Raw genomic sequence first — 144,179 nt, 5'->3', positions numbered from 1 at the left:
CAACCTGGCCTTGAACACTGCCGGGGATGGAGCATTCACAACCTCCTTGGGCAACCCATTCCAGTGCTTCACCCCCCCCTAACAGTAAAGAATTTCTTCCTTATATCCAATCTAAACTTCCCCTTTTTAAGTTTGAACCCACTACCCCTTGTCCTATCACTACAGTCCCTAATGAAGAGTCCCTCCCCAGCATCCCTATAGGCCCCCTTCAGATACTGGAAGGCTGCTATGAGGTCTCCACGCAGCCTTCTCTTCTGGACTTGTTCCAGTAGTTCCATGTCCTTTTTATGTTGAGGACACCAGAACTGCACACAATACTCCAGGTGAGGTCTCACGAGAGCAGAGTAGAGGGGCAGGATCACCTCCTTCGACCTGCTGGTCATGCTCCTTTTGATGCAGCCCAGGATACGGTTGGCTTTCTGGGCTGGGAGCGCACACTGAAGCCGGTTCATATTCATTTCCACATCGACCAGAACCCCCAAGTCCTTCTCTGCAGGGCCGCTCTGAATCTCTTCTTTGCCCAGTCTGTAGCTGTGCCTGGGATTGCTCCGACCCAGGTGTAGGACCTTGCACTTCTCGTGGTTGAACTTCATAAGGTTGGCATCAGCCCACCTCTCAAGCGTGTCAAGGTCCCTCTGGATGGCATCCCTTCCCTCCAGCGTATCAACCGGACCACACAGCTTGGTGTCATCGGCAAACTTGCTGAGGGCGCACTCAATCCCACTGTCCATGTCACCGAAAAAGATGTTGAACAAGACCGGTCCCAACACCGATCCCTGAGGGACACCACTCGTTCCTAGTCTCCAGCCAGACATTGAGGCATTGACCACAACTTTATCCAAGTTCTTTATCCAAGTGGTCCATCCACCAAATTGATGTCTCTCCAATTTAGAGAGAAGGATGTCGTGTGGGACAGTGTCAAATGCTTTGCACAAGTCCAGGTAGATGACATCAACTGCTTTACCCTTATCCATCAATTCTGTAGCCCCATCTTAGAAGGCCACCAAATTGGTCAGGCAGGATTCACCCTTAGTGAAGCCATGCTGGCTGTCACCAAGCACCTTGTTGTTTTTCATGTGCCTTAGCATGTTGTCCAGGAGAATCTGCTCGAAGATTTTGCCAGGCGCAGAGGTGAGACTGACTGGTCTGCAATTCACTGGGTCTTCCATTTTCCCCTTCTTGAAAATGGGGGTTATATTTCCCTTTTTCCAGTCACCAGGAACTTCACCTGACTGCCATGATTTTTCAAATATGATGGCCAGTGGCTTAGCAACTTCATTCACCAGCTCCTTCAGAACCTGTAGATGGATTTCATCAAGTCGCATGGACTTGTGTATGTTAAAGTTTTTAAGATGGTCTCAAACCAGATCCTCTCCTACAGTGGGCCCAAGGTCTTCATTCTCACAGTCCCTGCGTCTGCATTCCAAGACTTGGTTGGTGTGGTCAGAGCCTTTGCCAGTGAAGACTGAGGCAAAGAAGTCATTCAGAACCTCAGCCTTCTCCAAATCCTGTGTAGCCAGTTCTCCTGATAGCTTCTGGAGGGAGCTTATATTGTCCCTAGTCTGTCTTTTATTTTCAATGTACCTATAGAATCCTTTCCTGTTCTCCTTAACATCCCTAGCCAAGTTTAATTCTAACTGGGCCTTAGCTTTCCTAACCTGGTCCTTAGCTTCCCAGACAGCATCCCTGTATTCTTCCCAGAAATTAAAGGTTTGGGCTTTTTGTTTTTCTGTTTTTTTCTTAGATTGATCTCTCTATTTGTTGGTGAGAAAGAAGGTGGGAAAAAGTAGAAGACAGATACAGTAACAGAAGCTGGAAAAGAATAATAAAGGACTGAGTTAGGGCATCCAGTCTGAACTATGGAAACTGCCATGAGCTCTTAGAGACTGTAACATTGCAGATGTGTACAATGCATGCACTTACACGAGCAGAAGAAACCTCTTGCTTGATTTTATTTCTTTTTTTTCCTATCAGCATCAGAAATGTGAGGTTTGCTCCTTGCTAGAGGCCTGAACTCCTGTGAGCATTCTGGAGTATGATTCAGAAAAAGTTCTTCTCTTTTTTTGTCACTGGCCCCATTACCTAATGTTTTGCAGCCCTGCCCAATAAAGATTTATTCATCTCATATGTTCCTGGTTGTGACCTTATGTTCAGCCACAGTTGGACCGTTTTGCGCTCCAAGGTTCTCGCCTCGGTGTTCCAAACCCAGGAACCGTTGCGCCTGGGAAGACCAGCCTGCAGAGCCTTGCTGGACAGTAAATCAGGCCTTGAAGGCCCAACCTTTTTAAATCAATCACTCAGCCTCATCTGTTTTGTTATTGCACTAATACTGCCCTGAGGAAAATCACAAATGAGAGTCAAATATATTTGAAATACATTACTTAACTGAAGCATGTTTTGCTTAGATTCAGTTTGAATATTGCATTGCTTAACTTTTCTTTGAATACCCTTTCACCATGTGCTGTTTATGGTGAATGCCTATGAGTCAACTTTTGTACTACAAATAGGAGCCTGCTGTGAAGGTTTACATGACTGAAGTGGGCACTGTGCTCAATTAGCTAGCCCCCTGATCCAGACTTGTTTCACATGTACATTTTCTGTAGTTAAATCTTATCCTTCCACAAACTAAATGCAGCTGTGCAGATCAGAAAATGTGACTCAAGAGTTTTCTTTGCGAGTATTGCCCTCCTTCCCTCTCCATTGCTGGCCAGAAGTTCATGGGAATCATCCCCACAGGTCTCTTAATTCCATCTGTATTCAGTCCCAGAATCCAGCTGAGCCCTCCTGTGCTACTTATTGTGCTCTCTGAACAACACAGGAGAGGCTCAGTGCTTCTCATCATACAGACATAAAAATTTACTGCTGGCTCATCTTAGAAAAGGAAATGTTCCACTATCATGAAAAGAATATAGAGGTATGCACCTTCTAGAAGTTATTTAACAATGATCAGAAGACCTTTGATATCAATTACAGCTAGCTTCTGTTACTCACTGTGCTGAAAGTGAAGCTCAAACTATGCCAGATTAATGTCCCTTTGCTACTTATGAGGTTCTTTATTGCTAATTTGTTATCATCCATTAAGCTTTTTTCATGGGTTTACTCAACAAAATTAACAGGGCTTTAACCAGGGAAGGTGATATATTTAGTTAATAAAAATAATGAAAGATATTCACAAGGCTCACTGATGAACTCAGTACTTGAACCTTTCAACTTGCATTTACCCAGGAGATCATTTGATGAGATCTTCCAATTTTCTTTAATCATTTCACTGAGTGTATTGTTTTCCCATATATTTCACTACCCGTAATAAGAACTATGACACCAAGCACATAAGGAAAATAAGATAAGCTGCCAGTATTACAGCAGTGCTTTCAAGGGGGGATTGGGGGGGAGGTGAGGAGCAAGGGCTAATAAAAAGGTGACTTTATCTGCTCTGAATTCACTGTGTATTGTTCAAGAGACCTATCTTTTGCTCTTAGTTTAAGTAGCAGAAAGTTGTGGTTCCCATGCTGCTGGGTATGTGAAAAGCACTTTTCACTGATTTAAGAAGGAACACATGTGAAACTGGAACTACTGTGTGTTTCTTCAAGAAGAAAAAGTTCATCATCATACTGTGCCTTTCCTTCAGCCTTTCTCTGAGAGAGAAATCATCTGTGTTTGACCTAAAAACCTCAGACCTAATTTTGAATAACTACAGAAAAACAGTTTTAAACAGGATTGCATTTCACTGTTTCAGACAAATATGAATTCCTTTCTCTTTGCGTGGATTACTCTAAACAGGGAAATCCAATTCCCTTTGGATTCATCCCCTCTGAGTGAGGATGAGACTAAGTCATCCTCCATTTGTTTGTCTTTGATGACGAATATTACTCTTAACTTCCAAACAATGTCAGCAATGAAAACAGGGCATCTGGAGCTTGGTTCAGTTATAGAATCATAGACTCATGGAATGGTTTGGCTTGGAAGGGACCTTAAAGATCATCTAGTTAATTTTAAACACCTGAATAAATCCACTGGCACTATCTGGGATATTTCAAACATTAAGGTTTGCTGGATTAAGATCATCATACTTCTTAAAGCTGCACCCCATTTGCAATAGCAATTTGGCATTGGTACAGCTGTGGCATTCCCGGCAGTGAAATAGGGTTCACGGTTTGTTAGTCTAGACATACTCTTCTGGAAGCACCACGACATTTATGATTTAACACAACTACTTCTGTTATGGGTGCTACCTACATCCAGGTGGGTAGGTCTTTGGGCAGGCCACACTTCATGGTCCTGCTTTAGAGAGTACTGCTAAGCTGCCAGACTTGCCTTTGAAAACTGCTACTTCCATTTGTGGACCTGTGAGTGCAAAATGCAAGGTGTGTGGTTGAAACCTTTCAAAAGCATAGCCCTCTCTCCAGGAAGCAACAGATCTAGCCTGGAATTTTATGGCTTCTTTCTTTGATGACTCAAGTATCATCAAGTATCTGTAGCAGTGATAAAAACAGAATGCTGGAACTTCAGCTATTCAAATTAAAGGCAAATAATTCTGTAGTAGACTACAAAAAGCTGCACACAGAAAATATGAATATTAATGTATTGCACTTTCAGTTGTCAGTCTTTTCTCCTTACCTTCTTCTGCTCTCCCTAGCAATGAAATAAGTATTCTGTTGAGCCAGGCTCTTCTCACGACAGACAGAATTAAATTGTTTCCTTGGTTAGACAGCTCACCCTTGAGGTATGCTCAAAGAATATCCTTTTTTGCACATCTATGCTGCAGCTTCCAATTAGGGAGGCAATATAAGCAGCAAAAAGCAGCAGGGGAGAGAATAGGATGTTCTTTCTCTCCAGACAGAAAAATCCATGCTGATAAAAAAGTTAGGATTTGGCAGCTCAGAAAGTTCCCTTGCTTTATTGTGCTTTTATTCATGTGAGAGAATTCACCTACATGTGCACAACTGACTCCTTTTCTGGAGGCTGTTCAAACTGCAGTTCTCAGAACTTGAATTATTAGAAAAACTGGAAATATTCTTGTGATCCTCTGCAGTAACACTTTTACAGGGAAAAGCTCTTTTCTCCCCAAAATATTCTCATTTGCAAATGCAATACAGCCTCTTCTCCATCATCTCCACGCAGCATGAAAACTGAAGCAGGTTTGTGTTAAGTTTGAGCTCTTCATGTCACCTTTGCAGTTTGTGAGTTTTTTCTTTAACTTTTGGCTTGTAGCCTCAAAGTAACTTCAGTCAAAATGTCTAAGAATTGTCAGGTTTCAGGTCAAAATTATGTCAAATGTACAGTTTTACATTCTTTCCACCCAACAGCAGATCCCTCCCTGCATAAGCCTAAGCTCACTTGAAAAGTTTTAGGTTTTGTGGTGAACTTTTCACGCAGCTCTAGGTTGAAGAAAGCTGGAATGTTATAAGTCCTCTCAGTGGGTTTCATCCAAATCCCAGGTAATTTGTTAAGCATTTTCATGACTATGAGAAAAGGATCTAAGCAAACATTTTGCTGGTCTACAGAGTCAGATGCTCAAACAGTACGCACAGGACAGTGACAGACCAGGCAATAAGATAGCAATGGTTTTGTTGGTTTCTTTTTCTTACTAGTTTCAAATAGCAAATATTAAGGGCAAAGTTCCTAGGAAATGCCTTATGAAACACATTTCTTCTTTTAGACTCATTACTACAATAAACAGCAGTTTAGAGTCAGAGCAACAAACTTTTTCTGTTTAACATAAGCAGTTTTTCACCCTCAGAGACTACAAATTACAAAACAAGGATGATACCCCCAGGTAGCTGCTGCTCACCTCTGGGTGTGCATTCTGGAAAGATAGCAGCTTGTCTCACCTGCTCATCATTACACTTTTCTAATATACCAAGCACACAAGATATCTACTGGGCAATCAGCTATGAGGGACACAAGCAATTATATTTCTGGAGGGTCCTTCTTAAAATCACAGAGTTGTAATCCACAAAGAGATTTAGACACCTAAGAGTCTCAACACTGCAGTTCAGCTGCTACTTACCTTCAGGCATGCCCAAAGCCCCTTCTTTCCTCTACTTATTCTGAGAAAGTCCCCAGATACATTTCTGCAGATTAGTGCCACAGAGCCTCCTTTGACCCAGCTACAGAGAGCACCACAATAGGAAAGTTCTGCACCAGAGGGATCTAAGAAGATAAATGTATTGTCCTCCAGCATCCAACATGCACAGCCCAGCCAGCAAAAGCCCTGCGCTGACGGGATTTTTATGAGAGGCATGGAACAACCATGCACAAGCTATGTTTGTGCAGGAGGGCGCTGGTGGTTCCATTATATGAATGCAACTGCAAAGGCAGTATCTTTGGATGGCAGGTAGGGCCCAAACCTCAGGAAGGACATGATGTCCCATCCCACTGCCAAGCTCTTACTGAGAAGGCAGATTGCCTGCCTGAGGCTCAGGCAGCAGTTGTCAGTGTTGTTGTCAGCCTTGAATGCTTGGAGAGGTCCTTTTAGGATACACATGCTCCCTGAACGTAGACTGCCTCACACACAGGAATGTACTTTTTCAGTTTTATTTCTCATTGTTATGAACAAGGAGCAAATAAATTATTTAAAAATACATTTAATGAAAAGGAAATAAGTTTGTTTCCTTTCATTTGCCTTGCCTTTATTTCCTTGCCTTTTTCTTCATAATTATTACCCAAAGGCCATGAAAATAAAAGTAGCTAAATATGAAGTTCTTTCCCCACATTAGAATTGCTACAATTTTAATTACTCTTATCTGTAGTGAAAAACATTTTACAACACCATTTTTAATTTATTATGAAGAGTAGATTAAAAAAATTAAGAAATTACATTGAAAACATTGCAAACCAGAAAAAAAGTCTTTGCAACAGTCTTTGTTTAAATTATTTTAAACACAACACCTCATATTGCAAGTTCCCTGGCATCATACCTGTACATTTGATTACTGGAAAGAAAGATTTTCTTTCAAGGAAGATGACATTCAAGGTTTCCCATTACTCAAGTGTCCTACAAGAAGAATGATAGACCTGACGGTAATTTCTGGACAGGTACATGGTCTGTTAAGCTTCATTCAGAGGACAATTTCCAGATCCTTATGGGCTTAGCAAACAGTACAGCCTCTTACCCCAGTTGAAAATGAGGCCTTGTGGGTCAGTTCTGTAAAACCACAAACATACCACCAAACAGAAAGGGTTACTAACCTCTATTCATACAGGGCTCTCTTGGTAGACTGTGTTACGCAACTTTTCCAAAAGCATATTAGATATTGGCACACACTGAGAAATATCATCCAAGTCCTTTTTTCTTTCTCTCACCCTTTTTCTTCTTTCTCTAATAGTCAGGTTTTGTGTCCTTGAGAGAGAAAAAGTGTTCCATGAAGAAATCACTTTGAAGCTTGATTTTTCACTGCCAAAGTACTTGGGACACTCATTTTTTCCAGTCTTTCTCTAACTCTTGTTATCACTACTGCTGACTCATCTCCTGATGCTGAGGGAAAAACAGTTTTATGGGAACATGAAGAGGTCACAACTGAATTATTTTGGCTGTTATTAATGGCTCTGCAACTCATTCTCTGCACTGCTATGAAACATATTTCCATAATTTCTTAATCAAAACTAGTGCTCCAGGGTGCAGAAAGATGCCCAGGGTGGTGAAAAGACATGGAACCTTACCTCTAAGGCAGAAGGAGCACCTTTCAACCAGCTGCAGTGAATTTGCTCTCCAGCATACTGCTGAAGCAGTGCTCCACAACAATCCCATTCAGCTTTCCTTAGTGAGAAAAAAAATGTCTCTAGCCTCCCCTATAAGTGCTTATGAGGTGAAGTAAATCAGGAATGATACCTTAAGATGCTTCTGGAGAGCATAAAGGCTCTGCTCTTTTCTTCCCTACCTCCACAACTTGCACAGTGATTTTGTTTGTATAGAAACTAATAAAACATTGAATTATTTCTCCTTCCTTCATAAAAACCCCATGTGCTGTCTGCGCATATATGCACATAAATATATTCAAAAGCAAGTTAAGTAATTGCAATAAATCACCGTATCAGTGATTTTCACCTGCACTTGCTTTCTATAAATATATGGCAGAGAAGTTGTGAAATAAACAGTTTCAACAGAAGTTACTTGTAAATTTCTTTAACGAAAAATGGTTGGACATTATGCTCTTTGTGAATAATTCACTGTACATATTTATAACGACACTGTGTGTAACTGCATCCCATTAATCTATCAGATGGTTTTGTGTCTGTTCCCCTTTCAGAGGGAACATTATGTGAGGAGAATGTAAAGAGACCACAGCTGAATTGTAGTGAATCTTTAAGCCTTTCTGCTTTTCAAGATTATGAATCAAATGAGTGTTTGAGTGTGTTTATGTTAGGATGCCCGAGATAGGTCAGGAAGAGACATAAAACTGAAAAATCACTTCTGACTTTCAAGAGACACTCCTGGACCTATTCCTTAGCACTATACAAGCCATAAGGCATATGTGAGTTAGTAGGCTGTTTAGCTAATCCTCATCTGGTGAAATTAAAGAGAATTTTACAGCCCACACAATAAGATGAGTCTCAAATATTTTTAGGTAAAGTAACATAGTGTCAGTAAGAGAGGGTAAGCTTACTCCTATCCTGAGATAGGTTTGCCTTGCAGTTCTTACCCTCGTTAGTCAACATATCCCACAAGCAGACTGAGTTATGCCTTCACTGGACTGCTGAATTAAAGGAGCCCAGAACCAGCCCGATGACAAAGGCCACTGCTGCTGCGTGTTGTGCATGGAACCATCCTGGAGGATTGTGCCTTTTTTTCATCCCCTACTGCATTAACACCTCCAAGATAGGCAGACAGGAATCATAGAATAAGCTAAGTTGGAAAAGACCTTCAACATCACCAAGTCCAACCCTCACTCCAGGACTGCCAAGTCCACCACTAAACCATGTCACTGAGGGTCCCATCCACACGGTTTTTGAACACTTCCAGGAATAGTAACTCCAGCACTTCCCTGGGCAGCCTGTTCAAATGAGGGACGACCCTTTCAGTGAAGAAAGCTTTCCTAATATCCAATCCCAGCTTCCCCTGGTGCAGCATGAGGCCATTACCTCTTGTCCTATCACTCATAACCTAGCAGAAAGGAAGGCTGCTTACATTTGGTATCCTCTTATGTTTAAAGCATGTGATGTTGCTGTGTGACTACCATTACCTCAAGGAGGGTGCTTTGGACAAAGCAGAAGTCAAACTTTGGCTGCTTAGGAAGTAAAAAAGCCTAGGATGCGAATACATTTTAAGCATGTCCAGCATTATGCTGCAGCTGAGAGTAGATATTGAGGGTTGCAGTGTCAGAGGTAAGCACCTACATCTCTCCTATTTCAGGTCCCCTCTTCCTCAAATCAAGTTGTTGATGCGCTTTGCTCCATCTCAGTCAGTTACTTGGAACTGGCACTGAAATTTGGAATATTTTTCATTAAGATCTGCAGTGGGGAAACTGGAATAAGCATAATAAAAGAAAAAAGTAAGAATAAATCTTCTCAGACATGTTCAGCTGAGGGCTGGTGACTCAGATTACTGTTGGCATCATTTGCTTCTGAACATTTCCAGTCCTGGCGTCCACGAGAGTAACGATAATATATGGCTAACGTCTGTCAATCCCTATTTCAACAGTGGACTTCACAGTTGAATAAATATACTTCTAAGTACTGCAGTTTGGTTTTCTTTTTAAGCACATAGCTTCTTTATCCCTTCACATAGAAATAGATTTCATAGGAAATTTAAGATAAATAGGGGAGAAAGTTCAATATAGACATGTGGTGTTCATCTAGGAGAACTTCCAAATCAGCAGGAGTTTTCCTTCATAGAGTTGAAAAATATCACAATACCATCATCATCTACTCATGTGGATCCCCCCATAGCTGGAAGCAATTAGCTCCCTTGTCTGCCAGTTTGACCAATGACAGTTTCAGGACTTTAGTCTCCAGAGGCTGATGAAATGGAAAAAACCCAAACACCTATCATGATTGGCATGTGTCTATTTGTATTCCCAGGCATGGGTCTTGAGCCAGTTGGTGTTCAGTGACGAGCAGCCTCTTTCTTTAAGTTTGGGTGGTTTGCTCTGAATCAAGTCAGGATAAGCATTAGGCAGCATCTCTGCAATGAGATTACTGTGTCTTTTCTGTTTAGTCTGTAGGACATATGAAGAACAAACGGGTGCTGTTTATCATAGGTAACATCACAAAGAATTTTCAAACGCCTTAGCAAAAATTAAAAGCATCACAAGCTCAAAGCTTTTCTTCAGAACACATTTCTAACAAAAAAAAGCCAGTATGACCTGACATGTTTAGCTATTCCCGTAGGTTTTTTCTGAAATATTTTCCTTTCTTTCCACTGATGTTTCCATTTAATTAATTTGTTCTTTCTTTTTTTCATGTCTGTATTAATTTCTGTCAGTTTTCAATGTTACGCTTTCAGTGTTCATACTCCTTAAAAGTTGTAACTATTTTGTTTCTCCCATTACATTCTTGTCCTGGTTTGCACGTTGCATGTATTTACACTAATCCAGTAGAAGCTTTGTAAGTTGCAGCCTTCCATCTGATTCAGTCTGAGATATCTCACAGGCCACCATAGAAAGGGGAGACATACTACAGAAGGCAATTTCTTTCGTCAGCATGGGAAGTGCTTTACTTGGCCCTGTGAGCCCCTCTCACCAGAGCTCTGCTTCAAATCTTATAGAATGAATTCATCCATTCTCCAAAACACCACATTTTCTGACGTTATTTCAGGTCATGATGAACACCTTGTTGTTGGAGGTCACAAAATGACCTCTCTTCCTGCATACACTAAACCAACCTTTGTGCTTTAAGCGTGAGATGTTTTTCTTTGTAGACCACAACAGAGAGTTTGCACACAAAGCTGTTTCCAAGGTGAGTTATTCTATATACAAGCTGCGCAGCATCCTGACAACTAATCCAGAGCTCCCAATAGCAGAAACAAGGTGATGTCTAAAGATCACTCACACCGAAGGTTGTCAAGAGAAAATTCTTTTCAACTGTCTACAAATATAAGATTTTCTCTCCACCCTTGAGTATTTTCCCAGGAAATGTTGAAGTTTGTCTTCAGCACAGCTGACCTCTGACCTAAAGCAGATTCAAGAACTGCAAGAAAGTGAATTTATAAGTACAACAGTGGCTCCATGCTGGACAGGGTTTTTCACCACATGCCCGCAGAAGATGCTGGGAAATTTTTCTAGTCTGCTCCCTCCCCATTTCTTTTCCCAGTTTCCATTTCTCTCATTCCAATATGCTCTTTGTCCAGTAAGAACTATCACTGTGATATTATTTTACAGGCTAATTTGATCATGTGTGGGTGTAAGGAAAAGATGTGATTCCAAAACTCTGTAAAACTATTTGATACTTTTGGCAATATAATATTCTTTTACTGTTTTAATAACATCCAGCCATCTATATCTGATTCTTGTGGAAACCAGTCTTAAAAGAATCTTTGACATTCATATATTTATTTCCATTAAAAATCCTCTGAATATTTCAAAGCCCATGCACGTTATGGTAATAACTTACAATATGTCTTGATGAAGATCTTAACGCAGGATGTCAATACCAGAGAAGCTCTCTGGGATAAATAGCACTGCACATACTACTGAACAAAAGCCAATGTCTCTTTCAGGTTTTGATAGCTAGAGGATACAAGCAGAATGACTGTGGCATAGCTGCAGGCATATGGGATTCCCTCGCCTAGCTACCTTGCTAATGAACTGGATCAAGAATGGCAAAAAAACATGAGTCTGAACTCTGCTTTTTATTCCAGCAATGTTCACTCCCACAGAGGCAGCAGTTATTCCCTGTGTCAGTAGTCACTATCAGGATTCTTTGGAACAAAATTCAAAACATTTGTTCAGCATTTGAAACAAACAAATTCTGTGTTTGAGCTGTGGAAGGGTGTGATGAATAATCTCTCTGCAGTTGCTCATTTGTACTTGTAATGATCTTCACAAACATTAATGTGCATATATTAGTCTGGATTAAATTTTAGTAGTGTACATCCAGAATACCTCTAGAGAGAGATTTCATTAGCTGACTGAAGAAAGAGCTTCTGACACGCTTGTGAGGTGGGCTGATGCCAACCTTATGAAGTTCAACCATGACAAGTGCAAGGTCCTACACCTGGGTCGGAGCAATCCCAGGCACAGCTACAGGTTGGGCAGAGAAGAGATTCAGAGCAGCCCTGAGGAGAAGGACTTGGGGGTGTTGGTCGATGAGAAAATGAACATGAACCAGCTTCAGTGTGCGCTCGCAGCCCAGAAAGCCAACCGTATCCTGGGCTGCATCAAAAGGAGCGTGACCAGCAGGTCGAAGGAGGTGATCCTGCCCCTCTACTCTGCTCTTGTGAGACCTCACCTGGAGTATTGTGTGCAGTTCTGGTGTCCTCAACATAAAAAGGACATGGAACTGTTGGAACAAGTCTGGAGGAGGGCCACGAGGATGATCAGGGGACTGAAGCACCTCCCGTATGAAGACAGGCTGAGGAAGTTGGGGCTGTTCAGCCTGGAGAAGAGAAGGCTGCGTGGAGACCTTATAGCAGCCTTCCAGTATCTGAAGGGGGCCTATAGGGATGCTGGGGAGGGACTCTTCATTAGGGACTGTAGTGATAGGACAAGGGGTAACAGGTTAAAACTTAAACAGGGGAAGTTTAGATTGGATATAAGGAAGAAGTTCCTTACTGTTAGGGTGGTGAGGCACTGGAATCGGTTGCCCAAGGAAGCTGTGAATGCTCCATCCCTGGTGGTGTTCAAGGCCAGGCTGGACAGAGCCTTGAGTGAATGGTTTAGTGTGAGGTGTCCCTGCCTGTGGCAGGGGGGTTGGAACTAGATGATCTTGAGGTCCTTTGCAACCCTAAGTATTGTATGATTATATGAAATACTTAGAGCAAAAATCAGTCAGATTAACTGGAAAGCCCAGGTCAGTGTGGACATAATTTTTCAAGGTTCTTCTCTCCACAACAGCTCCCAGCTCCATACCAGGAATCAAAGTTCAGTTTAAATTCAGGTCCTAATGTGAAAAACAGCTCAAGAGATTGGCTTAAATTACTTGATCAAGCAATTACCTGATCAAGAAATTACCTCTATATCCAAAACCAGGATCACTATTGTCACCTTTGTTGTGATGTTGTATTTTCAGCTTGCCAGGGTCAGAGACATGACTACTACCTTGGACAGGAAAACAGCCTCTTAACTGGTATATCATATCCAAAGGTAACACCTCTTGGACTCACATTTACTGCACACACTAAAACAGAAGAATATAAAAGAAAACTGAGAGCAAAGGTGTTTCTCTCATAGAATTGTGAAATGATTTAAATAAAAGCCAACTACAAGTCTGGAAGATATTCACATATTTCAGGTGATGCAAAGTCATGCAGATTTGTATTAGAATGACCTCCAAATTTATTGGTTAGAGACCGCTCCTCCTGCTCTCTCTTTCTTCCTTTCATGAAAAGGTTCATTTACAAAGCAAAAACAAATCTTCTAAGCAACTACGGTTTAGTGTGCTGATTAATGTGCGTATTTATTGTGAACCAAACCAAACTTACCTGGGAAAGAAACTTCCATTGCAGTAACCTGAGCACTAAAGGATGTTATTGCAAATATTTTCATTTGACAAGTTAATTTTCTAAAGTAATGTTTACCATTGCGTTAAGTTAGTTTGAAGTTTGGGTAGTAACAGGATCCTTGAGTTGGCTTTAAATTCTTGTTGCATTCTCAGCACCAGCTTGTCACAGCAATCCTTCAGAAAAGTCGGCAGTTCGCTTACACTTTTCCTTTGTTTCCCTCCTTCATTTTAATTCTAGTGATATGCCTTGTGCTTCAGTCCTAGGTAAACTTTGAGTTTGAAAGAATCAAATACTATTACAAGCTTTTGGATTTATTTCTGCTACAATCTGGTACACATCTGGTTTTCGAACTCCTTAGTATGAAGACGTAAAGATGAAGAAGTCTTGGTTGGGACCTTTCTCTGGCTCTCCCCTCTCTGTGGGAAACCCTCACAGAATTTAGTGCAACTAAACCTATACTCCAGCTTTCACAAATACAGGCAAAAAAGCTACACCTTCTGCTACAGAACAAGACTGCGAAAAAGAGTGGTTTCATTTAGGAAGCAATTCTCTCTTTGGAGAGCATGAAATGCGGAATGCTTCTGAAAATCTGCTGAAAGCACATGGGCATGCAATGGCCATGCTTGAAAATGTTGGTCTTAATTTTTGTTTGCAGCCATAGCCCTTTAAAATCTATTCTTCCTGCTGCTAAAAACACAGTATATAAACCAAACTCTGGCATTTACTCACTGTGCTGAAGTTAGTAAGAGATAGCAGATCTGCCGTGCCTCAACCCTGGTCTTCTCTGTCTGTCCCAGAACCACCTGGCAAGCTGCAAACTTGGAGAAGAGCTAAGAGCAGATGTCCCTCTACTGAGAAAGACAAAGTGAGAGCGGAACTGGGCCCTGCTGACCTCTACTTCTTGCCACTTTTCAAGTGATTTATACTCCAGAAGTGTCAGGAAAGATAACAACTGCTTTTGATTTCTCAATGGGAAGGTAGGTCTAGAAGTCCTAGGCAGAATCTAAATAGACAGGATACAAGTTGAGTAAAATAACGTCCCCTGCTGAGATGACAAGTTTGTCTGGTGCACATTCCTGCACAGATGAATATTTCTGTAAAACAGACCTTTGAAGTCAATAATTGGGATGTAAAATCCAGAAAGGCAGGGAGATGCAGTGAGTATAAACAGCAAGGTGTTGGCAGCGGGAGCTGCAGAGCCGGAGGCCTCTGTGAGGAGAGGATGTTCCATGTTGGACACAGTTAGTTCCAGCTGGGTCCGGGGGACCAACCACAGGGCACAGCTGAGCCCAGCAGCCACCCACGATGGTGGAGCCTCAGGGAAAATGTATGTAAGAAAGTGCAGTAAATGCCAAGGGAAAAATAAAAGGGAAAGAAATGACCTCCAGGGCCAGATCAGTAGGAGATGCTCCACAGTATAGCTGGTGACACCCCCAGGGAACTGCAGCCTGGGAACAACCCGTGCTGCAGAAAGGCAAACAAGTAAGAAGGAAGGAACAGAGAAAGAAAACAGTAAGGAACACGAGCGTCAGAAAAAAGCACTGACCTTAACGTCCCTCGCCACCCTTCACCCAGCCAGAAGGAATGAGTGTCACCTGCAGCAATAGGAAGGAGATGAAGTGAGCAGTTCTGCGGGTGCTTGGCTGCTGGCTGGAGGAGGTTATTTACTTTAAAAGGCACGGTCAGTTTTGAAAGCAATGACTATTTACCACAGGTACCCTTCTAAAGATACAAGGAAATGTCATGTTGCTGCTGAGAGACCATCAGGTGAAAGAAATCATCTTGAAAATCAGTTAAGTCTTGTAAGTTCAAATTTATACTCACTGTCTTAATAATGATAACAACAATAATAACAATAATAATAATAACAATAATAAAAAAATGACAACAACAACTACTAGAAGAATAAATCCTCAGCTTGGGTTTCAGGTAGGAGTAACTGACATGCAGCTGAAGGCTGCAGTTTCATTCTCAAAGCTGTAAGATACAGATCTCCAGATCTTAGTGGTAATTTGAAAGACAAATGAAAAGCCAAAAAAGCAACAGAAATAAGTGGATCTTTAAAAGTCTTCTATTAGAAAGTTTCACGGTGGCTGAGGAAAATACATTATCCAAAAGGATCTTAATTGTCTCTCTTACTTTAAAAATACCACCTTCAACACACTTACAGCTGGTACTTTTTCATTTTATCCAGGTTTGCAAAGATATTTTTGTTGGAAGCAGAAGAATCCTGACTCATCACTACTGTTCAGCACTACTTGATGCATCCAAGACCCAAGAAGCTGTCAAAACAGATGAAAGCTGTTCTCAATAACACTGAGACAAAACCGATACACAACCCTCAACCTATTGACATGGTGTACTGCTGTCTGCTGTGAACCACATTATCATCAACTGCACGTGCTCAATATCTCGCAGGATTAGATCAAACTAACAACAGAAGTGGAAATGTTGATTATGAGTCCAAATGCTGACTATTCTTTTGCACTGTGCAGCCAGTAATTAACTCTACACACTTCGATTAACCAAGCCAAACAGCCTTTGCCAAATAACCTTGAATATGATTTCTGTCTAATTGAGCAAGTATCACTTGCAATTCATTCTTCATTATAAATCTGAACTGAGGCTCCTAAACCTGTTTTCATACAAATTTATGTGAAAAGTATAGTCTCTAATGAGTATCACATTACACAGTTCTGGTTTGCACCTGTCAATTTACATTCCTTTTAATTTAGGGCTAATATTGCCTGGGAGTTTGTTCCCATATTTAAAGTAGAAAAGGGAGATGCATAAGCGATAATTTATCTTTGGCGCTTGATGAAATATTTCTAAAGCAAACACTTCTTAACTTGCTTTAGCATACAAAAAGCAAGTGAATTCTCTAAAGGAGAAGTAATGTCTTTTACTGGATTCACTGTAGCAACTGGACAACAGATAAGTTTTCAAACACAAAACCACTTCTCTGAATGTACGCTAAAAGTTAATCCATTTTCCCCAAAGTTATCAGTAATAACGAAGAGGGATAAGATGATAGCTCTCCTTGAAAGCCTGCCCTCACTTTTACTCAGAGCTTTTATTTAATTTCTAGTATCCTATGGACATAGAGCAGCAAATCATCAGCTGCTGCAGAGCAAACCACCTTTCCCTTCATCTAAGTCCTGCCTTTTCATCTGGTGAGAATGCATCCCAATGCTTTCTTCCTTAATATTCCTTGTATATTAAACTGCTAACAGAGTGCAAATATTTTTGTGTGTGTCTGTCCTGGTTTTGGCTGGAGTTCTCTGTTCCACTGAACAAGGAAGGCAGTGAAGCACATGAGCACACAAATGTGAGGAGCAGGCCCTGAAACCAGAGAACTGCCCTCGGTGGTTGCAGGGCGGCTGGTACACAGGGCTCAGGAGGGAGCAGGGCAAATGAGATGATCTGAGCTTTTTGATACACATCCCCTATAAACAGCATGATTTCTTCAGACCTCAAGGTTCATGGAGTAGCACCTCAGTTGTAAATCTCAGTGAACTTCTCAAATAAGGAGGTTGAAAAACTAGAAACCATCATTCTTCTAACCTGTGTTGAAAACTAAGTTCAAATACACTCATACCTCAGAAATAACCAAGCTGGTTTCTGAAACAGTTTGACCCTGCTGGTGTTGCAATGGCTGAAAGATATTGTAGCTGGGCTGCAAGAACCCTGCTGGCAGCTCTCATCCACTCATCTAAATGATGAAAGCTATTTAAATACATTTGTAGGTGTTCTTCAGGGTTTTGTTATTAAAAGGAAAATGGGGAAAATGTTAATAGGAGGCTTTATGAAAATGCGCTGCTTAGTTGAAACTACCTCATGCTGAAAAAGCACACACATAGGAGAAATTTCCATTCAGGTAAAACAGGAGAGCATTTCTATCCCAAACACAAAATGTTCACTAACTGCAGTCAAATACCACAAACAAGAAAAAAAGTCAAGCTTGGAAAATTTGTGAAGTATTTCAAAAGAACAAGAGTTCAGCATCTAAAAGGAATTCACTTATTTACACCAGATGTTACAGACAAAATGCAGTCTTGCAAGAGAAGATGGAGGCTGTCCAACTGTTCAAATGTCAGTGCTTTTTGAGGTGTGACGAGAGTGTGGGAATCACAAAAAATCGCAACCATATACTGCATATCATTTCCTGGACTTCTAGATCATGAACTTGAAAAACTTAGCCAAATATTTTACATTTAGGAGTGTATTTTCAGTGAAAACAGCAAGCTGAACCCCAAAAGTTAATCAGTGCAACCCATCTTTACCATACTAAGAAATATTTCTATTACCATTAACTGATATATGTGAGCTTGCAACATGTATAAACATAAGACTCCTCAGACCCCTGCAATCAGAGACACCCTGTACTTATTCATTATAGGCAGGATTCTGCTGCTTGCTTTAATTTGCCTTTGTAACCAAATGCACACTATAACATTATTCTCTGCCCTGTAACGCATTTGAGCTTTGTCAAAGGTGTGGGGCCTGATCCAATCCTGCTGGGTCCCATGGAAGTTTCTCAACGAACTTGCTTTGACATGAATGGGACAGTAGGAAATTTGTTGGACCTCAGACATAGCCATCAGTTTTGTGTTGATTAGTTAAAGCTATCATATACACACAGAGACCCCCAAAATTACACTGGGTACAAATGAAATAATAAATCCTAACAGGGTTTTTACTGTAAAATTTAGAGTAGCTACATGCCAGAAAAAGGGAATATGATTCTTCACTGGGAAAAAAAAAAAAAAATCACATATTTCTTCGCATCCCCTCCCCCCCCAAAAAAAAACCAAAACCACAACCACCTGAACTGAAAACCAGTAAGCATTTATTTGCCATTAAAACAACCAAAAGACAACAAAACTGAGCTGAATCTTATATTATGACTGCAATCTGTTATATGGTCACTAGGCTAATATGTGAGACTCAGCAATCTGCTGACTGCTCATGAAAACATGCAATTTAGCAACAGTTTTGCTGATACTGTATAACAGATTTTCTGTGTTTTCCTTTCACTTTATTGCAAAGGGCATTTGCACAGAAATAGAAAGCTTTCTTCTGTGAAGTTCATCTGTTCCTCCTGGCATTTTTGCCCCTGTTATCACAAACAGATTATCAAGACCTGACGAAGCATCAACTGAGAGAGGTGACATACCCTGCTGAAGTAGCAGGTCTTATTAGTGATTCAGTACAGAATATTGCCTCAGGAGGACTCACAGACTAAAGCCTCTAGACACTGGCCTATGCTTGCCATAGAGTTGCTAAGTAGCTGTCACCTCAACCTGTGGATACACACATATTCTCTAGTCCATATGTGCTCCAAATAGAATTATTTCTACTGATTGTTGCAGACAAGTAATGCATACAACTAATAGTAAAAAGAACAAGGAACTGTTTGTCTTATTGTCTTTGTCATTAATTCTGTCACAGTGGGTGGGAAAAGGCTACTCAGATCTAGTTCAAATTAGTCAGAGATTTTCCTCTGCCCATTGCATCAAGCACCCGTTCCATCGGTCATCTTCCACTGGGTCACCTTCAACAGCCATATCTGTACTCTCTGGATTTTACCTGCTACTGCTAAACAAAGGTCTGGCAATAAAATGAATTCCACCTGATTACAAATACATGCAGTATTTGTACATGTATTTAATACGTGTATTTCTTTTTTTCTAATACATGTATTTAGTACATGCACAAATACATCCAGTAACAATTTCCATGGGATTTCTCATCTTTTTATTTGTTGTAGGGGTGGGAGCTCTAGGTACTTAAATGATTAGTACATCAGCATAAATTGTCATAGTTAAGAAATGTTTATCTAATTGTAAAAGCTGGTGAAGGTACTATCAAATTAGCTGGACAGTCCCTAAACAAATTCAGGTATGTCACTAGGAAACTGAATTAAGGCAATACAGTGAAGATAGATATCTTCAACCCAATGCAGAAGCATGCTCAGTAGATATTCTCCTTTTACACTCATTGCAGTTGCAAAATCATCTCATGACACAGGCCCTTGGAAGAGTTTTTGCTTTAAAAACCTCAATCCAGGTTCTCAGATAGCAAGGGCTGTTGCACAGAACATCCCAGAGCAATTATATGAAGAGTAACAGCTGGGATACTGATGAAAAAAGCACCTCATTTTACAAACTCGCCAAAATCAAAAGCTCTCACTGATGTCTCATTTTTTAAAGACTGTAATGATTCATCATGGATATTTGACCCACAGGTTTTGTCCTTTTAAGTTTAAAAACAGCTGCAGTCACTGCCTTAGGAGAACAGCCTGATTACTTAAAGCTTGAAGGAAAGGATTAATCCCTCCATAAAGCTCCAGAAAGAAAGAATCCCAGCAGGGGGAAGGCACTGTTGAAAACAAGGAAAGCAGGCTGGCAAAGGCCAAACTAAATGTGATGACTTTATATCTATGCTTGGCAAACACTGGAAGATTTTTCTGTTAAAACCATCTACATTTTACCAATGAGGAAGCTGTGAAGCTAATAAAAATATAAAGACTTGAAACCCAAACACACCAAATGCCCAAAGGGTAGGTGCCAACATGATCAATGTTGTTAAAAACAAGCTTTCTTGAGCAACGGAGGTTTCCCAAACCTCACTTCTTTTTTTCCAAGGGGAAGAAAAAAAGATGTTTAGGAAGCATCCTTTCTATGACAGACTCTGCAAACTCCATTTGTTATCCCTCTTCATCCAAAGAAGCTGAAACCTACTAAATACCACTGCAAGTTTGAGTGCTAGCACAGTGCAGTACCTGCCCCAACTAGCTGTACTAGTGAGAAAACAGCCGCACAAGCAAAAGTATCACTTCCTATTCAACTACAGTTCAACAATAACTTTGTCCCCCCGTGGAGAACAATGACTCCTGTCCAGAAGGAGCTGTAGAGTCTCCAAAGAGCCTCATCTCTTCTCACCTATCAAAATCCGCTCAGGAAGCCCATAAGTGGGGGTCACTTGGGCAGGAAGAGTAACAACTGGGTACTCCAGCAGGACCCCACACCCCTTAGAGGAAGCCAGCACAACTGAAGAGAAAGGGATAGTGCACAGGTTATTCAGGCTTTCCAAATTCCACTGTAGCTTTTCTGTTTTCTTCTTCCTTCAGTAAAAATCTGTTCTGTTGCAGTCTTTTATTTGACACAATGCTGGCAAAGGGGAAAATGCTGCTCCTGGGAAGCCTAGGCGCTGCCTGATTTTATAGCAAAGGCTTTGGGATGAAGTGAGTGAGCCATTGTAGTTTATGGTTTTTAATTAAACTGGCTGGAAAAGCAGAGTTCTGCTGCTGACCCTGCTGCTCAGTGCCGGGGAGAGGGTTATGGCTTGTCTTTGTCTTTGCATTTTAACAATTTTCACCAATTGCCTCTGCTACATCTCTCAGTAAAGCTGATGGAGGTTCACAGAACTAAGCCAGAAAACAACATTTCAACAACATCTTATTAGCATAAACAAGATGCTTAACATCTCATTCCTTCCTCCTGCTATATTTGTGGGAAAATAATGGAAGTCTAGCATGAGATCTAAAGTTGCGGAAACGTGTGGAGGCCCGACTGCTGGGATTCAAGCAGGGATGTGACCCTGAGAGAGACCATCAGAAGCATATTCTGAGAAGTGAGGGATGTTGTGGCAGAGCTGTGACACATCTGATGACAAATTTCAGAGCCACCAGAGAATCTGACTCAGTTCTTACCACAACTGTCGTGCTTGGATGGGATCCAGCAAACAGCACTTGAAAACTAATTGCTGGAGATGCAGGTGGGCAGCAGATTAGAGCTGCCACCTCAGAAGCAGCTTCATCTGTGGAAAAGAATTTGTAATTTTATAACTCTCCCAAAACTACATCTGCACAGTGCCCAAGTGTAAACAGGACTGCGTACGGGGCCTGCCACATTAAAAACGTACAACTGCATTGCTAGCACTCTGTCATGAATGCATCATTACAGGCTAGAATTAAGCAACACCAGTAGGAGATGATGGGTATACCAAAAAAACAGTCACTGGGTTATGCTGTCTTCTTCCCTCATCTCAAGATGTGATCTGCTCACAGAAGATCTGATAGTTCAGATCTCCAAAGAAAACATAAGCAGAGGTCTGGGTGACTTAATAAGTGTGACCTTTCCTTCTGAGTAATGGTCCAGTTCAGTGGTTCTTTCAAAAAGAAGAAACTTTCCACTGATGTCAACAGAAGTTGGCCATCACGGCCTAAGGCAGGGATGGTGAAACTTCTTGGTCTCTGTGGCTGTATCTAAGAAACAGCCCAGTTTGCTTGTCGATCACTGTCACTGATGTTAACAGTTTGCTATGGCTGTTGAGAAGGGAACAAGCCCATACGGCAGATCCAATGCATCTTTGACAGTCCTTGTAAATTTTGTTAACCAGCTTATTGCTGTTTAGTGATGCAGTTACCATCAAGGAGGAAAAGGCATATGAAAGAAACGACTATTCTGTGAAAAGATTGGAAGAAAGTAAAGGGAAGTGGTTGTAAATAACAGAGCTGCTTGATGAAGCCTCTTAAAACAAAGATAGAACCAGGAGTCTGGCCTGTCCCTCACTAAAACCAACAGGATACTTTCACATAAACCTGGTCGGTGATCAAAGGCTATAACTACACAAGCAAATACAGCAGAATTGCATTTTCTGGCACGGATTTTATACTGTGGTTTTCATCCTTCTCTCACACCACATCTGCCTCTCTTTTCTCCCGCAAAAGAGTATCCTTGTCAAAACTGCTCATTAGGAATAACCCCGGGCCATGCTGTGCCTGAACCATGTCAAAGCACTACCTGGGCACACACTATTTGCCATTGACCTAAACCGTGCCTGAGTTTTGGTCAATAACTATTAAATGATCAAACAATAGTGCACTAACCTGTTGTTCAGCCCTCCCCTCCTCTACTGATATAGACATGAGCAGAAAAAATGGGACAAAAGCCTCATGAAGACCAGCTATGGTGCTGCTCACTACTCATCATTAGGAATTACACTGTACTGCTGTCTGCTCTTCAAGAGGCTCCAGGCTTCATCTTGGCTTTGGCTTGAGGCTCCAGTTTATTCATTCAGAAGCCATGTTAATATGGGATGAGATTATTAAAACAAAACAATGTGTTCACACCTTAAAAATTTCAATAATAAATAAAATAATACTCAGCACATACCCTGTAAAGAAAGAACATGTCAGAAAGCTGCACTTGGCCAAAAGACTCTTTGGGGATATAGATTAAGCTTGGGCTCCCACTTCTGAGAAACTGTGCAGCCAGGAATAGTGTGGTTACATCCATGAGTCTAAGGTTGCTGGCCAGCACCTTTAACCAGATGTTTGAGATATTTGAGGAAAAACACAAAAAGCATACTTCTAGAAATTATATACATTATCTTATAACAATAAGTTCTGTTCTGAATTTTGAGCTTCTAGTATTCCTGTGGGAATAAAAAGGAAAGGCAGGCAATGTGAAGACAAAACAGCACTGAATTTTCCATTTCCATTACACTTTCTAAACGCTGCCATTCCATATGGTGACTTTTTGAAAACTGCTTGGAAGGGAAAGGAAAGCTTTCAAAGCAAATGTAGTGGCCATGTTCCAAACAGAGGAAGCAAGGAGTTTTCAAGGTATATCTGAGATTTACAGCTCTACACTAAACTTTGGCACAACTCACAGCTGCTTTTTTAATGGAATGATCAGTTTGGAGGTTCTTTGGTTATTGGTTTGATTTTTCCTTCATGTGAGTCTTGAGCTCCCTCCTGACACAGTAATTTTACATTTCTATTCCTCTGGAAACAGCTCTGAAATGCATAAGATCATTATAGAAAATGACAAACCTTAAACTTGACAATTTGGGGAAAAGAAATGATGACTCATGTCAAGATCAAGTACATTTTCAGGACAGGAGGAGTCTCTGCTACATGATTTACCATGACATGCTGCTTCCACGCTGTTTGGATGTTTGCATTTGTTCAGCTGTGTTTGATCTGTTATCACAGCTGGCTATCAGCCTGCCGCAGCTGCTCCTTCTTGACCTTTTGATTGAAGTGTATTTTCTTCCCAAACCTGATAGGATACACAGGCAGGGCTGTACTTCCTTGGGGATGACAAATGACATTGGCGATCATCTGCAAAGAGGCTTGTTCCTAATGTGATGTACATTAGGAGGAATATAGTTACATATAGCAGAGCAACAGGGGTGCAGAAGAAAAGAGGGAACAGCTACTGTTTCTTATAATCTACGGTTTCTTACAGAAAAATGGTGAAACTGAGGAATTGCATTAGACCAAATATGTGTATATTAATACCTTAAAATATATGTCTATATTAGAACTATATTTAAGACTTTACTGTGAAAGAGAAGAAGCACAGCTATAAGCCTCTCTTATAATAAACTTACCGACAGTCAATCATCTCCAACCCCTGGATGCAATAATAAAAGGAAAGGATCCTGTGGTAACGCTAGGGGATATAAGGATCAGTTTTCTCTTCTGCAAATAAATGACGCTTTCCAGTTCTTAGTTTTGTGCTGTCTGACTCAGAGATTGCTATGCAATACTCTAAGTAGCAGAAACAAAGCAGACCAAATACCCAGTTTTCTGGTTTTCATCTACCCAGACTGGTAGGACGGTAAGAGGTCACTTAGGACATTGTGGTGTTGCCTGTAGAGGAAATGCCAAAGGCTACCAGGAGCAGACAAAGCAGAACCCCACTTCTGATAAAGCTACAACCATTCTTTTCCTCAGGCTCCTCCTGAGCCACTTCAGGTCCTGTGAGTGGGTGAGAAAGTACCACCCCTCTCACAGAGCAGAAAGAAGTTGTAGCTCAGTGATTTACTGTTTATCCTTTTTTTTTTTAAATGAGGTTAAATGTACGATTTAGGCTTTTAGTCCCTGCCTACGCAAAGCAAATGATTTCCATATAGCTGCGATCAGACAAGGCAAGACTTTAGCAAAAGGATCTGAAAATCTGAATCTTCCCTGGTATTTCCAAGTTGGACAGGGAACAGGAAAACCCTGAGCTCACGTTCGCAGCTCTGAAGCAACAGATAGAAAGCAAGTTCAAGTTACACCACCTCAGCTCAAGATCTGAATGCCCAGGTGTGTACATTTGTCAGGGAGGGAGCAGGCAAGCAGTAAGCATCTCTCCACCCAGCACAGAAGAGAGCTGAAAGGACAGCCATTGACTCTGGAGTCTGAGGATCACCTTGTTTATGTATTCAGCTAATAGGCCTGGCTTCCACGTTCAGGACCTTTTCCAGGGCTGTACTTAGTGTTGAAGAAGAATTTTCTCCAGAGACACACTGGGAAAACCCCGTACTTCCTGTGTGGCACTTTCTATTGCTCAGGGCCATCTGAGCAGCCCCTGTGTAACTGTCTCTCCACCCAGCTACAGGGATTGGGCACCGGTGGTACTGATCTCTGCCAAGCTTTCTAAAGCCTGCACTTCACCAGGTCCTTCTGCTTCCTCTGGGGTGAGACATAATGCTCCCCCAGATGTTCAGGTTGCAGATTTCTCATCTATAAAACTGAAGAGCAGGCAGGAGAAACCTAGGAAGTGTGGAGAAGCCTAGAAAGTAGCTACTAGAAAACAACAAAGGAAACAACAGAGCCTATGGGAAAGCAATAATTACCAATAGATGATTAATAACAGCCTGGTAGGATGAAGGGGGGAGGAATTTGGACTGAAGTACTACTGGGAAGCTCTCCCTCTATTCCTTCTCCTCTTGCTGGCTGATTCTTCCCTTTCTGCCTGCCAAGAAGGCTTTTCTCTCCCAGGTGACTCTAGGGCAGCTCTCAACTGATGTCTCCAGAAACATGTTTTGTTTTTTCACTCATGAAGCTCAGATCATCTCTGTTCTTTCCATTATATGTGGAATCCCCCTCAGCAACACAATAAAAGCAATGGAAACACCGCGATTTCCCTCTTGGAGAGGGGGATTGATAATCTGAAGACAGCACAGTCACTTACCTGAACTTTAACCAATAACTAAAACCAGAAATCCAGTCATTCTGCTGAGGGTGCTGCAATATCTCCCATTTTGTTCTCCAAAAGTGAATTAAATCAAATCAACATAGGTCTGCCTGTTCCAGGATCCTTAGTTTGGAAGCCTCCTAAGGTGACTCAGTGGCAAGACTAGCCACAAGTCAGTAACTTGTACACCACACCAAGGATTTTGGCATGAGCACCAGAGAACACACTTGCATGCATACATCTCTATTTTGTAATTGAGTGTCTGTTAGTCAGTGAACAAATGTTATACGTTAAACAAACCCTGAATTTCAAAAGCAGAAACTTCTATGGGCCTCTTCCATCAGAATGACCAGATGTTGAAGGACTCCTGTTAACTTACCTAGATGGCACAAGACTGTTCACTCAAGAAAGAAGCTGTAGATCCCAGTCACATCCCCATCATAAAGTCCAAGGGCAGACAGACCATCTGTGGGGTCAGGATGAAGCCACAGTGGGCTCAGCCTAAACCGGGCTGCCACCAGGCCAGTAAGTAGCCATAAGGCTGTTCATGGGTCAGGGTCACTGGACATACATGAGGGGCAGCTCCAACGAAGATGAGACTTACAGTCGCAGCAGAAAGGCAGCTCTCTGAGGAAGAAGCATGTCATGGTTTAAACCAGGACAGATGGGGAGCTGCTGAGGCATCCTCAGCTCTCATCAACTCTCAGTTCTTTAATGATGCCCACAGAAGGCCTCTGCAGCTTTTGGGGAAAAATCCTGAATGTTCTCTGTTTGGCTGCATTTTTCACTGTTTTGCATGCTAGATATACTTCATACGTTTTGAAAAACTAACACGTGTAGCTCAGGTCACCAGGCAACAAGAGCAGAGGATGCTCAGGTTTGAACTTGCATGAGTGGTATGTCCCTTCATTTCACCTCCCCTTGGAGGATGCTGACATATGGATGTGCACAGGGTGCTTCTGCAGAAAACTGAAATGCAAGCATCAATTTGTACTTTTTTGTGACTGCACTTCTCCAACCCCAGACAGCTACCACACTAGGAGAAACAAATTACTTAATCTTATACAAACCTTATGGGTTGCAGGAGAGCAAATGACCAATTAATCCAGGCAGCAACATACATTTCACTTCTACTGATCCAATCATCAGTATCATGTTCTCGCTATTTAAGCATTCCTCAACATACTAGATGGGTAACGAACTTGTGCCTCTCTGGTGACATCAAAACATTGATGACTTGGAGATTGGAAGTCACTGTCATTTTGCCTTTCTCTCATAGTTTCCACAGTCTGCTCAAGTTTACTCAAAATGCACACTGAGAGAAGTGGGCCAAGTTATGGGAAGAAGAAAGTGCAGGGGTGGATTACATATGTTCAAGGTCTTATTGACTGTAATTCAGCAAGACATTGCTGTACATTGTACCACACCAATATGAGGCTACATATATGCTCAGAATTAGATGGAGCTATAGAGAGCTTCCGAAACTGAAACACATAACATTGTAATTCCACTAAACAATGAAATGCAGGAAGCAGAAATGCATTTTATAGTTCAGCTTTTTTCCTGTCAGCATCCCAGGAACAAAAGGAAAGAATAAAGAGTGTGGGAAAGACAAAGTGCTAAAAACCTATTCAGAAAGGATGTTTTGTCCTGAAAGAAAAAATGTACATCTTAAAAAATAATACTAATAAAGCCTATCACTCCAATTTTTCAGATCAGCAAATCACAGGGAGGGGGGAATTTAAAGAATTTCTATAGGAAATTCAAAGCAAAAGCCTTGTGCCTCTAAGAGCATTACGCATTTCCTGGTATTTGTTTGGCTGGTGCCAACAGGCGAGCTTAGGAATGCCGCTATTACAAGAGAATTGGATAGACAGCAACTCATTTTTCCAAAGCAATAAATCCTCTCCAGCATAACAGATAAGAGACAGGTCTTTTGCTTGACATGCAGACCTAAATGTTCTCATCAAAGTTGTGGGCTGGAAATTGCAAGCCATTGGCTTGCTCTGGTCCAAGAGACCATAAGGTTCCAAGAAATCTCTCTGGAGCTCACCTCAGAAACAATCCCAAAGCAGAACAGAGAGGATAATTAGGAATTTCCTTTGCCAACACATACAACATCTCTATATTCTGTAGCTAACAGAGCCTCCTTTCCTATTGGCAGTATGTACAGAGTGAGATAGTATGAAGGATGGGACATAACCTTTTTTCCTTTCCTTTGGTTGAACAATGCTTGACACACTTCATTTTCTAGAGCCAAACAAATACAAGCCAGTGGCAATGACCATGGCAGAGTTCTCATGAGCCCCCTAGCCAGTTTTTTGTCATGTTTTTGTTGTTGGTTTGGTGGGGGGTTGGTTGGTTGGTTTTGTTTGGTAGGGTTTTTTAAGGTACTGAGTGAACAGGCGTATAACATAGCCAAAAATCTCAAAAGCAAGGTGGAAACAAATTTCCTTTTATGAAGATGACCAACATCCTGACTTCTTTATTTTGCTCACACTTAATCATTTACTGCCTTATCTCTTCTTCTTCAAATTCCCTAGTGTGATTTGGATTTGACGTAGACCATTATCAGTAACAGGCTGGTAGAGATTCTGCTCTTTCTCACAGAAAGCTGTTCAAAAGGTTTAACACAGAAAATCTTCCTTGAACTTTGGTATGAGTATTGAATTTTCTGTAAGCCCCCCATCATGCTCAAAAAACACATCTATCATTGCCTGACTTGTGCACAGACAGAGTAGGAGGTGAAAGACAAAGCTGCTGACAGTCAAACACTTGGCAGTTTTACCCTTGAAAGAAATAGGTAAACACAGTCCATCAGGCCTTCTCATTTACTGGGAGCTCTTCTTGTCATACAGTGGCTTGGTCAATCTGAGCTAAATGTACAAATTCAACTGTCTTCCAAACTTATATGGTGCTTGTTTTTGGAGTATCCAGGCTGCTTGCTACTGGTAATGTATGTCTCCTTACAAGATCCCCATAAGCTGTGAAGTGATGTTATCCCCATTCTGCAAATACAGACATAAGCACTGAGGATGCTGAGGATAAGTAGAGCTTGCTCCTAGTTCCAGAGTAGCCACAGCATTGCAATCCTTAGCTTAAGCAAAAAAATAAATAGTCAGGTTGGACGTTAATGCATCTGAACAGTCATTTGAACATCTGCACTGAAATTCAGGGGCCTGAGGACAAGACAACTCTAAGCAATTCGGTAGCAAGCAGTGCTGCATAGCGAGTGTCATGGCAGAGGTAATCCCAGCTCAGCACATACCTAAGGCTAGAGCTCTTGAAGGTAGTGGGTGCATTCAAGTGTTTATATATTTAACTTCCAAGTGGATCAGAGAAAGAACAAACAGTGAAATCTTGATGTGTTGCAAATCATCACATGTTCCACTGAATTCAATGCTATAAGGATGGCACCTATCTTAGCAAGAGTTACACCTGGCAATGCCTGCAGACTTGGGAAGCTGGTTTTTGCACTGCTATTCCAGTCAGTGCCAGTAATACTGAGTACATACTTTTATTTCATTATCTAGAATCATAGAATCATAGAATCATAGAATGGTTAGGGTTGGAAAGGACCTCAAGATCATCTAGTTCCAACCCCCCTGCCATGGGCAGGGACACCTCACACTAAACCATCCCACACAAGGCTTCATCCAACCTGGCCTTGAACACTGCCAAGGATGGAGCACTCACAACCTCCCTGGGCAACCCATTCCAGTGTCTCACCACCCTAACAGGAAAGAACTTCTTCCTTATATCCAATCTAAACTTCCCCTGTTTAAGTTTTAACTTGTTACCCCTTGTCCTGTCACTACAGTCCCTGACGAAGAGTCCCTCCCCAGCATCCCTACAGGCCCCCTTCAGATACTGGAAGGCTGCTATGAGGTCTCCACGCAGCCTTCTCTTCTCCAGGCTGAACAGCCCCAACTTCCTCAGCCTGTCTTCATACGGGAGGTGCTCCAGTCCCCTGATCATCCTCGTGGCCCTCCTCTGGACTTGTTCCAGCAGTTCCATGTCCTTTTTATGTTGAGGACACCAGAACTGCACACAATACTCCAGGTGAGGTCTCACAAGAGCAGAGTAGAGGGGCAGGATCACCTCCTTCGACCTGTTGGTCACGCTCCTTTTGATGCAGCCCAGGATACGGTTGGCTTTCTGGGCTGTGAGAACACACTGCCGGCTCATGTTCATTTTCTCATCGACCAGCACCCCCAAGTCCTTCCCTGCAGGGCCGCTCTGAATCTCTTCTCTGACCAACCTGTAGCTGTGCCTGGGATTGCTCCGACCCAGGTGTAGGACCTTGCACTTGTCGTGGTTGAACTTCATAAGGTTGGCATCAGCCCACCTCACAAGCGTGTCAAGGTCCCTCTGGATGGCATCCCTTCCCTCCAGCGTATCAACCGGACCACACAGCTTGGTGTCATCGGCAAACTTGCTGAGGGCACACTCAATCCCACTGTCCATGTCAGCGACGAAGATGTTTAATAAGACCGGTCCCAGCACCGATCCCTGAGGGACACCACTTGTTACCGGTTTCCAGCCGGACATTGAGCCATTGACCGCAACTCTTTGTGTGTGGCCGCCCAGCCAGTTCTTTATCCACCGAGTGGTCCATCCATCAAATTGATGTCTCTCCAATTTAGAGAGAAGGATGTTGTGTGGGACAGTGTCAAACGCTTTGCACAAGTCCAGGTAGATGACATCAACTGCTTTACCCTTGTCCATCAGTTCTGTAGCCCCATCATAGAAGGCCACCAAATTGGTCAGGCAGGATTTCCCCTTAGTGAAGCCATGCTGGCTGTCACCAAGCACCTTGTTGTTTTTCATGTGCCTTAGCATGCCGTCCAGGAGAATGTGCTCCAAGATTTTACCAAGCACAGAGGTGAGACTGACTGGTCTGTAATTCCCCGGGTCTTCCATTTTCCCCTGCTTGAAAATGGGGTTATATTTCCCTTTTTCCAGTTGTCGGGAACTTCACCTGACTGACATGATTTTTCAAATACGATGGCCAGTGGCTTAGCAACTTCATTCACCAGCTCCTTCAGGACCCGTGGATGGATTCCATCAGATCCCACGGACTTGTGTGCGTTCAGATTTTGAAGATGGTCACAAACCAGATCCTCTCCTACAGTGGGCCCAAAGTCTTCATTCTCACAGTCCCTGCATCTACTTTCTAAGACCTGGGTGGTGCAGTCAGAGCCTTTGCCAGTGAAGACTGAGGCGAAGAAGTCATTCAGAACCTCAGCCTTCTCCAAATCCTGCGTAGCCAGTTCTCCCGAAAGCTTCCTCAGGGGGCCTATTTTGTCCCTAGTCTGTTTTTTGTTTGCTATGTACCTGTAGAATCCCTTCCTGTTATCCTTAACATCCCTGGCTAGGTTTAATTCTAACTGGGCCTTAGCCTTCCTAACCTGGTCCCTAGCTTCCCGGACAACATCCCTGTACTCTACCCAGGCCACCTGTCCTTGCTTCCGTTTTTTATAAGCCTCTTTTTATCTTTGAGTTTTCCTCAGCAGCTCCTTATCCATCCCAGGATGTCTCCTGGCCCTCCTGCTGCACTTCCTTCTAGTTGGGATGCAGCACTCCTGAGCTTGTAGCAGGTGATCCTTGGATATCAACCAACAGTCTTGGCCCCCCCTGCCCTCCAGGGCTATATCCCATGGAACCTTACTAAGCAGGCTCCTGAAGAGGCCAAAGTCTGCTCTTTTGAAGTCCAGGGCAGTGAGCTTGCTGCACGCTTTTCTCACTGTCCTGAGGATCTCAAATTCGACCATCTCGTGGTCGCTGCATCCAAGGCTGCCCTGGAGTACCACATTCTCAACCAGCCCTTCCCTGTTGGTGAGCACGAGGTCAAGCATGGCACCTCTCCTTGTCGGCTCCTCTATTACTTGCAGAAGGAAGTTGTCTTCCACACAGTCGAGGAACCTCCTGGATTGCTTGTGCCGTGCAGTGCCATCGTTCCAACAGATGTCAGGGGTTGAAATCCCCCATGAGAACAAAGGCCTGCGAGCATGAGGCTTTTCCTATCTGTCTGTAGAGTGCTTCATCCACAGGTTCTCCTTGATCAGGCGGCCTGTAACAGATCCCCACAATAATGTCTCCCAAGGCTGTTTTCCCTTTAACCCTGACCCACAAACTCTCTGTAAACTGCTCACCTGTCCCCAGACAGAGTTCCATACTCTCCAGCCTGTCCCTAACATAAAGGGCAACTCCCCCTCCCCGCCTGCCAGGCCTGTCTTTTCTAAAGAGCCTGTAACCTTCCATTCCAACACTCCAGTCATAGGAGCCATCCCACCATGTTTCTGTAATGCCTATTATATCATACCCCCATAGATGTGCACACATCTCTAATTCCTCTTTGTTCCCCATGCTATGGGCGTTTGTATAGAGGCATCAGAGATGAGCTCCAATTGAAGCCGGCTCGTTGGCAGGAGCAGCTGGAATATATCTACATTGTTCCGAGCATTTATTATAGGTTCTGGCAACTGACTGGGTGTGTTGGGATGGAATGATGCCCCCCTCCCCCAACACATTTACCTTCTTTCTCCCAAACCAAAACAGTTGCCCCCCCACCCACCCACCTTCCCCTTCCCCAGATGATACAGCTGAGACACAGAATTTATGTTATTGCATGTCCAGGGATTTTCTGTAGTTCTGCTGAAAGTCATGCAGATTATACCAAAACCTCTTCTATCGGGTACAGTATATTACCTTATGTTTGTCGTGGGTCTATAGTACACATGAGTAGTTATAACAACTCAGATGTTCACTCTTAACTTCTTATGCCAGTGCACTGGCAGAGGGTAATGTCCCAGAATATTATGGGATCTCCATCCATCTGGCTGCCCATTATCTACCTGCTGATAACTGACAAATACCTTAAGTGCTACATCCATTTTAACAGGTAGGGAGCAGAGGACTTTTCTAGGAGTTCTGCCACAAAGCATGACAGAAACAGCAGGGAGCACACCAGGTCCATTAAGTCCAATAGAGCCCTTCAGCACATGGCTTCTTAGTGAACATTTTTGTTGTTTTCTTACTTATTCCCTGTGTAGTGATTTGTTAGCATCACAAATCCACCGCCAGAATCTCATGAGGCTCCAACATTTGCATCTGCCAGGCCAGGCATTCTTGCATCTTAAGACTCAACAGTCTCAAGAACCAAGTAATGGTGCAAGACAAGTAGCAATTAGTGTACAAAATCATGCAGCTGGCTTGTTCGCAACCTTATGGACAAACACAGCAACAAGGGCCCATGTCCTGTTAGCCCACATTTTGCATGCAGGGACATCCCCACTTAAATTGTTGGCTTAAATTGTGTTTCAGACACTGGTTGAGTAGCCAAGGAAAACGCAGCTTTGCAGAGCTGGTGTTCCTTGTTCATGTGATTTGTTTCAAAACACCATTCATGTGTACAAAACTCTGGATAGCTCCAACCATGTATCCGTTCATCTGCCGTCAAGCTAAAAAAGACAAGATCCTTACTGTGAAAAAGACATAGACTTCAGTATCACATTAAATTTGTGCACTGGAGCAACCATCATCATCCACCACGAGAAACAAATCCACTCAAAATGATAGTGCTGAAAGCATTGAAGAGATGCAGCTTCGTAAACAGCACAACACTGCAGAACTAACAATTTCCTGAACTCATGCACTTTCCAATAAGGAAGAAAACTATTCCATTGCCAGACTTGCTCATTGACTTTAAAAGAAAATAGTTGACCAGGAGTGGAAATTGTCATCAGCAACTTATGCTTCACAGTAGCTAACCTGTCTAAAATCTAAAGTCCTGGGCTCGGGTGCTTGTAACTTTCTGCCAGTTCCCACTTTCAAATAAAACAAAACCTAATTCCACAGTGTGCGGGGTATGCACAAGGCTCAGATGCATATATATCACACTTAGTCCTGCCACATGGCTTTGTCCAAAATTTCAGCAATCATTACACCTGCAACTTGTTTCCTTCCAGAGAGGAATGAAGGTCTTCCAAGCAGCACAAGCAACAAGCACAAGCATAAGTGCTTACATAGTACGACCAGATGCACGCAGTAGTATATGCAAGATGAGCTAGTACAAAGAGCGATACCAGTGCCAGACACATTAGACCAACACATCTATAACTCAAGGCCAGGCTGGATGTGGTTCTGGGCAACCTGATCTAGTTGAAGATGTCCCTCTTTAATCTGCTAATTCCTGTTTTCACACAGAATAGTAGTTTACTTCAAACCCCATCTCAGTGCTTCATTCTCCCGAGTATTGTGGCATATCAACATAAATCAACAGAGATAAGATGATAGTTGTTAAAAGCTACAGCCAGCACCTGTACTCACAATAATTCAACAATCCACACATAAACAACAGCTACATTTCCTAGTTTTATGTTTTCATAAGTTAATGAAGAGAGATAGGTTTCCCCTGAGAGGTGCTGAAGCTCCACAAAGCGTTATTTACCCTTCTTTCAAAAGCATAATTTTTGCCAACGGAAATTACTCAGAATGCAATAAAACATGTTTTCCTAACAAAACGAAGTCCAAATCCTGCTTCCTGCACCAACGTGAACTTTCCAGTGAAGGACAATAAAGCTACCTCTTAGACTAGGGAAAACATTATTTTGAGAGTTTCTTCGAACCATACAACACAGGTAAATAAATATAGACACACACATTTCACCTCATTACGCTATGGTTTATGGATAACGCAAAGATTCCTTAATGACCTCTGTTTGATCTTGCCTGGTACACACTGAACAGCTCTCTATGGTCCACTAATCCAAATCAGATAATGGGTGTCCCATGTATCTTTCAACAAAAATACTCATGACTTTGTCAGTGCTTTCAAAGAATTAGCTATAGATCAAACTAGTTTAGATATAGCTTAAACAAAAAGAAAAAGAAAATCAAGAAGCCTTTTTTCTTGTCTATATGTTTTTAAACTGTATAGACAGGGTTTTTCCTGTTTCGTACAGGCAAAAGTGTATTTTCATTACTACTATATCTGCCTCTATATGTGGATCTGTTTTCCAACTGTATCATCACTGGTCCATGTAGAAATTTTTACCAGTTTTGTACTGGTAAGAATTTCATCCCACCTAGGTTGTGGGTGGGATGATCTATTTCTTTTTTAAGTGACAAAATCATAATGGCTTTTCTGTTATATCATGAGGAAGGAAAATACTTCAGATATGTACTGCTTAGTGGTACTTGCAACGCCACGAATTTCTGCCAGCAAAATTGTTCATTTGTCATTTTAAACTATGTTTACCATAGGTGAGTTCAGCATTCTGGTGGAGATAAAGCCTTTCTAATGAGACCATGAGGTCATTAAAACCTTTCTTATGAATGAATGGCTGCACTGTTTTTTAAAAGAAATTTATGCCTGTTCAAATGGCTCTTCAGAGAACATTTGCCCATATTATGATCTTAGATGTTTGATCCCAGCCAGCAATAAATACTAAGTATACTTACTTCTTCTCGTGTATCTTCACAAAGATGCACACAGTTTTACATTACTCATTTTTTAAAGTTCAGAATCTTCGTATCCTGGGCTGCATCAAAAGGAGAGTGACCAACAGGTCAAAAGAAGTGATCCTGCCCCTCTACTCTACACTTGCGAGACCTCACCTGGAGTATTGTGTGCAGTTCTGGTGTCCTCAACATAAAAAGGACATGGAACTGCTGGAACAAGTCCAGAGGAGGGCCACGAGGATGATCAGGGGACTGGAGCACCTCCCATATGAAGACAGGCTGAGGAAGTTGGGGCTGTTCAGCCTGGAGAAGAGAAGGCTGCGTGGGGACCTCATAGCAGCCTTCCAGTACCTGAAGGGGGCCTATAGGGATGCTGGGGAGGGACTCTTCGTCAGGGACTGTAGTGACAGGACAAGGGGTAACGGGTTAAAACTTAAACAGGGGAAGTTTAGATTGGATATAAGGAGGAAGTTCTTTCCTGTTAGGGTGGTGAGGCACTGGAATGGGTTGCCCAGGGAGGTTGTGAGTGCTCCATCCCTGGCAGTGTTCAAGGCCAGGCTGGATGAAGCCTTGTGTGGTATGGTTTAGTGTGAGGTGTCCCTGCCCATGGCAGGGGGGTTGGAACTAGATGATCTTGAGGTCCTTTCCAACCCTAACTATTCTATGATTCTATGATTCTATTCAGAAACAACCAAAATTACAGACAGGCTCCAACAGTAGTGAGGACAAACACAGAGGACCAGGGATTACTATTCTTCCTCTGTACGAATATTACCTTTCTTAATTAAAAATCAAAGTATGTTAATCAGATATGGTTCCTGGCTATTTAATAGACAATTATTACAGTTCTTCAGGAAAAAGAAAATAATTGAAAACCATAACAAATACATTTCACCAGGAAGTGTGTCATATCAACGCAATCACCTCATGTCCAAGACTTACAGGCACCAAAGACCACTGCTACCAGTGGAACTAGGAAAGGCAGAACAAACAGAGCTTTTGCACCACAGTGAAAACTGATGATTAAACCAAAATGGTGTGTGATTTTTCACAGGCCAAATAGAGTCTTCTACAAGGGTGTCAACTCTGACCTGAATTTCTAGTCTCTGAATTGTTTGACTTGTGTTTTAAAAATATGCACCTGGATGCAGATGGATGCAGCAAGGACAGGTGATTTTACTTAAATAAATACAATAAACATTTCTGAAACTATAAACTTTTGAACACTCTGGAGAAAATCTGCTTCTCCAGAAGTTATAGCCTCTGGTAAACTCACAACTTCACTAAATCTATTCAGCCAGCAGTCATGGTGGCAAACCACCTTTTGCAGGCACTTGCAGTGATTCCTGATGGAGTTTTTTTGTTATCACCAGGCATTTTTGGCACAATGTGTAAAGCTCTACAGGCATCAACAAGAAAGTCCTAGGTGTTATATGTGCCAGTTTCCAGAGAATTTTGAGCTGAATGTGGACTGAGATGGGAGCCCACGTTGTATGCAATATAAAGTCCTCTAGCCATGCACAGGTGCTGAACAGTACCATAGAACTATGGCCCTCATTCTTCACATGCTCAAAGCCTAACAGCAGTCAAACTGCTCTTCCTTTGCTATCGAGTCTTTTAGAATTCAGAAATTAATAAAATAAAGTAAAATAAATAAAATGAAATGAAATAATTAAAATTAAAATAAAATAAAAAAATAAAATAAAATAAAAAGAATAATTGTTTACCTTACAGAAACTGTCACATCAAGGCGAAATATTAACTTGGATTCTACCCTTTGTAGCTTACTCAGTTTAGATAAGTAAGACTGGTCTGCTTTGTCATTGCTCAAACGAATGTTCTGCCCCACATGAATACCTCACCTACATCTATTCCTTCAAGATTCAAGTAGCCCAGAAGCATACAGATTCAACTCCAGGGAAAAGTGGTTACTAATCTAAGCAAACAAGCCTCTCAAAAAGCCTCTTTCCTGTACGTTAAGTAGCTCTTCTGTATTCTTTCAGCAGTTACCCACAGAAATCCCACCTACCGGTCACTACAACGCAAAACTGCACACACCTGAAGGTTTCCTAAAACATCATCTTCGGAAATGGGCATCCAGCTAGAAGATCATGCCCCATGAGGAGCATTCAGAATATGGACCAGGACCCACAAAGGTGCTTTGGAAATTTCAGAAATGCAGCTATTTTTCAAAGCAGGCAACTGATGCTCTGCAAAGGATATGGCCAATTTTTAGTATGTTTGGTTTTGCCTGACAATTTTGATTTGCCAACATGTTTTGAAGACCCAGAAAATACCAGAGCCACCCAGCCTCCAAATCAAAGATTCTCTTCATCTTTGTTATGATGTCTTCCTCTGCCATTGTATCTCTGTGCTGATATATCTTCAGATAGATAGACTGTTCTGGGGTCCTGAGTGTTGACAGGAAGAGTTGGAATTTCAGAAACGTTTTTAAAAACTCTTTGTTTATTACAGATTTTTTGAAAGTAAGATAAGTTTTAAAGGATATGACGTGTAGAACATTGACATCATCTTGAAAACATCATGGTAAGAAGAAAGTTCACATAAATGAGAAGGAATGTAGTAACTGGCAAACACAATTGAGATGTAAACTCTATGAGATCCTGCATACCACAGTCACATTGAATGGCAACATGGTCTTATTTAAGGATATAAACATGGTCAGTCTGTTATATCTGGGGCCTCAGGTGAGAGGCTGAATATCTTCTATGACAAATAGTTTGCAACATCTACAATAATCGTGTCTAAATAATTTTCTAATAATAAGATAGGTTTTTATTACATGTCCTCTATTTTGCTGCAAAGACTTACTAAACACAATAGAAGAACTCAGAGGTATTCAGATGAAAATAAAAACAAATTCAAAATAATATGAGTGAATAAATAGGAACCACTCATTTAAAAAAAAAAAAAAAAAACAAATTACAGGAAGGGTCCAATAAACCAAATCATTTATGCCTTGAAAGAGAATTTTACTGTCTCATTGGCACTAACTCCTTCAAAGCCCAGTTATCCATTACTTCATGAAAATTACAAGTAGAAGAATTACTGGTGTGCTCAGGCTGTCTTCTGATCTCCCAGTATTTTTTCATTAATTTTAATATGCTATTAGAACATTCTACACTCGAGTTAGTGACTCACGATATTAGACACAGCCCCAAAGCAATTGAAAGAGTCACAAATATCTCATAGCATGCTTTAGTAGCAATGCCCTCTAAAACATCCTTTTGCATCTGAAATTCATCACTTCCTAAGCAACCTCATATAAATGAATACTTGAGAGATGCCTGCAGCGATGCAGGCTGTACCCAAGCCCCTCTTCCACAAGTCACTTCACAGTTCTGTTATTAGCATTCATAAGTGGTAGAACTGGCTGGTAGGGAGCAAAGCATTGGCTGTCATCATGTCATGTTGAATAAGTCACTGATGATATGAGTTAGTGAATAATGTAGTATAAAATGAGCACTTCAGCAGAAGCAAAACATTAAAAAGACAGTCAGGCCATTATTGAGTGATACCCATTTCACAATGTGTTTTACTTAATAATACTGACACTGAATAAGGCCTTTTAAATGCAATAAAAAGAACTGTTATTTGGTGGCATCTGAATGCAAGGCAATAAAGAAATCCAGCCTTATCAGAAAGGAATCAAACAACAGAGTTTAAAACATTTTTGACTGGGGAAGAAAAACATAGATACCTTTGATGGGGGACTAAGAATGTAAAGGTATCTCCAGTTCCATGTGACACTACCAAGTGTTGAACACTATAACTGACCTGGAAAGGAGAGTAGCAGAAGTTATCTACACGCGCCTGTCAATTGCACACCTTTCCCCATGCTAGTTTTTATTTATATGGAAAGATTAACTTTTCCTTCAGTACTCATTCCACCAGCATTACCAACAGTAGATAGACCTGAAGCCATTGGTAATTTATCACTGCATGCTTTCAGGCAACTGCAAAGCACCCATTCTGTGTACACAGAAACTTTCCCACACAGTACCAAATCTGATATGGAAATGAAAGATTCTTAAATTGTGTGACAGAAACCTACAAAGAAAGTTTAAAGTAATCTACAATCTGTGAGTTGTGCAGGAAAAGAAGAAGATTAATATCTCTAATTACAAAATGGGAATTATCTTTAGATGTTTCCATTTGTATGGGTAATTAACTGAGATAATGGTTGCAAATACATGGCCTGAAGTGTTCTTACCTTTCATGTTAAAGTAAGGCTAATATCCATCAGGAAAAAAATGTTCTCAAATCATACTTACTACATCAATCAAGTCTTTCTATGTGGGAGGACAAATTCTTCCCCTTAAATTGTGAAGCTATTCTGGCTTCTCTCTTTAAGTGGTAGAAATCCTACAGTGATTTCATGTAGAGAGCTTGATGGCTTGCTACTGCATGAGCTTCAGCAAGATTAATCTGACTCCAAAGCAGGAGATGCTGTTTCCGTACTCATTTGCATGGAATACTGTAGTGAGGAAATAGTTATGCTGCAGAGCTTGCTTCGTCCGTCAATTGATAAGGCACAGAAAATACACTTCAGTCAAGAAACAAAAAAATGCAGTTTATGGACATGACCGCTATAGGTGGGTATGACTCAGTATTTTGACTTTTTCAGAAATGCTCATTTTCATAAAAGCCCACACAAGTGACTGACAGGATATTGCCCTGTTGATGTAAATAAGATAGCTGGACTGGAAAACAGCTAACAGTTCCTCGCGTGGTAGAGGTAACAGATAAACTCAGAGCTGCACAGCTCATCTCAGCAATCCAGGGGAACCAACCAGAACTTCATACCTGGCCCTGATCTGTGGAGCTGTGGAGTATTTTCTTATTCTGTACTTTTCAGAATCGCAGTTTGGTGTGGTTTAACTCAAATCACGACATGCAACATGCCAGAAATTTGACTTTATCTTCAGACCTAAGCTTGGCCACCCTTGCCCAGAGCAAGTGATGAGGGCAAGATACAAGCAAGGTACATCATGCCAGAGATATACCAAAGACAAGTTCATCCTTTCCTGGTACTGTCCCTGCCCACTCCATGTTTCTGAGGAACACAGTCATCAGCACATGTAGAGGCTGCTGCTCACCTTGAACTCGCAGCTGGGGACAAATTGCCACACACGTAATTAGGGGAAGTTGCCACTCAATTTGGCAATAAAAGCTAAGAAGGAATATTCTCCCCCAGACATTCAAATTGCTCCATATGCTCTTCATGGTAGGTGGCTGCAAACCGCCACCTATAGACCAGTCAGAGAGTACCTGAGCAGGAAAAGAGACGTAACATGCTATGGCTTCCAGCTGCTACCCCTTATACAGTAACATTTCTGGAGCAGGTGTATATTTTGTGACATAATACCCTGAGGCACTCTGCAGAGAAAAAAGCTATTTTCCAGAGCAGCTACCACCAGTCTCTGTACACACCACAAAATTGCTGTAATCCTCGTTGTTCTATATGACTGCCTCAGACTCAGTAAAACCACATCAGCTATGTCAAATAAACATGACAATCTTAAGCATACCTGCTGAGGAGAGACTGGAGATGTGAGACATGAGATATAGCAAGCAGAAAAGCAGCAAGGAGGAAGCTAGGAGGGACCTTTGAATATTACAGGTTATTTTGTCTCAACTGGAAAACAAAACAATGAAGAAGCATTTCACGCAATGATGAGATGACAAGAAATTGTAAGGGAAAGGAAAGAGGGAAAAATACAGCAGAAAGAAAAAGGAGGAAATATGACAATAACTCAGATGGCAGCAACTGCGAGAGGTTTAAATACCAGGGGCAACGTTCATGGTCAGGCTAAACCAGAAATAGATGCAAAATGTATTCAGACCATGTTCATCCACAATGATCAAAGATATGCAAGTTTTCTTTCCAACAATTCCGAATACCAGTACACAGAATCTTATTCCAGTACAGCTTGTACAGCTACCCCCATCTTAACCACTATACTGTCTGGCATCTTTTCTTTGTTGATTTAGGTGGTATGGCTATGAATTAAGCCTATGCCTTTTACCAGTGGTCAAGCGTTAACTACAGTGGTGACTTTCAAGGTGTGTGCATGTGTGTATGTCATGAGGAGAAATAATGAGGGAAAGCACAGCAACCAGCTGTTGTTTGGGGCTAGTTTGAGCCAGTTTCTATTCCAGTTTCCAGCCCAAGAACACACTGTTTGTTCATGGTCTGTGGAGACCTAACTTGTTAAAGGCTTTTTGGCTCTCCTTCTCATTTCCACTTGCTAAATTTCCATAAAAAGCAGCTCTGTTATGGCAGGGATTTTCACCTTTGGCATTTCTGAAATATCTAGCCTTAAGCCTTCTTGTTTTTCACATTACTTCCTTGTGTTTGCAAGTGGTGTAGCTTCAAGAAACACGCTGCGTAGTCATGATTAGCAGAGGAAAAGCCCCATGGCACTGTGAACCAGGAGGCCAAGGAGCAAGTGTCATCCACTTGCTGGTCTAAAAAAATCCCTGCTTAATCACTGTGCTTCCAGGACAACATTACTGCAGAGAAAGGAGCCTCTTAAAAGAAAACTGTGATTTCTCAGTCCTACTGGTGTGTGTCAGTGGTGCTAGCACAGAGACTCAGACCCTTCACAGGATTGCTGCTCTGACCCCAACCCCAAATTCTTCTTTACCTCCAAATTCACAGCTAAGACTCATTGGTAAAGGCTCCCAATTCAGAGGTCTGCTAAATCTCACGAGAACATCCATTTTGAGATCAAGCACAGATTGATCATATAATACTGGGCTAATACTATATTGTAGCAGCTGAGCCTACAGCATTAAATTCAGGTGCTGCATATTGTCTCTCTCTTGTGATGGTGTCTAGGCCAAGAAATCTCAAACTGAAATGATGCATTCTTCAGTGCCTGCTCAGTTTGCTTCGCTTTGCTTTTCTCAAGAAATGACGATTTATTTCCTTCACTCAGACTTCATTTCTGTACCTCCTCAGTGACATCCAAAAAGGGGGGAAGAGAGAGGAAGGGAAGTAAAAAATAAAAGAAAACAAATAACAGGAAAAAAGAAAGTTGGCCAGGCTACAGTTGCTGTGACTGAGCTGACCATAACTACTAACAAGTACAAAAAGCTTGGGAAACCATCACCACAAGAAATGTAGTTAATCTAAAAATATGGCAATACAGTCTGACTGGGACTTGATCACTGTGTTTTAAACACAGATTTTTCTTTCGTTGCTTGTTTTCATGCAAAGGTCACTAGAAAGTCAACCATTATGTTCTATAAATATACACTCTGAAAAATCTTGCAATTTCTTACCAAAACAGTCTCACGCCCTCTATTTTACTTGGGTGAGATTAAATTAATCTGAAACCCATAGATAACATGTGTACTTAAGAGGTTCAGCACTCCAAAACTCTTTCCACAGAATAGCTTAATTTCTGCTTCTGTAGATGATTTGACACAAAAGAAGGTGCTAGACTGTGCCTAATAATAAATGTTCAGGAACTGAGGGGGTTGGGGACGCCATGTGAAGAAGATCAAGGCTAAAGAGACCATGCAGTTACTATGAACCATGTAAAATAGAGCAGATGCAATCAGGTATTTGCGTCAACCTTTACTTTTTCATACTCCCTTGCACATTAATACTGCTGTTGTACATCTCTGCTAAAAGCCAGGCATTTATGTGCTACACTTATCCTTCTGATTATGAAGATAAAAGCACCTGGCTCTCTCTTTGGTTACCAGAATGTCCAAATCACCGTCACCCTTTTTTAAGAACATAATGGGCTTTTAAAAATGGATGTTTTACACAAATTCACAAAGGCATAGTAGCATTAGCGTGTTATTTTCATTGAGACAACACGCAAGCTCTAGTTGCTCTGAATGGCACTTCAAGTACACAGATGCATATTAAAAGCCACTTGCTGAAACGCACTGAAATAATTTCCCATTATGCTTAAAGAAACATCGTTTCAGAGTAGTAAATATTGATAGTCAGTCAAACCTTATTATTCAGCGATGGCACATGACATTTATGTTTCGATGTCTATTAGTTCTTTAATTATTTTCCCTTCAAGCATTGACTTGTTGGGATTTGATAGCTCTCTGGGGTTGTTATCAATCACTCCAAAATAATTTGTCCTGAAAAAATTGTCATTGCCGTTAATAAGTGGCAAGTCTGAGTGCTTAGCTGCATGATTCACCAATATCAACTGTTAATAGAGCTCACTAAAAATACTGAAAGTTCAATGCAGTAATAACAGCCCTTAATGCAGAACCTTGTCTCATAATGACTGTCTTTATACAAAGGTCTCTGTTTTATACAGATATCAGCAGTGGCAAAAAGTACTTCCTTTTTAGGAGGATGCTGGTCACAGTTTCAGGCAAAATACTAAGAAGGAGGGATCTGCTTAAGAAAAGGAAGAAATGTCTTGGATCGGTATCTAGTTCACCTTATCCTTGGTTGGAATTAGTCACACCTGCCTTTATCCATCTTATTCTTAGACTTCAGTGATTAAGACCGCCTAGGGAGATCATGGCAAGGCTTCGCCATACTTGCTATCATAAGGATTTTTCAAGAGTTTAAGCTGAGTCCAGCTTATTTCTTCTTTATTCACCACAGACATCAACAAGTGGTGATACTTTTTGCCCTATGCAGTATATTCCTATCGCTTTGGAAAATCCATACAATTCTTTTCTTAAGGCTGAACAACTTTATTCTTTCCAGGCCTCCCTCAGTGGTGACTTTTTCCACACCTGAAATGCTTCTTGAAAGAAAATGTGTCTATTTCAGCAAAAAACCTTGACAAGAAGGCAAATCATAGGTATAATTTTACTGCACAGACATAGAAGGCAGTGCACCAAAAGCTCAGTTACCTCTGAACACCACAGACACCCTGTGTGTAAGCGTCTAATATGTGACTCTATATATTTACATTTACTTAAAATCATAAATACAGAGTTAAAAATGAAAGCCACACGTTAGCATGAGAGATTACCCAAGAAAACAGTGATGATGGAAAAAGTAGAGACAATGAGATGAAAATAAGCACTCAGTATGAAACTAGGTTGAAGGGCTACTGGGATATTGTGCATGTCAACAAGTTAGATGAAAAAAGCTTCTCACCACTTGGTTCTATCTGCATTTCAAAGAGGACTTTAAGACGAAAGAAAAAAGAAAAGTCTGGATAGTTTCAAACAAGAGCTGTTAAACAATTGAAAGACAACAAACATCAGAAGAATCCAGCATATTTAGTTCAGAAACTTACTCCATTACATCTTTTGGGATTATAAATACATTGAAGTTCTGCACCAAAACCAGTATTGAGACAAAGGATTGGAAGCTGAAATTAAGAAAAAAAAAAGATTCAAAGTCAATTCAACCCACTAGCGTAGGAAGCACGACTGCTCAGGGTATTTCACTGGGCCTATAGAACTGTTGGCTGATTTTCGGATGGCAGACTGTGTGCATTAAATGTCAAGGAGCTGCACTCCTATCAAGATTTGATTAGGTTAACGTACCAATTTCCAACTTTGCTGAGTTCTGAAATCCTTAATTCATTCTGAGTTGTTGTCAGTCTATAATTTTAATATACAGCATTTTTCTTTGTTCGGAGCAACAAAGTATGGTAAAAATAGGAAGTTTTTCATTGGAAGAGCCACTGATGTTTTCAAGTTCAGAAACTCAATTCCAGTGTTTTTCATCATAACAAAAGTAGAACTTTTTTCAGATACAAAAATACTGAAGAGGTAGAGAATAGTTTTTAGAAAAAAAAAAAAACAGGGATGAGAGGAAACAAAAACGTTACAGGTTTTGACACCAGCCTCCGTCTATCTATAGGTCAAAAAAAACCCTCAAACATGAGCCTTGTTGACAATCGATAAGGCTGAATGAGTGCTTCTTTCTTTTACCTTTTGCAGCCCTCTGTGCTTCTCTATTCCTTCCCGGACTGGAACAACGTACTACCATGCCACCCAAAGCAGCTTTTCTGACCTCCTCTGAAGCATCACATAGCATGCAAGAAAGCCGCATAAAGGCCACAAGAAGAGACAACTCAGGAGAGATCTTCCCCTGAACTGACCATGTAGCATGGCTGGACACCATTTCCAAGACAGAAATGTGCTGTTTTGCTTCCCACAGCAAGCTCTACACATGCTCCTCTGGTGTATGCTCACAAAAACCTGCATGCCCTTTCTCCAAACTTACGTCTGTTTATACAAGTCAGGATGCAGGAATCAGGCTTCGTAGTGGTGATTTTCTGCTAGAAGTAGCTGAAATACTTTTATTTTGCTCAGCTGGCAGAGTTCTGCTGTTGATTTACCTTATCTTACTCAACTCTCATTCGCTTCTTTTGATTTCACAGATATTTAACTAAGCTACTTAAAACACTAGCACTAATTGCTAAAAACTTATGTATGAAACAGTATAAAGTGTATCAGATACGGAGAATCCCAGCTGGGTACCAAATGGCTTTGACAATGCACTGGCTAAGGATTAGCAAAATACTGCAGGAACAGAAAACTCTTTCCAAAGATGTGTCTGACTGCAATTTTACAGACCCCTGCAGAAGCACAGAAAAGATAGTAAAATTCCATTTAGTTACTAAATTGAATTGCAAATATAAAGCAACTTAATATGGGCTAAAAAAGAAAGACAACTGTTTGCATCAACATCTAATAAAAAAGCTAGAAAAAAAAACAGGAGGGCAATTCTGGTTTCATGGTGAAGCAAAGCTAGAAACAGGTCGAGACACAACATCATGGAAACAGCCTTGAAATCGGTTATTATGAATATTGCAAAGGGGTGCATAAATAAAATATGCAGTGAGAATCTGTTGGTAGATCATATTTTTGTTTCCGAGCAGATGAACTTTAAAGGAAAGATGTTTAATAAGTAACATTTCCCTAGATACTGAGAGACACCATGAAACTGCAGTAAGAGGAGAGAAAGAGGGCGGGAGAGCAAGAAACCAAGTGAAGCAGAGCAAGGAGCAGCACTTTAAAAACGCTGCTACACAGTGCCAAAGTATTTAAATAAGCCAGGAGATTGCAGGGGGTGAGGAAGGGAAACCTTGCGATTTCCCTAAAAGCAGTTCAAATACACACACACACGCACAAAGGCATGTATGAAATGTATTTCTGAACATTATTATCAAGAAGTTGAAGGAGACACATGATAATATTTTCCAAGCTACAAAATAAATGACAGGCTTGTTAAGCACCTGGTTTCCAGAGATGAGCAGATGGACAGTAACAGAAATGAAAAAGGCAATAGCTGCCGAGAAAGGGACAAGTGAGCGACAAGGAAAATAAACCACCACCTAGTCAACAGCAAATCTACAAGACGCAAAAAGAATACAAGAAAAAAATCCAGCAATGTTGCATAGAAAACTTAACGGAAAAACCTTGTACAGAGAATCATTATGTCAAGGGTTTCGGAAACAAATTCACTTGACAGTGACTTTGAGATTTATCGTATAAGACATTGATGAAACATAAAAAGTTCAGGTTTGTCAGCCCCAAGTGAAAAAAAAAACAAACAAAAAACCAATAGTAAATGAATAGGAAATCAGAAGGCAAAGAGAAAAAATCAGCACCTTTTTTTTCCATGCTAAAGTCTATGCTAAATAGCGCTAATTAAAACTGTACAACAAGATGAGACCAAGATCTTTATTATAAACAAGTTTGAGACACGAGAAGATGTAAAGATTGAAATTTCATATAGGGAGGAGAAGTCACAGCTTTCAAGAAAAGGTCATAAACTTGGACTAAACTTAAGACATACAACAAGTATATGTATAATTGAATCAAACCAGGATGGTTATGGGTCGGTCACAAGTTCCTAATTGACACACTTGTTTATAACTGACTCTAAAGAAGTAAAAGCACTACAGCAGACATCGATTCTTAGCACTATCAGTGCAATAATCACTAGGATTTAAAGCTATCTGATATTTTCTCAAAGACTTCCAAGTACATTCACCACCTGAGACAACAAATGGAGTAAGCTTCTACAGGATACTGCTTCAGCACACTGTAACTTGAATGTTGATAAGAGCTGGAAGCCAGCTACCACATCCTGAAAAATAAAGTGGGGAATGAAAAGGCAATCAGCATACAGCATGAGATCAGCCAGGCAGAGCAGAAGTATCACTCCAGCAAAAGGCAGTGAGCTGCTGGATTGCACATCAGCTTCATTATCAACAGATGGTCAAGAAATACTTGGAAAAAATATCTTAAAGAAAAGTCTGCTTGACAAAAGTCAAACCAGTGAGGAGAGGCTTCTTTTTATTTTTTTTTTCTTTCTCTTAGTTTTAAACAAAAAATATCACAACCAAAACAGGTATTTCATTAAAGTGACTGAGAGGTAGCTAGCTAACTGCTGAGGCAGAGCTGCTTGGCTTATGAAAACACATCAACTGAAGAAGACCATCCAACTCACAAGCATAGAAGTTTAGGTTGGAAAAGACTTTTAAGATCATCAAGTCCAACCGTTACCCTAACACTGCCAAGACCACCACTAAATAGTGTCAAATGGAAAGTGCCAGCCACCTGCCTAATTGTGTTTTAAGCCAGGCACAGAAGGAAATAAGAAAATAAAGCAGAGTTATCCAAGCATTCATATTCATTATTCTGTTAGGCTGGCCAACCCCAGGGGACAGAATTCTTCTATTCTTCTCTGTGCCCATAGAGACAAGAACTGCAGAAACAAGGTGAGCCATCTTGAAAGCATTACTTTAAAGGCACAGTGGAACATCAAGAAAGTCAGAGCCACCATCAAGGATATTGCCATTTCTGAAAAGCCAGAATTGCCAAATTCAGCCCAGGACACTGGATAAGTGGTTATGAGAGTTGTAGGAGCCAAGCTAAGTGGCAAAGAGATAATGCACTAGCAGCAGGTTACAGAACAAAGCTGAAATGGGATTTTGCTCAAAACTACTTGGCTCTACCTCTCTAATGAAACTATATTAAAAATTGAGATTGTAGAGGATTGCTGGTCCCAGAGAAATATTTACAGAAAGGAAAAGGGAAAAAAGCCCCGAAACAAACAAACAAACAAGAAAGCCCTATAGCATTTCGGTGGAACAACAGCACAAACTGGTTGTTGTCTTGCAGTGAGTGTGTAGAGACATGTGCATTACACGTTGCTGCCATTTCACTGTCACATCAGGAGGAAAACCAAATTTCCTATTAAAATCCTAAAGAACATGGTTTCAAAATGGAAAGAGAAAAAGTGCACTTCAGGGTTGAGAATCCCTCCCTCAGTAGCATTAATGCCAAACTGTTTCAACATGTGACGTGAAGACTAACATATATTATCTATGGAGCTCGCTGGCTAAAGCACGTCTACAGACAGAGAAAACAGTAAGACTGATCATTCAGAAGAAAGGTGGTTGCAAAGTGCCCAAGAAATCTGGGCCTGCAGGAAATACAAAGACTTTGTCAACATCAGTATTCCCCAGTGTGAGAAATTGATACATACGTGGAAGAGCTTTTTACTAATGTCCCTTCAGTGTGGGAGGACTGAGCACTTCTGCGAACTACCATTGGTTTGGAGAGTGCTGTGTTTCTTCCAGGTTAGAGATAATTTTGCATTGACAAATATAGAAAAAAGTCAGCTGATCTACCCTAACGCTCTATTATTAGGTTTTAAATTTACTGCTCTAAACAAACATGACAAAAGGACACGTTATGCAGGCTCCCTGTACAGGGTTCTATGATCTTACATAAGGAAACTGCAAAGAACTGTCAGAAATTTTACTTGATTAAGACAAGAAGAAATAGGACTGGGACACTGCACTCTTGTGTCTCACTCCTGGCTCACACAGAACAACTGAAAGAGTGTGTGATAAGGTATTTGTTTGAAATGCTTTTAGCCACAGAGGATAGAGTCAATTTTGCCTGGAATTTACTCTGCTCCTTTGTAAACATTTTCTGTCATGGACATGAGTGTGTGAAGGTACATGAGAAGGGAGTCAGTTCCTGATTTCAGCCTGCTCTCCATCCTGCTCTTTTATGCTTAGCTGTACTTACCTCCAAACAGTTGCCTAAGAGACACTGTAACCTCCATGTCAAGGGACCAAGAACATAAAATGGTTTAATAAGAAACCAGTTCTTCTGGGATTTTGTTTTTGTTGTTTTTATTCAAGCCAGCTTTCTGGTACTATATAATTTATACTTGCAATCAAAATATCAGTAAACCTTAACCCAGCCTTTGGTAACGTTATTACTGCAAGGCAGTGTTTCAGGCAATCTTGCGTAACGCATTAAAATAGGTACAACTTGATTTTTTCTTTTTTTCTCCCTCTCAACCTGATCCAAAATGGGTTAAACTGATAGAACATCAGGAATGTTGCAAAGGCTGGAGCTCAACATATTTTACCTACAACTGTAACACTGCTGAACTGTATTGCAGCTGCAGCACCACAGGAAAGCACATGAAGAAGCAGACATACTTTATGGAGATAGTCAAGGCACAGATACTTTTGAGAAAGTAGGGCTGGCAAACTGATATCTGATCTGAATGTGGGAAACCACAAGAGAAATACTCTTTGTGTGTAGCTCAAAAGGACACAGGAATCGATGGATTAATTTTCCAGCTCTGCCTCACACTTGAACTTCACAAAACTTCAGCTTTAGCTTCTCTCCCCAAGAACCGTTCAACAAGGCTAAAAGGAATTTAACATCCGGTAACTGAAATTAATCATCATTACACTGTCAGCAGTGGAATCCAAAAGAGATGTTATTTAAAATGCTAGAAATATTTAAACAAGGGTCAAAAAGCCAGTTCTTAAGTCTGCTGGATGTCAACATGTTGCTTCAGAGTCCAAAGCAGTGTTGCAAATATCCAACCCTGAGCTTAGTGATGTCACTTCTAATAAGTTAAATATTACATTTCTATTCATAAGCCTTCCTTCTTCCAGAATGGACATTGATTAATTAGTTCTCAATAAATAAAAGATCATCAGCTTTTATTCTATGATAAATCTTCCATTCATAATGTGTTTGTATTCTCTTGCCCTACCAACTGCATCTCCTTCAGCTGCTATGAACTATTAGTAATGTTTCCAGAATGAAAACATGGAACTGTTCCTGTTTCTTCCCAAATGCCAGAACTGACAAAAATAAAAAAGACAATGACACTAACAACAATTTTTATGTGATCCCATTGTCCTTGATGAAAATAAGCGTGTAAATAACAGTGCAATGTGTAACTCAACCCTACTTCTACTTGAGTTAACCTAATTTTTTCCTTCAACTGAAGTGGAAGGAGATTCTTCATATGCCAATACACAATGCCTAACCAGAGCAGATCTCTCTGCACTTCTCATTATTCTCTTTCAGCATATACCACACAAAATAATAGCATTTTGATAGAACTTGCGGTGGCTTTAAGGCTGCTCATTACCCTCCAACGGCATTTCTAATTGTGGCTCAGCTTACAGCAGATGGAGACATCACCTAAAAATTTCATGGTGGGTTTTTGTGTCTGCACATGTGCGTACATGCCTGTGTGCTTGCATGCAGGTACTTATGCATGCAAATAATGTAACTGAGGTGCATCAACAGAGTGCTACACAAACAACAAAAATATTCATTAGCAAGGTAATAGTGGCAAGAGTAAAATATTTGTTTGCTGTATGTTCAAAACCAGAAAAAAGTCCTTGTAACCTGCACTTTTAATTCCCTTTTGTGCTCAGCCCGTGATGCCACAACTGCCTTTTGGCAAGCTTGGGGGAAGATAGGGAGATCTGCTCCTCGGTATTTCTGCACAGGCTGAGAAATGGCAAGCATTCTGCAAGGTGCTAAAGTGTTAGTAAAGATGTATCTATGGGAACATGTAACGCGTTGTAAAAAGTTACTTCATGTAAAAACACTTGCAGGGGGTCAGCAGTTACATTTATTTTGCAATGAACTTAAAACCTTTGTTGCATTATGCAAACACTACTGCATAACACTTAAGGCAGAAGAAAACAGAAAAAAATATGAGGTCTATAAAGCTGTGGTGGGGATATACCCAGGGTAGGAAAGCATCATAGCCTTCAGAAGAAAGCTACCGAAATATTCACAAGTCAATAGAGAACACCGAAACATCCAGCACTGCTGTGCCTAGGCTATCAGCACTACTGTCACAAGGAAAAACACACCTCAGAGCCAGTACCTAGTTACAATGCCTGTGATCTGGCCTTTTTTTGCTCCTGCGTTTTCATAAACCCTTTTCAGTATTTATTCTGAATCTTAACTCCACACGGCTCCTTCTTGGGAGGGATTTTTTTTTAACTCATCTCCTTAATGAGCTAAATTTTTATCATCAAAGCAGGAGACTTGCTCATGAGCTATGCTTTGCGAGGTACAAAAGCACAACCCAGGAGAAATTAAATTCAGCTTCAGAACTACATGAACTTGGACATTACTGAAATTAAAGTGGTAATTTCAAATTCCGAACAATGTAAAAATATGCATGGCTTAATGACTTCTATGCAGGGAAGACTTTTATATGGCAACATTAGGAATCTTTGCATGCTGTTTATATCCCACTCCAGTAAAAACTGAAAACATTGCATACACATTTTGTCACTGCTATTTACAATTTCTGCAGTAATTGGTGAGTTTCTAACATACCCAATAGCACTTCACAGAATAAGTATTTACTGCACAGTATTACATAAATCTTCACGTCTCCTTGTCCCCCAAAGCTTCATCAATACTATGCCTTCAGTTATCGCTGCTCCTTCTTTAGCTGCAAAGGAACAGGGAGAACAGGACTAAGTAAAAGTTATGCTTATTGTTTCTAGGAACAAAGAGGTTGGAAACCAGGCAGCATGAACAACTGCAGCTGTCAACTCCCATGAAGTTTTCACAGTTCCAGACCAAACCGGCCTTTTGATGCCATCAGTCAGAGAAGAGAATTCCCTGGGAGTGCAATTTCCACCCATCTGCTTGTGTCACTGCCCATTTTGGATGGGATGCTCCGAAAACTCACACCTATCAAATAATATAAATGTGCTTTGAAAAGTAATCACATACCTCTCCCTTCACCAGACAATCAAGTTAGGCTCATGCTTGCTTTATTTTTATTGTACTGATTTGCCATTTCCCTCTCTCTCTGTTGCTTTACCTTAAACTAACCACATTACTTGTGTGTTGGTCACCACCACCTAGAAGCTGGATAACAGTTTGCAGTTACTGTACCTCCCAAATATGGTGGGGCTTAATTGTTAACATTTGCAAAGTGCAGAGACAAAGTTCAGATGAAAAGGTTCACTACCACTAAGTACATATGGATGGAGAGCAGAGATAACGCATTAACTATGTTTGCTGAAATGGTGCAATATAATTCAATTCTACAACCATAAACAAGTCAAACGAAAACCTACAGCTATGCACACGTGCATTCGTTTACATCCTCCTTCAGGCCAGATGCCATCAGCTATTTGTGCAATACAAAGACATGATCCTGAAAACCCCACTGTGTTCATAGTCTTACAGCTTAATTCCACCTCCACAGTAAGCACAAACACGGGCAGCGCATGTTGTAAATCTTAAAACACACACAGTGGGAGAAAGACTAAGATTCTGTATGTTTTTCCATTCTATTGCAATAAAAGCAGCATACAGAATGCAGGATAAACAAAAACATCTGTACAGGCACATAAGGAAAATACCAGACAACTTTACACTCACTACATTCTTTATATTTTTTTCTTTTTGCTACTGTACCACCAGTTGTTCCAGGCATTGCATCACCAGATGGCACAAGCACAGCCCACACCCTGAAGCGCTGTGCTGCCATCTATGACATTTAAGAGTGGTAGGGTACCCTCCAGAGCAAACCTGTAACATTATACAAAGAATAGCCCTAGAAGCTATTGCTTTTGCAAGGTGGTCACAGCTGGTGAATCGCGATGACTGGAGACAGCTGAACAGCAGCAGATAGCTCATGCTCACTGTGCAGCTCTCATGACCTCTCCACCTACCATACAGGGATTACAGACTCACATACCTGATGCCACTGCTGTGCTTAAAGCACAGGGCACCTGGCATCCTCCCACCTTGAACCACATAACCTACAAGGCCGGCAGCTATTTCCTCGTAGTCAGGGCTCACTGGCTGACAAACCTACATGACATATTCCTGCAGAATTACAGGATGACAAAATGACTAGATGAGGAAGAGAGACATCTTCTACTTTAATGACACTTCAATATGAGAAGACAGATCTATAAGCAATGCTACTGTGAGAAATTAGCTGAGAATCCAGCCCCAGGTGTTGCATTCTGCATATCTAATTTTAAAGGATAAGAAGGGGACAGAGGGAAGAGGGCATAGAGAAAAAATTCAGAATGATAAAAAAGCTTTGAGATCAGTTATCTGCTTACTTTCTTATTTGAGAACGATTCATTAAAACAATGACTTCTTATTAGAGAGGAAAGCTGAATTCCAGCTTTCTCCAAGCTGTACATTATAACTTGAGAGCAAATGCAGTGGGACTGTAAGCCTACTCTTACATAAACTTTGTTTATTTGCTTATCCATTTTTCATGCATGTAATATCATTTATGCAAAGCTTAGCCATTTTAACAGTCTTATTCCCTTTGTTATCTGAAAAGCTCACACAAGATTTAGAAGACTTGACCTCAACATTAAAACTATTTTAACTTGAAAGCAACTCTGCAGATCAATAAAGAATTCACTTAAATCGAGATCAAGGAGTGTCATCTGTTCTGAACTGTCACTTAACCCTGACTATGTGGTATTCTTGGATCTCCTTTCCTCTCAAAAAACAGCTGCAGTTGAACTCTGTTGCCCCAGTCTGTGAGATTACTGATCCTATACATGGATCTGTTTTTGATTTGGTATTTCCAGTCAAAAACACCCTCGAAAGAGCCACCCAGACAAAGCACTTGCACAAAACTAATGTTTGTGACAAACTCATGGTGTTACCACAAAAACATGAATCAAGTTCTCCTCCCTCTTTGTCAAGTTTGAGCCATGCAAATTCAGTATCTTAATTCGTTTTGAAGAACACAAACAAACAAACAGACAACCCAACCAAAAATGCAGATTAGCAACTTTACAATAATTTTATATTTGAGAACAAAATGGGTTCAACACCTGGAACAGCCCACTGCTTTTATAGCTATTTCCCACAGTACACAAGCTTTCCTTTAAATCAGAAGCATAGTTTCAGTAGGTCCTACAGCCCTGCAGTCCATCATGTAAAGCACTTATTGCAAGTATTCTTATCAGTACAGGGAATGAATCAGCAGTAGAATTTAGAATAGAATTAAAAGCTACATCTTCTTTTGCCTGTGTAGCTTCAAAATGCCCGCAGTCCTCGCTTCATACGCAAAGGAAATACTTTTAGATAACTTTATACTTACTTAAATTGTTGATTATATATAACCAGCACATAGGAGTACACTAGCTTTGTGTAAATCAAGATTTTATGCTTTATTGCATTTGTTTACAATTTTCTTGGGGGATTTTTTGGTGTAGCTTGACTTGAAATCATCAGACATATTTACATAGGGTTTTTTCAAGATTCTTTTATCACACAGTGATCAATTCTCTACATTCATTTTCTGTAGCTTGCTCAATTCCAGTTCTCCAGAGTTCATGAGTACTGACACTACTGAAAAAGTACAAGATCAAGCACACCTACACAAACAGACAAACTAGTCAGAATATTGCAGGTAAGGCTACTTTTTTTTTTTCCCCTTTTTTTTATACATGTATAGATTTGTTTAAACCAGGCACAGAGAACTTTGGAACACACAATACTGAAAGCCATCTATGATAATCTTTGAAGGTTAGGTGTTTGCAAATTCCACAGTCAAGCATTCACCCCCATAGCTTTAGCAACAAATACACAGCTCTTATTTCCTCAGCACTTCAAGTGAATTGTACCTTAAATACAGTGGTTCTAAAAACCTGTACCATATTTATCAGAATAAGACTACAGATGAGCTAATTAAGTGTCACCACATTCTATTCAACTGTGTGCTTTACTTTACAATAGGGCTGACTACTCACAGGCCAGTCCCACAGCAGTGAAAAACATGCACAACTCAACTGAGAGCAGACAATGGCAGGGCACTTGGATACAGTGTGGAGCATGACAGTAAAAAGTACTGGGCACAAGAGTCAGAGAACCAGTACTTGCATACATAACTTAAGGAAAACTGCATTATCAAATTGTACTTTTACATGAAGTTCAAATACAAACTTTATCCAATATTCCCAATTTGCCAGAAAGCTGTGAAGAACAACCACCCCTGCCCCAAACTTTGAAGATGCATAATTCTGCACATTCAACTTCCACATTAAATCACAAAATAAGCACTCACTTTTCAGCCACCTGTGAATTTAACAAAAAACCCTCACAATTTAAGATTAGCAAATACAATTCCAATCTACTGTTTCATGTAATTTTACTAATAATATGTCTTGTCAAGAAAATTCTCTCAAAACATACATACAATATATATGTGGGTAAAAGACACCGTGAGCACATTATTTCCATTCTCTCTAACAAATACCTAGTTATTATGTGCAGTGTTTTAATGCTGATGTTAAAGATCACATGATTCCACTTCTTCCAGTCCCGTTTTACTTATAACAAGAACTTCAGAGTGCACATACAACATGGACTGTGAAGAGTACAAATTAGTGCTTATTCCACATAGGTGCTGCTATAGGTCCCTGAGGAGCCCTTTCAACAGTCACAAATTCATCAGGGTTGTCAAAAGCTTCATAGTGGATTAATAAATCTTGAATAGCACACTCCTCAATCTGGAAGGAAAAGAGAACATGTATATCAGTGTCAGATCTACGTTTAAACCAGTAGCAATTTTATGAACTGGCTTTACTAGTCCGGAATGCATGCCTGCTACAGACCTCCTGTTCAGGAAAAAGTATACACGAGCCCTTCTTCAGAAAACTTGATGAAATTTCATGTTTGGAAGCCCTGCTCCTCTTGGGAAACTGGAGCCATTCTGATACCTGCTAGGTTTGATTCAACACAACCCAGCAACAGGGCACAAGCACTCAGGAGGTATGCACTGATGAAAACTTCCTAACATAGATGAACAAATAGCTGATGAAGGGTGACACTCTGCTGGATCTCACACTTACAAAGAAGGACTGGTCAGGGATGAGAAGGTCAGGGGCAGCCTTGGCAGCAGTGACCATGAGATGGTGGAGCTCATTCTTCTGAGCGATGGGAACAAGACAAATAGTATAATACCCTGGGACTTCAGAACAGAAGACTATCATCTGTTCAGTGATTTGCTTGTTAAAAATTCATAGGACATGGCCCTGGAAAGAAGTCCAATGAGACAGTCTGAAAACTGGCTGAACTGAGGATCTCAAGAAGTTGCTGATCAGTGGCATAAAGTCCAACTAGAGGCCAGTCACTAGCACCAAAACTGAGACCAGGGCCAGTACTGTTCATCTTCATTAATTACCTGCAGATGAGACATAGTGTATCCTTAGCAAGGTTGCAAACAACACACTATTGGAAGGAGTACCTGATATGCTGGATGGTTGCGCTGCCACACAGAGAGACCCAGACATACTGGAGAAATGGGCTACGAGGAACCTCATGAAGTTCAATAAAGGGAAATGCAAGTCCAGCACCTGGGAAGAATAACCCTAAGCACCAGTACATGCTGGGGGCCAACAGGCTGGAACAAAGCTTAGCATGAAAGGATCTGGGGTCCTGGTACACAGGTTAGCAGCAATGTGCTTGTGTGGCAAAGAAGAGTGACAGGCTCCTGTGCTCTGTGAGGGACAGAACTGCTAGCAGGTTGAGATAGGTGATCTTTCCCTCTGCTTAGCACTGGTGAGACATATGGAGTGCTGGGCCCACTTCTGGAGTCCCCAGTACAAGACAGACATGGACATGACAGAGACACTCCAATGAAGGGACACAAAAATGATTAAAAGCTTGGAGTATCTGATATATGAGATGCTGAGCACACTTCTGTTGTTTAAGCATAGAGAAGGGAAAGCTTAGGGAGATCTTGTCAAAGGGTACAAATACCTGATGGGAGAGAATAAAAGTGAATGAACCACATTCTTCCCAGTGGTGCCCAGTGACAAGAGAAGAGGCGATGGGTATAGGCTGACATACAGAAAGTTGCATTTAAATATAAAAATCTTTACTGTGAGAGTCGTTAGACACTGGAACACATTTCCCAGGGAGGCCAAGGAGTCTCCATCCTTGCAGATGTTCAAAAGCTGCCTGGACACAGCTTTGAGCAATCTGCTCTAAGGAACCCTGATCTGAGTAGGGAAGAGATTTGGATTAGACAATTTCCAGAGGTTCCTCTCAACCTCAACTATTCTCTGATGCTCTGAATGCATTAATTATGGACTCGGTGGTCTTTAATATAGACATACCTTTTCAAATAGCAACTTGAGGTTATTACTAAATGATATTTAATATAATTTTATCAATGATACTAAGTGTATCAATAATTAATCCCCCAAAATGATCTCTGAAACAGACAGTGGAATCTCCTTGTGTCACTTCACAGCTGCAGTAACTTAGCACATTACCTGGATCAAAGCCAAAGGTTTTTCTCTGCTCCTAATAAGGGCAGCTTCTTGCTGGAGCTCCTCTTCTACGATAGCTGAAAACATGACAGGTGCTATCACAGGAGAGCTAGTTGGTGATGCTGCTGACCAAGGACTGAAAAAAAAATAAAAAAATGACATTATGAGGCAACATCAAGAACAAGGTCAGTACAACACACAGAAAACAAGCTCTGGAATCTAAGATACTGTCAAACTTACTTATGACTCTCCAGCTGTGGAGAATCCAGAACACGGTCTTCCAGGCCTGGGCTACTTCTAGTGGTGCTCCTGGAAAAACATAGGAAAGGAGTTTTAAAGTCACTGAGCATTTTCCTGCATCGTCTGTGAAGGACAGATTTACTATGGGCAATTACAAATGGGTAGGGTTTTTCCAGAAGAAAGGCATTAGGATGTAATGCTGAATTTGTCTTAACTGTGATACAGTGACTAGAAGGGACAATGATGCTCATTTTTGACTCTCAGAATGCAATGGTTTTTCAGCTTGGGTATTAATTCTGGCATTTCATAACATTTGCGCATTTGAGCAAAAGCATCTTTAAAAAATAAAACCATAAAAAATCATATATAAAATAGTCAACTGGGTTATGCACTAACATCACTGACTATAAATGTTTGCAATATAAAAAAACCATGACAAACAACTGTCCTGTTTCAGATTAAGTGTTTCATGCAAAAGAAACAGTGCTGCGATAGTAAATAATTTGTTCAAGTGTAAGCTCAGAAGTTATGGATTTCCAGTACACAACCTGCAACTACATCTCACATTCATACAAATAGCATAAAGCTAGGATTGAAAAAAAAAATATTAAAAAACCCATGAAATATCAGAGTTCCCAACAGGAAGACACTTTATTCAGTTGCAAAATTTTAACCTCTCAATAAAAAGAAGTTGCATTTGGTATGTTGTATGCTTTAGGAGGCAAGTATATTTGTCAGAAAACCCCTTCCTCAGTAGGAAGACAGGGACATGTTCTCATTATTTAATACCTATGTTTGGCAACATCTGATTTCCACGACTCTAAAGAAGTGTTACAACATACTATGAAATGCTAGCCGCCTTCTTTGAGTAATTCTATGGCACTGTAAAAAACTCGTGAGGGTGTTAGTATTTCAATATATCAGTCTCAATTTTCTTCAGGGCTTTGGTAATCTTCTGTAAGTGGCCACAAACTCTTGGAAAGAAGGAAAAATCTATAGAAAGCTAAGAAAATTCCAGTAACTGCTAAGCTCCCTGCCTGGAATTTTTTCCCCAGAACACAATTCCAAGGTCAACAAAAACCATATTCATACCACTAAGCAATGATGGCAAGATCTCAAGAAAAAATATCTGAAAAGCAATATCCATCATTAAAATGGCGTTTAAATGAAACATGCCCAGGTTTTTGTCATAAAACATAACTGCCACCAAACAGCTAACTACTCAAAGAACAGAATGAACACAAATTTAACTGCTCTGTGAAAAGATACATGTATCTGCAGAAACAGCTGTCAGGGCATAACACTGGATTTCAAAAGAGGGTTTTCTACAGTGTCACTCCCTTGAATAGAATCCAGCAAATAAACCTTTCGCTTGGTCATATTGCTTCTGTGTTTCTGACGGAAAGCAAAGCTCATGTTAGTCAAGATGATCCTTCCCCTCCTTTTTCAGTATTGGTGATCATATCAGACACTGACAGGTCAGACACTGGTACACTGTATGGATAGGAAACCAAAGAGGTGTGGTGCTCCCCAAACTGGAAATTTCCAGATAACCACTATTACAGAGATTTTAAAGAACTGACACATGAAACAACAGCTCCATGCCAAGACTGGTCAACTCTGCTGTACCATTCTCCAGATTGAGTATTTATGCAGCTTCAGTTGCTTCATTTTGACCTCATTAATACACAATGTCTTTTCCATAGGTGCTGAAGAACACTTAGGAAAAAAAGGGAGAAAAATCAGTACTTTGCAATTTTTTCTTCTTCTTTTATCTTTGGCAAAGGAATACCATTGGCAGTTTAGAGAATCCTATTTTATTTAAGAAAGGTCTTGGGTCAAGACAGATAAGGGTGGTAAATAAATAATAGGAATTCTGTAAGACACTGAGTCAAGGTCCACGTAACCAAATGTATTATTTTTTAAACAAGTTTCTCATAGCTCTGCTACCTAAACGCTACCTTACTCACTTTACAGGTAGGTTAATCGTTATTTTAGACAATAAGTTAACCAAACGAAATATAACAAAGTTACTGTTGATGAATGCAATAAACAGAAAAGCTCCAACCAGTAGACAATATTAGGAGATATTATTAATTTAGCAAAGGATAAAAATGAACAATACAACTGCGGAACACAGCAGTGGGAAATTCAGAAGTACAAAACAAAAGACCGAAGTGAAGGCTGTAGTAGTTATAAGCTGGGAGTTTTTCAGCTTGAAGAGAAAAAGGAGAATCCAGGGTGTACTGATCTCAGTAACAATCAGAAGTATGTGGCTGAGGAAAAAGAAATATTGCCTCCATTTGAAACAAGTACTTTTAGCAACATATACCACTCTGGACGAAGCTTATTTGGATGAGCTTTTAGTTTTGGTCTCTTAGGTTCAAGGAAGAACACTAAATTGTCACTGTTCTAACCCATACTATTCTATGATTCTATGATGCAAAGAAGAATAACTGATATTAAATCTTCCACTGATCATTTTCTGAGAGAAAAAAAAAAAATTATCTCCAACGTTGCAAAGAAAAGAATGAGAGAGCCTCCTCCAAACACAAAACCAGATCATTTCAGTGTGCCTTAAGTCAACTAGCATGGCAGAAGGTTGGCAGGAATGAACGGACTTGGAATTCAAAAAGGACAAATACGAACAGTGGAAGCACAGACAGCCTACACCAGAGGAAAGTATAAATATTACTTCTGTGTAGAGGAACAGAGTTATAAAAGTCAGTGCTTGGCTGGACCTGAAACAACTGAGAGGTGGAGGACAAAAAAGAAGGGCTTCTATATTAGTGAGAAGAAAAACAAACCAATGAACCAACCACCGTGTTTTCTTGATGACAAGAAACATCTAAATGTTATACCCATTTTCCAGGAGGATATAGGGAACTACAGACTGATCAATGTCACCTCAATCCTGGGGAGGACTGGGGAGCAAATCCACCTGGAAGTAATTTCTAAGTGCATGCAGGACTGGGCATTGATTTATGACATGTATTTATGACACAAGGCAAATTTTAACTGACCAACCTGGTTGCCTTCTGCGATAGGATGACAGACTCTGCAGTCAACCAGGGAGCAGCGGATATCATGTTCTTTGGCTTCAGCAAGGTCTTTGACATGTTCTATTATCCTATGCTTATACTCAGTCTGAAAAATATGGACTGAGTAAATGGACTGGCTGGATTCCAGATGGCTGGAAAATGGGCTGAAGCCTTCAGAGTTTGCACAAAGTCCAACTGGAAACCAAATACTAGTGACAGTTCTCAGGGAGTAATGCTGGGACCAATCCTGTTTAGCATCTTTGGTAAAACAGAACACACTCTCAGCAAAGCCACAGATGGATAAGGAGAAGGTGTGGACGGTGCAGCAGTCCATAGTCTGGATGCCAGGCTGCTATCCAGAAGGCCTTCAAGAGGCTGGAAAAATGGGCAACCAAGAACTCATTTATTTCAAAGGCAAGGCAAAGTCCCATATTTGGAAGAGAACAGCACCATGCAGCAATATAGGCCAGGGACTGACTGACTAGAAAGTAGCTTGGCAGAGAAGGCCCTGCAGAGACCTGGCTGGCAGCAAGTTGAAGATGAATCGGCATGTGCAACTGCAGCAAAGGCATCCAACTGCATACTGGGGTGTACTAGCAAAAGCGCAGTCAGGTAGACAAAGGAAGCGATTCTTCCCCTCTCTGCTGTATTTATTAGTCTACATACAGAGTATCACATTGTCGTGGTTTAAACCGAGCCACACATTCACTCACTCCTCCCCCCTTTTCCCACTCTTTCTTTCCCGTCCCGCCCCGCTCCCGGAGGGATGGGGAGGAGAATCGAGAGAATGTATCTCCCATGGGTTGAGATAAGAACAGCCCAGTAACTAAAGTATAACACAAACCACTGCTGCTGCCACCAATGATAATAAGAGAAAATAACAAGGGAAGAGAATACAATACCACCGCCGAACGAGTTCAACCCCCCCGAAGAGAGCCCATGCCCTTCTGGGTAACTCCCAGTTACCTCCCTGGGCATGACGTGCTGTGGTATGGAATACCTCTTTGGCTAGCTTGGGTCAAGTGTCCTGTCTCTGCTTCCGCCCGGCCTCCCCTCGTCCCTGGCAGAGCATGAGACTCAGAAAGTCCTTAGTCAGGGTAAAAGTTACTTGGCAACAAAATCAGTGTTATCAGCTCTGTTCCCAGGCTGAAAGTCAAAACACAGCGCTGCACCAGCTACTAAGAAGGAGAAAAACTGACTGCTACTGCTAAACCCAGGACACACATCCATTTTAGGGCTCCTCAATACAAGAACGATGCTGTCAGGCTGGAACAAGTCTAGTGGAGGGCTACAAAGATTAGAGGTTGGAGCACACCACAGGAAGAACTGTGTTTTGTTAATCCTAAAGGAAGGCAGCAAAGGGCATTACTGTCTTCAACTGCCTAAATAGAGTTTAGAGAAAAGATGTAGCAAGAATCTTCTTACAGGTGCACCGTCATAAAGCAGCAGCATCACAGGCTGCAAAATAGGAAATCCTAGTTGGATATAAGGAATGAAAAAAAAATGCCGGTATGGGGACAATCACACATGAGAACATGTCACCCAGAATGTCTGGGGTATCTTCATACTTGGAAGCAGTCACAACCCAACTGCACCAGGCCCTGAGCAACATAATCTAGTTTGGCTTATTTTGAGCAAGAGTTTGAACTACAGAATCTAAATTATTCTGTGATTTCAGCAGCAGGGGACTACTTTTTAGCTGAAGTCTAGATAAATCAGCTTCCAGCTTTTACTGCACTTAAGACAGTAACATAATAAAGAGTAAGAAAGAACCAGGGAAAAGGAAGGAAGGAGAGGAATTGATGAAAGTGTTTCTTTGCTTGCTTGTTTGTTAATTAAGAGCATGTCTTAGAACTTACTACATGCCTTTATTCTGGTGTCATCTCTCAACTTTATCTCTTTTTACACCTGCTTTACTAATGCTCACCTTCCTGCACATTTGACACCTACCCTCCTCCCGCTCACAATCCAAAGAAGTCACAGCACTACTATAAATGAACCCAAGTAGATTGTTATACTTAACAAACCTGCTTCAATATAGAGAAAAAGTTCTTTCCAGAGTAAGACTTCCAAACAAATTAAAGAAACCCCCAAAATGACCAAAAAACCACAACATTTTCAAAACATGGAATTAATAGTTCCTGTGTCACAGCACACTCTAGTGATCAATTAAAAGATAAGTTTAAATACCTATGTCATCTCCCTCAACTTAAATGTGCCTCTAAAATGTAGGATGCAGTTCACGTATTTTGAAGCTGTTTGTACATATGTACATCTGTGTTTCTTACTAGCAAGACACTCAGTCCAGATATTAAATTAACTGCAGATATTTCAACATGTTAGATTAATTCTCAGCTGGCATCAAAATAACTAGGAGAAATGGAGCAGACGGGAAATGTGAAGCTAATAAACACAGAAATCAAAAAAGCAGCCTCAAAAATATAGAACTTGGAAACCTGGAAATCTTGAAAATTAAAGACTGATGCAGAGACATAAGTGGTTCTGCATGGAAACAAACCAGCCAAATATCATCAGCACTGAACCAACCTGATTAACTCAGTTGGCTGAACTTGCCATGACTCTTGCACAGCCACCAACATGTCCTAGCACTCAGCTCCCCAGTGTTTCTTGAGGAGTTTTTTCTTTTGAAGCCTGTTAAGGTCCAGTGCCTCCCTGATCTAATGACTGCTCTCAGAAAAGGAACACAAAGCCTGGTCTACTGCAGAACCCCCTGGGTTTTGCTGTACCATTTGAGTCATGTACTATTTATTAGCTCATTATTAGCCATGCCAGAACTAGGCCATTCCCACGCGAAGCCACAAAGACTTGTTTCCACTAAGACTCTTCACTGCTCCCTGGAGTAACACAGTGAAGACAACCCAGGCTGCCACAACAAAGTTAAGTCATGTCAGGCCTATGGTTTTAGCTTAGGCTATGAGTTACACATGCACAGCTGCACAGCGTAACTCCCAAGGCTGAGCTGTCCCTGGAAACAATGCAACCACATCCACACAGCCCAGCTTTTGGGCTCATCTGCCCTCTGAACTGAAGCCAGTTCACATATCCACATTCATGACATGGTTCATGTACAGAAAGTTTCAGGGTTGCATATACTGGAAGGTGACAGTACATGGAAAAGTCTTCATGCAATCACCAAAAAAATCCTCACCCAGAGACTACTGCACAGTTTATCCAAAGAAAAAAGACAAAGCAGGAACAGTAGCCATGCAAGTACCTTCAGTGTCTCATCATCGAGTCTGACATGAGGATTCCTTACACTCTATACACATGTAATTTCCTTTCTTTAAAAAGGAAGGGCTTGGATAATTTATCTTCACAGAAATAGCCCTTCAACACCACAGGCAAAAATCAGAGCCTACTGTGACAGGAACTGTCAAAGAATAAAATTACCTCAAACTAGAAACTCAGCTCCTAACTTTCAGATGGATGAACTAGTCACCTAGGCTCTTTATACCTAACAGAGAAAAATAAGCATCTTCAGACACAATTCAAAACAACCTGAAATAGCTCTGGAAGTGCTGTCCTTTTCAACTGATAATAGTCAATCTAGTCATCTAGGCTCCCACCAGCCTAATGTATCATTTTCGGACAGCTAAAGTATTAGGCCTGGATTCAGCTCAAATAATCCATTTTGAAAGTGTGCAGACTGGCCAGACAGCACAGACTAGACAGAGCAATGCAAAAGGAAAAGAAATAACTGTATGAAGATCATAGAGCAAGTGCAACAAAGCTAATAATAGCATCCAGCACAAATTCCCTTATCACCAGCTCTTGCCATCTCCCATATGACAAAACGCTTTATTATTTTGCTAGCAACAAAATTAATGATACCTGGTTTTCCAGAGATTTGTCCCTACATCTCCACCCATCACAGAAACTTCAGCTTTATCCCTGTTCCTGAAGAATGCCTTCCCATCACACACAATCTCTAAATCCTCCTACCTCTCTCTTCTAACACTGTCCCACACAATGTTCCTGTATTTCTACCCTCATTTTTTCTTTATCTACCAATAGGAAATACACTATTTCTGTCCTAGGGAAACACCAGTTTTTATACAAGCTGAGCAACCAAGAGGCAGGTCAAGCAGAACTTTCTTTTACTTATGGAGGAAGCAGTTTTTGAAGGGGGAGGGAATAAGACTTCGTAAGAAAAACTGGGAGTTAATTGGTGTCAGGCCTCCCTGCGACCAACAGGCTCTGCAAACTTTTATCCCTCAGTGCAGATGTGTAAACTTGAGTCAGGCTGCAAGGAACAGAGTTGAGCTGTAATGCAGAGCTGTGCAAAAGCTCATAGGGGCTCCCCATCGTGTCACACAGAGTGACACACCTTAGCTTTAGATATCTGGATTTGGAGGTCTTGTCCAGAAGGGTGAGATTAATCAAAATCAGCATTTGGCAAGACATTTTCTCTCAACATGCTTTGAGAGCTGTCGGTTGAAAAGTTTATGGGCATCCTAGTAGGACATTGTGTATCACAACCAGGTAACCTGGAGAGAACAGCACTTTCAGCAACAGGGAGACTCAGCTGGGGAATGGAGAAGTAACAGCCTCCTCACGATAACACATGGGCCTTTTAAAAGAAATGTATTCATAAGTAGCGAGGGAGAAAATCAGACCAAGATAGAAAAGGAAGTGTCTCCTGGGACCAAAAGGTCTGGCTGCTTTCAGAAGGTGGCAGACCCCTCACCAGGCAATGTTGCCTTGTACTGGCTGTGGGTTTGGACAACTCCAGTGTCAAACACAGGGCCAGTGAATGAACTGAGATTTCTCAGTTATAAGAGTGTCCATGTAATAATTTGTGTTTTCATAAAATCGCCATCAGGATTTGCATTTATGCTCAGTCTGTCAGTCTTAGGCCTTTCTTGAGCTACACTGCAGCTATGCACAAGCCCAGCATTGCTGTTCCTGACCCTGACTTGACTTGCAGGTTTGACTCATCCCAATGAACCTGTCTGCACACAGACTCTGGCTCACCCTGGTTTCCATCACAGAGTCTGCCCTGCTCACTTTACTCCAGCACAGTGGGGCTGTGCTCTTGCTAGGAGGCCACTGCCCAGACAGGCTGCTGTGACACTTGACTCCCCACCAACCATCACAGGGCAGCTGGCTTGTGCTGCTTCCAGACAGGGGCTGAAAAAGTGTAAGATTTTCAGGCTCTCTGAATTGTTAATATATCTGAAATCCATAGCATTCAAAGCTACTGATGATAGGGGAAGAGATGCAGGTAGGCAGGCAGATGCAGGAAAGTCAGTCATACAGACCTTCAGGAATATGGCTGAGATTTCTTTCCTCAGTTTAGACAGTTATTTTAACCCCAAAAAGAGGTTTTATTTGAGGTAGCAAGAGGATGCATGGCTGTAACAATTGGACCAATGATCAATATTGTCTAATACTAGACACATAATTAATGTGCACCTCAGAACAAGTTGTGTCCTTAGAACTGTAGTCACCCAGTAATTACAATACATAGACATAACCAACACATCAGTATTTTGGTAAGCCCTCTTAATCCATGAAAAATTTGACCTAAACAACTACATCAGCTTAGAAGAAAACTCAGATGAGGAAATGCCAGAAATGTGTTTGCAAAAATTGATTTTATCTACTCAGATGTTACACAGAATTATTTCTAAGCAAACTCTGCTTCATATATGCCATATCCAAATGCTAAAGAATATCTAATTTCTACAGAAGTTACAAAATACAGGTTTATAATTTTTAATTTTTATACATACATATACAAATGCACACACACTTATGCAGTTTGCCCAGAGCCTGAAATGATTGCATCCATCTATACACAGACACCTGTCCATATATACAGACACAAACACTTCAAAACATCCAACAGAATATTAGCATTGGAATTAAACTGCTTTAGTCTTTAAGTTTCCCATTCATAAGAATATTCCATTCATAAAATCTATGAAATCATTGAAAACAGATTTCAATGACAATCACTGAAAGACAGAAATCATTGAAAACCAAAACAATCATTGAGAGAATGCTCACAGGATTATTTTTTTTAAGTGACAATTTTATCCTTTCAGAAGAATTTAAACAGGTTATTGTGGTTCTTGTCTAATGGATGATTAGGAGATTTGGAAAAGCCTGCTCTTACCTTACGGTGTTTTGGGCTGATGAATCCTCAGTTCCTTTATATCCAGCTCTTTTGATACCAGTACCAGGAGAATTATTTGCATTCATGCATTTTTCTTCTTCCATTACAAGATCACGGAATGACTTTGGCAAAGCAGAATGTAATGAAGATGACCTAAAAAAAAAACCCCAAAACCAACTCCTTTTATACTTGCAGTGTCCAAGACTCTATATTGTTCCATGATGCATATAGCAAAGAGGGCCTTTTCAGTTACTAAAAATAAAAATACAATATTACCTAGCTTTTGTAACTCATCATTATGGCTGCTAGGCCTCATTTGCTAAAATTGGTCACTTTGGGTCAAATAGGTAAGCATCAGAAAATAAGTACTTATGAGAACAGAACAAGCCAGTCATATGGAATTTTCATTACAAGGAAAACCAACAATTTACAAAAATACCCAAGCCCACCCCTCCAACTATTCCACAACTAACTCATTCTCCTAAAAAGCAGTTTTATTTTCACAGACACCTTGTCATAGACAAGCTATATTCTTATAAATCACACAACGCTTTAGTACTTTCATTCTAATATCGTTACTTTACCACCATGGAAGTCAAGTATAGCTGATGATCTTTCCGTAAGATATGAGTTACTCATACCTGCTGGAGGCGATATAAATCACTTAATCCACACTCATATTCCTAAAACTGATATGCTTCACTTTTTTTTACTTGCCAAAGGTACAGCCTGCAGTATTGCTGAATTGGAGCCTGCATATTATCTTTCAAAAGTAAACAAGTACGAAAATATAGCAATTTAGCATCATAGCTATTCTGAACATTTTCTGATCCAAAAGCCTTTTTATGTACAGAATTCAAGGTAGTTACCATCATCCTCTTCCTTACCCATCAAGGCTTTGGAATGAATTCTTCATACATTTGTTTACATTTAACTTTACTAAGCACAGCAGTCCCACTCATTGTCAAATACACATTGAAAGAATAGCTCTGTTCATTACCTACTCAAAGAAACACAAGATCAATTACAAACACTACTGAAGTAAAACTAGCTTTCTAAACAATGCTAATTGCTTGTGCCACCAGCATAAGCAGCAAAGCATCTTAAGCCAAAGACTGTCACACTCTTATCTATGTGGTTCACAATTTAAGACAACAAAGCAACTAAAACACTGCAACATTGTATCTGAAATCTCACAACAAAAGCAACTGAAAGTTATATACGGTGTCTGAACCCCCTCCTAGACCACCCAGGCTTATGTCTGGAAAGGTTCTGTTGTTGGGGTTTTCCTTTTTTTTTATTTAATATTGCATAAGCAATGCAGAAGGCACAGAAAGCAGAATGAGAACCCCCAGACGCAGGGGCTCAGAGTCATTTTGCACATCCTCTATTCCTGCCACCAGCTGGTACACAAGAGTCCAAGCAAGTGTTTGACCAGAACTACCCCACATATATTATGCCAAGACAGCAAATAGTTCCCTTGGGATCCGCTGACACAGAAGCTTCTTTTGTACTAACAGTTTAAGTAGCCTACCTATTTTCATGAAAATTCTGTACTGCAATCAGATCCATTTGCAACACAGCACCAAAACTCCCCCCAGAAAATACCCAAAACACTACCCTGCCCCTTGTCAAAAAAATAACCCTTCATCATTCTCACCTTGTGAACCTATCCAAAACAGTTACTGGTGGCTTAAAATGGTTCACCTTAAACTGGTAAAAATTTTCCTAAGGGCAACAACTCTGTATTTCAGCTTGCACTGCCTGATACATTGTCATTTCTATCTAACTTGCAACATTAAAAAAAACTAATTTATACATCTCTTTTAAAAAGTTAATGCAACAAAGTTCCTTTAAGCTGTAGCTGCAAAACATCAAATCAAGAAGTTCCAAAACAACTGTTGATGTTTCAGCATAAGCTGGACAAACTGACAAACTAGACATTAAAATATACAATTGCCAATTCTCAGGTGACACTTCAAATATTTTTTCTCTGCCTCCATTCTTGAAGAGCCATAGGCTTTCCTGAGGTTAAAAAAAAAAACCCAAACCAAATAAACACCACCTCCCTCCCCCACTTTAGATATGGAAAACTAAAAGAGTTAACACCTAGCTTCTTGCATTACATACTCTCAAAGTGTTCCTAGAGTGACTCTCATCCCCCTTCTAATTTCCATGTCTCTTCAAAGGAGGAAAGGCAGGTTCAGTCCCCCGAAAACTGTGAAACTGGCAGACTTTTTGGTGGAAAAGGTAGGACATTGTGAATAACAGACTTTTAGTCAACCAAAAAAGAGCCAGAAGGTCCCACACCCTTCTGGCAAGTGTGCTCACTGCACATCCAAGATGAGTATCTTATTTCATTGGAACACAAGTTCTATGGCTTTGACTATATTGCATGTGTGGAAAGCTCAATATATTGCCAAATGCTTAATAGTCTGTTGTGAATTTACAGAATATAAAACTTTGCAAATACAATATAAGAGCAGATGAATAGCACCGTTTCACCTTACATACAAAAATACAACTAGAGGGGCAATCAAATAGTTGATGGCTTGCCTAGAGCAGCTAAAAATTTATTCAACAAATGCCCTCTTTCAGCAGCTAGGCATAATTTTAAGCATTCATATACCTCCTACTGGTTCTTTGCTTGAACTCTTGAGCTACTGGCATTTTCCAGATCAGCAGCCAGTGGAATGTTGCAGAGGAACGTACAGAATCATGCTTGGTGACCACATGAGCATTAGATAGATTCCAGCCTCCTGAAACATACCCTGGCCTTTCCACTTAAGATGGTTTGGGTAACACAGTAGGGCCCAGCTACTTTTAAAAACTCTTTCATCAGAACCTTAAGAGAACAATATCTCTTCTGGAGACAGTTATCTAAGCATATTAAAAAAATCAGCCCACACTTTTTAAATGCAGGGAACAGTTCATAGGCAGTTGGTACTTTAAAACTAGGTAACAATAGGTGAAGAATTATCTATCAGAAAGTAGATGCATAGCATGAATACTATTCAGATCAAGGATGTTATGCCCCAAACTTTTGTATGTTTTTTTTAATCAGTTTCTTCTAATATCTTACTTTCTGTATTAAGACGTAAATAATTTAACTAGAGGCATCTAGCTCATGTGCTTCAGTCAACCAGTACAAACACTTCCAGAGTCATTTATCTCACAGTGAAAAACATGACTTCAGGAACCAACAAAAACCTCTTCTAAAGAAGCCCAGATAACTAGGTATGCTATGCAATGTCTTCCAAAGCCTACTTCAGGCTCTACTATATCTGAAAGTTGTGTATGAAGTAGAAAAGGGAAAGACCAAGCTGGAGAACGACATCATCCTGCAGAGAAGTTCTCGTAGCCCCTTCTGGTGATATTCAAAGACTGTCAGTAACAAGTACAGAGACCTGCAGCTTGAAAAAGGCTAGTAAAACAAAAAAAAAAAAAACTAATTTAACTGACGATATTTAAGATAACTGGTCAAAAATACCCATGAAATGCCTACAACAGTGATAACTAACATCAGCCCAAGCAACAGAATGGCAGGTGTGGGGAAGTTCCTTTGAAGACTCCACTGTGACCACAGAAAGGCCCCTCACTCTGCTGGGTCACTGAGGAAAAGGACTGACTCATGCAGGCCATGGTCCACCTCATCAGCAGCATTCCTGGCCAGCTGCAGCTGTTCTCCTACATGAGCATGGACTCCCCTTTGAGTCCCCCATCAGTTATTGCACAAAAGCGTGACTTCCCTGGTGCTGCTACACTGAGTCACTGATGGATAGAAAGGTTTGTAACAACATATATATTAATGTGTGAATAAGCCCATGTGATTTGTGTACGAAAGACTGCATAAATCATTGCCACAGATGTAGTGAAGGGCCCAAAATTGAACACAGCATTTGAGGCTTCACCAATGCAAGTACAGAGGGATGATCACAAACCTAGCCCTACAGGCCACAGCAGTTCTGGTATTAAAAAAACAACTAACTTGATGCTTGACCTGCAGTATCACCTGTGTAAAGCACATAATATGTTATTTGAGCATTTGAGATCAGTGTTAAGGATTCTGAAATTCATCCGCTCACTAGAATTCCGAAGACAAATCTTGCAACCCCTGTTTCTCCTATTGTGAAGGTGCCAGTTACAGTTCAGAGGTCAGGTAGAGTCCGAATCCTTCAGCGCAAAGCAATTCATTTCTTCTTTAAGACAAAACTATGGGCTTTGCCCAGTGTTGTACCAGAATAATTTTTGGGGTCTATGGGAGTAAATGAGACCCTAAATTTTGGTATTAGGTGTACCGGGTTGAAAACAAATTCAGTCGACATATTCGTAAGTCCTACTTGTACAAATCAAAATGAAAGAATTCAACTTTTTCTTAGATTTACTTGAAATACTGTGTGCTGGGTATTTTAAAAATCAGGTCACCTTAGGCAGTGCATTTTAGTACTTTACTGTAACAACACAGCCCTATAGCTTGTAAGTGGGACACTAGAAATACATGGCATATAACGTTTTTTTAAAGTTTTAATCTAGCCCTGATATACAGATGCCTACAGAGAAGATTTCTTGTCGCTACTTTACTGACCCTTGGAGGAATCCCGACCAGTCACTGCCAGAATCACTACTTGAAGGACATGCCATGCTACATTACCTTGAATTCACTAAACAACTCCCCATTTCATATCAGATTTGACAAGCCCTGTAAAATAGTAAAGCCCTTTAAACATATGTTTGAAAGTACTGCATGGTGTCCACTAGAGAAGCAAAGCTTGTTCTGGTATCATAACTGGAAATAGAATACCATTTTAGAATCAATTATTATGCACAACTTTGGGATGACTATAACATGCTCTCACAGGTTTTCATTACTGATACATTACCGATTTTGAGCACCATCTCTATTTTACCATTATTATATTCTGGGATATTACAGTTACTACTACGGTCTGAGATAACAGCATACCAACAGACCTATGTAGCATCCCAAATAAATCTAAAGGCTTTTTGAACTCAAGATACTGATCATAAAAGCATCCATCCAAAAAAGGAAGATGTGGTAACAGATACATGAAACAGAGCAAAGAAGCAAGCAGCTCTAGATAGTACTCCAAACCTTTTGACACAGAATGCCTCTCAGGAAGCAACTACTGCCAGGAAGCAGCCTACCTTTTCCTCAGTCAGCCAGTGAGGAGATTTTTTTTTTCTTTCTCTCCATAGACTCATTAAGTAGCTAACAGGTTACATGCCTGTTTTGAACTTACAAGAGAATAAAGGCAAAGATTCCAGGAGATGCTTACTACTCCTGTATCTGAAAAGAGCAATCAATTCATATAACGGATCAAAGAAAACGGAGCCAAAAGACACATGAGGGAGATAGCTCTAATTGTGGAAAATAAACCTATTCTTTGAGAGACAGATTCCTATTTTACTTTGAAATCTCTCCAATACAAAAGGAAATCTACTAATAGCATTTAAAACAGCTAAATTGTGTAAAAAGACAATTTAAAATACAGTGACTGTGGTAGGTATGCAGCAAGCTTTGTTCCCACTGAGACAACACCAGGTAAGCTCTAGAGAGGAGACTGACTCACAATTCTTCTAACGGTCCATTAGAGAAGCAACCTGCAATGAAAGTCTAGTCCTTGAACAGGGGAAGGGGAGAACTGTCCAACATTTACCTCAAATTAAAAGCATGTGCGTATGTATTTATTAAATTTACATAGCTTGCAACTTTTAGTTATATCTTTATGTTTTCACCTTGTACCAACTGTAATTGTGAAGAAAAAAGCATGAATATGGCTAGCACCTCATTACAGTCATTGTTGCAAACCTAGTTCATTGAACAGATGATAAACCACTTTTCCATCTGATACAGCGATACTAACCCGAACATTTACATTGTGTGTAATCAGAATTAAAAGTTATTTTAACTCCATTATGCATCCTTCCACCATAAGAAGTCTCAGCAGCATCTATCACTCCCTCCAGCTCCTAGACACATAACTTATCTATAATTTAAGAGGATGACAATCCTTTCTTTATCTATTTTGCTCTACTCCAAAGTCATTCTAGCCCTTTTCCCCTGGAAGAGCTAAAATTTCTCTATGTTTTTGACAAAGAAAAAAATACCATTCATAATGGTTTTCAATAATCTTTTCCTGACTAAGTTTCAGAGCTTGTGCTCAACCTTCTTTTTTATGCTTCACTTTGACACCACCTGCAAATACCACATCACACAAAGGCAAGAACTAAATGGGATGCACTCTTCTGACTCACTGTAGCAAAATTTCAAAGAACTGTTAAACTGCAACCACTGCATTTCCCTGCCCCCTTTGAATTTCTAGATTACTACCAAATGTAGTACAAATAGCTGAGTGCTAGTCTTTTTAATGAACAGAACCTAGGCCATATTTAAGAAAATGCTTCTATGAGACTATTAAAAGTAAAAACACTCCAAAGAAAAAGAAGTGATATTTGACTTGAACATACCATGCATTCCCTAGCTTTGCAACTTTTGTAGGTGGGGGTGGTGCAGTTACTAATGTAGTAGGCTCTGTGCTGCTAGTTACTGATCCGTTATCTTTTGCTGCCAGTGCAATCATTTTCCTTTGCTTCTGAGAAAGCTTGATTCCATGAGAAGCCATTCTGCTGTGAATTGATATTGAAAAGAGAGATGTAAGATCAGCGTCCTTTGAGATGACTCACCTTAAATCTTGCAAATTAAACTGAGAAAGGCTTCCTTTATGGATGAAAATACTTGTCTTGACTGTCAAAAGGGGAGCATATGGGAGGTGAGGGATTGGATGGCTGGGGACCAAAAGAAGGATCTATGTATATCACAAATAACAGAAATAAAAGCATCATAAAACTATTTTTCATATAGATGTCTATAGATGAAAATACGCAGAGTAGGAATCAAGTCTCCAAAAGAGAAGGACTACCACCAGATGAAGACTATTTTCTAATTTTGTGATTTTTGAGACTGTCAGATTAGCTCCCTTAAACCAAAAATATTCATGCATTAAAAAAAAATTATACAACATAAAGGCATTTTTTCTATTTGTAATAATATTTTTTCTAAGCTATTTGGATTCTTCAGTCTTGGCTGTTTTGTTCACAGCTTCTGAATCTACCTAGCCAGCAACCTTTTACGAGGCTGCAGTAGTGCTGTCCTAGCTCTCCTCTACAAGAATGCCACACTTCAAACTTCATGAAAGTCATCTCCAGCTCTTTTCCAGATGTCGCCAGTTAAGAAACACTAGGTTTAAACCACTGCTTCCTAAAAAAGTACATTTGTCTCCCTGTGTCTTTGGGATGCTTCTCTGAGCAAAAAAGGAAGAACTGTCAATATCAACACATGGATGCTGGGGTGGTCAGAGAATGTGAGACAATAAACAAGCTTCAGGATGGACTACTTGTGGACCCAAGTAACTTCCAAAGTGCTATAGACAAGAATTAATTAGCAACAAGAAAGGTTATCAGAGCAGGTCAACTATTTAAGATACTAGCTTACCAGCTCGCTCTTTAATATTTTAACAGCTAAGATATGCATTTACCAAGATTAAAATAAAATAAAGGGATAAATTTTGTATGCTCACAGAAAAACACCATAATGAACTGAAGTAAACAAAGCTGTTTAAAAACAAATATGACAGCTTTTCTCCTGCTTTTTTTAAACTCTAAACTGCCTGAACCACTAACTAAATTCATAGTAGCCTGGTCTATCACACTCGTCTTTTATAGATTTTGGTTTTTTACCAACCCCGAATTTGCCTTTGGCATGGTTCCACATTTCTGCATACTTTCTTCAATTTCCATGATAGTTCTTAGATCCATAGCAGGAGGGCTGGCAGGGCTAAATGAAAAATAAAGAAGTTACCTTACAAGGCACTAATTTTTACTTACATTCCACAGTTCCAGCCTTCACTGAAATCCTCTAAATCATACATAAGATTGGTAACCGGATGTATAATTCATTTCTGTTTCCTCAATTATGGCAAACCTCAAATAGAATGTTTCTGACAAAACTTTTATAAATATAAACATATTTAAGAGCACACCATAAAAATACTTTCAAGACTCATTATGCTATGAAACAAAAAGATGTCAACTATGATTACTTAAAAAAAAAATTGGATACCTAAATCCAGGGTACTTATTCAGTAGTCAACTGCTCATGCTAAGTATTAGAGAGGCATTGCTTGCAACTCTTTCGCGAAGGCTGAATAAGATCTTTCTCTGAAGAATAGGATTAAATAATTTCACATGGCAAACAGAATACTCTTTGCAAAGTCAGAGCTCTGTACAAACAGCAGGAACATTCTCAGACTTTAGCATCAGTTTCTTTTTTCATAAATTACCTTATTTTAAAACTCCACAGAAATGAACACTAATTAAAACCAGACATTTCCAGGCTTTACATAAAACTATATATTAAAACCTGTGTACTTAAAGGCATTTGTAAACTAAGCTGTGTTATAATTAGATTTAAGGACAGGCTTTGAAATAAAATATAGGCAGCACTGCCTCTGTCTCTCCCTACATAAACCCAACTGACATAGACTAACTAGTAAATTAACCACCAGGAGGACACACCAAACCCTGTTGTCACTCCTCCTCCACAGTAGTTTAAGCAAATACACTACAGTAATAATGCTTTAAACATTCTACACAAGAGTGCTGCCTGCTTTTTCCCAACATCACACCACCAATACCAGAAAAAGTGAAGAAAGAGTACAAGGGAAATCCATAAAGCACAGTGAGATCACAATAAAGTCCTATGGCTTTATTTGTTCCCCTTCCATGCAGTCCTTCAGAAAACATCTGAAAAGAACTCTTAAGATAGCAGATGAAGGTAGAGCAAGCAGAGCTGGCTGTGGGATGTTATTACCCTCTCTGCATAGACTAGGCTTGCACAAATACAAAGCGAGACAAAACAGGTTCCTAACAGATCCTGGCTCCTAAACAGTATTACTTCAGAGCTGCAACATTTGATATCTGCATCTGTATCACCTGTATTAACCAAGCTCATCAGCCACAAAACAGCAGAGCCTAATAAAACTGTGGGAAATTATTACTATATGATTTCCTAACGCCTTAAACTCTTTCTCTGTTCAAACTTTATTGACAACTGTAGGAGACCAGGCAAGACAGAACTTTAGTCTGTCACAGTACTGCTCATTTTAATATGCAGACACTGCTACAAATAAAAATAAAGTTTTATTACTGTATCAGTTAAACCTGTGGCATTGATTCTCACAAGTCTAAAGGCATGCCTTAAAAACGTCAAAGTACAATGGTGTTTCTAATGGCTTCAAGCATGGTCTGATTCTAAAAAAACCCTGCCAACTATTTTACAAAATGTTAACTAAGCAGACCTAAAAAAAGACAATAGATGTCTAGACTGGCAGCACTTCAAATAAGTTCGTATATATATGTTGCTTTTCACAAATAATAATTAAAAAATTATGTACCAGTCCAATAAAACTACCAAAATCTTTAATTTATGTGTCAAGTAATGTATGCTCCTTTTGAACAGCAGATATTTTTAGCCTGAAGATTATTACTATTCACTACCAAGCGCAGAACACTAAGTTAGGTAGGCAATGCAACTATTACTTCACCTGAAACTAGTTGCTACCCAATTGGCAGAGCTTCCAGAGTTGTTTTTGACACTGGGAATGGACTGTGGAAGAGACTGTGTCAATGCTGATGATCCCTTGTATGACTTCATATCCCTATTAGATTGAGAAGGTTTCATACCATGATTGCATGCTTTGTCCTTCATCTAAAAAAAGACAGAAAAATGTTGAAGAAATGTTCTCACGTGTAAGTGAAAAGATTTTAAAGGATACCTCAAAAATAGCAACAATGTAGTGAATCCCTGATGAGTCTGCTTTACACTTCACCCTGAATTACTTAAGTCTAAATACGTATCTTGACAGTGGAAAATTCACTCAAGAGATGTTCACTTCTAAAGTTTTAAGATTTAACATAGGCACAATTCTCTCAAACTTATTTCTCTTTGCCAGTTATGGCTGTTATCCTCAATGTTAATTCTGTCCAACTACAGCAGATGAAGAACAGCATGATTTTCCTGGAGTTTTTTTAATTTGGTTTTGGGTTTAGTATTTTTTGCATTCTGAACATTAGATTTGCTTTGCGTGCTAAATGAAATACACAAAACTTTACATAATTGCTCTTTAAGTTTGAAATTTTCTGAATGCTGCAGCATATAAAAGTTACTATAGTACCATGTGAATAAATTACCCCTAGATGATTTCATGAGGAATACTCAGTTTTATGTGCTTTATCAGACAAAAAATAACTAAAATTTTTTACATCATTTTAAGGACAACAGCTTCACACGAGCACTCCGAAACACAAACTCTGTTTTTGATGGACTATATAAACACAAACAAATAAGTTGCTAGGAACAAGTAAATCCAACCTCAGGCCTCTCTGGATGAAATCCTTTTGTGAAGTCCGGGGACTGCAAGTCTCTGGGGCTACCCACTCCTGCGTAACTGCCTTCAGAGTCAGATGTTAAGAGTTCTGGAAGTGATTCTACAGAGTTAGTTTTATCCAGTTTTACTGAGCCTAAGAAATAAAAAGAGGAAGTAGAACTATGAAATCATGAGACCCAGACTAAACAATACTTAAAGAGAAAAAAAATAAAGAAAATGGAAAGTTATTCACTCCATATGATCAATACAAAATAACCAGTTTACTAGGTCCACTATAGTAAACTGTAATAAGTATAAACAAGACCATCAAATAATTTTTTCAGAGTAAGATTACTCCTGATTTTGTTTCTATGTCTCACAATATGCAGTTTTAGGAAGTAAGACTGACACTTTTCTGTTGAAAATTAGGTCTTCTACCATCTTTTCAATAAACAGTGACTAATTTATTTTTTTTATTCCAGAAAAAAAAAAAAAAGGAAACAAAACAACCCATATTAGCAGAAATGTTCCATACATTAAAAACACATGGGAAAGTGTCCATTAAACTTATTTAATAAAAGTCATGTTTTCACAGAATCTGAATTTTGGGCACAACCTTAATATGACAAACATCATTTTGAACAAAACTTATTCTTAAGAATTCAATATTAAATTCAAATATAGTGCTCCTTAGAACAGAAATAATCATTGCAAGATTTCCTTACTGAAGTATAGAAATTGTACTGCATTGCACATTAAACTCTATGTTCTGGTTTTATACCTGAAAGGAACCTCTTTCCCACTGACCTGTGGAGGCTGGACTCTGAATAATATCTGATAAATTATATCCTCCAGAACTATTGGACCGTTTTCGTGGCTTCTTCTTTGCTTTACTTTTTGCTTTTTTGAAAAGGGCTTCCCTATTAAAAAAAAAACCAAACCAACAAACCAACAAAAAACCCAAGATGGATTAAAGCCAAAGAAATTAAGCCTCAAAACTATCAGTGTCAAGTTTTTCAATAAGCAGCATCAGTTATACTTCAAGTATTGATACGTGGTCCCACCAGCCACCGCTAGCTGTTTCTGCTCTGCTTATGCACTGGCACAACTATTCAGTTAATGCCTGGGGGGTGGGGAATATTTCAAGAAGATAAGAAAAAATTCTTTCCAATCTAGATCTAGTCTCTGGTCTAGTACACTACACAAAGATTTCTGCTGAGACCGTAAAAGACACAGCAGCTGCACAGGCTAGCACTGCCACCTAGGTCAGATTAAACCTGCTACACATCACAGCAACCAACATAAACCAAACTACGTCTACGTCACTTTTTTCTCTCTTCATTTCTCCTAAATCAGTGAAGTAAAATAAAACTCCACAGTTGGCCTCATTTCCCACCCTCCCCAACACCATTACCACCAAGATTACTACTACTACTACAACTATAAAGCAGGTATGTGGTCATGTTACAAAAATGTCACATGTTCCTATATATGATGTTAGAAAGAATGGAATCAAATAAAAGACATTTTTCATTTTAACATAACTTCTAGAAATTTAGAATTACATGAATCAAGAGTAACTTTCAAGAAGCTTACTTGAGAAGATTTTTGTGAAATATTTTTTGTGAAGTACATACTTATATTCATTCCTGAATCAATACTGTAACCTTACAATGCTTGGGGTTAGGATTTTTTAGTATTTCAATTCTTAACAAAAAGAGAGCCAGGAATCACGCAAAGGGGGATAAATAACATACATAGCTCTCCTACTTAAAAAGGTGATGAAAAATAGGTACTTACTGAGAATTTTGTTCTATATTCATTTCTTCCCTTAAAAAGACAAAGTTTTCTCCATCTTCAGGTTCAAAAGAACTTATGTCAGGTCCATCTGGATATGGAGTAATAACTCTCCTGACCATAGCTGGAATCTGTAGTTGTAAAGGCTGTTACATTAAGTTTCTCTTGAGTTTTATGTTAGCAAATATATGATCTCTTATAAAAGGACCAACCCGATTGTCATTTAAATACTTGTACAGATCAAGTCAATTATTTAACCAGCTTAAAAAATTAAGTTACATCTTTAAGCAAAACAGAACTATTTTAAGTGACACTCAGACTGCACATGTTTCGGCTGCCTGAAACCCCTGACAAAAAAAAACAACAAACCAAAAGATCCAAGGTTTTGAAAACATTAATCTTTTGCTGAATCTTTTGTTCTTTTTAAAGAACACTGGATTATAATGTGCCTTGGCTTTCCCTTCATTGAAGTTCAACTTCCGTATTATTTTTCTTAACTGCTGTTAAGATCTGTATGATCACCCTGAACCCTACACTGAAGAAGGACAATTTCCTTTCTTCTCCTACGTAACCGATGTTGCATGAAACAACATAAGCAAAACCTGTTAAAGAGCAATTGTTAATTATAGAACATTAATACATTTAATGTGCATAATTAATTAACTTGAAGGACAATACTGTTGCAGCAGCGGCAAGCGAATAATGAAATATGAGCTTCATGAGTGATAACAGCAGCAGCTAACCTTAGCTTTTGAGTCAGATGTTCCACATTCAGCCTGTCACCTACAGATCCTGAACATTTGTATTTATTACTCCTCTATTCTCATTTTAAACCTAACCAGCTTATGCTCAGGTTGTACAACTTACAGTTTTCCTGTAATAATCTGAAAGATCCTTTACAACTTCATCACTTAAGACATCCAGAGTCCTAAAAAAAAAAAAAAAAAAAGAAGAAAAAACAGACAGATACATATACTCTCACCAGCTTTTTTTTTTTTTTTTCTTAAATCAAATAAGCATTTTAGATGAATCTCACCTAAAGGCATTGTTACCTATTCATGGTGGTCACAGAGTCAGAAGGAAGAAAGTGAACACAAATATAGTCAATGCTCTTGTTGTAAGGGAGGGTTAAACACACAGCCTTTCCAGATAGCCTACCTTTACTTACAGCTACAGCTAACATAGACCTGTACAGTCGAGTTACCATGAACTAGATATTACCTATTTCTGCATACTTTCAAGTCCTCCTGACATGTATCTAATACTCAAAATCTATGCAAATTCTTCTATAAAACTCAGCCACAAGATTCCTTGATACTTATACCAAACTGTAACACTACAGCAACAAATGTTACTCAACAGAACTGTCTTGCCCACATGAACAGATCTCCTTGTACAAAACTGTCACAACTAAATTCTATGTGTTTCAGATTAAAAGTCTTGCTACCCCGTAATGCAGTAATGACATTTTCAGATTTTCCACTAAAATCATAGAATAGTTATGGTTGGAAAGGCCCTTAAGATCATCTAGTTCCAACTCCCCTGCCACGAGCAGGGACACCTCGCACTAAACCATGTCACCCAAGACTCTCTCCAGCCTGGCCTTGAACACTGCCATGGACGGTGCATTTATCACTCATTTGGTCAACCTGTTCCAGCGCCTCACCACCCTCACAGTAAAGAACTTCTTCCTTGTATCTAACCTAAACTTCCCCTGTTTAAGTTTGAACCCATCACCCCTTGTCCTATCACTACAGTGATAGGCTACCTTCAGGTACTGGAAGGCATATAATCCTAATTGTAGTACGAATGTCTGCATGTCCTTTCCAGGCTTAGGATGAAAGAAACCTGAATAATAAGACATTACTAGATTTTTATTCTTCTCTCCAAAAAATCAAAGGTTAAATGTTTATAAAGTTGTGAAGAGGAAAATTGCTAATAGGAATTAATTTCTCTACCTATGACACAAGCAGAGCAGTTCTGTGACACAGCAATGAAGTGCTGGCATTCTGAACTGGTTCAGATCTCTAAGAGCTTCTATAGCTAAAAGGAAGCACGACAAAAAGGCTAGGAGTGGAAGAGCAGACCAATAACAGAGATGGGGTTTGGGGGTTTTTTTCTTCGCTTGGGTTTTTTGGTTTGCTATTTTTTATTTTAGGGTGGGGTTTTTTTAAATCTTTTCTAAAAAAATAAGTTAAATTGGTGCTGATAAGGCTTGCTCTGAGCAGATGTTATGTAATCTGGAAGCAACTTGAAGCCCTGTCCTAAAGCATCAAGAGAAAGAAAACCAGAGCACACCTTCAACTGATTAATACCCTAGCTGAATCGTTGTGCAAAGCAAGGGTAAATAATTTGTTCAGCCTTCACCACATACTGCTACAGCAAAGAAACTACCAGAAGGTAGGCCCATCCTCTTTGGGAAATACAGCAGCTGTAATAAACCTACTTAAATTAGATTCAATTCGCATAGTAATTTGCCAATTTAAGTATCTTCAAAAACAATAAAAAAAAAAAACAAACCCAAAACTGAACAAGATTAATGCTTAATGTCAAAGCCCACTGAATTCAAGAGAGGTTTATCCCTTTAATTCAGGCTCTCCATGCCAGATTGTAACACAGGGTTTTGTACTATAGAACTGGTACAGTATGTATAGATATTTAACTAGTTTCTCCTTGTTTGTCAAAAATTAGTCTCCCTTTGAACTACCAGCATTCAGTTGCATTTTAAGATTTACTTGCTCCTATGAATTCTTCCAACCCTTTTCCCTTTTTGGCATGTTTGAATTCAGCAGCTAGAACATGAACGCATTTGCATTCCTCCTTACCTCGATTCAAGCAAAGCTGCCATATTAAGTACTATGAACTGCAAGCACGACAGTTTTAACTGTTCAGCATTGTACATTGCTGAGAACTCCAACAGCTCAGCAGCATTCTTTAAAGTAACTGCAAAGAGGAAACACAACAAACTAAACTGGATAACGTGCTACAACATCATGAAGCAGTTTTTAAGCCTTATTGCACAGCGTTATTGAACATATTACTGAAACATATACTTCATTTCCAGAAAAAATGCTAATGCTCTAACAGCCATAAACCACAGCAAGCTCCATGTAACTTTGTAGCAGTTTGAATTCAATGTCTGTTTCACTGAAATAGAAAGGCACTACCTACAAATGTATCAGTTTCAATGTATTGAAACTCAGCAGTCCAAAACAAAGGGGAAAAAGAAAGTTAAAATCAAGTTTCATGTACAGCATAAACAGTTCTTCAAGCTCCAAATGTTCCTTTAGCAGGGAGAAAGGAAAAAAAAAAAAGGGAGGTAAAAGGGGTAGGGGGGCAGGGAGAGAAAAAAAAACAAAAATAAAAATGGATGTAACTAAGAAATGCCAGCAAAAATTGTATGCTGACTTCTCGTATCAAGCTGGACAGCAACACTTAGTGTTTTCTATAAGGGGCAGAACTTCATAGTCATACAGAAACAGCTCTGCGTCAAACAAACAACAAGAGAATTAGTAGAATTAAATACAAGAACAGAAATAGAAACAGAACTTACTTTATCATGTTTTAAAGAAGTTTGAATTCAGTGAATAAAGGTTTTATAAAACCTTTGGTTTATTTATTTTAGTGGTTTGGGGCTGTTGTTTTTTATTGGGTTTTTTTTGGTTGGTTGGTTGGTTTGGTTTTTTTTTTTACTTTTTATTTAAGAGCATGAGATGAAGACAACAATGCATAAGGAAAAATCTGCTAACCTAAAACATCACCCAGACTAAAGAAGCAACTGTTAATAGCTATGCAACGAATAACAAAAGGTAATTAGAGCAAGGGAATAATAAACAAATAATGCTGTACTGAAGAACTCACGTTTTTCTGCAATGGCTACTTCGCAGATTTCTTTGAGTCTGGATATAAGAAGCTGGTCTGCCACCACAAGAACATTACAAATGAATTCCACATTTTGAGAATCTGGAAAACAAAGCATCACATAAATGCTGTGGCCAAGTCAAAAGCGACTATAACATGCACAGCTTCAATGAGATTTTACCGAGTGACAGACGTAATGGTTTTTCAAATTCTGATGGGATTTTCACATATAGCTTTGAAGAACACACAGTTGTTTTTTTGAAGCAAGAGGAGGGAAAAGGAAAACTGCAGTACAACAAACTAAAGAAGAGGTACAAAAAGGCCTGGGGTACAGACATCACCTCAGAATTTAAAGCAAGAATCACAAAAAAAAAATTATTTTCTACATAAAACTGCAAACATATTGAGTTTCTATTTTTAAAACATAAGAATTGCAGGAGCTACAGTTGAGCTGAAAATATATGAATGGCACCTTTTATTGCAAGAGCTTCATCTGTATACAGGTAATCTACAATTATCTGTAGTATGTCAGAATGGATTGGCATTTCCAGAGCTGAACAACAGGAAGCCTAAAAGGCAAAAGGGTTAAAAAAAAAAAAGAGTAAAAGAAGCTGACTACTTGGAATAAAATACAAAATTAAGAAAACAACTATATTTAGCAACTGACTCAGACTGAGGGTCACATTTTCAATGCTAAACAATTTTTAAGCATTTGCACAAAGTCAAGTTCTTTAATTAAGAATTGATTGCAGTGAAGCAATTAAAATTTGCTCAAACCTGAATAAATATCCATGAAATACTTCAGTGTTTCATCAGTCTGAGCTTCTTCTCTAACAATCCTCCTTGATTATATTACTTTACCCACAATTGCCTAAAAGTAGATCTGCAGGAATCCCCTATGAAAGTACTGAACTGCTTTCCTTTCAAGGTGAAAGATCTAGTGAAACCACAAATTCCCATACAATAATAAAATGAAACTGGCCATTACTGTCAATGCCTCAGAAAACAAGGTCCTCTGCAAACTCCCCATTTGGACGATTCAACCATTAAGGCAAAGCTTTTGCATGAACAAACATTGGCCATTAAACCATGTAATTCTCAGCATTCAAGTTTATGCAACATCACTGCTTAACAAGCTCGTTTTGTTTCAGGTGGCACTGAAGCAAACTTCATACCACAAAATTTCTTCTGCTTTAGAATGTGTTACTGGCACTGATATATTTCCCATCTGAAGTTTAAAAACCTTACAGATGCTTAGATTTTTCTATACAACATCTAGAAGACTTGATTTGCAAGATATTTACTTGTGAATTCAGTGATTTAGATTTACTTACAAAATAACAGATAACTTACAAACTAAATATAACTGATACACAAATCTGTGATTTAATGGACCGTCAACACTTTAAAAATAGAGTAATACATCAATCACTTGTCTCACATGTTTCAGATATATTTCCTCAGGGATGACTGAGGAAAAGGCAGCACAATAACTTAGAGGACAGCTGAAGTTCTGTTATAAAGCAGAAGAGAATTTCCAGTACTTTGCCGGGTTCTTAGATTTACGTATAGCCAAAAAGCTATGAAAGTCGAGAAGACTCTTGCACACTGTTTCAGCTTTCAGACTCCAAAAAATGCCTCTCTGTTTACACCTTTCCTCTCTTTACACAAGCATTATTAATTGCATTCAGACACTTAAACAGAGGCATTTAGTGAAATTACGATATCCAGGAACAATCAGAGCACTGACACACAGCTAGCAAATAGCAACCAACACAAAGATCTACACCTTTGTAACAGCAGCTGTTGACTAAGTGGAACAGTCACAGATCATGGCTTAGGGTTGGAAAGGACCCTAAGATCATCTAGTTCCTACCCCCCTGCCATGGACAGGGACACCTCACACTAAACCACGTCACCCAAGGGTCTGTCCAGCCTGGCTGTGAACACCACCAGCAATGGAGCAGTCACAACTTCATTGGGCAACCCATTCCAGTGCCTCACCACCCTCACAGTAAAGAACTTCTTCCTTGTATCTAATCTAATCTAATCATAATCTAATCTAATCCCCCATTTAAGTTTTAACCCATTACCCCTTGTCCTACCACTACAGTCCTGGTTGCATAAAAAGGAATGTGACCAGCAGGTCGAAGGAGGTGATCCTGCCCCTCTACTCTGCTCTTGTGAGGCCTCACCTGGAGTATTGTGTGCAGTTCTGGTGTCCTCAACATAAAAAGGACATGGAACTGCTGGAACAAGTCCAGAGGAGGGCCATGAGGATGATCAGGGGACTGGAGCACCTCCCGTATGAAGACAGGCTGAGGAAGTTGAGGCTGTTCAGCCTGGAGAAGAAAAGGCTGTGTGGAAACCTCATAGCAGCCTTCCAGTATCTGAAGGGGGCCTATAGGGATGCTGGGGAGGGACTCTTCATCAGGGACTGTAGTGACAGGACAAGGGGTAATGGGTTCAAACTTAAACAGGGGAAGTTTAGATTGGATATAAAGAGGAAATTCTTTCCTGTTAGGGTGGTGAGGCACTGGAATGGGTTGCCCAGGGAGGTTGTGAATGCTCCATCCCTGGCAGTGTTCACGGCCAGGTTGGATGAAGCCTTGGGTGAGACGGTTTAGTGTGAGGTGTCCCTGCCCATGGCAGGGGGATTGGAACTAGATGATCTTGAGGTCCTTTTCAACCCTAACTGTTCTATGATTCTATATCCTTTATGCCACTGACAGTAAAAAACAACTAGAGATTCAACACATGGACTCTTGATTCTGCTGTATCTTTTGCTCAGTACATACGAAAAGCTACTCCATACTGCATACTATTTAAGCTGCAAGAACTTTTACACAAAGAAAATGAAAATTCATCCAATGCAGTATCCCATAAATCCAGCAGCTTTTATAAATTCACAAACTAGCTCACAATAAATCTCTAAAACAAAAGTAATAGTTTAATTTTTTTTTTGATAGGTACTATTAATTACTCTCATTTAATACACAATCTCAGCAGCACAAATATAGAGTAACCAAAAATGAGGGGGGTTTGTTTAGGGTTTTTTTCTTGCAAACAGGATCCATGAATCCAGCTTTTCAATTTCCACAACATTTAGGATGCATTATACTAGGAAAAACTGAAAAGCTGTCACTTATTTGATGCAACAAAACATATGACCACAACTGTTTACTGGCAAGCTTACCTCAATCCATGAGCTGCTTAACATGCTGTGAAAATAATCTGAAAAGAAAGGCATTTCAGTTCAAGATGCAATAAAATTTCAGCTAAAAAAAGACAGTATGACTTATATTTTATATGTGTATATATGTATATATAAAAATACACAGACATACCAAGTCTTGCACAAAGTACACACTTATGACATGGGAATTCCTTTCCATCTAAAGATTTCAGGGTCACATCGCAGAGGTACGAACTAGAAGATATTTAACAGAACTGTGACTATTCGGAAGAGCTACAAGTTGTAAACTCTACAAATAAATGCTTACTTTAGCAAGTTATAATTTATCCTTTAAAAGAAAACACACCTGAAGTTTAACAATATCATATAAAATGAACCTAAAAGTACAGGCATGATGGTTTAAAAAGAGAATTTTTTTGTCTAAAGTTAAGGTCTCACAATTCCATCTGAAATATTTCCTTCAGAACACAGTCAATTACTGTTCTAAAACTGCTATGATCAAATAATTTTAGTCAATCTTAAATGGTCTATGTTATGTTAGTTCTTTTACATTAGTAGCTACTACAAGCTTTGACAATGCACTTTAAGCATGAAGTAATCTAAATTCTGTGACAAAGCTACTTCTATGCAATGTAGCTTTTACTATGTAAGCAGACTATTCAAGCCTTTGGGTATAAATAACCCAATCACACCAATGGAATTAAAAACCAAAAATAATCTATAAAAGTGCAAAGAATTTTTCTATTTAAAGATATTCTACAGATCTTCACTAGATAAAATATTATACATTTGCTTATTTCCAATCCATGTAATCTTATTGTCACAGCAAGCATATTTGCGGATTATCAACAATATTTCTCCTAGTATTAGTATTCTATGACACAGTTAATCCACAGAATACATTAATGATCAGCAAAAAGCAGCAAAAAATACCATACATAATTTAGCCCAGATTACTAGTTCAAAAATCAGTCTATAAGCATCTACAGAGAATTTCCAAACTCAAGTTATTGTGAAAAAAACAAGTGTATACTAGAAATTAAAATGCAGTTGATGATCTGATATAGGCTACATTTAACAGATAAACAGATGACTTAAGAGAAAGACAGTTCAATGTAAAAAGTTTACCATTTCTTCTGATTTAACTTCAATTTATTCCCATTCTTCTTGTTGACAACATTAATTTTTCCATTTTCTAACCTGACTCCATCCAACCTGCAAACCATTAACATTAGTATTAAGTAAACCAACTAAAAACCAGTTCAAACCATTAAGAACAACAGTTTCACAAAGTAACAGTTCTTTGGTGGGCTCATGTTATTAATATAAAAAAGGATCAAATTGTTCATCACAGAAAACTAGGAAGGGCCAGTTGCTACTTAGAAGTCTCCACTGCGGATGTAAAATACAACAGCTACCTTATTTATTATCTTAAATGAAAGCTATAGGGCTATAGTTAAGGCCAAAGTCCAACACCACAGGGTCAAAACATCTAGGAGTTAATATACACTGCTACCAATCAGTTATCTGAGCAAAGACAGTTATTTAAAAGAGATGTATGTTTCAGCACAGGGCTCTTGAACACCCTAATTCATCAAGGAGGCTTTTGAGTGGGATGGTAATGACACAGTATAAACCCTGCTCAGCAACAACTAAATCAACATTATTGTCATCCTAAACAAAACACTATAACAGTTACTAGGAAGAAAATTAACTCTGTCTGAGACAAAACCAGGGCAGATACACAAGGCAGATGTTTTAAATACAAATGTCCAAGATGTTCTAGGACAGAATAAAAGCTAACAGCACATTTCCATCACATAGAAGCCTAATAAAAAATGATGCTTCAAGTACATAATCACGCTACGATAGTCTGCTTCTGACGTCATTTTTACCAAAGAGCATCAGAACAAACATCCTGCTTTAAAGAGATGACACAGCGCGTGCTGCAAACTTTTATACTTACAAAGTAAAAAAAAAAAACCCAAAAAACTAAAGTTAGATCAGCTTACATGAAGACACTCTGTGAAGGGCTTGCCAGATAAAAATACGTTACCTCTCACGTACCTTCCACTTAAATTACTGAGTCCAAACTTCTTTGCAGAACTTTGCAACATTTTTATGAGGTTAGCTTCTTCACCAACAGCTTTGCATTTTTTGGATTTGGTCTTCTGTTTTTCATTTATAACTTGCACTTGATTATTTCTATAAATCTCAAATGTAGACTTTCCATTAATATTTTCATTAAAACTCATTTTGCTCAGGTTAGAAATTAAGGTATCTTGGTATTCTTCTGATTTTCCTTTGTGCAGGACTTTTGGTTTATAACCATGAGTCAGAAGATCACACGTATCAGTGTATATGAACTGCAGAAGGTACGCAAACAGATCTGGATGAACTTTCTCTATTACATAAAGATCACAGCCAACAGCATCTTCATCTTTACGGTAGATGTCTGTAGTGTCTAGCTGGTTGTCACTGGAAACAAACAGCTTCCTGAAGAAGTCAGAGCGTACAGACAAGATGTATTTGTGTACGGGGTAAGTTCTTGTGCCAATTTGAAAAGTCACATCATGGATGCTGTCCATTTCATCCGTTTCATCTAACAATTTGCCGAAATCCTCTCCAAAACTTGATAATGACACACTTGGAATTTCATAGAGACTAGAACAAAATGAAAACCATCAAAAAAACTTCTTTTTACAAGCTCCATAAAATTTTACATAGCATGTTTAATGAAAAGGCTGAGGTAATTTCCTTTGGGTTTTTTTCTTACATTGCTGGACTACTGAACATTTCTTGTCCTGTTCTTTACAAAAAAAACCACAAACTAATATGGTATTCAGGCAATCAAACCACATACATAATATCTGTCTAGCTTCCAAGTATTAAATATCTATTTAGTCTTTAGAACTTATCCAGGAAATATGTACTATCAGAACTACCATACCTTCATCTCATTTTTCCAATAAGAAAACACAGAAATGTTTGCTGGTTTTAGTATTGCAATCCAAAGCAGTAAGACAAAAAGAAACACAACCCGGTATTTACTTATTTATTAGATATATTGGAAATAAATCTATTAAATATAAGAGCACAAGCAACATGACTCAGTATTCTACTTAATTATTTTACTTTAAACCTTTTGTTCAAAGATCCGCTTTTCACTTCTATTTAAAAGTTAATTATTGATGATTACTGAAGAGGTTAATTTCTACAGTATTTAGAGCTCAGAGTAAAGAAATACATTGCAAACGCTTGCTAGAAAAACATCAACACCGTCTATACTAATTATGCAACTATATAAACTGAGATCTTTGGGAAACTTCAACACACGTTTTCAGAAACAAGTCCTATTCTCTACAAGTATGGATAACCACATTTACTGTGGCTCTGTATGACTGAAACAATGTCTTTGAAAAGCAGAATGATTTCATTGCAATCCCACACACACAAAAAAAAAGAGAAAAAATACAGTTGTGACTTTACGTATACCTTGTTTTAGGATCTGACTGTAAAACAGCAAAATTGCAACCATTAGGATCAGTGGCAATACTAACAGCTCGATGGACAAAAGTCAGCTTCTGTAGTCGAATTCTTTCATACACACTGTTTGTATCATGTTCACAGGACACATCACATGAAGAATTCTGAAGGCTTGATACAAGTTCTGCTAAAAAAGAAAAAAAAAATTGAAAACACTCACAGAAAGGTCCAGCTAACTGAAATGCAATCAGTATAACAAGTCAATGGACGGAGTCACTGAATAAAGCTAAAAGTGTGCTGAAGACTGCAGCTTGCTAAACCGAAATTCAGGAAGGCATTTTAATGAAGAAAAAAGAAATATGAACAATCAAACAAACATACAAAAAAAAAAAAAAAAACAACCCAAAACACAAGAAACACTACGTATAGTAGAGTTTTTATCCAGAACTACTTGTGGAACTGTTTTGCCACTTCTTCATATAAGGGGAAACACTATCTAACATTCAATGCAACCTCTTGTGAAATGAAACAAGCAGTGAATCAGCATACAGAATTGCAAAATTCTTTTCTTTTCCTGTCATATCAATTACAGTAGATAAAATACACTTGCCTACAGACTTCATATTGTATCTGTTTAAATTATACCCAAACTAACAAAATACTATTGAAAAAAATGCAATATTCTCCGAATACTGGTTTTTCAATGAATAGAAAACTAAACAGATGCATACCATTTGTCACACTCATTAAAGCCTCTCAAAAGACAGCAGCTCTCATTCATTACAAATCAGTGATGAACATCAACTGACATTCAACTAGTCAGCAGGTTGAGATTCTGAAGTTTTTGTAGTTTTAGTATTTTCAAGGAAAGAAGAGCAATACGCATAAGGAAAGTGCCTACAGACACATACCAGCACCAAACACAGTGAAAAGGAGATGCATTTACAGGTGCCTCTGTAATGAAGGAACTACTATGTTATGTGTAAAATAAAAGGAAGTAGCAAAAGAGTAAAACTAGTAACTTTGGATTGAGCAACAGAGGAAATATTTTTGCTGTGAAAGAATGCAAAAATTGACAGATACAACTATAGATGGAGTCTTGATATAAAAGGAAGTGGAACTCCAATATAAAGCTATAAAGTTCAAATACATCCTAGATTGGAAGCAAATCCATTTCTATCCATAGACTTTTAAGACCCTACATGAACAGAGCTGACAGTTTCAATTAAAATCTTGTCCTACAGTAGACCACTCTTCCTTGCAGAAAAAACATCCATCAGGACCTACTCTTGGCAATATGAGCCAAGCTAGTAAGGCAGAAATTGATCTGGACCCTGTACTGTGCCCAGATAAGGGTCTGGGAAACACAATAAGGTTTCACAGACTTAGCAGTGAAAGCAAGTACATGCTCCTTTGTTTGTTCAATGGCAGTTTTTTAGGACTGGTCATGTAATATCATCATTAGACTAGACCACTATGCTACTACTACTTTGCGGAAGTACTTTTCTTCCTGGAAATCTCCACCTGAAAGTTAACTGAAAGCTGCAAAGTAAGTAAATCTTAATTAAACAGAAAAGAGAACAGTAGTGGTTGATGATACTAACCACCAGCCACAGAGAAAAGAACACCACACATAATACTGTTGAAGACTGCAAAGATTTGATTAAACTTTTATATTGATTTGAAGTACTCAAAAATGATTAAGAAATCACAACTAACCTTTTTTTTCTGAGAATTTTTTCCCTTCGTCTAGCCAATTCCCTGAAAAGGCTTCACCATCCTGTGTGACAAACATGATTTCATTTCCATTTAAAGCAACATCAGACATGAAGACTTGCCGGCCATACACCCAACGACACTGCTTCATGGAGTTGTTAGATGACTTCCAGCAAAACACCTGTAATTTTTTATTTTCAGAGAAAGGATAAATCTTCATATTATATAAAAGCAGTTCCATATTAGACATTTTTTTTTAAACGCAAGTACATGCCATATCACAGTTGCATATAAAAGATGAAAGGCATGCATCAAAATTATAACCCAAGTGTTATGAGCACCTATTACAAAGAACCAAGATGTAAAATACGGAAAATCTATTATGATATCAAAAACCACTTGCCATGAAGGACGTTTGAAAAGCTTCTCTGAATATTCAAACATCTTCATAGCAGTCATCTACGGGATAGTTTTTACTGACATTTCAACAATGACAGCAAAAGGTGTCATCAAATCAAGAAACAAGTTTAATCTAGTTCTTAATTTACAGATTTATCCAACTGGTTTGCTTATAAACTAGACAAAATTCAAAGCTAGCACACCAAAAGTTTACACCATTTCCTGTTAATTGTTTGACAAAGATCTCAAGTTTCTCTGTACCAGACAAGGTTTTGGAATGGAGATCACGACCAGACACAATCTTTGAAATATTCAACAGAAATGTGAAGAACTGCGTGCACAGCAGGACTGTACTCTGGATGCCCAAAAAGCAAGTATAAAGAAACAATCCCACACAAGGTAAAGCCCAGACATGGTATTAGTGATGCTGAAATTGGGCTTTCATCTTGTCCCACTGAAGGGCCTGAACAGACCTATTAACACCTACAAAAGGAGGGGACAAAAGAATCCGAGTAACCTATTTACTTTCCCCTCTCTTGAGGCCCACAGAATCACTGAATGGTTGAGGCTGGAAGGGATATCCGGAGATTTCTAGTTCAACACCCCCTGCTCAAGTAGGGCCATTCAGAGCCAGTTCCCCAGGAACACATGCAGACTACTTCAGAATCTCTCTAAGGACAGAGACTCCACAACCTCCATGGGCAACCTGTGCCAGCACTTGGTCAGTGAAAACACACTTTCTGATATTCACACAGAACCTCTTTTGTTTCATTTTGTGCCCATTATCTCTGGTCCTGTCACTGGGCACCACTGAAAAGAGCCTGGCTCCCTCTTCTTTACAAGTTCCCCTCAAGATGGAAGATCTCCCCCAAGCCTTCTCTTTCCTCAGTTAAACAGTACTCTCCTAAAGAGAGTACAATCAAGTCAAACCAGGAAGCACTAATTCAGGAAACAGAAGTATTAAGATTCCACCCCTCTCCTTACTCAATAATGTATAATGCCTAAGAGCACTAAAGATCCCAGCATTTACCAGTATACAAAATGTAGATTGACACATTTCCCCTGATGCAGGAAGACACAGTAGTTTTTTACCGTTAAAGAAATGTCCCAAAGATGTTTAAGGGGCACTACCAATACTACAGATGCTAGAAGCTAAACCTCACATGAACAAATACTGAACTAGAAGTGTATAATATCTGAGAAAATTAATGATGCAACAAACACATCCCAAGGCATAATTCAGACATATGCAATTAAAACAAAACACAACCAAAACCAACCAACAAACCCAAAACAAAACCCCACAAACCATAACCTCCCCCCCCCAAAACAACCACCCACACAAAAACAAACCCACTGCTCCCCATTTTCCCTATTTTGATATGCAAGCTAAATTTTTAAAGGCAGAATTTCAGTAACAAAACCTTTCTGTACACACCACTAGATGGCACTGAAGGTTCATATCTCTCAGCGAGCAGATCTAGAAAAGCCTGAGGTTTTGAAAGAGCCTATAAACTCTTACCCTATGAAAGAACGAGTGAAGAAGGCAATAAATCTGTCACAGTATTCCAGTTTTAAGACAACACAGTGTCTACACTTAACTATAAATACTAAACCATTCACCACATGGTGAAATAGGGTTGTCAACAATAAAAGGGACATCTACATCTACAGAGCAGCTGCTTTTCAGCAAACCCTCTAACACTTCAAGTTCAGAGACTGTTTTGGAGCGTGTGAAGGCGACTGGGTAGGTGGGTTGAGAGGATAGACAGGGAAGGCAAAAAAAACCCAACAAACCTCCCCAAAAATCCCAAACAGACCATGTATGGTATGTAACCACTTATGTATGTAAAAGCAAAGGTATTTATACCTTCACTGAAAATCCATCAGATGTCCACAGATTTAAAAATACACTACTGCACACTACTTCAGTAGTCTTTCCATAGCCCTTTAAAAAATCAAAATGTATCACCAGCAGCTCTACATAAATCAAATGGGTGTTTTCCATGCATGATTTTGTCCTGTCTGTTTAAAGTTTCATTAATCAGTATGTAGCTAGCTATATGATTATGATTTCTAAATACACAACTTACTCTTCCAGCTTCATCCAGTGCTAGAATGCAAACCTTCTGACCTCCATTTTCTTTAAGATGCTGGGTATCTACCTTATATTCCAAATATCCCCCACTGACAAGAACTTTTTTAAGGTTCAGCTGCCTGAAAAGAACACAGAAGGTTAAATTAGTATTTCTTCACAGTGTACTTATGTTGTACTTATGACAGTTACCTTTTCGTATAGAGCAGCAGAGAAGAAAAACAAAGAAAATAGTTGAGGTAGTGACACTGAAAAATTACTGAAGTTGAGTTTCTCTAATATAACTGCTAATAAAATACTATGAGGAGATCGTAATTTTTGCTTTGCTTCTAAGCTACATCATAGCCACAAGTTATTCACAAAATTCCATAAGTGAAAAACAGAATAAGATTTATCTTCAATCTTCAGCATTACAAAAACTATAGTTGTGTGAATTTAGTTTAGCCATTTTTATTAAAAGACCTGTCCTACCTCAGGAGGCCATTTCTCAGGTTTGTGGTGGGTTTGTTTTTTTTTTTTTAATCTGATCAAAACCACACGTTACCTTTTTTCAGCTTCTTATTAATAGCACAGTACATGGTATTTTCTCCAAGTTCCAACACCTTCACTTACAACCATGCAGAAAATGAAGTATTAAGCTACCACATGTCAATAAATACTGTTAGACTGTGAAGTGAAGCTGAAAAGCTAACTGGGAGTTACTGGGAAAAAATGTTAATTCTCTCTTCTAATCGGTTACTGCAAACTAAGTAAGAGAGAATGGTATCAAATTATTTCACAAATGTATGAGTCATGGGCCCGGTTTTTTCAACAGGTTTTATATGCAGGTTTTAGCCTATGCACCAATGATGTCACAAGGTTCCACCTGCAACCTAAACTACCCTTTATAATATACTATTATCCACGCAGTAATTACGAATTTCATTCAAATTACTGATTCAAAATTGTAACAACATAATTAAACAGAACAGCAGATCTTCAATGCCTCTAAGATGCATTTATGCAAACTCAGGTTAACAGAGGAACCAAAACTACCAGTTTTCAGTATTTTTAAGCCTATGGCACAAATACTTCCTCTTAGCATGCTTGCTGTTTGTTCAGTTTTTAAAATGTCTTTGGTAAAGAACAAGCAGCAACTTAATCTCATCCAATAACAAGAATATATGAAAACCAAAAAAACAACGAAAAACCCAAAAATGACAGCTGCGGTTCATATGAAAGAACTGCAAATGAAGCAAACTCAGGGGAGCACTGCATTATCTCTACTTTATGTGCAAAAGTCTTTAAAATAGCTTGCAAGTATGAGACTACAGTGAAATCTTCACCTTACTGTTCTTCATGACAAATTAGAAAAGTAACACATACTTTGAAGCCATCTTTTTGCATTGGTAGTCTGCAAGTAAATAAATATCTCCTCTTTCAGTAACGCATACTGTAGCGCCATCACTTGCAGAGACCAAGGACACAGAGATATCTTTATGGTGTAGAGCAGAAACCTGGCGAGGTGCAGTTACACATTTTTCTCCATTAGGATCCAGCAGATAACCTAGAAAACACAAACACAACCAAAATCATTATTTGCCATTCCACACGTTCTGCATTTAAAGGACACTTTGCTACACTACTTTGAAGAACTTCTAAATTCTAAAAGATTTTTGAGGTAGTTAGATAATTCATCTTCAAAATAATTAGACAGGCAAGAGACCCACTAGGCACACTTGTTAGTTCACTACAAACACCAGAAAACATTCCAGACTTGATACACAAAAACTGAAGTAAGGCATATTCTACAGGGAAAGCAATTTAATGAGGTTAAACTCTGCAGTAGTACTGCCTTTGATTCCAAAGAAAGAACATTTATTAGATCATATTACAATTCAAGACACTAGAAATACTATCACACTGGCATAACTAAAGCTTATTTCAGCCATTGGAAGCTTGTCATAAAAATTATTGTAAGTGCACATGTATGAAAACAGGCAGTTACATGAAACTATGGACAAGGTTGGAGCTGTAATGTGAGGACTCTGAAAACGTATTAAAAAAATAAAAAATAAATCAGGTCACTGCTGCTCTGCTGCATAAAGAAACCTATGCCAAAGAATCTTACACATAACATAACCCTGCCCTGTGTGCACTTACATCTGCACCACGGAGTGGATCAGAGTACCAATATCCAGGAAGAAGAAGAAAAGCTACTTCTAAAGCTGGAAGCAACCCTGTCATATGACAGTGTAGTGCTATGCCCAAACATTTTAAAGAGTCAAGTCTTATTAGCACAGGTCTATCACAGTGCCCAGCTGACAAGACCGTATCATGATCTAATTACTGTCTCCATACAGTACTGCACTGGGCCTTGCGCACAGCAGAATAAACTCAGTCTCAACAACACAAAAAATACCCAAACTTATATGAAGGGTACATATTAAAAACAAAACAAAACAAAAAAAAAAAACCATAAAATGTTCATTAATAAGATACTTCTCTGAAAATTTTTTTACATACCTTTGCTATCTTACATAGGAACACAAAAAAAAGTGTCTGAACCTGATGCCAGAACTGATGCAGATTAAGTACCAGAGCTAGCTAATATTTTGTTTGCTCATAGATACAGAACTGTGAAAATGCAAATCCAAACCAATATTGCAATACCTGTTCATTAAAAAAGACAAAAGCAACTAAAATAGCCCATTCAGACAACAAATCAATAAGTTCACTAGCTGGCAATATATTTTTATTAGGTTCTATCTTGACATTCAGAATAATACTGAGTTAAGCAAAGATTCTGTTAATGGCATTATTGAAAATAGATCTAGATACGTTAGTATGAAAAAAGTTATTAGTAGCATGTTTACAGTGCGTGTTGAAAGGGGGACACAGGCAGGAGAGCTGAATGTTATAGTTTATCAAGGGCAGTACCAGCCAGACTGCTAGAAGCAGACAAGCAGGCCTCGGAGTGACCTGCAACACAAGCAGCAACATTCTGTTTCCTGAAAGTCTACAGTAGCAGGACCACACAAGATACATAGTGAAAGAACTATAAAGAGTTCAAATAACAGAGCAAAGCCTGACCAGCTTCCATCATCTCAAAATGTGAAAGTGACTGGCAGTAATTAAAAATATTCTTCAAAAGAAACATGAAGAGACTGGTTTAAATAAGAGATGGGGCTGGTGGGGGAAAGAAATAGAGGCGGGGAGAAAGAGAGGAGGAGAGCGAGAGAAAGGGGGGAGAAAGAGAGGAGGAGAGCGAGAGAAAAGAGAGAGAGAGAGAGAGAGAGGAGAAAAAGCTTTAACCAGGCTTCTGTTGTAAGAAGTAGATGACAGCTTCAGCTTGAATAACATCTTTTAATGGCTGGGGTTTACCTTCAGAACACTTCTACCTTACCTAGTTGGCCACCATTCAGCCCCATGGTATAAACTGCTTCTTTAGTCCATAGCACTGTATGGAATCTGCCTGCAGCCACTCCAATCACCATCCTACCTTTCAGGTTTTTTGCCTGAACCTAAGCACAAATCCAAAGTACATCTTAGTATTAAGCAGAAACAGGTGAATTCCACAGGTACAAACTTCCGACATTTAACTCCTTAAGTCATTAAGAATGAAGCATTGGTAACAATTCACATACAGCCTAATAAGTCAGAATTATTTCAGAGGTTTGTCAAGTGGAGCACTTAGCACTAGTGTCAAAAAGTAGTAAACCTGGTGCATTATTTAATCAGAACTATAACCAAATTTCCTTACATTGTCTTCATATGCATGATATTGAACAAGACTTGCAGCAGTCACGTACAAAACAGTCAAATACAACTCAGATGCTGCAATAGCGTCAGCCAAAAAGTTTCAGCTTGTAAGTCCTAATGCCCTAAACACACTGCAGAACTACACCCTTCAATAAAAGGTAATGTAACTCTTACTTACATAGAAAAAAAAAAAAAAGAAGAAAAATTAGAGATTGAGCATAGAAATATAATTACATTGTTGGTGTCCATACCCTTTCTTCCCAAAACGTTACCAATCCAGAATCACAGTGCTTCCAGCAAGAATACAGCCACCAAACCCTGAGATTCCTCATCCAGTGATTCAAAAGAAGTAAAGAGCATGAATCTCAAGTAATACGTATCTATTACTTTTATGTCATTTCAGCTACAGAACGATTTGGGGAAGAAAAGGGTTTTTGGCAATTGTACCTTGTATCAGACTGGGCACTACAAACTTTAGTACAGTTCAGGTCACAAACTAAGATGTTCAATCAGGACACAGTTATGTATTTAAGACAGAGATGGATGGTAACACAGAATCAAGATTTTATCTGAATTCAATTGGACTTTATGGTCCTGGAAAAGTTTAAAAGTTATTTCCACAATCTCCACCTTTTACTTTCTGTTAAAAGAATTAAACAACTAAGCCTTGACTGATATTATTTTTACCTGTCTAGGAACACTGCAGTTAGAAGGAGGAGGAAGAATACCCAACTGATGGAAAGTATTTAAACCAAAAGTGTAAACATATCCATCTTCTGTTAAAACAATAGTATGATCCTTAGCTGCCGCTATCTGGGAGCACTGATGGCCAGCTAAGCCTTCCACAAGTCTCGGAACCTGAACAAGAAAAAAAAATTGATATAAAGGTAACTCTGGTTTGATATTAACCAGTGGTCATCTATGAAACTAAAGGAACACCAACAGGAAGTCATAAATAAATACTGAACTACAGATGAAAACACATTTGAATATATAATACACTCAATAACATAATTACCAAATCCAATGCAGTAAGACTTTCATTTTAAATGTATTCTTTGCTATCAGAGAAGATGACAGCTTTGAAATCTGGCTGGAAATTATATCTTCAGGACAACTGGACAAATATTAACTATTACCTCTCTTGTTCTTTTCAAATTACCATGAGTTATAAGATTTCTCCTTTCAGAATACAGGACAATCCTAAGAAAATTCCACTGAATAAGGAAGCACCTCTGTATCTTTGACTCTTCATGCACTCTCTACTGTGAGTTCTCCTCATTCACCTGGGTAACATGCTAATTTCAAACAGCAATTTGTAAAAAATCCTAATATCATAGAATTGCAATTGGAAAAAAAAAAAAAAAAAGGCGTTAAGAATCAAGCTCCAGTCTTCACTGTAACACCCAGCAACATAATAGCAAATTTCTGTCAGAACTCAATATTGCAAATTAAAAAAAACATTGTGCTGCAAACCTAATGAACACTACCAGGAAGTGTGCACAGGATAAGATACTGAAGTCTAAGAATTGTATTGTCATCATATCTTAGTCTTATATTCTGGTATTGCATATTGCAACATGTACTGTTCAAAATAAAACAGTAGGTGAATTTTCACTTACAGTTGTGCAAACCCAGTAATAACAGCCCTACTATGACTTTTCATGTCACCACAGCTCTACAGTACTGCTGTTTCTTTTGTGCCAGCCTTGACATATCACAAACCTATTTAAGAATCCAGCCCTTGTCTGGAATCGACTAGCCTTTATAACAACTCAGCCGTAACACAGAAATGTGACCACAGTATCTAGCTATCTTAAAATATATTTAAATGCACGTTCTTCTATTCTCTGCCACTTCACTAGTAGTACTAGAGAAGTTGGGGGTTTTTGTTATTTGGTGGGGAGCAAGGGGTTTTGCTTGAAATCAACAGCAAACTCAGTTTGAAAGTACACTCACAAAAACTCTAGTTCACTTTTTAGATATGCTATTTGAAATAAATGAAACATCATGCCACATGCTACACTTCATGAGATGGCATACCAGACATGTTTGTTCATCACCATGACCCAAGCGTCCTCCTTGTCCATGTCCACATGTATAAACTTGACCTTTGTGGGAAAGGAACACGGAATGAAATTTACAGAGTACCACCTGAAAGAAAAAGAACAAAAAAAGGGGTGGGAAGGAAGCAGTAGAGGACAGATCATTTTTCCTGGGTAACCTGAAAACACCTGCTAAAACTACTTTGTGAAGAAGTCCAGCTTTAATAAAGATCTGTTTCTGAAAATACAAGATACTAATATTAAAATTCAAAAAAAATGCACGACACATTCTCCCCACCAAAATAAAGAACCATGATTTAATTGAGGGTGATAGTGGGGGGAACAGCAAGAATATATTATTACTCTAGTACTCCTTAGCTGCTTTAAGCTGCTTGCCAGATCAATGGAAAATGCTTGCTGAGAAATAACTAGGAAGAAAGGAAAAGAGATGCGAGGAGGAATAAAACAGCAAAACAAACAAAAAACTCCACAGACCCAACTTTTTTTTAACATGACAACTTTGAAAACTTGATAACACCTTTGATACTTGTTTCCCCGCCACGCACCCCTCCAAGCTCACCAGGAAAGATGCTTATTTAATACATTAAGAATACCTGTTTGATATACACGCCATTCCGAGGAAAGAGGTCCACCAATTCAGGATGATGTTTACCCTGTTGGCCACCATGACCCAAAGTAAAATTTATATTGTTTCCCCAAGTGTAGACTTCTGTGGGATCTGCAATGAAAAAAAAAAATCTCTCTGCAGCTTATAAATTTACCAGTATTGTGCAAATACTGGTGACTTTGAGAAGCAGCTCCTGCTGTTTTTATTTAAAATTTGATAAGCAAAGCTGTTTTTTTTACATAGAACTAAAATTTAAAAATAGCTATTCTTACAAGAAGGTACTATGACAAAATATTTTAATAATGTATAATGATCAACATTACTTATATATATTTTCCAGCAGCAGAAAACACAAACATTCCTCAGCAGCAGATTTACTTATTAAGTTTTCAGAAGACAACTACTACTTCCTTAGCTTACACATGCTTTCCTTCGGTTTAGTAAAAAGCCTTTACCAAAAAAAAGTTTATGCTGTCATGTATGAAAGCCATAAACACCTTCAAATCAGAGGTGTAGCCAAAAAATAACACTTCAGATTTTTTTTCCAATAATCTCTCAGTTAGTGATATCTGAACACCATTTTCTGAGTAAAAAGCTCAAATCGATGCAAATTTCATCACATTTCATCACTATTAAAAAGATTAAAGAATTTTAACATATTTCACAAGTTGAAATTAAAATACCCGAATCTTTAGTGTAACCAAATTTACTAAGACTGGCAATAAGCTGAAAAAAACCCCAAATTTCACAATACCATAAGACTGAACAACATGGAGAAAAGAGGAAAGAAGGAGTAGAAAAGTATAAAACAGCATGAAAATAACTAAAAACTACTGGAAAGACTAATCTCCTGTCAAAGAAAAATATTGTGTGCTCAGAGTTATTCTTACATGCTCATTTTCTATTTGGAGAAATTATATTTAGAACTACTGTAACTAGCTTATACCAAGCTACCTTGTCTAAAATCATTTTGAAGATTAAAGAACATATTTCCTCTCTTTTCACAAAAGACACAGAAGTGATATAAACTATCAAATTCAAAGACATGGAAGTCTCTCTGACAGCTTGAATTGAGATAAAGGAGAAAAATGATAGAATGCTTTGGGTTGGAAGGGACCTTAAAGATCACATAGTTCCAACACCCCTACCACGTGCAGGGACACTTTCCACTAGACCAGGTTGCTCAAAGCCCCATCCAGCCTGGCCCTGAACACTGCCAGGGATGGAGCACTCATAATATCACTGGGCAACCTGTTCCAGTGTTTCACTACCCTCACAGTAAAGAATTTCTTCCTAATACCTAATCTAAATCTATCCCCTTCTAGTTTAAAACCATTACGTCTTGTCATATCACTATAATATATAAATAACAGAATATATATGAATAATATATAAAACCAGTATATATTAAATATATAAATATATTACAAAAAATATATAAAACACAGAATAATTGAGGTTGAAAGGCACCTCTGGAGGTATCTAGTTCAACACCTCTTCTCAATTAGGGTCAGCTACAGCAGGGTGCCCAGGTCCGTTTCTCTCACGTTTTGAGTATCTCCAAGGATAGAGTCTCCACAACCAATTTAGGTTACCTACTATACCATTTGCTTTTTTTTTTAACCTCTCTCCCCCCCACAGACCCTTTTTAAAAACCTCTAAGTCAGTCATCATTCCTCCATTTTTGCTACGCAAGTGCATCCTATGTCTACTGCCAAGATTCTATACCTGCTGTCCTATGATATGAGGGACCCTGCATCTTCAGGTATCTCGTAACTTACACAGTCCTAATTAGAAACAGGAAACATTGTCTACGCCATTACACACATTAATTGTTGAGATATATCTCTTTGTAAAACACAGTTTAAGCTATTTGATTTCCTACCAGTTTTCTTGAACACCACATGGACTGGCCTATCTTTCATCACAAGATCCAGAGCTGATAAGCCTTCTTTATCCTGAACATAGAGACTAACGCCATGCTGAAAGAGAAGGAGAGGAGGAGAAGAACATAAGTTAATTTTAACTCCACACCTTGAGTTAAGTCAGGTAAACATTTAAGAAGCTAAACATATCTTCAACTGAAGTTTAGTACTAATAAAAGACGATCTTCAGATTCAACTAAACAGTAAGCAAGACTGATAAAGAAAAAACAAACAAAACACCCCACAGCAACAGTGCAAACCTGTTCAACTATGTACATATTGTATTATTCTATTAACTGGGATTTTATTCTATGAATAATTATTAATAAGATTTAATCAGTGAAACACAAAGGAAAATAAAGTAAAGCCATCTAGGAAGTGCAAGTATTTACTGAAAATGCATTTACCAGCTTCAGACAACACGTTTTCTTACACTGGCATGTTTACAGAATCAGTTTTGGCAAGTTAAGCAGTGAGAAAATAAAAATTAAAAAGAAAAATAAAAATTAAGAAGTACTCTTTGAAAACAAGCAGAGAACAGTGGTTCACAGCTCCTAGGCTAGAGGACAAAATGGCCAGATAAGACCAGGAACAGCAGGGAAGCTTCAGAAGTACAAAGCATAAATAGATCATTCCTTTAGAACAAAGCATAAATAGATCATTCCTTTAGAACTCAGACAGGAAGATATTCTCTGTGAATACTGTTTTATTAATAATAAAAAAAATATGCTTTTACACCAACAATGGTTTTAAGGAAGTCAAGTGTCATCAATCACGCCCCTGAAGGGAAGAACTGCAGATATCCCCAGGCAGAATCTAAAGGATATACAGCTGTACCTATTAGCTCATGGATAATAAAAAAGGAAAACCTTACAGAATCTCATGATTAAGAGGTAAGCACATGAAAAACAAAAATCAAGGGAGCACAAGTCTTTCAAGCATGACAGAAGGATAGCTAGCCACAGATGCAGGAGGGATTTTAACCCATAACTTCATTTGGAAAAACACTAGCCAGAACAACAAAAACATTCTCCAAATTACAAAGGCAACCATACTAGCAACAGTGCTGGTATTAATTCACTGCATGACAGAAAGACCAACTTATTTTTATGATTTAACAGGTGGCTGGATATTCTCTTTGGCAGCTGTAGAAGTCATTACAAGCAGAACAGAGGCTGCAGTGGCATCCACATGGTCAGAATTTTTAAAAACAAGCCCTAACTGCTGTGTGGCAAAACTTGTAGTTAAGTACAGTCTGAGAGTAAATCATAACTGCTTCCAGCCCACAACAGAAATATGCCACTCGCACTAGTTGATTGGGGTTGATTCTGGGACCAGTACAGTTTAACATCTTCATTAATGACCTGGATGCCAGAAAGAGTGCACCCTCAGCAAGCCTGATGATGATACAAGACCAAAAGGAGTCGCTGACAAGCCAGAGGGCTGTGATGCTATTCACAGGGTCCTTAACAGGCTGAAGCAATGGGCTGAGAGGAATCTCATTAACTTAACAATGGGAAATGCAAATGCTGGCCCTGGGGAGGAACCACCCATCACACCAATACAGTTGGAGACCAACTGACTGGAAAGCAGCTTGGCAGAATAGGAGCTGGGGGTCCCGGTGGACAACCAGTTGACCACAAGCCAGCAATGCGTCCTCACAGCTAAGAATGGTGAAAGCATCCAGGGCTGCATGTGAGTGTTGCCAGAAGGTACTCATCATACTACAGCATTACTCAGCACCAGCAAGCTGCAGCTGGAGTGCTGGGTTCAGGTCTGGACTCCCCAAAACAAGACAGACATGGACATAAGGAAACAAGTACAGCAAAAGACCATGAAAATAATGACTGAGGCATCTGACAATAAAACAGTACAGGAGGGAGACTTCAGTTAAGGAACTGGGAGGCAGATCACTCTTCACGAGTGTCATTCTGCTCCTCAGAAGAATATCAGCAAAGCTATCAGAAAAATGTCATTCATTTATGCACTGAGAAAAGAAAAATATACCTGGGGAAAGCTGTACAGGCCTCCTGTAAGCAACTATCAAAAATACAGATATACACGCATTAGGGGACTGGTTACTTTTTCAGACCTCACATACACAGTTTCCAGTTTTCTAGAGAACAGAATTATGAACAATTCCTATACAAACACCTACTTTTGTCAAGCTTAATGAAAACTTCCTCACTATGTAAGGGTACAGCACATTAAATACATACTTAACAGTTACCAGACCTTCAAGAATTAAAAAACCCCAAAACCCAGAATCCACACCAATTTTGCTTAAAATCTTGTTGAAAGCAGAGAGCTTTACGTTTACAAATGCCATGACTGTAAAAAGACTGAACTCAAAATAGAAAATTATCTGCCTTAAAAGGTCAGCTTTTAAGTAACCCTAAACCACAAATATTTTGTTTTCTCACATGATTAAAAGGACCCTGAACATCTCAGCCATATATAAATCTTCCCTTTGCTGTACTTGGGACAGGAGGAACAGAAGGAAAAGCAATCAAAAATATATATAACTTGCTAAGTGGTAGGGAAGAAACAGAGATTGCGAGAAAGGAATGAGAGGCACTAAGCAAAAGCCCTCGTTAAAATATGAATGAAATGGGGATTTGCTTAATGAAATGTTCCATATCTTAAAGTGCTTCTCACTCAAAAGTTAAGATTCATTTCTAATTATAACTCCATTTAAGCTTTCATTACTTTATGTTCTCTAAAAACGCTAATTGGTATAATTACTGAAGAGTCTATTTTTATAGCATCTTTAGTCTGATCGCTCTCTACTTTTCAGATCCCAACCATAATATCATCTACACAAAACAGTCTTCAAGGAAGCCCACAATTAATCAGCAATCCTTAGTCAGTACTGATTAATTGTGGGCAGAGGCAGACGTCTTTTACAAACACAGAGTTAACATTGAAGTAAATCAATACACTGTGATCTAAACACAGCAGTAAGACAACACTCAAGAGACTTCCAGTCAAGTTTAAACCCCCCCCTTTTACATAAGCAATACATATCTAAAAATTGTAGATGATGGAAATTACAGCTGCAAATCACTCACCTTCAGTAACGACAAAACACAATCAATGTATCCATAAAATATACTTCTGTGCAAAGCTGTCCATCCAGACTCTTTGTCTTTCACTGAGAGATCTACTCCTTTGGTCTCAGCCAACCAGTCTAGCACGCCTTTTTTGCCACAAGATGAAGCAAGATGTAGAGCGTTTCTACCAAAGGCATCCTTTATAGTTGCAGCATTGTAGCAGTAAGAAGAGAGAAAGGCCTTGATCTGGCCTTCGCTTCCTCTGGTTACCACAGAAATAATATCCAAAGCATGCTGTAGAGATCGACATTTTGAAGTGCACTCTGGCATGAGAGAATTCATTTTCACCTACTCCTCTCGTTAAGGGGAACAGCCCTTAAGTTTATCAAGGCACTCAATTCAGTACACAACACAGTGCCTTAAAAAAACTTTGTAATTCCAAGGATGCAAATCCAGTTTATTGAGCTGCCATTAGAAATATTTGTACTGCTGTGTTTGGCACTTGATCCAAATAAATATTTATAAATATATATTTTTAGAAGTCTTATTTCACCATCTTATATAACAAATATTCTTGTCCATAGAAAATTCCAAAAGTGAACTATCTCAAGTGTGCAGAGGGGGATTCCCCCTCCACACTACCTTAATTCTTCTAAAACTCCATAATTGCAAGGGAGACCTGGAAGAGAGCAAAATAGAACAGAATAATTAAAAAATAAATAAATCCCCTGCACTTTATATTATATATTACGAATTCCCCTGCATTTGATATGCAATCTAAATGCCTATCAAGCTAGAAATGTGGCAAGGGTTAACTGACCTACCCTGCGCCATCTAAGCTTATACTCAGGCATTCAGCCAGTTTAAAAGACCATGACTCCATTCCCCACCCCAGCCTCCAAAGGCAGGAATCTCCTCCCTTTCTTTTACATAAATCTTCAAGCTTACATGTGAACTGTATCCAAAGTCATAATCCAAAAATCACCCACCAACAAATCTTTGGCTATCAAACAGAAGCTTTGTCACACCCAGAAAGAAGGAGAGCTCACCACATTTTCTCTTAGCCACTGCAAAAAACAATTGCTCCCTGGTTTTTCTTCCCTGGCCTGAATGACTACCCATCTCCCTACTAAGTCTCTTCTACAGAATCACCAGGAAGGCTCCTCTCCACCAGTCTCAGAGCAATGGTGACAAGAATGATAGCAACAGAATGAAGCAAAGCAACTTCAATACAGGAGATGTAAATTCAGGCTGCCAGCACTCTTGCAGGACTAATGTCTAAAGCTCCTCAAACAGGTGGGAAGAAGCAAAGGTTGAAGTTGGAAGGGGTAAAGGAGGAAGAAGGAGAAGGCAGCAAAGATATAAATTCTTCTACATTAAAATACATTCACAGTCTGGGGCATACAGCATTTCTGCTTATCTGTGCATTCTTACCTATAGCATATCCATCTTTCTCTAAAGAAGGCCTGACAGAAGCAATCATCTAGCCTGTTAAACGTGCGCAGTTATACTTAAAAGGTTTACAGCACACAAAGTGCAGACACCAGTACAAAAATCACAGATAAACCTATCTAAAACAGAGAAAGTGAACTATATACATCACTGATACACTGCCTAACTTAATGTGAACTGCTACTTGGTCCCAAAAAACATCACACTTCAATCTTTCAAGCATAAGCTGCAAAAGTGAGTGAAATAATATTCAGTCATATGTCAACCATCCTTGATGTTTTTGCTTGCTATAAAATTGTAATTTAAAGTTGTTTTATCTACGAGTAAAATATTGCAAAAGAAGCTAGACAATGCCACCATGAAAGCTGAATAAATAAAACTAAAAATGCTAACAAATCCTTGGGAGGAGAGGGGGGACACAACAAAACAAACAAAAACCCCACCCTGCTATCTTTCCAGCTCAGCAGTTATTGTAGATGTGCACACTCCACTCCTTGATCCCCACCCCTTCTAAAAAAAAGCCTGTCAAGCTTACCTTCCCTTGCTTTTCAGGCAATAAGTGTATAACCACATTTTGTTAATGTCTCTACCTACAAACAACTGTCAGGGACAGATTATTTTGTTTGGAAAAGAAAATAGAAATCCCAGTCCTTCTCCTATTTCACTAATTATCAAGATGGCCTTCAAGCTGAAAGCAATCTGTTTAGAGCAAGTACTAGTAATGGAATCTAAACTTTTATGAAAAAAACCAACCCAACCATCTCTAATCTAAGAGTATTTAAACACCTCAGGACACCAAGCTGTGTGGTTCGGTTGACATGCTGGAGGGAAGGAATGCCATTCAGAGGGACTCTTGCGAGGTGGGCTGATGCCAGCCTTATGAAGTTTAATCATGCCAAGTGCAAGGCCCTACACCTGGGCACAGCTACAGGTTGGGCAGAGAAGAGATTCAGAGCAGCCCTGCACAGAAGGACTTGAGGGTGTTGGTCGATAAGAAAATGAACATGAGCAGGCTTCAGTGTGCACTCGCAGCCCAGAAAGCCAACCGTATCCTGGGCTGCATCAAAAGGAGTGTGACCAGCAGGTTGAAGGAGGTGATCCTGCCCCTCTACAATGCTCTCGTGAGACCTCACCTGGAGTATTGTGTGCAGTTCTGGTGTCCTCAACATAAAAAGGACACGGAACTGTTGGAACAAGTCCAGAGGAGGGCCACGAGGATGATCAGGGGACTGAAGCACCTCCCATATGAAGACAGGCTGAGGAAGTTGGGGCTGTTCAGCCTGGAGAAGAGAAGGCTGCATGGAGACCTTATAGCAGCCTTCCAGTATCTGAAAGGGGGCTATAGGGATGTTGGGGAGAGACTCTTCATTAGGGACTGTAGTGATAGGACAAGGGGTAATGGGTTAAGCATTAAACAGGGGAAGTTTAGATTGGATATAAGGACGAAGTTCTTTACTGTGAGGGTGGTGAGGCATTGGAATGGGTTGCCCAAGGAAGTTGTGAATGCTTCATCCCTGGTGGTGTTAAAGGCTAGGTTGGACAGAGCCTTGGGTGGGATGGTTTAGTGTGAGGTGTCCCTGTCCATGGCAGCAGGGTTGGAACTTGATGACCTTAAGGTCCTTTCCAACCCTAACTGTTCCATGATTCTATGACAAAATCTTCAATGTTGAGGGGTTTTTTTACCTCATTCAGAAGGAATTAAATACTTGGAATCAGAATGTGCAGATCAGAAGTTTTTTGGTATACACCTTCAAAGCAATTTCAAACAGGCAAATGAAAAACAGGCAAATGAAGCTGGGGGGGGGGGATGGGGGGAAGAAAAAAGTATTTTTTATTCACTACAACTTAGCCCCTCATCCCTCACCAGATGAAACATTCAGAAATATTTCAAATCAAAACTGACCAGAACTGTTTAGCTTAGCTCTGTCACAGCAAGCTTCAGTTTACTCTATAAGCTATTTTACTACCATCACAAAAACTCCTGCAGCAACACAAGAAGTGTAATATACCTCTGTGGATGCTTCTCCTTTCACCTTCTTTAAAGCCTCGGACTATAATGTAAAGTGAGTCACCATCACAAGCTTGAAACAAAGCTCTAGTTTCAAGAATACAGCCTGACTTGCTGCTCCAAGGAATCAAAGTGTGACAGACTCAAAGTATCAGCAGACTTAGATTACCAGTGCATCAAACACCGTTCTAAATAGCAATCATTTAAAGGAAAAAAATATTTGGACAGCTATTGGAAAAGCATCAGAAGTGCCATTATCCTCAAACTAATTTGTCGTGTTTCATCAATATGCCACTAGGCAATAAAATGATGCTGTGGAAGAAGCATTAATTTTACATATGCCTTATAAAGCAAATCTTAAATACAATTCATCATTAAGACATTACTATTAGTGCTACAAAGAAAGAAAAGTAAAAACAAAAAGGACAAAGAAAACTATTCAGGGGAACCATAAAATAGACTCATCTGTTAGGTAAACTGGTATGAAATGGCACCCCAGGAAGCAGCCCTGCCATGCCTCGTGCCATACCTTCCCTGGTGCAGATACACACCTACTCAAGACACTGAATTGTATGAGAAAACAATTCACAAGAAAGCAAAGCCTGGTTCCAAAAAACCCTTGTGACATTCCAAAAAAGGAACAGAAAGGCCAGAGAAAAACTTCTTTAAAACACCTGAGCTCTAGTCTAAACAATAAAGTACCGTGAAAAACAAACCACACATTAAAAGAATAGAAAGTCTGGTACTAGATAGAAATATAACCTTGCATAACTCATACTCCATTATGATGACTTTTACTGCAACTATGTGAAATATGACTCCGCTGAATTATTTATTTAAAGGTCATTCTAACCCAGCCCTCCTTACCATAAACATTACAACACTAGAAGCTATATTAGTACATCCATACATATACCTTGAGTTTCGAGACAGAAGGCCATCGATCAAGATTTTACTCCTCCATAATAAACACTGGCATGCCAGTAACACCCACTATCATGTTATTACAACATATGAAAAGGGTTAATAATCAGATCTGACTATTTTTAAATACAAAGGAAGTCTTCAAATGAAACCTTGAAATTTTAAATTTGTGAATTGATGCTCATGTCTGGGTGAAAACCTTTGTGCTGTCCAAATGCTTAAAACTATATGAAGTTCCAGCTGCAAACCAGCACCCAAAATAAGCACAAAGTAGGAACAGCACCAGCATTTTTTACACATTGAATTTAAATGTCCAGAATATGGTGCCCTTTTGAGTATGAGTATTTGTTTTTATTTGCAGGTGTTACGTATTTCTGCAGGCTTCTCAGCTCTAATCCTATTCATGTCATAATACCAGTGTCTTCCTAATGCTGTAATTACTAAAGACATATATAGCTAAATATCATCTTTTAAATATTTTTATGATACAACAGGCATCATTTGGAATTCAAGGTCTTATTAAAAACTGATTCCTAATTAACATATTCATTATAGAAAAAAAGTCACCAAAAAAATGAGGAATTGGAGTAGTATTCAGAGCATCCTACAGATGTTTTATTTCAGCAGCAAGCAGATTTCTGAATTTTCTCTTAGAGACATGAGTATTATACGTATTATACAAGTTCACAGCCCAGGAAAGTTTAAAAGATTACAACCAACTTGGAAGGAATTCCCAAGCAGCAAGAAAGTGTATGTGGTATTTTGCCTCCTGAAACTGAGTTCAGGAGTCTGAGTTCCTCAGAAAGGCAAAGCACCACTGCACCACAGCAGTCAGACACACAAGAAGGAGAGTGTCAGATGTGTCATCTGACCTTACGGAGGAAGAATTCCTGCAGCAGAAAAAGCACACCTTTACCTACTGCGGCTGTCTCAAAAATCAGTTTCTTTCAAGAAGTCACTACAAATAGGCAAATATTTGGCACTTGTTTGTAAGAAGTCTAAAATCAAAGCTGCACATACATAAGACTAAGCTAACAAATACCTTAAGGACTAAGGATAATTATGGTAGTAGATTTCAGCTTCTGCAAACAGCAAAAGGCAGATGTGAAACCTCAAGATTCTGTTTAATCACTGGGAAAAATGAAACAAGTTGGCAGATGTTTCCCGCTGTGGAGATCCAGAAATATCTCTGCATATCAAAGTTGCTTACATGGGGCTTCTGGTGGGTTAGTGCTTACCTATTTTGTTATCCAAGATACTTCCCAGAATAGATAAATATATATATAATCGTTTCCTTGTAATATGAATTCTCACAAAAATTAAGCCCAGAAGAAAAGATGATGAAACCAAGGCAGCTTTAGGACCTCCTACTAAGCATTTGTTTCTTCATTACTGCCTTTCAGAAGACAAACCCAGTGAAGGCAGAGCATATTGAGCACAAATATTTGTGATGAACAGAAGAACACTGACGTTCAGCACAGAGGCATCACAAGCTACCACGTATAGGCAGATACTAGACTGCTCATTTCCACATCTGTGGGATCATGTTCTCCATCAACACATTCACAGTTTTCTTTTTTTCTATAATTTATTTCCACAGAGGTTGCATGCTTTTGGATCAAAGATACAAGAGTGCTATGAGTAAAAGGGTTGATAGCAACCAACCCCTATGACAAGGTTGGCAGTTTCAATATATGTTTCTGGCATTCAGTCTGGGATGCCCACGTGATACTAGAATTCTTATCTGTGGTCTTCCAAATTCTTCCTGGTGAAAGCCTCTACTCACTATTGGTTCTAGCAAAATCTGGTTAATACAGATGTGGATACCAGTTCCAAGGCAGTAGCTAGCAGCTGCTGTAGTAGTTGTTTTCATCCTAACAGAGACAATGGTCTTGTGTCAAAGTGAAAGAAAACAAGAGATTCAGCTAGTTAGAGCTCAGTGCCACTTGAAGACAGATCGCTGGTTTTGCATCTTCCAAGTCCTCTGCATTAAAATAACTAATTTCAAATTAGTGCCATGGCCTTGAAACCCAGCTGCTTTACTAAGAATGCATTTATCAAGACCTTACCTGATCTTTAAATTGGCATAACCTCATCCCTTTCACTGGTTTCCTGTTGGATTTTTTTCTATGTGACACTGATTTTTCGCTAACCACCAGTTGCACCTGGGATGCACTTGGTGAAAAACTGCCTAGTATATGGCTCTCCTAAAAATGGAACTAAATAATGGTTTCTATTTTCCACATAAAAGAAGCCTAGAGTTTCCCTGGTCAATCCTAATACTCCTCCTTTAAAAAAAATAAAAATAAAAAAAAAAAAAAAGAACAGGGTAAATAATATAGCTTTCCAAAAGGTGCAAAATTCATTTGCTCTTCGTTTTGATAGTAAGTCGCTAAATAAAGACAGAGTCCATCCTTATAAGGGTAATGTGAGATCTCAAAGACTTCCAGGGTGGAGTGGAAAGGGGGGTTGTTTTTTAAACAAGCATGCTGATAATTAATAATATTTTCCAAGTTGGTCCATTCACATGTTTCATAACCTCACAAAAGACCTGTAATCGTAACAGCATGAAAATCCTGAAAATATCTGTATTCAAAACAAAATTATGGAGACACCATGCAGACTACTTGATTAGTAAGCTAACTAAATAAAATAAAATAAAATAAATCCAAAGCTTATAGAAATAAAGCCATGGGAATTTGCTATCATATTGCTGTTTTCCGGGATTTTCTGTTGACTGGAGTGTTACCTCAAGGCAACTTTTACTAATACATATTAAAGTAGTAGTTTAGAGTCTGACAAAAGTGACTAGCAAATCAAAGCTGGGTAGTAATATAATAAAAGTAGCATTGGCGCTACGCAACATATCCTCAAGGAAACACAGGAATTCCTAGATAAATATACAGCTTTCAGCTATAAGCAGCACAGAACAGTTAGACTACTGATTTCTCTTCAGAAGATTACTTATTCACAGATAGCTTAACCTGTTGTCGTGGTTTAAACCCAACCACAAACCTCTTTTACTCACTCCCCCCCTTCTTGCCCTCCCCCTGCTCCTGGAGGGACAGAGAGGAGAATCAAAAAGAATGCAACTCCCACGGGTTGAGATAAGAACAGCCCAGTAACTAAGGTATAACACAAACCACTACTGCTACCACCAATAATAATAATGCTAAAGGAAATAACAAGAGGAAAGAATACAACACCTCAACACCAGCCGACCAATAACTCACCCCACTCCCCCCAGCCAAGCACCAACCGATACCTTCTCCAACCCTCCAGTCCCAACCCTTCCGGGTAACTCCCCGTTACATCCTGGGCATGATGTGCTGTGGTATGGAATACCTCTTTGGTCAGTTTGGGTCAGGTGTCCTGTCTCTGCTTCCTCCCAGCCTCCCCTCCTCCCTGGCAGAGCATGAGGCTCAGAAAGTCCTTGGCCACACCAAACATTCGAGCAGCAACCGAAAACACCGGCGTTATCACCACTGCTCCAAGGCCAAAAGATCAAAACACAGCACTGTACTAGCTCCTAAGAAGGAGAAAAATGACTGCTGCTGCTCAAAACCAGGACACCTGTTCAGAAATTCCCTGCACATTTGTTTAAGTCTGGGCATAAATCTAGTCTTTTCAGCCCCTTTAACAATATTATTTGAATATACAATATAATTGGGGGGGGGTGGGGGGGGGAGAAGTGACTGAATATACAATGCGAAAAGGGTAAGAGTAAGCTATGCAGCAGCTTAGAGTAGTTTAGCAGTCAGACATTCCCAGAGTCTTTTAAACAGCTAATTATTTTTGTTATAGAAGCAGCGCAACACAAGGCACAGAAAGTAAGAGTTCTGTTGTTCTCAATACACAAACACATAGGGTAGAGTGCTGCCTCTAGCTGAGATACCAAGGTTTAAAAGAAGTAGGTTAGTAGAAGAAAACTTTAGAAATAGAAACTAGAATTACTAGGTTTCCAAAACAACCTGTGAGTACATGCTGAGAAAACTGATCTATCTTCTCCTTCAGCTGTGGTTTCTACAGACAACACAGTGTGTTTGAATAAGACAGCTGTTACATAGTCTCATAGAAAGGTTAGGGTTGGAAAGGACCTTACAATTACCTAGTTACAACCCCCCTGCCATGGGCAGGGACACCTCATACTAGACCATGTCACCCAAAGCCCTGTCCAGCTCTTGTCCGTTTTACCCCTTCAGAGTGGGATAAGTAGTCATTTGTTAAATTGTCATAAAAGGTTAAGTTTGTATGCCAGGAAGAACTTTCAAATCATAAATTGAATGCTAGTGAGGCTCTCAAAATGGGCTAGACAACAAGCAACTTGTTTAAGTGAATATGACCTGCCTGGAAGTAAAGCTATAGAGGAAAACCAACCTGCCTTTAAAAACACCAAGTTCCACATGCCTGCTATGTCCCCTGGGCCATGGCAGATACAAGCTACTTCATTTACAGGGCCAGGGCCTCTGTGCCACCACTTGGCACAAGTACACCCCTGGCACAGGCGACCTTTAGAGGTTCTCTACAGTGTTTCTACAACTTCCGCATTCAGTGACAATAGCATAATCCTTACTGGGATGAGGCATTCAGTGATGCAGTAACTAATCCATTTGCCCCTAACAGTGCTAACAAGCACTGCCAATTAAAGGCAGACTTGCTTGTCAAAAAAAACACCAAAATACCACTGGTAGCTAAATTCAGCTGCAACACGTCATAGCACATTTATTAGTTAGGAATCACAATACATAAACAGTATGAAATAAACACACTGAAATACTGTACTTGGCATATCTAGAAATAGTCACAACTACTCGCATTTAATAACTGTAAAATGAAATAAAACATAAAGTGATATAGACAAAATTATAGTGAGGGCATTTCCACAATAACAATTTTTATTGAAACATAATGTGAAGATAAGCCAAGAGCAGTGAACCACAAGTCTATTCTAGAATTTCACCACACTTAAAACTATATTAAACTGTATATCATATATATAAAATTATATATATATATGTTTTATACATATATATATGTATATGTTTTGATATAAAATTGTATCAACTCTTAGGAAAAGCTGACTTTTCTGAATTAATTCTGAACTTCTGGTACAATATTACTAATTAATATCCACATCAGATGTTGTTGGCTGACCATTATTTTTTATAAACCACAAACTGCAGTCAATTTCCATGAAGACTGACAATTGCACTGACCATGTCACCAACAAAAGGTCTGGATTTCAAAGGTTTGGTGGTTGGCCCCTAAAAAGACTGCATAGAAATATCCTTTTAAGCTAACGATTTCAGCTCTCTAGTGCTTACGCTGCTGCTCAAAGCCGGCAACACTGACAGCTGCTACCAAAAGCCACAGACGAGTACCACCCACAAAGTCATAACACGACAGGCTTGCCGGCAATCTCCAGCTAAGGAAATCTGGCAAGGGCCGCTGCCAGTGTGAACAGGGAGAAGGTCTGAAGCGTTTCAAAGAACCAGCCACAGGCCATGAGCACGCAGAGGGGAAGGCGGCCGTTTTGACTACCACTACACATGTCCACGTAGCCGGGAAGTGACGAGGGTCAGAAGAGACTTATCAGAACAGGCGGCCAAGCCACTTTTCTTCCGCCTCGAAGCCGGTCCCCTCCCATCATCCTACGTGGCCGGCTGGCCCTCCTGCCCGGGGCTCTCCCCACTCCTGCAGTCCCCCACCGCCGCAGTACTGTCCCGTCCCCGCCGGCAGTGCCACCCATGACACTGACACACGCCCCCCAGCCCTGCTCCCTCTCCGGACACATCAGCAGGTCGCGGCCCGCCCCTCACCAGTCGCTAGATGAATGGACTCGGGCGGGCAGGGCGGGACGCGCGCTGAGCAGCGCGGGGGCTCATCCTCAGTGACACCGGGACAAAGGCAAGGCCAGGCTGCTGCGGCTACCGCGACACCTCAGGTGGCGGCGGTGACGGTGACGGCGGCGGCAGCGACAGCCGGTGCCAGCACCCCACAGCCGGGCGCAGGAATGGCAAACACCGCACCCCCAAAGAAGCAAACCGCCGATTGGTAGCAGCTTTGCCACACCTCGCCAGTCCATTGGCTGCGACTACCACCTCAACCTCGCCCCTCGTGGCTGAGCCCGGATTGATTGATAGGCTGGGTCTGCGGGCGAGGGGGCAGGTCTGGTGGGCGGGGCCTGTCTTGAAGGGCAGTCCCGTGGTCTGCAGGGGGAGGGAGGAGATGGCTGTTGTTGGGGTGAGGAATGGGGTGCCGTAGTGGGGAGAGAGCAGGTGAAGGGGAGAAGGCTGGGGTGTTTTCAGTGCCTTTGTCTTTCAGCCTTCAAGGGAGAGGCAGCGTGTCCAGTTCTGAAAGAGGGGACGGGTTTCTGGTGAGGCCACGCCTTTCCAGCAGGCCTCGAAAGCTCTTGTGAAGTAGTTACCTATGGTTCACTTAATGTGTGTTTCAGGTAAACTCCGTGAGGGCTCAGCTCATTTCTGCTTTTTCATTAATGTCTTGGATGATGTAATAAATGCTCTATATTACCGATTAAATCTGAAGAGAATTAGGGTGGGGTGGTTTAGGGTGGGTAGCTGGGAACTGAAGAAAGCAGTACCTAACATAATGTACAAAGCAGTACGTAGCATAGTGCACAGAGTAAAAGAAAAATGACACATTATTTTTTATAAAACAATGACACATTATTTTTTATAAAACACGGAAACATGTTAATGACGGAGTTAATGCCAATGGCCAGAGTTTCTGTGTGTTTTTTTAAACCCACAGTTTTATCCCACATGGTGCAAGCATTAGAAGATTTTCAGATAGCCTAGCTATTTTTTAAACCACAAAACGTTTGAAGTGGAAAAAGGTTACATGTGTTCTTCAGCAAGTCAATATGGGTAAGATTGAGTAGAAGTTTAGATAGGCGGATCTCAAGTATTTTTACCCACGCCATCAGATCCAGTTAATGTGAATTATGCAATCTGTTTTCTGTATTTTACTGTATAAATGTTCAGTTTGCCAGCACTCATTCACCATTGTAACTAACCCTGCGTGCTATGTGAAATTTGTCTCTGCATTATTTTCCTAGTGATAGCTTCTTTCTTCAGTCATAAACTTACCTCAGAGGTGGCCTTGCTCCAAGTATGCTTCCAGCTGGCCTAAGAACAGTAATGACCATCTGGGGAGATAAGGAGGCCCAAATACAGCAGAAACCAGTCATAAACAGTGCTTTGTTGTAATGCATTCAAGTGAATAGCTGGGACAGGAGTCCTTTGGAGAGATAAACAGCAAGAGGCTTAAAGCAGAACAAGGTCCAGGACAAAATGAATAGATTCTATATGAGAAAAAATATTTTCTAAGAAGCTGGACTGCCCTTCCGGTCTTTTGTGCAAAGTGATACTATAAAGAATGGAAAACTACAGCAAGGGCCGCAGGAAAGCTGGAAAATAATACCCAGTCATGAATAGGACCTGATGGAGTATGGGTCAGTCAAAACCTTGGCAGAATAACCAAAGGTTCTAGCAATGAGTTTCTATGCAAAAGTTTGATCTCCTCTGCAGGATTTTAACTATTTTCATGGAAAAATAGGGTACTTAATACTTCTGTTGTTTATTGTTCAGGCTTTTCTAATTGTCTCCAGCACATAGGACAGTAATAGAAACTCCTGCTGTCTTATGCTGCCTCTTCAAAAGCAGCAAAATAATGAATATCATTCACAGAATCAGGGCGATATAGTTTGATTTGCAGTGATATGTTGACATGATAAGGTAATGTAAAACAAAAATAGCTCAAGCATGTTAACTTGAGCATCTGTTTTAAATTATTGGGTTTCTTTTGTTGTTTGGTTTTGTTTTTTTTTACCAATGAAAAATGACATTGTTTGTGTAAAAATACACTATTTTAAGCCTTTCAGAAGAAGTTGCAGGCAATGGTGATGAAAAGCCAGTAACAAGTCACTGAAGAATCCTTTTAATTGTGTGGTCCAACAGCCAGGTTTGTGAGTTCCTGAAGCATACAGTATGTGCCTGACACTTAAGAATTGTTCATATATATGTTTTTTCAGTCTGTGATGAAAAGATTTGAATTATCACAAATAAACATATAATTAAAGGCAAAAAATGTGTCTCTGACTCAAAAAAAACCTGGAAGAGAAGCACTTAAAAAGGAAAACAAGTATAGCATTTTCAGAATTTGAGGAGGAACATCAATTTTGAGAGTCTTAATTAGCTGGCAGAGTGTATTTTTTGACTTGGTATGCATCTCAGTTCACTGACTGTTGAAGGGTCATAGATTGACTGTGCTCCAGATGTGTGTACCCATTTAAAATTAGGGGAGATAAAGCTAGGCTATAGAAAGGACATTATCCAATTAGGCAGCTTTCTGATGACCTATGGATCCTTTCTGTCCATCCAGAGTAATCTGCAGAAATACTGAGGTAAAGCTCTATGCTTTGTCTGCTGCACCAGCCTTAGGCTAATGGAGGAATTAGAGGAGAAGATGTAAGCAATAGCAAGGAAAAAAATGTACTTTGTACTTTATGCTATCACTGTAACAATCTCATAACAGATTTCTGAAATTGATTCTGATTGTTGAAAAATGATAGTAATTACTTTTATCAGCCAGGAATCATAAAGTTCAGTGTATATATCTAAAAAAAAAAGAATTAATTTTTTTCTTTTTCACATATACTAAGTGTTGAGTGACAGATTTCCCCCTCCACATTTCTATTTATGTGCAGTAGCTGGCCTAATTATTACCAGTGTCCTCTGGAGCCTTGAGTAATAATTCTTACTGGCAGTAGTAACACTCCCTGCTGAAGAAAAAATTAATCAGCTCCAGGCTTACCTTCTGCTGGTACTAAATAAGTTTCTTATGATCTTTCTCTTTTATGAACCTGAACAGAAGATTGTGAAACACTAGGAAATTTGTGTTACAGAACTAATGGAGGAAGATTCAGTGTAATGCATCTTAGCAGGGTAGGCTTGCAAAAAAACAGGCTACCATTTATTCATCAGCCAACCATTCAAAGGAAACTTTTATACCAGTAAAGTAGGTCCAAATTTATTAAAAATATGTACATCTGGCTTTAAGAAAGTCTGTCCTCTTACTCAGAGAGATAGAGTTACTAAATTTCATATACCAATACTGTGTGAGAGAAGTGTGGAGAAGTTCGAGGATCCAATAGCATGGAAAGGAGGATGACGAAGTATGTGGACTCCCTGAAGTCTGCTCAATCTACTGGAGAGTTCTTGTGAAGGTGAAGTAGGAAATGGACATGCAGTGAGCACCCAGGGGCTTTCACTCAATAAACCATGGCTGCAGCAAAGCAGGTTCTTCATGGAATCATTTAGGTTGAAAAGCTGGGGAATGCTTCCATGTAGCCATGTAGTGTCACTCTGATGTCTCTTCTTTAACTCATAAGATTTCAACTTGTCTTTTTAGACCTTGGGAGCCCAAAGTGTATTTTCTGTTACTTAGTAGTCCGGACACCTAAAAAGGATGGACTGTCACCAGTGATACAGGGTCATATGTGATGAGAACACATTGTCCCACATTTGCACAGAATTGCCTTATTTAAAAAATAAAAAAATAAAAAAATCAAAACCTGTGGTAAAGGGCACAATGTACATAAAACAAAAATTGTTCTGTATACCCTAGGTAGTGAAATACAATCATGTGGAAAATGGTCAAAGGACAGATACTTTCAGTGACTGGAGTATAATCTTCAATACAAGCAGAAACTGCAGTACATGTGAAGTGGATGTTATCTGTTGCAATGTGAACTATTTGGCAGAAGAGTAAGATTCTAAACAAAGTGTTTCCCTGTTCTTTGGGAAGTTTATTGTATATGTGCAGAAAGAAAATTAATTTTTTGGCCTGTCTGTCCTGCACATCTTTCACCCTTATCTTCCTGAATAGAAGGAGCAAAATTGTGGACTACCTCAGAGCATCGGCCTCCTATGGTGGGGAGAGGATGGATGGAAAGACATGAGAATCAAGGACATTCTCTTGGGCTCATAAGGACTTTCCAGTCCACATCTCAGACTCCATAGCCATTGCAGATAATACTGCTGGGCTTGTGGCAGTCAGACACAGGAGCAGCAAGATCATAATCAACATGTTTGTGCTATATCCATGCTGCCCCTGAACAAGGCATCTGATCTCTCTGCATTGAGCACCAGATACACTGGCTTTAGAGTTGCTGCTGCCAGTGGGGTCCTGCTGCGCTCAGTCTGGGTAGCAAAGGGCACCTGCTGCGTGCAGTGCAAAGTGCTGAGGGTCAGGATGCACTTCACAGCGGTGGGCACAGTGGGACACAGCCTGTCTCTCTGAGTCTACCAGTGAGCTCTCCGCACATAGGATAATGGCCCAGCTGAAGTGACGCCTGAGTTGTCTTGCTACAGCTGCATGATCCAGGAGCAACTGGAATCACCACTCCTGCCCATTTCTGCAGCGAGCCATGACTGTTGTGGTGGTGTCAGTTCCTAAAATGGGATAGCCCTGCATTAAATACTGTGTTGGCAAAGACAGCGTAGCACATCACATCCCCCTTTCATCACCTCCAGACAGGCCTCCTCTGGCCTTACCTTACTTATTTTTAGGTGTTCTCTGGGTTTTAAAAGTCTCTCTTGAGATTTTTTTTTAATCTTCTGAATACTGATTTTAGAGTGTTAGGAAGATTAAAAAAAAAACAAAACAAAAAAAAAAAAAAAACAAACTGAGGAGAATAAAAGCTGCGCAGCTGGTAGACACATCTTTGCATTTAACTTGTAGTGCCATCTACAGTCGAAAAACTTCTCACGCTCAGACGACCACAACAGTATTTGGTTAGGAGCAAGAAGGCTTAGCAGAGCAGTTCTTCAGGAAAAACTCTAGCACTGCTCTTTTCTTTACACGCAGATCTTATCAAGTGCAGACTTAGGATTCAAGGTAGTTCTCTTGAGCTAATCTTAGCTATGCCAGTGGCTCACTGAATATTGTGTCAGGCAGCAGGGAGAATATTCATCCTTCCTCGCTCCCTGTGTGGTCTGTCTCTGGGCAGAACCAAAATAAGCTCCCTCTACTAGGAATGCTGAAAACAGGAATTTAACTTACCTGCTTTAAATTGTCCCTTGTATGAAGATGTTTCTGACCATCAACTGCCCTGCAAAATAGGGGGGAATTAGGCTATGAAAAGTGTGTTGAAACCTGTGAATGATAGGCCGTGTAAGAAATGTTAAAGTACTGAATGCTTAAGTACTGAAATATCAGTACTTAAAAATAGATAGTCTGCCTTGGTTTAGTTTCAAGATGAAATTACAAATGAAGATGCAAGAGAAACAATAAAAGGCATGCGCAGAGTCTCTTTTTTTACAGTTTTCAGAACAAAGACATGCCAAATTAGGGGAGGGGGGGAACCCTTAAAAACTAAAAAGGATCCTTTTCTCTCTCAGGTAATTCCCAGCTATCATTAAAGCTTACCACTTTAAAAAGATCACACGTATGTACACTGTATTGCAGACAGAATATATCAGGAAATGTATAGGATATTTTTTAAAAAATAAAAGCTTTATGGATTTATGATTAATAGCTTTCAACTAGCTATTAATAGTCGCTAGTTAATTCTAGCAACTTTGATACATCTGTCTGAGTTTCTGCTGAGGATTCTAATAGCAAAAGCCAAGGAACAGCCTATCTCTGAACTGCCATTCTAATGGGCATAATCACCATTTTTCTATGACCTGTCAGCATAGAACCATGGTCATAACCACTAAGGATACTGAAGATTTATGAGCATTTTGTCATTATATAAAATACCATCTTCATATGCTATTAAAGGTTCTTGAAAATACAATTAGATATAGCAGTTGATTAGCAGTTGTGATGGAAATGGTCATTTGTGTGGCTTGTTTTGGTTTCACAAAGAGGATGTGTGATGTTTGATGAGTTTCATACTCTGCTAACTTGTAAGTTTTGATAAAATTATCCCCAGTTTGATGTAATTGTTTCTGATGTGTTTGTTTTTGTTTTTTTTTTTCTTCCTAGTATAAGACTGAAGTGGGCTTCTGTCTCTTCTACCAGCACTAGTTGCTGCAGTGTAAACTCCCAGTATAAGTCTGCAGGCAGAGAAGGGGGTTTTAATAGAACAGTAGGGCAAAAGATCATAAATGCCTGTGCGACAGCATGGATTGAACATCAGTAGTACAAAACCCACTCTGCTCTCTCCTGCTTTCTTTCCAAAATGGGCAGTAACTTCAACGACCTGGTTCTAGGGCCTGAGACTAACACCTCCAAAAAAGGGAGCCCAAGGAATACAGTTTTAGGGTATCTCACTGCATTCATAATTGTATCTTATTTTCATAAAAGTTTTCCCTCAAGAATCAAGCTAGCTCCTATATTTACATTCATTCTAAACTCTTCAGTGCTGCTGGGCAACCACATGTGCTGTTTATAGGTATGTTCCTCTCTCCTCTTCTGACTGAGAGGATACATCTCATGCTGCCAGATGACAAATCAAGATGATGATCCATGTCTTCATGACTGGTGGGCTGCATTTCTGCAAGGTGTTGAACACACCAGAACACAGTAGCACATATATAAGTAAAGTGAAGTTATTTGGAAAACAAATAAATAAATAAATATTTTTTTCACCCTGTTTTTTAAAATATCCCACTGGTTGACTACTTCCCATTGCCTCTTCTAACAGAGACAACATTCTTCCGCACTCACTGTACCAGTTCTCCACAAAGTACAAATTCATAGTCCTTATGCTCATGTAGTTTGCTCATGTAGTTTGACTTTCTGTGTCAGGCTAGCTTAAAGAACACTCTTTCTTGTAAGAAACCAACTTAATGAAACCATACTTCATGGTTTCATTACACAGGCAATATCTTTAGGTGTGCAAAGGGCAAATCTGTCTTAGCAACTGAACTAAAAGCATGGATCTCTTCTCCCAGAGCAAGATGGGTGGTTTCATCATGTCCTCTGCAAACTGCTAGTGGTATTCTCTCACCTGGATTGGAAATTGCTTCAAGTCGCCTGCAGGGAGGCCTCCCAAAAAGTACAGATCTGAGCATCAGTCATTAATCGGTGTGTAAAAGGAGTGGCTGGCTGGATGACAAGCTCAGCTGCTGCTGCTCGCTCAAGGGCCTCGTACAGATTTTGCCACTAGATGGCACTGCCGAGACACATTTGTTCTCTGCAAAGGCAGGCAGGAAAACCTAATTAGAAAAGCCGGCAAGGTATCTTTGTCAGTAGCATTTTGGAAAGCCTTGTTCTTAAAGCGTGACAGGAAAATACAACTGGAGAAACTAAAGTTTATAGCTAATATGGTATAGTTTCCTGAAGTAGAACCATGGAAAAATCTTTTCAGACTATTGCAAGTAAATGAGTTCATTTTGTATTTAGCTGTTTAAAGCAGTTTTAGAGACAGAGTGAATTTATTTCATCTAATAACAAGCTCATTCATATATTAGAAAATCAAAATTAGGGAGGGAAGGTGGAGTGTGACATTTCTATTTAATTTGTCCAGGGGAAAACAATAGTTCTTCCCTAGTTTTGCCAAAGTCATCTTGTCTGGGAATGTATGCTTTCCTCACTCAGCTTAGAAATGCCTATTCCTTCTCACGTGAAAGACAGCTAATAACCAACAGCCAGGAGAAAAAGAAAAGATCCTGTAAGCTGTGCCATTCTTCCCGCTTCTTTTCCCAATAGAGAGGAAAATCAGAAGTCCCCCAATAGCCTGAAGGTATTGTGTGGAGAAGGACGACTCCATCCAGCTATCCGATTGGGACTACATCAAATTTGCAACCCTATTTCTAGACCTTGAAAACTGAAATCCTCCCTTTGTCATGTGCAGTTCTTCTGACGCAGAATGTGTCTACACGCTCCTGCATTTGTTTGGTCTGGTGGTTATCCGAACAGCTATCCTTGTGCTAAATATTGCTCATCTCCTGCCAAGGTACCTGCAGGCACTGGGACCCTTTCCAGGCTCAGGCAGGCTAGCAGAATAGGGAGACTGACCTGAAGTGCTGACTGAGTGACAGTGACACTGCTGTAATGCCGACACTGTTTTGAGCAAACATAAGACTGTTTAATTTGGCATTGTTTGGAAGGGAAATAAAAGGATTTGTTCTCAGAACCTGTAAGTGGCAATTCAGTGAATGTTCAGTTCTTCAAAAACTGAAAACCTGTAGTATTTGAAATTCAGAAATATGTTAAAAAAGCAAAGACGTTCATTATTCTTAATTTCTGAAAGTCCTTTTTTTACCATGCATTCATCTTCCCTAGCTCTCACTGCTGAAGAGTTTGGTCAGCAGTAAATTGCTTCCAGAATACAAAGCTTCTACTTCTTAAAAAACAGTTTTATCAGCTTGGTGCTTTTTAAAATCTTCCTTAAACAGAATAAACCTGTGAGGGCAGATTACGTACAGAATTGGATTAAGTTTTTACCAATCCGGTAGGTATTTGCTCAGGTCAGGGAAGATTTTGTAGACCCACATAGTTAGATCTACACTACACCCTGAAGTGGTGCAGATTTCAAAAATACTCCTCTTTTTAACCTAAACCAGTCCAGATCTTGTTTTCAGCAGAGCCTCACAAACCTGCTTGAGCACAACTGAGCAAACTGCAGTGCAGACATGGGAATGATTTTACTAGGACAGAGGGTACGATGTAGAGGCAGGAATTTTGTGAGCCAGCTTTGCCAACAAAAAAGGCATTGCAGACTATCCACAGTCTGTTACACAGCTCACAGAATCCTTTCAACACTATAATACTAGTGTAATGCTGTCCATTGTGGATGTTCCATCAGAGGTATGTAACATCTTCCAGGTAAGTGATAAAATACTTTAGAATCACCGAATGACATAATGACAGTGTGAATGTAATAGGGACTACCAAGAGTACAGACTCCTTGTCCTGCAAAGTAGTACAGAAAAAGATTAGGTAAGAAAAATTAGTGTATGAAATTGTTTGTTTAAAAAAAAAAAGAAAGACTAGAGGCAACTCTCAGCTGTAAATGCTGGGTATTAGTTCACCCACCAATGGCATAGTTAAGAAAACCCCAGGGGCCTGCCCTGCTTGCTGGCTGAGCCAGTGGCATCCGTGGGTACAAGACCTTGCCTGCCCTAGGGGAGACCCTGCCACTTGGCCCCCCAACCTCACTGTGCCCTGACATTTGCTTTATCTTGAGGTAGGTGTTGGGGAAAGTAGGAAGAGCTATTTTGCCACTTTTAATTCCCTACTAATGGTCATTTCTCTCTGAACATACTCATTTGTTTGCCAGGTACTCTACCTTGCTCCCTCGGCTCTATTTTTATAGACAATAGTAAGAAGAAGGAAATAAAGATCATTTTTCATGCCAAAGCTCATTAAGCAGATTTGGTTCAGGTCCCAAAAAAAAAGAGAAAAGGAAAGGAAAAAGTAACTTGGGAGCCTGTTTCTGCCTGTACTTCAGTAGCATCCTTAATGAGCTGACCTGTGAGAAATTATTTTTGTCTACCTTTTAGTTGCCTCAGTAAAGAGTTTGCAGCAGTGTCTCACCTCAGCATTGTCTTAGGTCTTGGCTCAGCTATATGGCAGCACAACAAAACCTTTATTATGTTCTTAGCAGTGCAGGCACATTTTATTCTAAGTGCCATTATGCTATCCTTCCACTGAAGCATGTAAAAACAAGGCTGGGGCAGAAGATACTCAGAGGTGGTGTTCCAAGATTAGAGACCCGTTAAGGAATTTTTAAGTGACTGGTATTGCACAGCTGTGAAAATGATGAGACAAAATACATGATTTTTTGTAATAAACCAATCCAAATAAATGGGGTTTAATTATATCATGGTGTCAGTGTGATGATTCACTGGTTACTTGATAGGACATTGCTGTTACAAGCCTTCCTGGGGGTCCTTTTCTTTGTGCAGCCTGCTTTTATAAGACTTAAAGCTTTGTATTCAGCCTTTTTCAGCCTGAGCAGATTACCGCCAGCTTTTTCTCAACTCCTTCCAACAAAGAGCTCTATATTATTACCAGTACAGGCAATATCCTTGCACAACCGCGTTTCTCCTGTCCTCACACACAGCCAAACATCAAAGCTGGCATAGGTTTATGCAAAGGACAGACCGGAGGGGAAGAAAATAACAGAAAACTTCTTTCATAGAGGCAGCTTCTGAAAAGTAAGGAGCTTGATCTGTGTGCTCCAGTCTCTTAAGGGGTATCTCCCTTTAACAGCTAGTAAATCTCTGATCTGGGACTCAGCTGCTCCTCACATAAAAGTGGCATATGCCGCTGAACCTTCAGCACCTACAGATATTTTAAACTCATAAGCACTCACAAAAAGTCATGTCCAGATGGTACAAGACTTAAACATAGTTTCTCTCTCTCCCTGGGAGTTGATTATCTCCTGTCTTGCTCTTTATATTGCTTGCACTCCTTGTGCCTTCTAATTTTTGTCTATAAAGCATTGCCATTTTGGTTAAGTGACACTTACACACACACCTGTAGCTGGCTGCAAGGGATATAAAGTAGGAGACAATTAGGTCTGTGGTTCCCTGCAGAAAACAAATCTAGAGAGAAAAAGAGAATAGGAATTACCAGGTGCCTAGGACAGTAGAAGATAAACGAAACTATTATTCTCCCATCTGTCAAGGAAGCAGAAAAAAACATCTGCAATGAACTCGGACACTTAATCTAGGATTGCTTTTCTCAGATCCCAAAATGTAGGTATGTCATGAAAGAAAGTCCATAAAAATGTTTTCAGGAGTTTTTTCTGAAAGCAGATGAACCAATGTCATACTGAGCACAGAGTGCTCAGTCACTCTGACAAACAGCAGTGATTCATTCTATGGCATGCTCAGGTGGCACTCACCAGTATTTACCTATGGACAGCAAGCACAGCAATATAGCTGAAACACTAGGCATCTGCCTCATGCAATGGAAAAACTAGTAGGGAGGTAAATTCTTCTCTCAATGCAAGAGAGAATACTCTCACTGCCTCTCTCATGCTGCAAGAGGAGTACTGGAAAGATTAATGCTTCTGAATAAGGAAGCCAGGCTACCAACAGCTGCCTGTGCTGCTTGCATGAGGAGAGAGGAAAGAGTTCCTTTGCTGTCTGTTGCCTCCTGGGAACATGACAACCTCCCCATAAGACTACAGCTGCTGGAAAAAGTTCATGTCTGTGACTCTGTAACATGTCTAATTGGTCATTTTTAGCAATATGCTTACTAAAATCGTGCAGCAGTAGGTATTTATAATGGTTGGACATAGTATTATATATATATAGCTTATAATATAATCGTATACACCAATGCTAGTCAGACTTTCTACATGTAGCTAAGCAAATGGGGATGACTAAAAGTACTCCAGCTATGACCCTGTCGTGGTTCAAACCGAGCCACACAGCTCATTCGCTCACTCCCCCCTTTTCTCCCTCTTTCTTTCCTTCCCCCCCACAATGGCCGAAGGGATGGGGAGGAGAATCAAGAGAATGTAACTCCCATGGGTTGAGGTAAGAACAGCCCAGTAACTAAGGTATAACACAAATCACTGCTGCTACCACCAATGGTAATAATGATAAGAGAAAATAACAAGAGAAGAGATTGCAATACCACCGCCAAATGAGTTTGACCCCCCCCCCCTGAAGAGAGCCCATGCCCTTCTGGGTAGCTCCCAGTTACCTCCCTGGGCATGACGTGCTGTGGTACAGAATACCTCTTTGGCTAGCTTAGGTCAGGTGTCCTGACTCGGCTTCCTCCCAGCCTCCCCTCCTTCCTGGCAGAGCATGAGACTCAGAAAGTCCTTGGTCAGACTAAAACATTTGTGTTATCAGCTCTATTCCCAGGCAGAAAGTCAAAACACAGCGCTGCACCAGCTACTAAGGAGAAAAAATGACTGCTACTGCTGAACCCAGGACAGACCCCTTCACAAGCCATTTTGCCTTGGAATACTTCTTTGTTTCCCTTTAGATCTGTGATATCAATGTTTTAATTCTCTGAAGTAAGATAAACATAAATCCCAATAATCTTTGTGAAGGATTTAGATAAAAATGAAAGAAAGAAAAAAAGAATAATTTTTGCACAAGGTTGTAACTGTCAGCTTGTTCAAAATCTAAGTTTTGAAGCCATCCCCTGAGAAAGACTTACAATAACATAAACTGATTCAGCTGAGTTAATCTGTAACTCTGTCTAGAGGCCACTTTTTATGATGAGTTAAAGAAGAGCATTTGACATCTCCAGGACGCTCCACACATCCTCACACTTTCTAACACCTGAAGAGCTACTCTGTCCATAAGGGGAGTATCAGAGAGCCTTGAAAGTTATAGACACATTTAGGATACTGAAGTATCAAAACCGAACAATGTCAGTAATGAAATGGTGCGACCTAAGCAATGCAATCTAGTGAATAGCTTTAATCAAGCTCTCAGAAAAATCCAGAAATGAAAGGGAGAAATTATTAAGGGACAGGAATGGGTTAAAAGAGTTCAGTACTAATTCTGCTTGAATGGAGTCAGTGCCTTCCAAAGGAGCAAAGCAGGACAGATTTTGGTTTTGCACTGCATTATCCCTAGGATCTATATTTGTTACTCTTACACTGAATCACAGGCAATAAGAAATATTTTGATTAATACAAATGCTAGAACAGGGCTGATCTTCTTTCTGTCCCTGTAGAGACGGTGCCCAGTTTGGAACGCAGCTCACTTCACGGGGCTCAGCTAGGATCAGAAATGTAACATGGAGTTGTTTGTAGAATCAGCATTGAAATTTAGTCAAATAGCTCCTGCAATTTTAAATCAGCTCTAACCCAGCAGTTATTCCCTTTCTATAATTAAGGCTATCATAGCTGTAATAGGAGCCATATCTGAGGATGGATAAATGCTACTTTGGCAAAAAAGAAGATGATAAAAACTGCCTCATCAAAAGTGGAAAATATTCAAAGATATTAACTTTGCAAAAAGAAATGGTAAACAAGTAATTCAAGCTGTTGAAATAATCCTTTTCCTTATTTCCATATTACTGTTTTTATACAAAGACCATCTTGTAATCAAAATAATATATTCTATAATTTACATTTAACATTTCACCTGAAATAATTTCCACCCATTGCAACAAAAGCAGGTTTTTTATTTCTGCTCCACATAATGCAGGAGGCTGCCAGCTACTTTATATGACATGCTTATAGCAATAAAGAAAAAAAAGTATACTCCATTCCTATAAAAATAGTGGGTCTCAGCATATTACTACAGTCAAAGCAATTTGATATGCAAAACAAAAAACAGCTACAGGAGGTCAGCAAGGAACAAACAGTATAGGAAACAAAAGAAGCCAACATCAGCGATGAATTTTGAGTAAAATGAAAAGTTCTGGTTGAATTTCAACTTCCAGAGTGTGATCACCTCATTCATTGCCAAAGCTATCTGACAGTGCATGGAACAGTCCAACGTAACTTATAGATAGGAAAAAACATTTCCATGTTACACATCTGCAGCTACCTAAAAGGAGGTTGGAGAGAGGAGGTGGCTGGTCTATTTCCCCAAGTTACAAGTGACAGGACAAGAGGTAACAGCCTCAAGCTGCACCAGGGGAGGTTTAGATTGGATATTAGGAAAAATTTCTTCCCCAAGAGGGTGGTCAAGCATTGGAACAGGTTGCCCAGGGCAGTGGCGGAATCACTGTTCCTGGAAGTGTTCAAAAACTGTGAAGATGAGACCCTTGGTTTAGTGGTGGACTTGGCAGTCCTGGAGTAATGGTTAGACTTGATGATCTTAAAGGTCTTTTCCAACCTAGTTGATTCAATGATTCTGTCAGGACCAGTTTCAGATAAGAAAATGTCACTGCCAGTGAGGAAATGGTTAGTATTAAAAAAAGGAACCTGTGTAGTGGCTGAGGTGACAGTCTAAGATAGGCACATGCACAGGCTTTCTATTACAGATCTATTCTCTTCCACATCAGGCAGAAATATATACATGGTCCTATGCTCATTTACACAGGGGCAGCTTAGATCTATGAGAAAGTAGTTTTGTATTAATGGAAAAATATAAACAAGCCTGCTTGTCTAAATATGACAATATTAGGTTTGGTTTCCAAAACCAGAAATGTTTTATTACTGCAGGTAAACAAGCCAACCACGGAGATACAGAAAGTCAATTGTAGGCTTAACAAACTGAAAATACTTCTCTCAAAATTCACTTGACTTCTCTGCTTAAAAATGTTTCAGCCTGCAGCAACCATAATTTAAGCAAAGAAATAATGATTTGCTCAAATTTACTCCAAGCTTTAAGGAAATTTTTTTAATTAGTGGAATGAAAAACTAGTTCTCTTCCCCATCCACCTCAAGACCTCTGCTATACACAATTATCACATGCCTAGATATATTTAGCTGTTTTATTCTGAAACACAACCTCTGATGTTTTCACGCACGCAGTATTGTTTTCTACAAATTATCTTTATTTCTAGATTAAATAATTACAGTACTTCTCTGATTTTCTTTCTCCAAGATGAAGTTGCCATTAAAAAGTAATTGTGGGATACATTCTTCCCATTCATGTTTCACTATTAAAGGCATTACCTGAACAAGTAGTAAACCTTCTTTAAGACTACATTGGGTAAGGCAAGACAGGAGATGTAATAAGTATATGTATACCCTCTATATCCTTTTTTTTTTTTTTTTTACTATTCAGTCTATAGACTGAATAGTAAAATTTAGGCAACAACAAGAAATGCTAATTCAATTTTTTTTCCCTATTCCCAAGGGCAATATCTTGATACTTTAATTTTAAGTAGTGCTATCCTACTTGTCAGGAGTTTGCAAACAGTATAAATTCATCTTCTAGGGGCACTGACTGACTATTTCGGACAAGAAAATCTCTGTAACCAAAAAATAGTTAGAAGCCCTAAAAAGCGCCCAGGCTTGAGAATTTAGTTACTTACGATGAATAAATTAAATGCCTGGAACCACAGCAAGGTTAGCATTTGCTAAAGCGGATTTGGGTTTTTTTTCTGAATGAAGGAATTCATCTTCACACAGAATTGCAGTCTGAATTCACATGCTGATGGATTGTTCCTTAGCCTATTATCAATTTAACTGAAGAAAATTAACAAAGGCCTTAACTGAGGAAGAAATAATGAAAAGAGTTAACATGTTTCTGAGAAAGCTGAAAGAGATTTGTCATGATTATTTCAGCTTTTGATTTCTGTATCTCTACCAGTGTAAATGGCAACTATAAAACCTGGGAATTACCTCGTCCTATCTGATTAGGAAAACATTCTACTTCTGAGCCTGCAACATAAGTAATTGTGTAATCAGATGAAAGCATTTCTGTGGAGCTTCTGCTCCCAACAAAAACATCTGCAGAGTGTCACATTAGCTGGGACTTTCATGACTTTGCAGCATTGTCTGTCTCATGCACATCTTGGTTAAATAAAATGCCAGCCCTAGCCTTTTGTGAGAGTTTTTCAACATATGTTTACCTTCCCTGCTTACACTGGCTCATTTTCTACACCAGTCAACACTGTTTGAAAATAATCACACACCATCCAGAGCAAATATAAAAAAATCAAGCAATGTTCAATCGGCCAGCCCCATGCAGCTGGGGTTTATTTGGGTTTTTCAAAGAGATTTAGAAGACCTCTAATGAAGTGCTGACAGTTAAGGCAAAGCACAAGCTTCAATGATCCCTCTGATTTGGGGGAACTGTTACTGCCTACCAAGTCACTAAAATCTCTGACTCATGAAACTGTGGCCAATAGTCCTGGCAGTTGTCCTGTGCTCCTAGAAGGTGGTAACATGCTGTCACTGAAAAGGAGTGTGATTTTAAGAGCATCCTTGAAAATCAAAGCCCCTTTGCTCAGCCTGAAAGATAAACGTAATTAAAGGAACCTCTATGAGGGTGTAAAAGACAAGTAAAGCTGTTATCTGACAAATGTTCACGGGTCAGACAGCAGACACAGAAGCTAAGGAGTCAGCTATGGCCATGCAGGTCTCTGTGTGTTAAGAAGCAGAAGAATTGAACATGCTGGTGAGAAGCTAAGAGGCACTTGGCTTTCAGGGGATACAAATGATGTCTGCCATATTATGGCTGTCAAGTTGCCTAAGGAGCTCTGTGCTTCTCAGACATTCTGTTAACTTCAGAGTTAGTCAGTGGGGCTGACAAAGGGTTGCAAGCTGTATTTGATCACCATCACAAATCTGCAAAAATAGACAAGACTTGTCCAGAAAGGTCCATGATGACATGGTTAACATTTTTTCTCTTTGCTGTAATAAAGAAAGATTTTTGTCTATGTTGATCATGGGTGATGTTAATGACACTTGAAGTAAGAGATGGGGAGAGGTGACAGAAAATCTAAAAATGTCCATTAATATTAGTGTGTGCATTACTGTCCCAAGTGGCAATACTGTCTATACAGGTTACATACCAACTAACAGGCATGCTTTTTGGTAGGTTTGCTAGAATATGGGTACAATTTTCAAAAATATCAAAAAGAAACTGGGAAACTTGGGCTTCTTCATGTCAGCCACTTCTGAAGACAAAGCTTAGAAGAGCCTTTATCTTTACTGCTGATTTCACTGTAAGCCTAGAGATACTTGAATCGTCTCAGAGCGGGTTATCTGGGATACCTGTGCTCTAGCCACAGCTACAAAGAACAGCTCTGGCAGTGTGTGAATTATATAGTTAGTTTTCCATTGGGTGGCTCCACTGGGTTTGAGGTACACTAACGTATTTCCTGAAAGAAGAGCAGAAGAATATAGGCTTCTGAAACAGTTCTAGCCAGCACTAGAGCTCCTAGCAGCATTAAATGAAATCTTGTCCAAGGCCAGTCTTTTTTCTCATGTATTTTTCCAGCTATTGAATTTGCCTTTGTTCTCTTGTGACTCTGAACTGTGACTTGGCAATGTGAGACTGGCAAAGAGAGGGCATTTTTCAAACTGATACTAGATGCCAGACAAAATGCCAACAGACTCGAAACTCAGCTGTCATGGCATATATAAAAGCTACCTCTACTTTATGTAAAAGCAATAGGTTATTATCTTCGTAATGCTTTTTGAGTTTCGATTGAAAACACAGTGAAGTACAAATGAATGTATCCTGCACTTTTTTCCTCAGTCATCTTATCTGGTTCTGCTTCCTGGCTTGCAGCAGTTCTATAAAAGGTACATGAGTTTGCAGTTTGTCTAAGCATGCCAAAAAGAACAAATTGGCTGCAAGGAATAAATGGAATACTGAACATGCTAACAAAAAAAAAAAAAAAAAAAAAAAAAGAGCAAGCTACTTTTTTGTCACTGTAGAATAGTAAACTTTTTTTAAGAAAAAGCTTTACTTGCAGCCTCAAAAATGCCAAGGTATTACACAGTTCCTATTCACTGGAATACATAAATGTATCGAGCCATGCCCCTGTATTTCTGCAAATAATAAAAAATGGCTTTTTCTCATCAAAATTACCATTAAATACTGAAGCTGTTTTCTATTCAACAGAACACTCACAACCTAGTATCAATTAGCCCAGTTTAAATGCACCCAAGACCTCCACGCCCTATGTGATCTGTTCTCAGTTGGTAATAACTACCACCAGTGAATCTATCTTAGAAGCAATAAAACATATCCACCACTGAAAACTTCAGTGTTTTGGGGTGTTTTTTTGTTGGTTTTTTTTTTTTCCAGTATGACCTAAAGATGATTTAACCATTTTTAAAACTTTCTGGCCATTTTCCCTGGCAGCACATTAATTTTAAAATGTCATGTTTATTTACTTGGTATCAGCATCCTGAACTTCGGAATATTTTAACCCAGTTGTAAAAGAAACAGCTTTTGCCAGGCTGGGTCTAAGTTAATGTAATAAATCTCTTCAAGCAGGAAAGTTTCAGAACACCTTTGTTACGTTGTCTTGCATCACCTCCCTTGGAGGCTTGCTCAGGCTGGTAGTTGTGACACTGCCACTGTTTCCCCACTCTGCTGTGTTTCAAGTGATGCATCTTTTTGTTTGTTTGTCTGTTTCAGCATCACATAACAAAAATGTTTTAATTCTGTTTTCAAAAAAGTGTGTAACTTGTACAATCAGATTTCTCCCACCTACAGGAACCTCTCTCTCTCTGCGGTCATATTGCCTTGAAGTTATCAGCAACCGAAAGCTGTTCATTCAGTTATTCCTTTTACTTTGTTCCTTTTATCTTTTTGGCGTATGAATTGGAGGGAGAAGGACATGGGGACTGAAAGCCTGTAGACTGTAGCTGTTCTGTCCTAAATGTAAGCCAAAGCATTGCCAGTTATTTTTTGCTCTCCAAAATTCCCATGAAATAAATTGCTGGTATACATGGTTCACCCTGAAACTAGTGTGACCCTTCAAAATGTTCCACGTCCTTACCACATTTCCATGGAGGTCATCTCCACCCAGGAACACAAAAAAGCTTCAGAAAGCCATTCTACCCCCTTAAAGGCATTTATACACTGTGAATATGGCACAAGGAGGCCCTAATAAAACAAAGAAACAACACAACAACTTTATCTGCAGGACTTTGCAGAGCATATATTGTGCAAGCGTGTTTCTAAGAATTTATTCAACAACATCAAACATACACTATGGTTCTGAAGTGCATTACAAATTTATCAAAAACTAAAATTAACATTTGTAGCATTAGGGCATGTATTACTACTTTTGTTGAAACGTAGGAGGTTTTAAATTCATTACAAATATATATAATAAAATTTTGTTAACAAATATATTCAGATGACCAGAGAATTTCATAACTACAATGGTTGAGAAAGAAATTTCTCCCAGAAAAAAGTTCTAATACATTTTGTTGTCACCTGTTAGTGATAATGTAGGGCAGATAGATTAAAAATAGATTGTAACAAATCAAATGTTAAAAAACATGAATATTCAAAACCTAGAAATTTTAATATTTTAGAATTTTTGCCCCTTTATTCTCCTGTCACTCCCTCTGTTTGGCCACAGAATGTAACTGGCTTAATGAGGTCCACTGCTCCACTTCCATTTTTATCATTCTTTTGGCCTCCTATGATCGCAGTCTCTCAGAGCCAGAGAATGAAAAGAGATGCCGTAAACTTTTAACTGTTTTACTTCCTTTTTCAAAACATTCAAAATACTAAGGTTGCATAATTTTCTTTTGAAATTTTAGGTTAAAAGAGAAGCATATTTCAACAAAGGGAGAATCTTTTGGTGGGAAAATCTTTCAAGTGAAAAAATTCAGCTATCAATCACGGCTCATGTTCATAGTACTGAAGATTTGCTAGCTCTGTCTTGGAAAGTCCTTCAGCTACAAGTCACTGGAAGTTGGGAAAAAATATTGAGGAGTTAGTGTTTGTATGGAATTTAATGTCTTTCTTCAGCTACCTGTGTTAGCCACCATAAGAGACAAAATGCTATGTGATTTTTGCTCCAGCGCCATACAAGACTTTGGCTCTTTTTCTGGCACTGAAGTTTCTTCCAGTTCATATCCAGGAATAATAAACTTAATGGGGCAGACTTCAAACCATTTATGACATTAAGCTAATAATTACAACAGACTTTATAATTTAAAATGAATCTAATACCCATAAAGGATACTAAAATAGTCTGATAAGACTGGTAACATTAACTTTCAATGGCTGGTGATAACACATGATGTTTCATTACTGAATTAAATCCTTAAACCTAGCATATTTTTAAACATGTGAACTTGGACAGAGAAAGCTGAGGTATATAATTGTAGAGGACCTGTGAATCTTGGCTATGACATAAAACAGAAAGGAAGAATTAAGGACATGAATTCCTTAAAACTCTCAATTAGTCCATTAACTCCCTTTGCCTTTCCATCTCTCACCATAATGGGCTTACAGACAGATAGTGGACTTCCAAGGGACACAAAGATTGGACTTGAGGGAGAGATTCCTGCACTGACGCAATAGTGAGAAACTGCACAAAACCTACAAGTATTCACAGCCATGAACTAAGGGAACAAGATTCCCAAAGGTGCAGAAGAGGTCAGGAAAAGTCAAAGATTTATCCTTCATACATACAGACTTACGTACACCCACCTGCCATTGTGGTCTTTGAGACTCTTTTCAAGCGTGGCAGAAATATAAGCATGTATTAGAGTTCTGTCTTCACTATTCAACTGATACAGCCGAGGGAACTATTATGAATTCTGATGTGCTTACTAGGTATGGTAAACTACCACTAATACAGTGTCCTAAGGAGTCAGTTCTACAGTGTGGGGAAGCTTACTTTTCATACCAAGCGTGCACTTTTCTTTTCCGTATTTTATCCCATCATCTCTACCCACCATGAATTACTATAATTATCTCCCTCTTCACTCTGTTTTACAGTCTGCTTTGAAACAGAGGTATCTTCTGTAGCTTTCTGCCTGGGCAAGCCTCTGCCCAAACTTTTAAAAGTTAATCTAGTCTTTCCACACTAGTCAGCGTACATCTAGCCTCCAAATCTCTTTTACTGCTCATTTCTTTCTTTCTTCTTTCCTTCCTGTCTTTTTTTTTTTCTAGTCCTCAAGTGCCAGAATGGAATGTGGTATTTCAGGTGTAGTCACCAGTGCTAACGGGGAAGAAAGGTATCATTTTCTTCCTTTGCTGACAGAACGTGTGGCCTCCACAAAAAAAATAAATCACTGTGTCCCTTGTTCCTCTCACTCTTCCAATTTCTAAGTATGCATACCTTTCAAAAGACCTTGGATGTAGTAATCCAGAAAGATGCTAAGACTTGAGATAAAGCAGAAGGCTGGGAATGCAAAGCAAAAGAGGAAGAATTTGGTAGAGGAGGACTATATATATACCTTCCTACATGTGTCATGGTGGTCAAAAGTTGGTAACAAAGGATCGGTGATCATGCAGGAAAAGAAGCAGGGAACTGATGTTCCAGGCATTTTAATCTTCTGTATTCAATCATGCTTGTCACTAAGTGGAGGCAAATTCTAACTAGACAGTGAGGTTGCTTTTTGCGTCTGCTTTGTCAGATCGTAAACAACGGCATAACGTGTAAGACAGTAGAGAATCAAACTCCATATGTTCTCAAATCTGCTGAGCCTTTTATATACTTTTTTTTTTTTTTCAAATGGGAAATTCATCAAAATCAGCTCTTCCCTACAAAGACTTTCCATTTCAACAGATGGACATGTTTTCATAAAAAGGACTTTACATGGAAACACGCCCAACTCTGTGGTTATAGCTCCAGCAGCCCTGCTCGCTGAAGCCAGCCACTCTTACCCAGGGAAGCAGGGCAAACCAGGAAACACCCTTGGCACCGCAATGGGCTGTGAAACCTCAGCACAGCCTGCGGAGTGAGGAACAAGTGGGACTGTTGTCTGAATTGTGAGGAACACATTGGCCCAGATTCCCTGCAGAGCTGGGTTTCTGCTTTTTGGAGCCGGGAGGGAAAGCAAGGTGTTTCAGCTCTTCCTTTCCCCACTGCAGCCAGGTTGACTACCCTGACCTATGCCATCTTTTAAAAATCACCTAGAAACCATGAGCTGATGTGATACTTCAGTCCAACCAAGCGTGTTCCTCATATACTGGAACTAAGACAAAATTGCAAGTTGGCCAAAAAAAACAGGATTTTGAGTTCACCATCCACTGAGAATAACTGTGTGTAGCATGACAAGTCACCATGGCACAGAGCAATGCTAATCCAACAGATAACCCATGTTTCCGTCAGACCTCTAGGTTGCTGCTCCTTGACAGGACATCCCAAGTGGACATAACATACAAACTTGACAACTGAAGCCTGCTCATATAAAATGCCCTGCAGTGAAAGTTAGAGGAATAAGGAGTAATCAGAAGACAGGTCATTTTGATCCTTCAGAAAGGACTAAAATCAGAAGGCTTATTTATTTTGCAAAAGGAAGAGTTTTATTAGCTGTAATGGTTTCCTCTAAGTAGAATTGACATGGAACTTAGCCTAGGTTATAGAACTAAGCCTTACATTCTTAAAACAATGAAAAAAAAAAAAAACCTTTAACATTCTAAAATCCATACAACAATCTATCAAAGGTAGATTGAAAGTAAAAGACATGCATCATTCGTGAACAAGGAAAGAACAAAAGCAGGATTTAAAGTTTAGCCTGACCTGTTTAAGCGTGTGAAATTCTCTGTTATATTGTGAAAAACTTGTAAGAGGTTATTCAGCTTGGCTCCTGTTGCAGATGCTCTACATGTCAGAACATGCAGAGCTGAAGTGCAGACAGGGATGCACACACAGTGGCACCACCTGGAATTCACCAGGTCCTCTTCCCAAGTCTTTTTTCCTAGTGTATTCTTGAGCCCCAGCTCCCACAGCCAGCTTTGTCACCATTGTTTCCTCATCTGAGTAACAGGTTTTAACAATAATCCACTACTGGAAACACAAAGAGCAGGTAAAGAGTCTGTCTTCACAGTTTCACCACTTTTCAGAGCTGCTTATATTCAGGTGGGGCGCTTTGCCTCCTACCTCTCCACCTAAGGCATGCAGGAGCCCCCAGAATTTACAACAGTGCATTATCAGAGATACCCTGTTAACATATTTTTAAACACCTTCTGAAAGAGGTTACTTTCAGCTATTTTTTTTTTTCTGTTAGCAATGGGAGCATTTAATATGTTTCCAGAGTATTATAATTCAACATTCTTTATAGTAGACTGATTTTTGCTATTTTAATATAAAATGGACAGCATACAAGAAAATGTAAACATGGTCTTATCGTGTATAGCCATTAATGGCTGCATGATTTGCATGTAGATACACAGATAATCAGAGAGTTTATCCTGCATTCATCATACAGACACTGAAAACCAGAACAGATCAGCAGATCGTTTGGACAAGATGTTTCTATGTCTGGAATAAAGTGCTAAGTTAAAAAAAAATGCTTGAAGACTGTCTTCTGCATTGCTTTAATTTACATAAAAATCTAAACTATCATGTAAGTTTAAAAAGAAAACCAGAACTTGACTGTTTAAGGGTGTGAGCATGTGAATGCTGAATAAAGCTTTCAAAAAGGAATTCAAGGCAGCATTTGGTTGCCTACGTATTTTTATGGCACTGTTTTAAGGATTCTGATGGTGTTTCTTCAAATGAAGCTAAGTCCCGAGGAAAGCAGAAGGTGTCCTTTGGGGGACCTGCTCAATCTCGCCATGTGAGGAAGCAGATGGAACTTGCAGCTTGTTCTTTCACTTTGTGGGAAGATATTTTTGGTAATAGAAAAGCATTCTGGTATCTGTGCTATTGCTCACTTGGTGTATAATCTTTAGCACATCATAAATATCCTTCCAAGGCTACTTCCTATGAAGTGCTGGATATCTTCATGCAATATTGAGACAACATAGCAACATTTCACAGATGAAACATAAATTTCACTCTCAGTAAAAACATAAAATACTAAAAAAAAATTAAAAAATAAAGGAAAGAAAGATTATAGCTACTGTATGGAGTCTTACTCCATGCGATTCCAACTGCTTGGACATCAACTGGAGTCAGACCACTCAGAATCTCGTAAAAGGCATCCAGCGTATCTGGCCAAGGGGCTTTGTGAAGATTATTTAGGATGGGATCCATCTCAACTGACTTAATTAACAACCTTAAATTTCAGTGTCTGAAATAATCGTCTGGGTTTTCCTAAGGACGGTGGAGTGACACGAGCATCTAAAAATGCCACTTATTCCTTGCTAAGGTGAGAGCCTTAGAAGGGGTATAGAGACTCAAAAGCTGTCAAGCAGTACAATTACCTCAGGTTGTCCCTCTGATTCTGCATTCCTTTCAGGTGTCACATTTTCACTCTGGGGGAGCTGAAATACTGGAGTACTGATTTTCAAAAGCAAGCAGTTCTCCTCGCTGTCATATGAAGCAAGCTTTAACCTCCTGGAGGAGGAAGGGAAGAAGTTTCCTTCATGATTTCACATGATCGGTACATCACCCCGCCCCAGTCTGGAGACCATGGAGAGACTGAAGCATTGCTCAATCCTCGCAAATTAAGGTGAGCCTCTCAGTCAACTCATAGGAATATCAGCCACAGGAATGGTAAGTTATCTCCCAGTTTGAGTCCTTTAGCCAAGATGATAGATTTTCAAATACTGTTTTAACTCAGAAGTTTTACATCAACTTTATGCAAAAAAACAAAACAAAACAGTCAGGTGAAATTGTATGAGCTGTGCAATGCAAATTCAGAAATTAATCAATTGTAATAGCCAAAACTGACCTGAAAATACATCAGTGGTGTTTTTCTTCATTTTGCTAGTACAAATGCATCCAGGAGATCCATTCAGTGTAAATGTATTCACCAGAAAGTACAATTTTCTTTTTGCAGTATGCCTCTGAGAAAAATTGCTTCATTTAAACGAGAGCAGATTTGCAAGTGTTTTTCTTCCTCTTGCAAGCTTAAGCAGGCTTAGCCAGTGCAATTTACTATGGGAATAATAGGAAGCAATAGGAAAATATTTGTTATTTATTATTTGTGTTACTGTGGCATATTTAAGCACCTGTCAGGGAGCACTCCGTAAACAGAACAAAACCATGTTCCCTGCCCCAAGTGGTAACCTGGTGTGCAGAGCAAAAGGCACAGACCCAGCTATGGGACAGTCACGGGCAGCCAGGAGCTGCCAGGGCAACTCTGGTCAGCATGACAAGCAGAACAGTGCAATTGCTCTTAATTGCAGGATTACATTAAATGGTTATAGTGATGTTCACTAAATGTTCAGTAAATATTTTTTCTATTATTTATCTCAGATTTTTTGCTAGTATTTTCAGTTACCTGTTTTTAAAAGCTACCTGCTTTTGGAAACTACCTCTTACTGGTCACAACATTACACTTGTCCAGTAGGCCAATTTGTGGTTTGTCTTCTTTCTTTGACTTTTTCAAGGAATTTTAATAGATTAGGAAAACATGACTTTACAAAATGCAGGATATATTTACCTATCCACTTTCCTAAGCACTATACTAAGACAGGCATGTGTATCTGGAATGCACATACCTTTTGACACACTAAAAACTCCTGCAGTGTAGTGCCACTGTTTTTCTAACTCAACATCAAAGCATTAACTTCCCAAACTTCTGGAACTACTTCCGAGTCCAAGATCTTACTTGTATCACTATTACTTCATCCACTCCGTATTTCCTTTTCTCCATAATCTCCATGCCCCTGCCTGCCACCACAGCCCCAGACAGGGAGAGGAGAACAATCCTTCAGAAATCATTATTGTAGCTTATTAATCCCCAGATTCCTAGGCCGATCTTCTCAACAGTTCATACTGGATTCATCTGTTCATTTCCCCAGTGGTTTTTGACAGCTGTAAGATTTCTGCCGACTTTACCATTAAAAGGAAGCTAGTTGATCAGGAAAGCAGAAGGAGAGAAGGAGCATAACTGATACACAGGGAGAAGGATATCTTGTGTAAGGAGTTATCAGAAGGTTAAGGAAAGCCCAAATGAGTCACAAAGGGCTCAGCTTCACGTTGCTGAAACTGGTTATTTGAATATACTGATATTCAGTTAATGTGATGTTATTTAACTATCTCAATCACTTCATAAGGACCAGCAGCCAAATACAGCCCCCGCAACAGCTCCTGCCATTCACCTCTTCCTCAAATCTCTGTCCATGGAGTACTCAAGCAAGTCACCCATCTACAGAAGAGCATTTGTACTACCCATAGTGTTCAGGCATGCCAGGGCAGTTTTGGGTCAGCCATAGTGACCAAAACTGGTAAACACTTTACATACAGATAGATATTTAGGCTGCTTTTCCTCACCATAAGAAAGTTTAAATCTCAGACTTAAGCTGTCAATTTGTGGCCTCTTTTTTTAATGATTATTACTATTCAAGAGCTCTACAGATTCTGGTGGGTTTGTTTTGGGGAGTTTTGATGGTCTGGTTATTTGTTGCTTTGCATTTCTTTGCTGTAGCTGTTGGGGTTTTGTTTGTTTGTGGGGGGCTTGATTGGGTGGGTGTGTTTTTTCCTTTACTTTTGGAGCTCGTTCCGTGTATTTTGTTGCTGGTGTTACTCCCCCCTTTCCATGGATAGCCGGGCGAGCCCCCCGCCCTGGGAATCCCTTGAGATTTCCCAGTCCTGCCGGCCCGAGTGCACTGATCGGGGAAACTGCCAGGAGCCAGGCTCCGGCGCGGTGCCCCCTGCCACGGCGTCAGGGCGAGCACAGGTACGGCGCTGCCAAGACGGGTAGAGGGGCGCGGGGCTCCCCGGCTTTCCCCGCAGCCGGCTCTCCCTCCGCGGAGCTCCGCTTCGAGCGAGCCGCGCCGCCCGCCGCGCTGAGGGGCTCTCCACACGGAGCGGCCCCGCCCGGCGGCAAGGTGAGCCTCTGGCAGCACCACCTGAACCGGGGGGCGGGGGGAGCGGGGCGCCGAGCGGACCCTCCCGGCGGGGCGTGGCCGGCGGCGCCCCCCCGGCCGGGCCGCGGTTGGTTTCTCCTGTCAGAGGAGGCAGGGCCAGGCGCGGCGAGGGCGGGCGTCGGCGGTCGCCGGCGTTCGGGGCAGTCGGTGGCGGTCGCTTGCTCCGGCGGAGTTTGCTGCGGGCGCGGCGCGGTGCGGTGCGGTGCGGGAGGTGAGGGACAGGGCACGGTTCCGCGGCGGGTTTCGCGGGCGGGAGTTTGCACCGGTCGTGGCGCGGAGCTGGGGAGAGCCCTGGGACAGGAGCGGTGGGACGCGGTGAGTTAGAGCTTTCCTTCCCCCCGCGCTCCGCCAGTGCAGCCACAGGGCAGGTGGGAAGGCGGCGGAGCGCGTTGGAAGTGGGGGAAAACTTACTCCTTGGCGGGATCCCCCGCTCCGCCGCGGGGCCGGGGCCGCCGGGGTGAGCCGCTCGCCGGGGGCTGAGGCGCGGGGCTGGGGAAGGCGGGCGGGCGAGCAGAGCCGCGCCGCCCCGCCCCACCGCTGCCTCTTCCTTTCCTCCCCTACCGCCAGGTCTCGCTCAGAGAAGCCGAGCGGAGCCGAGCCAGCCCCGGAGGGGAAGCTCCTGCCCTCGGACAAGGGGCTGCCCGGAGCAGGCAGCGCCCCAGCGGGAGCGGGTTCCCGCCTCTCCTCGTCTCGCCGCGCCGGCCGGAGCCGAAGGCGCCCGGAGGGCAAAGTTGTGTGCTGGGCCGGCGCGATGCCGGGGCGCGGCGCGCTCTGCCTGGGGCTGCTGCTGCCCGTCCTGCTGGGCTGCGGCTCGGCGCAGCACCCCGGCAGCTGTCCGGACCTCTGCAAGTGCTCGGAGCCGGCCAAGACGGTGAAGTGCGTGAACAGGAACCTTACGGCTGTGCCGCCCGACCTGCCGCCCTACGTGCGCAACCTCTTCCTCACCGGCAACCGCCTGGCCCGCCTGCCGCCCGGCGCCTTCCCCGCCCAGCGCCTGCCCGACCTCAGCGCCCTCAACCTCAGCGGCAACCACCTGCGGGCCGTGGAGGCCGGCGCTCTTGCCCTGCCCGCCCTGCGGCAGCTGGATCTCAGCGGCAACCCCTTGCTGTCCCTCAGCCCGCACGCCTTTGGGGAGGGCGGGAGCCCGCTGGAGGAGCTGGCCCTCCGTGGGGCCCTGCGCGACCACGGCGTCCTCCTCAGCTTGGCCACCATGCTGCAGTCCGGGGCCCTGCGCAACCTCAGCCGCCTGGAGCTGGCGGACAACGGGTTGCTGCTGCTGCCCCCCGGCATGTTCACGGCCCTGCCCGCCCTGCAGCAGCTGGACCTCAGCAACAACTCCCTGGTGGGCCTGGGAAACGTCTCTTTCCAGGGGATGGGCCAGCTGCAGAGCCTCAACCTCAGCGACAACTCACTGGGTGTGCTGAGGAATGACACTCTGGTCCAGTTCCGTGGCCTGCCTGCCCTTCGAAGCATCAGCCTGGGCCGTAATGCCTGGGTCTGCGACTGTGCCATCGAGGACCTGGTGGCCTGGCTCAAGGAGAGTGATCAGGTGGAGGGCAAAGAAGCCCTGACCTGTGCCTATCCCGACAAGATGCTGGGCAAAGCCCTGCTGAAGATCAACAGCTTGGACCTGAACTGCTCTGTGCCCATAGACCTGCCTTCCCAGCTACAGACTTCGTATGTCTTCCTAGGGATAGTCTTGGCTCTCATCGGGGCCATTTTCCTCCTGGTTTTGTATTTGAACCGAAAAGGAATCAAAAAGTGGATGCATAACATCAGGGATGCCTGTAGGGATCACATGGAGGGCTACCACTACAGATACGAGATCAATGCAGACCCCAGGTTAACAAACCTCAGCTCCAACTCGGATGTCTGACAAAGCGCTGAGGACACGGGGCAGCGCACAGTAGCTATGCATGAAAAGTAGACTTGCGCTTTACCCTCATGCTTGCTTCCCTCTCCACAGAGAAATCTCAGACGTGCTTGTAACCTGAGGGGGACATGCCTTCCTGTGCTGTCAAGTTCATTTTTGTTTTGCAACGCTGGGCAGCTGCGCGTGGCGTTGGGCTGTATGTAGGAAAGAAGCTGCTACTTCTTTTTCCCCCTTAGCCGTCTA

General features: G+C 40.0%; 2 protein-coding genes across 7 annotated transcripts in view; one reads left to right on the top strand and one right to left on the bottom strand.

Annotated features, from left to right (window-relative positions):
* Positions 1-54,466: 54,466 nt before the first annotated feature.
* On the bottom strand, positions 54,467-115,745 carry IBTK (inhibitor of Bruton tyrosine kinase). 6 transcript variants are annotated; one of them, XM_065681367.1, is made up of 29 exons: positions 115,613-115,745; positions 105,428-106,088; positions 102,317-102,413; positions 100,418-100,542; positions 99,802-99,912; positions 98,446-98,616; positions 97,403-97,520; positions 95,383-95,563; positions 94,016-94,139; positions 91,527-91,704; positions 89,817-89,994; positions 88,389-88,985; positions 87,450-87,536; positions 86,473-86,555; positions 86,322-86,359; positions 83,598-83,694; positions 83,126-83,227; positions 82,090-82,207; positions 80,132-80,192; positions 79,268-79,410; positions 78,275-78,387; positions 77,473-77,621; positions 76,646-76,809; positions 74,785-74,877; positions 73,512-73,670; positions 67,023-67,175; positions 57,840-57,908; positions 57,603-57,735; positions 54,467-55,832 (listed from the first exon to the last, which is right to left on the bottom strand). In XM_065681367.1, exons 2-29 carry the CDS (start codon positions 105,749-105,751, stop codon positions 55,707-55,709), a joined length of 4,092 nt encoding a protein of 1,363 aa, XP_065537439.1. In that variant the 5' UTR covers positions 105,752-106,088; positions 115,613-115,745; the 3' UTR covers positions 54,467-55,706. The 6 variants fall into 6 exon arrangements, with proteins under 6 accessions (XP_065537439.1, XP_065537441.1, XP_065537442.1 ...); XM_065681369.1 differs by having other exon boundaries at positions 73,512-73,667; XM_065681370.1 differs by having other exon boundaries at positions 79,268-79,395.
* Positions 115,746-142,368: 26,623 nt separating this feature from the next.
* TPBG (trophoblast glycoprotein) overlaps positions 142,369-144,179 on the top strand; it is a 4,661-nt gene continuing 2,850 nt past the window's right edge. The window contains exons 1-2 of the mRNA XM_065681366.1: positions 142,369-142,378; positions 142,631-144,179. The exon at positions 142,631-144,179 is cut by the window's right edge and continues 2,850 nt beyond it. Of these exons, the coding sequence (XP_065537438.1) occupies positions 142,815-143,939 (1,125 nt within the window). The 5' untranslated portion in view covers positions 142,369-142,378; positions 142,631-142,814 and the 3' untranslated portion in view covers positions 143,940-144,179. The remainder of the gene's footprint in view (positions 142,379-142,630) is intronic.

This window comes from Lathamus discolor, chromosome 5 (genome assembly GCF_037157495.1).
Source record: "Lathamus discolor isolate bLatDis1 chromosome 5, bLatDis1.hap1, whole genome shotgun sequence".
NCBI lineage: Eukaryota > Metazoa > Chordata > Aves > Psittaciformes > Psittacidae > Lathamus > Lathamus discolor.
Note: the sequence above shows the minus strand (reverse complement) of the source record. Positions and strands in the feature narration are given on the sequence as shown.

Coding starts and splice junctions, on each gene's coding strand:
- IBTK (XM_065681367.1), bottom strand. CDS start 105,751: ATGAATTCTCTCATGCCAGAGTGCACTTCAAAATGTCGATCTCTACAG. Junction 67,176..73,511: donor GCAAAGCTAGGGAATGCATG/GTATGTTCAAGT, acceptor TTTTTTTTTTAG/GTCATCTTCATTACATTCTG. Junction 57,736..57,839: donor CCACAGCTGGAGAGTCATAA/GTAAGTTTGACA, acceptor TTTTTTTTTCAG/TCCTTGGTCAGCAGCATCAC.